This window comes from Puma concolor, chromosome D1 (assembly GCF_028749965.1).
Source record: "Puma concolor isolate L17-30 chromosome D1, mPumCon1.1.hap2, whole genome shotgun sequence".
NCBI lineage: Eukaryota > Metazoa > Chordata > Mammalia > Carnivora > Felidae > Puma > Puma concolor.
The window spans coordinates 1,164,954-1,306,292 of NC_141676.1; the positions used below are offsets into that span (position 1 = coordinate 1,164,954).

The following is a 141,339-nucleotide window of genomic DNA, read 5'->3' on the forward strand; positions in this document are numbered from 1 at the left end:
CAATCACCGACACCCCTCCACCTCCTGCGCGGGCGGGGGGAGGATGAGAATGACAGGAACCTCGCTGTCTGTGTCCTTCAGGTCTTGGGCGGTGGCATGCCCCTCTGTGACTTCTCTGGCCACAAAGCCCTGCTTGCGGTCTATTTAAGCAGGAGGTGGACCTGTAGGATTTTCTTTTTTTTTTTTTAATGTGTATTTATTTTTGAGAGAGAGAGAGACAGAGAGAGAGAGAGAGATTGAGACAGCATGAACAGAGGAGGGGCAGAGAGAGAGAGACACAGAATCCGAAGCAGGCTCCAGGCTCCCAGTTGTCAGCACAGAGCCCGATGCGGGGCTCGAAGCCATGAACTGCGAGATCGTGACCTGAGCTGAAGTCGGCCACTTAACCGACTGAGCCACCCAGGCACCCCGGACTTGTAGGATTTTCAATCCGTTCTTCCTTCTTTCCATTCATTCCTTCATTCATTTGGCAAATAAGTACTGAGTGCCAAGTATATGCCGGGCACTCGTAAGGTGCTCAGAATACGGTGGGCAGACAAACCAGACGAGAATCTACCCCCATGGAGCTTACAGGCTATTGAGAGCCGACACTCAATGGGAAAAAATGAGACATATAATACGTAGACACAATAACACCAATGATAGGGACAAAGAATGCTGGGTGTCCCCTGCCCCCACGACCACAGGATGGGACCTTCCCTGTAGAGAGAGTAATTGCAGATTAAATTAGTTCATATGAGGACACAGAGACGAGGGTGGGCACCTAATCCAGTATGACAGGTGTCCTTATAAAAAGGGAGGAAGTGGGAACAGAGGGTTAGGAAGGCAGCGTGAGGACACAGGGGAGGACGAGGCGGGGGAAGCCTGGGCCGGATCCTCGTTCACAGCCTCGGGAGGAACCAGCCCTTCCCGCCCGAAAGACTCGGGGGCTCCGATTTCCAGAACTGTGGGACAATTAATTTCTGTCGTGTTAAGCCGCCCAGTTTGTGTTCCTTTCTTACTCATACAGGCTCCAGTCCACAGCCTCACCTTTTCCACCAGGCACCCGCCTTCTGCCCAGATTCCAAGGGGCCGTGCCAGCCGGGAGCTCCTGGGCTGGGAGACAGAATTTGCCCAATTCTGCTTTGCTCTAGACGAGGACCGGCAGGAACTCCCCCCAGGGAAATGGTCCTGTTGCGGGTGGAGGCTGACACCTGTAGCAGAAGCGTGAACGCGCAGCCTAGTCTCAGAGGAAAGCAGGGTCTCTGCTCAACGGCTGACCCGGGGCCCTCCCTCCTCTTCCACTGCCTCTGTCTGGACTGACCCTGCCTGTCCCTCGGGCTCACTCACTGCCCTCCACCGGGCCCCTGCCCACAGCCTGGGTCGGTCCAGGGCACCCCCTCCCTGTGCTTGGCCGCCCCGCCAGGAGGCCTTGGCACGGGGCGCGCCTCGTGACACGCATTCTCCTCCACTCTGGAGGCCGGAGAACAATGGCTCCCTCTTGCCTCCTGAGCGGGTTCCTGTGCCGGGTACAGTCCCAAGTAAGGCTGAGGGTGCGCGCCGGCAGTGCAGGGGCAGCGGGGGCCGGGGCGGGGGGTGGCAGGCTGGTTGCGGCAGCCCCTTCCGTTCCCACCACCCCAGAGGGTCAGCATTTGCTTGTCTGAGAAGCTGGCCTGGGGTGGGGGGGGGGGGGGGACACTTTGGGAAGGGTACTCAGGAAGCCAGTCCCCTGAGAGCTTCTGTGGTGGGTGGCCGCCGTGTCTTTCCTGCGGCATCAACCCTCCTAAGCCCTCAGCAAACACCGAGACGCCCTCCTGCAGACCCACAGCAGGCCAGCTTTGCCCTGTACGCGCTCCTTCGCTTAAACCCCACGGCGTCTGGGCGGTGGTCGTCAGGCAGGAGACTGAGGCTCCTCGAGGGGCCGGGCAAGGGGGATGGGATCCCAGAAACTTCTGCTCCCAAGCCCCCCATCTTCCCACTGCGCCCTGCTTCCCAGCGGGGCTCTCCTCCCTGGGTGTTGGGTGACAGTGGCTTCAGCGCCCTCCCCCTGCAGAAAGCAGGAAGCCCCTTGGTGGTGCACTTGGCTTAGGTGCCAAGGGAGAGGACTTGGGGCCCGTGGGGCGGCCAGGGCTCAGGGCCAAGGTAGCGATAGGGACACCAATAACCGATATCACCTGGGATCGCTTCCGGGGTGCTCGCCACCAGCCAGGCACCAGGCTCATGCTCCGTGTACCCCGTCGCTACCCCCCCAGGCGGGGGCCCTCAGGGACCTCTCTTACAGGTGTGGCTCAGCACGCTGGCCCAGGTTACACCCTGGGACGCCTGAGGGCCGGGTCGGTCCCCCTCCCCCCTCCCCCCTGGCATTCCCAGGTCTCCTTCCTCCTCCTCCATCCTGGAACGTGCAGGTGACTGCAACGCCCCTGCTCACAGCTCCGGCCAGCCGGCACCCACGGAGAACCGGCGCCAGCCGGTGCCTCTGCTCCCTCCCGGAATCCACCTTGCTTATTCACCTGAGGGCATCCGGCACCTAAAGAAGGGTGGGACCTTTCGAATGAAGGACTTCTCGTGTTTTCTTCACCGTCCGAAGTCTCATCGTTATGCTTGAGTTCAGATGATGTGCCAGCCACCCCCCTCCCCCCAGGATACTGGCTGTCACTTTGGGACTTCTGGGTGGAGATCCAACCTTTAGGAAAAAAACAAATTCGGATTTTGGTGGGAGGCTGTGTCAGTTTCCTATGGCTGCTGTAATAAACGGCCACAGACTGGGTGGCTTAAAACCATGGGAGTGCATGGCTCCACAGTCCTGGGGCCCGGGAGTTGGAATCGAGGTGCCAGCAGGATCTTCCTTGCATGTCTGGTGACTGCCAGCACTCCCTGGCTTGCGGAACGCTCGCTCCTCTCTCTGCCGCCCTCTCCACACCGCCTTCGCCCTGCGTGGGTTCTGTGTCTGAGTCCAAACTTCCCTCTTTGCATATGGACACTGGCCATTGGGTCAGGGCCACCCTAATGACCGTGTCTTATCTTGCAAAGACCCTATTTCCAAATAAAGTCATATTCACAGGGTCCGGGGGTTGGGACACCCACATGCCTCTTCTGGGGTACACAGTTCAGCCTGTAACAGGGGTGGTTCCTTCGTCACATATGACATGCTTGCCCTGGGATTTAGTTGGGACTCTGGAAGTCCCCAAAGACTTATAGATTTGCCGAGTGTCATTAATCTAGATGTGACTTGTCATTAACTAAACACCAATTTCTGAGGTGACAGGCAAGCTTCTTTTTTAAGGAATGAATCGTTAAGGCGGGACTTGGAACTTTCCCCACCCAAATGGTGAATCACTTGAATTCCACTCGCTTGAATCTCCCGTCGGGATTTTCTTTAATTTTTTTTTAATGTTTATTTATTTTTGAGACAGAGAGAGACAGAGCATGAGCGGAGGAGGGACAGAGAGAGAGGGAGACACAGAATCCGAAGCAGCCCCAGGCTCCGAGCTGTCAGCACAGAGCCCGACGCGGGGCTCGAACTCACGAGCTGTGAGATCATGACCTGAGCTGAAGTCGGCCGCTTAACCGCTTAACCACTTAACCGACTGAGCCACCCAGGTGCCCCACCTGTTGGGATTTTCAAAGGCGCTGCTAACCTCAGCTCTCCCTGGACCTTCACTCCTAGAAGAACTCCCTCTTCCCGGACCCTCCGCGGCAGAAGACTAAGCACGGAAGACGTGTCCTGCCTTCACAGGCCTGAATATCGGGTAGATTTTCTCCCGCAGACGGGGACGTTTTCCATTTTATTGTTTGTTCTGCCGTCCAGCTCAGGACGGCAAGAAATGACCTCATGAAGGTAAGTTTCTCCTGGCTCCCCTGTCCCATCAGCAAAGGCCCCCAAGATCCAGATGATCTCCCACTGGTTATTGCTGCCAAGGACCCCAGGCCGAGCCTCGCCAGGTCTCCCAGTTTTTCAAAGGAAGACGAATCTGCAGTGTTTTTGCCTGTCCGACCTGCCCCAGCGCTGGTCTTCAGCCTTCCTCCAGTGCTGGCCCGGAGGTCCCAGCAGGTCCTGGCCCTGGCCAGCCTCTGCCTCTCCTCCTGGCGGGTCCTGCCCCTGCCGCGCCTTGGCCTTTGGAGAGGTCCCCATCCAGCCCCGCCTCCTGGGGATTTCCCAGGCCAAGCCGTGACCCACTGTCCCAATGCCTGGTAGGAAGTGTCACCCCCCACGCACACCATCATGCCTATTCTCTCTCCGCATCCCCAGCCATCCTCAGAACTGTCTTTCCAGATCCAGGTGAGGCCTTCTGCCAGCTCCCGCCCCACCTCACGTGGACAGAGTACCCGGCAGGCAGCAGGTGGAGACCCCTCAGGTTGCCCCTTGAGGACCCAACCCCACAGGGTCACCTGCAGGCCACACCTGGGAGCAGGGCGGTCTCTGGCCTGCTGGCTTAGGCACTGCCCTTTGGTCCATGCCCGCCACCCAGCCTGCCACCTCTACCCAGTGGGAGAACCGCCACTCCTTCCTGGACCTGCGATGCCAGCCTCCCAGCAACCCTTCTGAGGTGTCGGCCTGGTCGGCTCTCTTCACCCTCAGGGGCTGACCCAGCCCCATTCTTCTCCCCACACTAACCCCGCTTTGTAGCCCAAAGAGCACCTGACCCAGGGGTAGATGCCTGGTCAATAAATGACCTGTGTGGCCCGAACCAGTATGCTCTGTCACATTATACAAGTTTGCACATGCTGTTCCATCTCTCTGCAATGCCCTTCCTTCTAGAGAACTCCTGCTCATCCCTCAAGGCCTCTGTCAGATGCCCCTTCCTCCAGGCACCACTTCCTTCAAGTGGCGGCATCTTTGCACGTTCCCTGTCACGGGAACCGTGGATTCACTGTGGTGGCATGCCACATGGCCCCTGCCACTCATCTGCCATTGTATGAGGGCAGGGGTGGGGGGACTTGGGGGGCAGGGGAACTTTGGGGGGCTGAAGGGTCCCTTTTATGCAGTGGTCCAGTACTTGTTAGTAAACCCCCAAAAATGCACACAAGGTGGGAGCAGAGAAGTAAGGCAGCGAAATCTCTCCCTGCCCCCACTCCCATCTCGTGGGCTGACACGGAGGCCTGGCGAGGGGGCACTTGCCCGGGGTGGCTCGGTGAGGAGTTGGTGGAGCCAGGCCGGACATGGATTCTCACTCACGGTCGGGAGGAGGCCACCACCTCTGCTCCCACTGCCTTTCCCACTGGGGCCCCTGAGGCCCATGGGACGGGCTGGGCGCTGGCCGGCCAGCTGAGTTCTTCAGGAGGCCTGGGGCCGATGTGGACCCCACTGGCAGCAGCCAAGAGCTAGGAGCCAGGCCCGGTGTGGCAGAGGCCGTCCTGGTGGGAGTCTTGTGCCCCGGGAGGCCTGGGGGGGGGGGATGGGTGCCTTGGAGGGAGCTGGAACAGCAGGGTGCTAGCTCTGTCCCCAGTTTGGGCTGCAGCTTGGCCACTGCGGGGATGGCTGGGCCTCCTGCTCAAAGACCTCAGCGGGGCCTTGAAAAGCCGCCCTCAGCCCCTCTCCGGTTGGGGCTTCCTCCCAAGGGGGAGGAAGAGGGTGAACAAGGTGACAGGGACCACAGAGGTCTCACTGCCTCTCACCCACCCCTTTCAGGGGTTCCCACGTGACCGCTCCCTAACCCCGCCCTTACTGGGTGGCTTTGGGCTCCAACCAGCCAGAAGAAAGTGCAGGTGCCTGAGGCCAGGGGTAGGGGCCGCTCCATTCCCAAGGCTCCTCCCCCTCATCATCTGCTCTATAGCCCTCCCAAGCTCCAGTCCAAGGGTTGGTTGGGGCAGGGCAGGCTGAGGGTCCCTAGATGATGGCCCTGGGCAAGTGGTAGTGGAAGGACCAGGCCTGGGAGGGAGCCAAGAGATGGCCTTCCTCCTGGCCTGCCATTAACCAGCTCGGGTTCACCCCTCATCCCCTCCATCAAATGGGTGAGAACCACTAGATTAGGGGTCCCAATGCTAGATCCCCCCATCAATTAGCACAGCAAACTCCCTGGAGCAACTTTGGGAACACGGATGCCTGCCCCCCCCCTTAGAGTCTGACTTTGGGGGTCAGGGTGGGGCCCAGGGATCGGCATGCAAAGATGCTGCCAGGTGACCCTGAAAGGTGTCCGGGTGAGAAGCCCTGAGCCAGATGGCCCCTGATGGCTTTTCCTGATCAATGTCTCTCCTGCTCTGGTCTGCAAAGTCACCAGTCAGCCCTGGAGGCTGCTCTGCAGACCCACTGCTACAGAGCCTTGTGCCCAGGGCAGGCTGCTGGGCAGGGCCACAAGAGAGGGCTGAGTGGCTTCCCCCTGGTGGTCCTGAAGTGCACGTGGGTAACTCCCTCCCTCCACTGATCCTTGTTATAAGCTGGTTTGTGTCCCTCCTACAAAAGATATGTGTGAGCCTGACCCCCAGGACCCCAGAATGTGAACTGACTGGGAACTAGGGCCTTTACAGATGAAATTAGTTAAGATAAGATTACAGTGCATCCAAATCTCATGGCTGGTGTCCTTACAAAAAGGGGACATTTGGACATAGACATAGGGAGAACCCCATGGAGAGTGGGGGCAGAGTTGGGGACTCTCAGTTTTAGGCTCTGCTGGACAGTGGGGGACAGAGGCAAGCCCCCAACAGAGGGGGACACTGTGTGTCCCCTCAGCAAGGAGGGGACCCTAGCAAGGCCACGCATCTAGGACAGGGTGAGGCCGCTGAGGGCATGGAATATGCCGGCAGACCAGGGGAGGGGCATCTTCTAGGAAGAGAAAAGGAGGGTGCTTTGCAGACAGCCCTGGAGGATGGGTGGGTGGGGGTGGCGGCAGGTGGAACCATCCAGTGAGAGGTGCAGAGGCTGGGGGGGGGTGGTGGTGAGGCAGGTAAGAGTCAAGAACAATACCCAGTACTGCTTACTAGAGCTGCAGGGGTGAGGGCTGGGGCAGGGAAGAGCGTTGGAGGTGTTGAGATCCAGCCGGTGTTGGCATTTCCTGGTCTGAAGGTCGAGGATGAAATCTGACTGGTGATACAGCTGGGGCAGTCGACTGCACGAGTGTCCCGGGAGCCACGGGTGTGGCTGACCTTCCTGTGGGGCCTGGAGCCCCAGAGCCGCTCAAGGGCAGTTGAGGCTGGGACGAGGCGAGGCCCTCAGAAGAGGGGCGGGTGGGAGCCTCGGGGCTCAAGGCCGCTGGAGACCCAACCCCCCCCCCCATACACACACACACAGGTGGGATGTGCACAGGCTGGGGGGCTACTCGGCTGGCAACCCGGCCGCCCCCTCTTGGCGGGCGCGGGCAGCAGATGGCGCTGCCGGGCTGCCGTCGGCCCTCGCGGCTCCGGGAGCGCGAGGAGGGTGGCCCGCGGGGCCAGATCCGAGCCCGAGGCCCAGAGGAACGCACGCTGCGACCCCGGGTCTGAAAGGCACCCTCTGGGGGGACGCTCGCCGCCCTGCCCAGCAGGTGTTCGGCCACCCGGGGCCATGACTGGAGCGCGGGGTGGGGGCGCGCGGGCCTCGGGCTCCCACGCCGAGCAGGTGCTCTGCGCGCCCGCCCTGCGCTCTTAGCGGGGCCAACGAGGGCGCGCGGAGGCAGAGGCGGAGGCGGGGGCGGAGGCGGGGGCGGGGGGGGGGGGCCTGGGAGCACCCGTGCGGCGCTTTGAGGATGAAGGGCGCCGCGGCCGGCCTGGCGGGCAGGCGTCCAGGAGTGGGCGCGGCCCTTCCCGGCGTGAGCTCATCGCGGGCGGTGCGGCGCCCCCACCGCGCCCAACCTCTCGACCCTCGGAGCCCGGGACTGCGGGCGGCAGTGCGGGCGCGGGGAGGGGGCGTGGGATCGGGCCTCTAGGGAGGAGGACCCGGGGGCCAGAGTGCGGTGGGGGCGCTCCGTGGGGAGCCCAGGACCAGAGGCCGGCTGCTCCCGCGCCAGCTGCCAGGCCCCGAGCGGCCCTTCACCTGGGCTGACGTCACCGTTCATCCCAGCGGCCCCGCCCGCGCCGCCGGGACCGCTCCCGCCCTCCCCCTGGCGGAGCGGCTGCCCCCTTCTCCAACTGGGTCCTCGGCTTCGGGGAGGGTGGGGCAGCCAACCACCTGCCGGGAGAGGTGAGGGCCGAGCGCCGCCTCCCCCAACCCCAGCCTGCCCCTCCTGCAGTTTCCCGTTAGGGCCCACTTGCGGAGAAGGGCCTGATCTGCTGCGCCCGCGACGTCCCCTCGTTCTTTATCAGCCCTAACGCCTGCCACCCGGCCGCCAGCCTGCCCACGCTCCTCCCCAAGGCTGACCACCAACAGATCGGGAGCAGAGAGGGGCGGGCGCGTGGCGGGGGGTGTCCTGGGGCAGGAACCTGGGCAGAGAGCACGGGGAGGGGCGGGAGTGCAGAGAGCAGGCCCTGGGTTTCTCCCTTCCACCTCTGGGCCTCACTGTGGGGGTTCAGCCCTGCAGGCCTGTGGTTCCCCGTCTTGGACTAAGTCCCCAGGCCCCCCAAATAAACAGGTGGAAGAGAGAAAAGATCCCCGCTCGGCATCAGCCCAGCGTGACCTTGGACAGGTCCTCCTGCCTCTGAGCCCAGAGCACGTTGGGGCTCCACGTTGCAAGCACGGGACGCCTAGTGGAGCCCCCTCCTGGGCAGACTAGTTCAGTCCCTGGGAGCTGTGTGAGGGGTGCTGGAAGGGGCTCCCGGGTCAGGGGCTAAACTGGGGAGGGGGCAGAGGAGGGAGGGGCACGGAATCCCGTCCCGTTAGGCATCAAGAGGGTCCAATTCTCCACCTGGGACAGGCAGCGGGGGCTGTGGCCCTCGGTCGCCACCCCCGCCCTGGGCCGGCAGGGTTCTTGACTCCACCCCTCTTCCCCAGCTGCTTCTGTGCGCAAACACCCCCTTAGACGGGCTGGGTGGGGGTGGGGCGCTCTAGGACCCGGCTTTGTCTTCCTCCTCCGGGCTTCGGGCGGCTCTGGCCTTTTCTCCCCTCCACCGGCTCCAGGAGTCCGGCCCCCTCCCCCTTCTCTTCCCCCACTTCTATTTCAAGCTCTCCTTGGCTATTTATAGCTACGTCCGCCAATTGCGTCAGGCTGAGTCTGGCTCCCGCGGGCCCCAAGCCAAGGGCGCCACCACCCCCGCCTGGGCAGCTACCTGGCCTGCTGGGCCCCGGGCTGCCCCAGGTGTGCGTGAGTGCCCCGGGGTGTGGCGGATCCCACCTTGGGCGCGGCAGCACCCGAGGCAGGCTTGGGGGAGACAGCCCCCTCATTCGAGATGGGGGCAGGGGTGGTGGCGGCAAGGGGGCAACTTTCCCTTCGGTCCTCAGAACTACCCCGCTGGGCTGCCCTGAGGAAAGGCCTTTGCCGCTGTGGTTTCACCTTTGGTGTTTGCAAAGAAGAGGGGTGCAGCCTCCCACCGGGCTGCACAGGGCAGCCCGCCGTGGCCTCTGCCTCTTCCCTCTGGAATGAAGGTCCCTCGTCCGAACGTCAGTGTGTTCTAGTCCCGTCCGATTTACGGGGGTCCCGGGGTCCCGCGCCGCCCACCGCTCTTCTTCCTGAGGCCCCGCCCCCAGCCCTTCCCTTCCCCTGGTGCTCCCCAGGAACATGGTCCTTGGAAGATTTGCTCGGTTTGGAAAGGCTAGAGGGGCTCTCCAGGCATCTGCCCGGTTGACAAAGGCCTGACCCTGGCATCACCCTGCCCTGTGGCCTGTGTGTGTTCTGGCAACGGGGCACTGTCCTTCCCCAGCCCACCAAGGCTTCCTCGGGTTCTGGGCACTGGCCCCTGCGTCTCAGCCTGGTGCCCTCCTGCCTGCCTCGGGTCTGTCCTCTGGGGAACCACTCCCGTCCCCTTGCCCTCATCAAGCTACCGGCACCCTTGTCAAAGCCTGCCCACTCCTTCAGAGATGACCTTCTATCTGGAGACACCCCCAACCCCAGGGCCGGGAGGAGGCCCTGGGACTGTCTTGTCAGCCTAGCCACCGTCTCCCCCCCCCCCCCCCCCCGCCCACCGAAGGCTGAGATTACTCTGGGGGGTTGGCTGAAGGAGCCCCTCCACGGAGGGAGAACTGTTTCCCGAGTGCTCATGCTAGGTGCACAAGACACGCCCTGTGAAGTTCCACTGGCAGTCGGCCTGTCTGTCCAGCACCCCTTTCTGAAGAATGGGACACCCAACTGCCAGCTTCCATTTTTTTAAGAGTTTATTTATTTTGAGAGAGACAGAAAGCTCGATTGGGGGGGCAAAGAGAGACGGAGGGGGAGAGAGAGAGAGAGAGAGAGAGAGAGAGAATCCCAAGCAGGCTCTGAACCGCAGAGCTGGATGCGGGGCTTGAACCCACAAACCGTGAGATCACGACCCGAGCTGAAGTCGGACGCTTAACCGGCTGAGTCATCCAGGCGCCCCTGACAGTTTCCATTTTTTCTGACCCTTGGAGGCCCCATGGCTTCTCAGGAAGGACCACTTTTCTGGAGAACAGGTCAACCTCCCAACACCCCCTCCCACCGGTTTTCTGAGCCTCTCACTGCACCTCCCATTGGACCCATTGGCCAGAGGCAGTCAGCTTCCGCCCCGCTGAAGCATGCAGTCCCACCCCCACCCTTTCTCTGTGGTCTGGCTGCATTGTCCCCTCTACACACGGCTCCAAATCCAACCTGGCTTTCAGAGGCCAGCCCCCCCACCTTCCTGAGAACCAGTGGCTTCAAGCTTCCCCTCCTCTAAGCCCCTCAGGTCTGAGCCTCAGAAGCAGGGTCTGAGCTGGAAGGGGCCTGAGGGGCCACTGAGGCTGGCCCCATTCAGGACACCTCCAGGGACTGCTAGCTGGGATGAGTGGCACCCAGAGATCAGGAAACAGCCTACCCCAACTCTGTCCCAACTCTGGGGGACGTCGGAATGTCAGTTCCCTTTGCTAAAACACAAAATTCGACTGGATAAATTTGAAGGTGGAATCAGCTTCATACAAAGATTGATGAATTGGGCAACACCCCACCTAGCAGGTAGAAAGAAGCTCTGAGGAGTTGTATAGAATGGAAGGTTTTTCTGGGCAGAAGGGCTGGAGGGGACAAGGAGGTTGAACGGGTGGATTGTTTCAGGAAGGGAGGGGTCTGATCCGGCAGATGACCTCACTGGTGCTGACCAGGAAATTCCAGACTGAGTTCACTCCTGGGAGGGGCTGAAAGTGCAGTTGGGTTAGATGTTAAGTCTTGTTTGCTGGTTGGGAGCTTAGCACAGGTGACTCCATTTTGGGCCGGTTGTCTCTCTTCTAACTCCTCCTTGGGCCTCGGGGACGGTTGAACTGGGTCTATACGGTAGTCTCCGGCTCTGAGCTGTGGGTTTTACATTGGACACTTACTGCCCATCTTCTATAAGCAAGGACTAGAAGCCTGCATATAATCTGGCGGTAGAATGAAGTTAGGACCCAGCTCTAATATCAGACCAGCGGAAGTGCGCCATGTCATGTTACCACTCACCTACCTTCTTTCCCTCCTTCTTGCTGCCTCCCGTCCACCCATCCGTCTTCCCTTTTACCCGTCCATCCGTCCATCCGTACATCTATCCATCTATCCATCTATCCATCCACTCATCTATCCATCTATCCTATCCACCCATATACCCCTATTCACCCATCTGCCCAACCATTTAACCCACCCACCCATCCACCCCTGTAGCATAAGTGCCCGATGAGTAGCTTTTCTGACTGTTAATCTAAGTGCCTGGCATTAAGCCTTTCACTGCCGAGGCATTCACTTCAGAGACACCCATCTCACATAAGCACATTGCCAGCTACACAACTCGATAAAGAGCCAGAGCCAGGCCGCCCCACCCGTGAAGTTCCCTCTAGAAAGTCCTGGGTGACCTCGATAACTGACCACTCCACAAACCCCAGCCGCCATCCTCAACCCCAAAAAGTTAGAGACGCTGCCTCCCTCTCTCCGCATGACCTTGCTGTGTGGCCCCAGGTGTGTGTGCACCTGCCAGGACCTGTGGGCAGTAAGTGTTCCTCCAAGTGCTCCTATGGCTGCTGCTGAGGTGCGTTCTGTGGTCATCGTAAGGACTGGCAGGGCCGGTGTGGTCACAACCCTGGCCCCGTGGGGGCCACCAAGTAGTGCGGGCCAGGTGAGGGCCCCGGGTACCCCCGGCTGAAAGCATCACAACCCACAGGCCCAGACCCACACAAGTCTGGGCCTTTACTGACCAGTCAACTCACCCACCCAAGACCCATCAAGAGCCTGAAGCTCTTGACCTAGGGAGGCAGGGGAGCAAGAGGCAGAAGCCGGCAGGACGCCCAGTGTTTACAGAAGACCCCTTGTGATGGGCACCGGGCCGTGTGGCCAAGAGCAGGTGGAGGCCAGCCCACCTGTGTTCGAGTCTGGCCTCACTACCTGCTTGGTTCAGCTCTTGGGCAAGTTGACCTCCCCTTGCCTGGTCAACTTGGCAAAAGGTGTCCCCCACCCCGCTTGAATTCTTATGCACCCCGCCCCCCCCCCCCCCCACCCAGTGTCCTCTGGCCTTCTGTGCCCCAGCCGGCCAGCCTGGGAGAGGCCCCATCACCCTGCCTCCTGTACCTGCAGGTGCTCTCCTGCCTTAGGGAGAGTGGGAGAGACCACGCGGTGCTTGAGACAGCTTTCTTCCAGTCCTGGTTTTATTGACTCCAAGGGGCTGCCAGACTTATAAATAGATGTTCTTGAGCTAAAAATAGCCTTGCTTTAGAGGCAGCCCAAGGCTTCTAGCTTTCAGCCTCTTGAGGGCTCCTAGGATGCTGGACTCAAGGACCCTGCCTCCTCTGGCAGCCCCCAGAGAGGGGCCGGCTCAGCACCGCCCCCCACCTCCTGCTTCCTCTTCTCTCCCGGCTCCTGAAACACACGCGTCCTGCACGCACACACGTGCACACGTGCTCACACGCAGCCACGCGGGTCGGGCCTGTGTCCCTGGCTTGGGCTCTCTGCTGCTTGGAAATTGGGAAGCGTCCCTAGGAATAAGCAGGCCAGGCCTGCGAGAAGGGTCCGATGCCCTGTGAGGTCACCGATCGGTCCGACCGCTCACCTGGACATGGGGAGCTACGTTCCCGGGAAATAACCTGGAGCGATGCTTGGCAGAGTGAGCTCAGTACCCAGGGGCTGCTGTTATAGTAATGGCCAAGCGAGCGTTGGAGTGACCCAGAGGAGTCCTGTCTAAAAATCTGTCCCAGGAGAGCCCTGCCTGAACGGTCGGAGCTGTGGCTGTGACCACACGTGGTGGGGTAACCTCAGCCCGGGCTGTAGCGGCTGACGGAGCCCACAGTCGGCACTCCTCCCGCTGCAGTCAGTGCAGACACACGTAAGCCGCAGCAGCCCGGCCGCCCTGGTGGGAACCCAGTGGTTGGGGACAAACGTGGGTGAGTCGCACCGGTGCCTTCCACCAGATACCCTTGGGGGCCTTTGGTCCTTGTAGCACGCGTGTGTATTCCTTCAACAAATTATCTGGATAATAATTAAAAAGCCAGCTGCATCACGCTCTAGAGCTAGACCCCCATTTCTGTTGGGAAGGAAAGCCATCGTGTGGTGTGTCCATGGTGCGCCCGCTGGCATGCACACGAGGGCTGCAGGGAAGCGGTGAGCTACTCCAGGGGTTATGCCTGGGGAGTGGGATGGGGAGGGGTTGAGGGGCAAAGCTGAGTTTTTACTGGACGTAGTTCTGAGGTATTTAGATTTTCCCTGGGATGTGACCGCAAACAAGGGGGCGCTCCTCCGGCACGGCTCCCCCACCGGGCCCAGGCTGCCCGCTGGGTCAGGACTGTGAGCCCCGGGAAGTGGGTTTTGTGGGCCCATCCCCAGCACCGTGGTGTCGGACGCCTCCAGGGGCCGCTGCCCCATCTCTACTCCACCCTCCACCAGCGTGAAGAAAGAGGCAACCAGAGGCATGGAGAAAACATCCATCTCAGGATTTATTACAACACGTCGTTTCCAAATACAAAAGAAGGGGACAGGTCGGGGAGCAGAGTGTGGCCGCGCTGGGGGACGGGCTCTGAGGCAGGGGCGGGCCGCCAGTCCAGAGAGACCAGGAGCCATGCGGGGGACCTGCCACCTCTCCTCCGCTGGACTTTCCAGCAAATATTAGGAGGGGGCGGATCCAATGTGGGGCAACCCCCAATGCCAGGGCCGGGGGAGTGGGGGGGGGTGGGGAGGTATGGGGGAGGGGAGGAGGGCCGAGAGACTTGGGAGAGGGCTGGGGCCCGGCCCCCGCCCCGCCTTGGGCAGTGCGTGGAAGTGGCCAGGCAGGGGCTTGTGCCAGGGCCCGGTCCCCCCAGGACAGGAGAGGGGGTGGCCGAGACAAGGCCTCCCCCCAGTGCAGCTGCTTGCTTTGGGGTGACCCGTGCCTCAAGGGCAAGAGCCCCCCACACCTCAGGACAGAAGTCACAAGAGATGCTGGCCGCCCTGAGAAAGGGCAGAGGGAGGAAAGGACCGGGACTGCGGGACCTGCCTCCAGAGTTTTGGGGCCCAACCAGTGGCCCCAGACCACTGTCTCCTGGACAGCACGGGGGTGGGGGCGCGGAGGCGGGGACCAGTGCATCCTCCACACCCAGGGTCACCTCAGAAACCCAACGCGATAGACAGACAGAAGGCAAATTTACATAATCAATAATAATAATAATAAACCAATAATAATAAATACTTAAACCTCTAATCCATAGATTGCAAACACAACAATGATAGCTTATTTTCTTGGGGAATGGGGTGGGGACGGAGGGAACCGGAAAGGGCTTTTGCTTAAAGGGGGGATGGCAGGTGCACAGAGCTGCAGGTCAACAGAAGAACAAACAGAAGAAACAGCCACAGAGGCCGCTGCCTGAGGACTCTGTCCTCCCCAGCCACCCCTCCTACCAAGCCCCTGGCCTCTTCCCAAGGTGACCAGCCCCCATCCCTAGACTCTAGGACATCTGAAGATTGGGGGTCATCTACTCCTGCCTCCAAAAGCCGTGGGTCCCTGTGACCTGAGAGGGTGTGGGGCAGGGGGTGGCTGGAGTTTTTTCCCTGCCTTTCCCACCAGGCTGGCCCACTCGGGCCGAAAAGCCCCCGGCACACCACCTGGGAGACCCCAGGGAGGCTACAGAGGTGAGTGCTCCCCAGGAAAGGGGAGTATAGGAGCTGCTCTTCTCCGAGGACCCCAAGGGGCAGGGGCAGGACTGGGGGCCACCTCTTGCACCTGCCTGAGTCAGGGGTCCTTATCAAAGCTGAGGACCCCCGCCCCCAGAAGCACAAGGGTCTGACTGGTGCTTAACTGCCTCCTCCCACTGCGAGGCAGCCAGCTCCTCGTGGAGAAACCACCCCCCCCCCCCCCACCGCCCCACCTGCAGGAACATACCTGAATTCCAAGTCTGACCTGGGGCCTGGGGCTGGGTGCAGGAAGAGCCCAGAACAAGACTCTAAATCCATCTGCCCTCTGACCAATGGAGCCAGCACTGGCTAGCCCAGCTCCTCCCGCCTGATTGCCCCAGGGGCCAAGCTCCTGTACTCCAGCTGTTTCCCCAACCTGGCAGGTGGCGCTGGGGGCACCTGCAAAGTGGAGGAGAGGGGAGCAGTGTCTACCCAACAGCCTTGCTGAACCCAGGAAACCGGACCTGGGCTCAGGCAAGGGGGGCGGGCACTCTACCTCCATCCCTGCCCTGGGGACCCACAGCTTCTGACACTCAAGAGCCCCCTTCACTGCGCCCCTACCCTGTTCTATCCCCAGCCCCTCTGAACACCCTAGCCTCTGCAGGCCCAATGCCTGTAACACCAACCAGGCAACGGGGCGGGGGAGGGGGGGCGATAGGAGGGCAAGTGAGGGGGAGCCTCCAGCCGGCAGAGCCTCCTCTGCCACACCCCAGCTCCTGGCACACTTCCCCCACCTAGGCTTTGGTGCAGAGCCTGAGACAGGAGCAGAAGAGAAGGAGTGGAGAGGAGGGGGCGGGGAGGGACAGGGAGGTTCTGAGGCTCAGTTTGTGGCAAAGTTTTTTTTTCTCCTTTTTCCCCCCTTTTCTTATGTAAAAAGTGCACAAAAGCTCGGCAGCCTCTTTGCAACGGTCAGCAGTGTTTCCTGGGGGAGGGAGGGGGCAGGGAGGGGACCCCAGGCCTGGCACCCCAGCTCTCGGGACTGAAGGTGGCCTCATATTGCTTAGAAACGGGTGTTTCAGTTTAAATACCAGACAGTAAAAATAGAGCTCCGAGGACCGCCCGCACTGTTGCCAAATCATTGCCAGAATGAACAGCTTAAATAAATAAAAAAATCGAAATATTTACTTCTCGATAAAAATCGCAGTAAAACCATTTACCTTTCTTTGCATTATATATAATATATATTTATAGTGGGCCCGGCTGCTGGCGGCCCAGACCAGGGGGCGGAGGGCAGCGGAGCGCCGGGCGCCGGTCCCCGGCCGCCGTCAGGACACCTCGATGACCTCCACGCTGCCCGAGAAGCTGGCCTGCTTGCCCAGGGCGGCCAGCTCCTCGCCGCGCGCGCGCCCCTCCACCATGCCCTCCTCGAACTCCATCTGGCAGCTTCGGCGCTTGAATTGCGTCTCCGGGGCCGGCTCCTCTGGCCAGCCGGTCCGCGCGTCCCGGACCTCGGCCCGTGCCGCCTCTCGCCGCCGCAGGTCGCCGCCCCCCGCGCCCTGCGCGCCCGCCCGGCCAAACGGTGCGAACCGCGCGCCGCCGGCGCCCTGCGCCCCCTCCGGGCTGAAGCACCAGGGCCCGTCAGGCGACGGCGTGCCCGGAGAGTCGAGCGGCGGCGCCCAGCTCCCGGGGCCCACCGGCTGGCCGGGGCCGGGCAGCCCGGGTGCCGACAGGGCCGAGAGGCCGAGCCGCGGAGTCTGGCGGGAGGCATCGCCGAAGTTCAGGCCGAGGCCGTGCGCGGGGGAGCGCGCTGGGGAGCCGGCTGGAGGCCGCGGTCGCCGGCGGAGGCGCGGGCGCGACTCCGGCGCCGCGTCCGGGCTGTCGGGGCCCGGCGAGGGCAGGCCCAGCGCGCCCCCCGACGGGCTGTCCAGCTTGCAGAGCTTGGGGGCCTCCCCAGGGTCGGGGGGCCCGGGGTCGTCGGGCCGCCGGCTCGGGGCATACGCCGACTTGATGTCCAGCGAGAAGGAGCGCTTCAGGCGGTTGGTGTCCTGGAGGCGGTCGGAGGACAGGTGCAGGCCACGAAGGCCCTGTTGCAGCGCGCTGGTGGCGGGGTTGGAGGAAGGCGCGGGGAGCTCCCCGCCCGCGCCGGGCGCGCCCTCCCGGACTGTGCTGGCCGCCGCGCTCCCGGTGGCAGCGCTCTCTGAGGTAGGTGGTGGCAGCTGCGGCAGTGGGGCCGCAGGGCCCGGGAGGGGCTCGGGGGTCCCTGGGTGGGACGCCCCGTCACCCTGCAGGGCGGCCAGCAGCTTCAGGCTGCGCTCATACTCCAGCAGCTGGCCCAGGAAGTTGAAGTTGGGCGAAATGGACGGGCGCCGGTCCTTCACGAACCTGCGGGAAGGAGGGCGGCTGTGTTGGCTCGGGGCTCCCTGCCAACCCGGACGGCCTCCCTGTCTCCCTCCGCTCCCCCTCCCCCACGCTGGGGTGCGCGGCGCGGCCGAGAGTGCTGGAGCCCCCCCCCCCCTCGGGCCTGTCCCTCCCTCCGGGCCAGGGCCTTTCCGTTGCTGGCGGGGGGAGACGGGAGGGAAGAAAGACGGGGCTACCTGTAGGCGTCATCGGAGGACATGCCCATGGTCTTCATGATGTAAGCGATGGCGATGGTGGCAGAGCGGGAGATGCCGGCCAGACAGTGGACGATTACTTGGCAGCTGGACAGCTTAGCTCTATCTGGAGGCGGAGCCGTGGGGGCGGGGTCAGGCCTGGGGTCCCCAACCCAGGTGGGGGGGGTGGGCCTCACCGGCCCTATCCCCCCCCCCTCCCGCCGCCAACAGCCGCAGCCCCACCTCAGGCCGGTGACCGGTGACCGCAGCTCTTCCCTCCTGCCTCCTGCATGCTGTTCTCTGCGGGACTCCTGCCCCCACTGCTCGCCCGCCCCCCCCCCCCACGAGAATAGGCAGGAGAGCGCCCGCTCCTCCCTCCTCTTGGAGACTCCTACCCCCCTGGCCCCCCCCACCACGAGCACAGGCAGGAGTGCGCCCGCTCCTCACCGATGCACTCGATGGCCCCGCCCCCTGTCCCCGCCCCTGCCCCCCTACAAGCACAGGCAGGAGTGCGCCCGCCTCTCATGGTGCACTCGATGGCCCCGCCCCCGGCCCCGCCCCCTGCCCCCCCTGCAAGAACAGGCAGGAGTGCGCCCGCCCCTCACGGTGCACTCGATGGCCCCGCCCCGGCCCCGCCCCCTCTGCAAGCACAGGCAGGAGTGCGCCCGCCCCTCAGGGTGCACTCGATGGCCCCGCCCCCTGTCCCCCCTCCACTAGCGCAGGCAGCGAAGTGCCCGCCCCTCACGATGCGCTCGATGGCCCCGCCCCCGGCCCCGCCCCCCGACCCCCCTACAAGTACAGGCAGGAGTGCGCCCGCCCCTCACGGTGCACTCGATGGCCCCGCCCCTGCTCCCCCCCCCCCCCCACCCCAACGAGCACAGGCAGCGGAGCGGCCGCCCCTCACCGATGAACTCGATGCACTTGTCCAGCCAGGGCAGCAGCTTTTCGCAGTAGTTGTCATTGATGGGAATGCGCATGAAGCGGCTCTCACAGATGAAGTCCGGCTTGGGGCAGGAGTTGCTGGCGTTGAGGACATAGCTTATTCCGTTCTGGGTCATCAGATCCTGGAGGGACAGGAGGGCAGGTCAGACCACGGGGGTGCCGCTGGACCGGACTTCCGGGTCCTGGCACGTCCCCGAGAGGGGAGCCTCTGCAAGCCCCGCCCACGGCCTGAGGTGGGTTGCCCGGGCGGTGGCTTTACCCTCTTCCCTCGTCACAGTTTTAAAACACGGGACTCTTTCAGTGCTGGCCGGGGGCCCAGTGACATCAGCAGTTTGGCATGTGGGCTCCGCCGCCTGAGGGGCTGGGAGCTGCTTCTCCACCCGTCTCTGCTCTGGTCCTGCCACAGCCCCCTTGGGTCTTCGCGCCCCCAACCCGTGCTTCTCCCGCACCTGGGCATCCATCCCCGCGTGGCCTGTCGGCTCCCTTCCTCCCCCAGACCAGCCCCGGAGCTGCTTCTGAGCTCCTGCCTCGTCCCCCGGCCAACGGCCAAAGCCCCAGCTGTGCACACACCTTGTTCAGGACATCTTTCTGAGAGCCCAGGTAGAGGTGAGGCAGGATGCGGGTCAGGCCCACACTGGGCACCGGCAGGCAGGGCTGGGAGAGGCTCATGGGCAGCAGGGCAGCAGGCTTGCCCTCACAGAGGCCGGGGAAGCAGGAGGAGAAGGTGGCAAAGCCCCCTGCAGGAGGAGGAGCGGAGGAGACGTGGGTCAGGCGGTCGGCTGGCTGGGGCACCGGAGCACCACTACCTCTCAGCCTCCCCCAGGCTGGACTCTCCCGCCCAGAGGGAGGCCCCTGGGTGGGCCTCTGGCCTGAGCACCCGGCCTCCGTGCTGGGTGCTGGAGGGCCGCTCTCACCGGGTCGCGGTGTGTGCTCCACACATATACAGCCCGCCCCTACGCCCACATTCCTCCTCAGGCTAATTAGCAGCTGGCCCGCACTGAGGACGCCGCTGTGATGCCCGTAAATGTGGGGTCTGGGTGGTGAGCCAGTCTAGCACGTGCAGGACCCAGGCAGGGGTGCGTTCAGATGCCACGGAAGGCTCCTGCTGAGGGTGTGGTTCCTTCGTACCCGTGGCCTGGGGCCAGCCCCGGCCTTCCTGCCTCTCCCCCTGGGCTGATGCAATCCCTCCCTGGCTCTAGTTGGCCGGGAGCCCCAGACCAAGCTTGGGTGCCAGGACCAGGAGGCAAGGGCTTCTGAGGGGCCCTCCTCCCCCTGGGCATGACATCACCTACTGGAATCGGCACAGCCCGTGGGGCATCTGTGCTCTAGTTAGGGCTCCGTTCTGCCCAGAAGGCAGCACCAGAGGCTGGGCTGAGAGCTGGGAAGCCCAGGGGCTGTGCGCAAGCAGGGCACGCAAGCGGGCCCACGTTCTGCACGTGGCTGGCATGTGCCCTGCCGCCTTCCCTGCACATCCAAGCCCCAGGCCGCAGGTCAGTGGAACGAGCCCCTCCGCTGGCCTGAAAGACCCGAGAGGGCCTCCCGAGTATGTCTCTGAGTCCGTGAGTGACCGCGGGCAGAGCTCTCTCCGCCTCTGGCCTGCTTCCACACCCTGCCTGCCACATGGCGTAGCTGTGAAGCTCAGAGGAGACAACCACTGCGAAGAAACACTGAGAACACACCTGCCCACACCCGGTGTGATCGCCAGCACTCGGCGGGACGGCGTGAGACTGCACCCTGGGGCTAACCACACTTACGGGGACACAAGCCCTGTGGACGTTCTCTGCTCTCCGTGGACCGGTCCATTTCAGAATTCAACTGGACCGCGCTCTACCTCACTGCTCTGAAGGAGGCCGCGGAGCGAGGGGAGTTCGCAGGCCAAGAGACCCCCGTGCTCTTTCCGGGTCTGCAGCAACAGCTGGTGAGGGAGCCCTGGCTGATTTCCCAGGACAGAGATGCCTGGTGCCCTTGGCCTTCACCCGTAGCCCAGATCAGTGGCCAGTTTGTACAAACCTCCAACCAGAGTGCCTGCCATGTGTGCTCCCTGTGACCCCAGCGAAGGATTGGCTGGGGGGGGGCATGGTGATGGGGGGCCCCCAGGCTGGGGGGAGTGCAGGCACGAGCCTTGGAGGAGCTGTCCCGTCCCCGCGAGCCTGCTGGCCGGACAGGGAGAAGTGGGTGACCGTCAGCACCAATGACAACACAGCTCACAGGTGAAAGCTGGCCCGGGTTCTGGGGGAGGGCTCCTGTTCACCCTTCAGAGCCAGGGGCCCCTGGATATTCCTGCTGGATGACGGTGCCCCCCACCCCAGGAGGGCAAGGTCTGCAGCATCTCTCTAAAGGCTTATCTCTATCATCTCTAGCCTCCCTTGCTCTCCGCTCTCTGGGTGACATGGCCTAAGCTGAGGGGAGGGGGGCTGCGTTCCACCAGGAACGTCCTGCACAAAGGGGGATCTCTGGACAGGTGCAGACGTACCAGACTTGACTGCGATTCCTCAAGTAAACCCCAAAGGACTCACCCCCCACCCTCACCCCCGCCACCAAACCGGAGCCAAGCCTCTGGTAGTGACCCCTACAAGCCCCCTATAGATGTCAGGTGCAGCAGGGCTGGAGACCGGGCCCCTCCAGTGATTTCAGCCGCCCCCCCCCCCACCCCACCCCCCCACCCCCCGCCCGGGCTCTGGGGCCGTCCTGGGTTGAATCCGTGGCAGCGGGCCTGGACCCTCTGCAGGTGCTGGCACTCTTGGCAGCCGGGAGGCGCCCCCATCCCCTAGGCGTCCCCAAGGGCACCTTCCTTCGGGAGGGATACCCGCCTCCCTCTGCCTCACGGCTTCCCAGCTGGCTGCGCCTCACAATGGAATCTCGGATTCGCACAAAAGCTCATGCCTAGTACGCACCAACTCCACCGACTCCGCGGGCACTCGGCCCCTGCCCCCGCCCGCAGCTCCCAATGCTCGGGCTCTCCTGCCCAGATGCGGGCGGTGCCCCCCCCCCACAACCCCCGCGCGCCCCCCGCGGTCCCCGCGCCCCGGGCAGGGTCCCCACCCACCCATCCTCTCTCCGCGCACCCTCTGCGCAGGGGCCGCTCCCGCCGCTGTCTCCGGCCAGGGTCCGAGGGCGGCGCGTGCGGAGTCGGGCCGCGGGGGCGCACCGACCCGGCGCCGCGACATCACCAGCCCGCATTCCGCAGCAACGCGCACCGGGGCGAGGGCCGCCCGCCGCTTAAAGGGCCAGGCTCCCTTTCCCGTCCCCGCCCCGCCGGACGTCACCGCCGAGCTGCTGGGGGGAGGGGGCGGGGAGGGCAGCGGTCACAGCAGCCGGTTCCGGACCCCAGGGCGCCTGCCCCACCGCCCCACTCCTGCTTCCATGAGCCTCCGCTGTCCCGGAGAGGGATCTCCCTGCCCTCCAGCCGCTCCAACCTCTCAGCGCTCCTCAGCCCCACCCACGGAGGGGTGGGGTCCTCCTTTTCTGGCCTCTGCTGAGACCCCCTCTCCCCCTGTGATCTTGGTGATCCTGGAAAGTCACTTCCCCTTTCTGGCCTGGCCGCATCCCTCCTTCCCACTGAGCCTCCTCGCCTTCCCGCCTTCCCTCTATCACTGGCTCCGGGGCTGCTCTGGCCTCAGAGTGTGGGCAAGGTGAGAAGGCTGTCCCAAGTCTGGGTCCTGATTCGGTGTCACTTTGAGCCCTTCTCATACCATGGTGGGTCATAACTTCTACCTGGCTTGGCCCTCAGTGAAATGGGTGCAAATACTCTAATCTTGCAAGGGGTGGCAGCCCCAAGAGCTTAGCGAGCCAAGCGGGGCACAACCAGGTCCCAAGTGAGTGCTCCTGGCACATTCCAGCCTAGGCCTGCCCCACTGCATGCTGGGTGAGGCGCCCCAGCCTCCAGAGGAGACCCACCATTAGAGGTTCTGGGCTTTCCTGGGCAGCCTGGGGGTAAGGGAGGGTGCTGCTCTAAGACCAGTTTCTCTGACTCCCAGAAAAGGGCCTGGTGGCTCCCGCTCCTGGCTGGAGAGAGTGTGCGCCTGCACACTGACGTGTGTGCGTGAATGCATGCACGCGCACACGTGCGCGCGCACACACACACACACACACACACACGTGCACGTTGGGGTTCCCAGCTGGGCCCTGGGAGAGCTCCCGTCCGCCCAGGCTACCCATTAAAAAGCCCAGAGCCTCTCTGTCCTCTCTATCTTCTTCCTACCCGCTCAGCCCCCACAGTGAACCCAGGGGACAGTGGTTGAATCAGAGTTTGCAATTCTGTGGCTTGTGGTTCCCAGAGCTCACACACATGCACACAAGTCCCACAGCCCACCCACACAAGTTTGGGATCACCAAGGTGGGATGCGTACGCGTGCGCGCGCACACACACACACACACACACACACACACACACACACACACACGAGCAAATACAGATCACCAGCCTCCCAGGGGCAGGCACCGATGTAGACACCCTCTGACCGTGTAGACCCAGACATGTGTAGAAGGCAGCGTGCACACCTGCACACGATGCTGACCCACCTGAACACCCTTCAGAATATGGTACTTCCTCCAAAAGGTCTGCCCTGAGCGGCCTGGCTCTAGCCTTCAGGTTATGTTGAAGGTCCATGCTGCCACTGGGCCTGTGCCAGAGGGCCAGCCCATGGGGTGCCTGCATGTGAGGGCCACTCAGGGCAGACAGGCTGAATGTACATCCTATTGGCTGTGTGAGGTGGGGACAACACCCTCTTCAGCCCTCTACGTCCTCCGTCCACCTGCCACAGCCCCTGGCAGGCAGAGGTCGGGGGCGGGAGCACCCACAAACGCCCCAGGCCCGGGCAGGGAGGGTGTGCATCCCTGGGACAGACCAGGTCAACCCAGCCCTGGGACCTGGGCCACCTCTGGGAGGTGGGTTCTACAGGAAGCGCCTCAGCCCCTGCCCACAGGGGGAAGGCATCATCAAGAACCACTTTGGAACGTGTGTGTGTGCGCGCACGTCGGGCACACCTACGTGTGTGCCTCCAGGCTGGCTGGGCTGCTTTTGGGGAACAGGAAACCCTATAGGGACCCCTGTTGGCCCCCAGGTGGAGTCATCGTCAAGTAGGCGTCCGTGTTGGCCGTGGCCTTCACAGGCACTCCCTGCCTGCGACCAGGGGTGCTCAGATTGGGGTTTGCAGAGGATGGGGTCCGTGTCTCCCTTCCCAGGCAGGTGGAGGGTAAGAGATCCCTTCCCTCCGCACCTGCTACAGCCGGCATTTAGGGCTTTCCTCTTGTCTACCTCTTCACCTGCTAGTGGTGGCGGGAGGCCCATGTGCGAGGGGGTTCTGAAGCGTGGGGGTCCAGGGGAGGGGACAACAGAGCCTCAGAGAACTCCGGGGTTACTGAGAAGGCACCCCTCCCAGCACTGCCCCTGTAGTCGCTGGTCTCTGGGCTTAGAAAAAAGAGCAGAGATGGATCCAGAACCCTGCCTCCCCAGACGCCTCCACCCAGCACAACCAAGCTTATAGTGGTGCCCCCCCAGCCTCCTCCCTTGGGTCTGTCCGGAGCTCACCTGTGAGGATGGCCACGCTGTCGAAGCAGCCGTCCAGCTTGCTGAGCAGGATGGAGAGGAAGCTGTCTGCAGCCAGCACGCTGGCGTCCCGTGTGCTCTGGTCATAGACTACCACGTCCTGCGGCTCTGTGGCCTCCACCTGGGAGCCATGAGGGCAGAGGTCAGGGCACTGCTGGGCACCTGCCGGAGGCCCCCATCCCCAGCTGCCACCCACTGCGGCTTGTCAGGCACTGGCAGGGAGGGGCTTCGGCCACCTTGCTGCCTCGAGGGAAGGGCAGGCTCTGAGCCGCCCACTGCACAGCTCACACCTGGACAGGTAGAAACGCCCACAGCCACACAGGCAGGCCCTCGGAGCAGGCAGAAACGGGGGACACTTGTCCTAATGCCGTGTCCTCACGCACGGGCATCTGAGCTAAGGGAGCACTTATGGGTGTCCGCTGGGGGCCACGTCCACATAGAAGAGATTAAGGTGAATGTAACAGGGTCTTCAGGGGTACACACAGGTGCCCACAGGGACAGGGGTGCACGGACACCCTCAGGGCGACCGAGGCAAGGGGAAAACTGTCCCCAGGGTCCCCGGGAGGCACGGTTTGGGGCTTTTGCAGGTGGGATGCCTTTGGGCCTGGGCCCCTCCCCTCTTCCCCAGCCAGTGATGGGAAAAGGACAGCCACGAGAGCCACCGTGGATTCAGGAGGCAGCAGCTCAAAGTTGGGGTTCCGTGCCCTCCCCCCACCCCAAATGCCCCGCCTGGGGACCAGATGCTCAGCAGCTTCTGCTCAGAGTGGCTAATGCCCTGCCCCCCAAGCACACTCAGCCCTTAAGCCAGCTGAGCCGCCAACCCTAGGCTGGATGATGTCACCAGCAGCCAATGGGATTGCGCTCTGGCAGGGAGTCCTCGCTGGGGGTGATTAATCACCGGATTCCCCTCACTGAGGCTGTAGGGAACTTGTTCTGGCCTTGGGGGGTGGGTGGGGGGACTCCCCACGAGCGGCTGTGCCACCTGGGTCCGCTCACATCCAGCTCTGCTGAGGCGGGGCCTGTGACCAAGACCCCTCCCGCAGCTCCAGGCCGCTGGGCATGCCACTCTCCACACTGGAGGTGCCTCTGCCTTCCCAGGTCACTGGGCCAGGGGTCCCTTCCAGGGCTGGACTCGATGCTCCCGGCTGACGGAGCCAGGACTGTCCACCGCAGGTGACCTGGGATGTTCTCAGGGGAGGGCCCAGAGAGAATTCTGGGTCATTCAAAACTCTAGAGGGGAAAGAACTGGGGGGCTGGGGACAGGACCTCTCAGTGTGAGCCTCTTGGCTACCCCTCCTGTCTTCCTCTGACTTCTCATGGCCATCAATACATGCCTCCCCAGCTGCCATCCTGGTCCACGGCCTCCCTGTGCGCCCCCCACCCCCCACCCCGGCCCGCCCCATGCCCCTGTGCAAGGTCACACCTAGTTCATCCGTTCAGTGCCCCTCTGTGAGCCCTGGACTGGGCCCCAGGGACATGGTCCTGTCTTATGAGGGGAGACCTCTGCCAGGGGCGGAGGGCTGAGTGAGGACCCAGATAGGGCAGCAGGCTCTGGAAGGGAGGGGTGATGAATTGTATCTGGGGAGACGGTATCTGCAGAGGGCCTCCCTGGGGAGAGGCATTTGTGCACCCTAAGAGGAAGCTCAGGGAGGAGGGGTGGGAGCCGCCTACAAGGCTCGAGGCTTGGAATGGCTTAGTACGTTCTGGCCCTAGGAGCCCAGTTGGGGTTAGCTGAGAGCTCCTGTGTACCTGGCTGGCGAATTCTGTCCTGGCCTCCGGAAGTGACGGGGGCCTGGGTGGGAAGGCAGTCAGCCCCAGGGACTGGGTGGCCCTGGGGGCAGCGGGGGGGGGGGGGGGGTGGCACCAGCCCCAGGGACTGGGTGGACGCAGCAGGGAGGGTGTCAGGTACCTGGCCGCGCACGGCTGGCTGGATGAGCTCTGCGATGGTCACCTTGCCCTGCTGCAGCCGTCGCTTCACCAGTTTGGAGCAGCAGATATTGACGGAGCTGAGCACGTGCCAGCTGTTGTATTCCACGAAAGAGCGGCTGTCGATGACCAGTGGCCCCCCAGGCCCGCCCCGCAGGAGGCTGGCTAGCTTCTTGGCATCCATCACCTTCCGAGGGAGCCGGTCCCCAGCCATGGTGGGGCAGTGGGCAGTGGGGAGGGGGTGGGCCCTGAAGGGAACAGAGGCTGCTCCGGTGGCCGGGGCTGTGGCTTAGAGTTCGGAGGGACCGGGCATGGTGCCAGACCTGCAGGGAGAGGCAAAGGGTCAGCAGTGCTGCAGGCCCCCAGGGTGGGTGCCTGGCCAGCTCCCCGGGCAGGGCCAGCCTCAGAGGGCCTACGGGGAGACCCAGGGGGACCGGGGGTTTGAGCCTGACATGTGCCCACAGAGGCCCTTCCTCTCTTGGGATAAACCAGCATCCCCTCTGGCTCTTCCACGGAAGTCAGGCCCCCTAACATCTTAGGTAAGCGGGGTGGAGTCTGTGACCCGCTGGGCTGAGAGTGTTTGAACGCGGTCCTACCCAGCACTGCACTGTCCAGGTCATGGGGACAGCTTCTAAGTGGGACACAGCAAGGCAGATGGGGGAACACAGAGGGAAGGATCTCAGGGCTTGGACTGGGCTGGCTGGCCAGGTTGGGCCTGAGGACGCCTCCCCTGGGCCCTCGGGATCATGGACACTCACTGCTTCCAGAACACTTCATCCTGCCTTCAGGCTCTGTCATCCCATTGCTAGGATGCTACCCTCCCCGGCCTGCACATCTTCCTCATGTCCAGAACTCTGGGCAAGGCAGGGGTCCAGAACGTGCTCCTTGCCCGGCATACCCTCCCTCTGTGGCCCCATGCTGCACAATCTCTCCATAAGCTGATAATCTGGCCCTGAGGAACGGGGGTGGCATTGGGGCTGCCTCCACAAGTCCGTGGGTTCCTGAGGCAGGTGCCAGGGCAGGTGCTGGAGGGGTCTGGGAGTGGAGGCGGGGCTCCTCTGCCACGGCCACTGTCCCAGTTCTGCAGAGCGAGCTTGAGTGTGTGCCATGTGGGGCCAGTGTCTGTCCCCCAGCAGGAGTGCGCCACACGCTCATGGGATGGGAGTGGCAGCACGGGTGTGCTCCGGGCACAGTGAAGTCCTGAGGTCTAGGAGGACCCTTCTGGGGGCTGGGAGGTCCCAGGGTGGGGTGGATGGGTGGCACCTAAAGATGAAAGTCAAAGTAGGTGACCCATATGTGGGGACTCTTGGGGTGTGGGGACTCTCGGCACGGCCTCTAAGGGCCCTCGGCCTGAGGAGGAGGAGGTAGGTGGGGATCCAAGGACCCCAGATCTCGGGGCAGAGGCCCCTCTTGTGGGTTTGGTGCTAAGCCTCCGTCACATGCCTCCCATCCTTGTCCTGCCTGCCAGGCCCCATCTGCCCTGTCACCTGCCAGCACCGGCCTCTCTCTAGGCCCACCGAGCCTCACAGCCTGCCAGGAGGCACACAGTGTGAGGATGATGAGTTTCCTTTGAAGGGGGGAAACTGAGGCTCAGGGGAGGGGTGGGACCAGTCGAAGGTCACACCAAGGACACTTGATAGAACCCAAGGCCTCCACCATTGCCATTCAGTCGGGACCTTCCCTCTACCACAGCCCCACCCAGCTCGGACACAGGAGAGGCTGGGGCACGACGTACCCTGGAGCTCAGAGAGGGGACCCCCTCAGCACGCCCCCAACCTGCAGCTGCAGATGCTGCTGCGGGGGGGCCCCCTGAGGACACTTGTCATACTTCAGTGATGATGGCCCTGGGGACAACAGTGGCAGCTGCGGCCATTTCTGGACCACCCCCTCAGGTGAGCTCCCAGGCTGGTGTGGGTGGGAGACTTCACAGAGAAACAGGAGCACGGCAGGTGTAGACCGTGTCTGCTGGCCCAGAGGGAAGTGCCCAGGATGGCCCCGGTCAGCGGGCGGGGCCTTGGGATACCACTCACAGACACCCTGCTCCCCAGGCAGGCACCCGGGCTCCTCCACTGTGGGGGCAGGGCCTAGGGGTGCAGCTGGAGCTGCTGGTCATCCTGAGGGCCGTATGAAACCAGTTCAACAGCAAAAGGGCCCATCTGCCAAAAGGGGCGCCCCACCTGCTGAGGGGGGTCTTCACTCGCTGGTGGGGGCCTGTCTGCAAAGGGGGTTCCCCACCTGCCCAGGGGGGCCCGTCTGAGGGGTGTCCCCGCCTGGGTGATGAGGGGTCCCCAATTCGATTCCTGTATGAGGTGTTTTGAGAAGCTTCAGGACAGCTTGAGGGCCCTAGGACAGGCAGGGAGGCGGGCTCAGGATGAGAGGAGGGTGTGGAGGAGCTGAGCTGGGCTGCAGGACAGGGACCGGGGCTGGAAGGGGGAGCCGCTGGGCTCCCAGGCCCAGTATCTGGTCTCAGCCCCAGCCCCTAGGGAACCCTCCAGCTCGGCCGGTGAACCGCTCTAGTATTGTTATTTGCAGCCGAGGGGGACCCATTAGCAAGTTAGCACCTCCGTCGTCGCCATGGCAACCACGGAGGTGCCAGGCAACGCTGGTCCTGCGGCACAGCTACGGAGCAGGCTGGCTCTGCAGAACGGCAGGGCCCGCTCCTTGCTTCCTGCAGGTGCCCAGGAGCTGGGGCCTGGGATGACCGGGGGGCCGGGTCCCTACGAGTCCCAAAGCCCAGGGGTGACACTCCTCCAGGCCCTCCCCTCTCTGCTCCACCGGGTCCTAACCTTTCTTGCCAAGGGCACCCATGGAGCACCTCACTCCCGCCTCCAGGGAGCCTTCAAGGGGCCATGGTCTGGCCCAAGTGCACCTCCTGCAAGACCTCTCAGGGCCTCCTCGGGGCTAAATCCTGGGGGCAGACCCTCCCCCGCCGTGCTATGGATCCGAGCCCAGAACTCCAGTCGGGGGTGGAGAAAGCTTAGGACAGTCTTGAGCAGGTAAGTGGGGCTAGAATGGGCCAGGTGGGCACAGGGAAAACAGATATTGCAGGCTTTTGGGCCTCCCCAGTTTCAAGCACCCGCCCCCGGTACAGCCCAGACTCCACTCTTGGGAACTGAGGGGAGACAGCAGCCATCACCTGCTATTCCAGAGGCTGGGTGGCAGTGGGAGGGGGGCACAGCCCCCTAGACCCCCGTCAAAGGGCTCCTTGCTTAGGACACTTAGCAATTCTCAGTCCAAAGGCAGGAGGCCCCTCCCCACCTGGGTGGGCACCGCCTAGGAGGCCGCAGGCAGCCCCCCTTCCTCTGAAAGGTCAGGTACACAGCGCGGCCTGGCTTCTGTGCTGTGTGTCCACTGCCGTGTGAGTCGGAACGTGCCCCCTTGCACACTGTCCGCACAGTGCTCACCTCTTTCCCACAACCCACTCCACCCCCTCATGCAATCGCTCACACACAGATGTGTGTGCACATGCACGTGGTCACCGGTGCGCCCTCTGCGTGCCAAATCCCCTGAAACCCCAGAAGCCAGCTCCAAGATCTTGTCACATTGTTGGCTCCCAGGGCCTCCACGGGGCACCCTCTTGTCCCTGAGCAAGAGACATGTGTGGCCAGAAGACCCCCAACAGAAGGCATCTTCGCCAGGGTACCTTCTGCTCAGCACCTAGTGATGGGGAACTCACTACCTCCGGAGACCACCGTCAGGACTGTCTGCCATGGGTGGCCCGTGGCTCTCGCTCAGAGTGGTGTCTCCAACTCAAGTGGTGCCTGGCACACATAGGCAGGCCCTCGGGAAGAGCTGGCAGCGGGGGCACCCACAATGCTGATGTGTCCAGCTCACTGTGACCAGGAGCACCTCTGGAGGCAGAAACTGAGAGGCCAGGAGAGAGACTAGTAGGGGGCTCACACCAGCTCAGCTCATTTACCCCCATCTGTTCTCATCAGGGATCCCCAAATGCTCTCACCCGCCCCCCCACCCCCTCTCCCCGAGGTGAATGCAACAGGACCCAAGCTGGCCTTTACTCTGCCCGGGAGGAGCCAATGGCAAGGCCAAGCAGAGCCAAGTTGGTCTGGGGAGGCTGTGTGCCTGGGAGACGGTGGGGTGGGGGCCCTGCACCCCCAGGTCATAGGAGTCTGGGCAGAGCCTGGGGTGGGAGGTCCCAGCACGTCGGTCCTTGAGAGGGCATGTTCGGGACCCTACAAATCTAGGTTCCTCTGTTCCTTCCTGGCTTGTTCTAGTCCTACTGATCTGCAGGACTTCTGGTCACTGTGCCCCATGCCACACACCTGGGCCATCCCGGGGCACCCACCAGTCACTGCCTGGACGGGTTCAGACAGAGGTGGCCTCAGCCCGTGCAGTCCTCGTGGTCAGAGTCTGACCCACGTTCCTCTTGCTATGGGTTTGGCTCCACTTCCTCTCCTTTCTGCACCCACTGGCTTTCATGGCCCCTTGGGCTCTCTGTCCACTGGAAACATCTGGACCAGCTGGTCAGCCTCAGCTGGAGAGGAGAGGATTCCAGGTAGGGACCTGGAGCAGAGGATCACTTCAAGCATCTCTCTGCATCTGTATGCATGGAACCCACTGTTCCTGGAGGCAGCCTCTGGGGCACAGGAGCCTTCCCAAGGGCCCAGGGCAGCAGGGGACTAGAAGCCACCCAGCAACTCTCCTGGGGCCCTCGCTGCCTGCAGCGGGAGGTATTCAGTCAGACTTCAGGACTGACTCCCAGCTCCTGGTCACATGATCTGCCCTACCTAGGCAGGTGCTTATTAAGCTTCTGGGCAGTGAATTCATGGGACATCTGTCCTCCCTGAGCAGGGTGGGGACACTGCATGCTACACTCATTCCCTGAGCTGCCCTAGAAGCAAGAAGGTCTGAGGGAGGTGGCGGGGAGTGATGGACCCTCAGACCTTCATGCTGGGCATGAAGCTGCTCCCCCGGCCTGCAGCACCCCCACCTCCACCCCAAGCGGCACCCCTGTGGACACTGCATTAGATCTGGCCACCTCCCTCCTCCACCCTGCAGGATCCGCGACCCCCCCCAACCCCCAATCACTGCAGCACCAGGACCCCCCCCCCCCCCGCCCAGGGCAGAAGCTAGTAGGAGCTTGCAGAAGGAACTCAGGAGGCAAATTCTCCCAGTAGGGGTGACCTGGTGGGGGCTGGGCGCATCGTGGGCCCATCATCGCCCCCTCTGCTCCAGGCCAGACTGTTAGGTACCCCTCCCCACCAAGGTGGGCAGATAGGCTGAGGGAGGCTGGTTGCACTCAGCCTGGCAGTGCCAGCCCCTCCCCCAGCACCCGCTGCTGCCTCTGCAGCAGGCGGGCGGATGGTCTTTATTCTGCAGAGGCCAGCTGAGCACCCTGGGGTGGGGGTACCCGTGGCGGCCTGGCCAGAGAGGGGACACGGATCTGCAGCCCCTCCCCGCCGAACACGGAATGGGCCCTTTCCAGAACCTCTCCACAGGCCAGGACCCTCGGCTCCTTTGGTCAAGGCCTGCATCGCCAGCCCGCGGGGGGCAGGGACGACCTTCTCCAATTTGGGGCCTCCATGGCGGGGTGGGGGTTAGGGAGTCTGGGGTTCTCGCAGACGTCCGTACAGATCCACGCTGGATCACAAATGGCCCAGGTCCTGGGTCCTTATTGCGTGCTCCCCCCTACCCCCCAAATGAGAAGGAATTTCGAGGAGAAAGGCGGCGAAGCCGGAGGAGGGAGGGGTGGACCAGTGTGGACCGGGCCAGGGTCCACCGGGGGCTGGGGGAGGCGAGGGAAGGGCTTCCCGGGCGGGCCAGTGGCGTCCCCGCGAGCCTGGCCGCTCACCTCCGGGCCGCCTCCTCCTCCCGGGCGCCCGCCGGGTGCTGCCGCCCCAGCGCTCCAGACGCAGCGCCCCCCACCCCCACCCCGGGCCCCCTGCCCGCGCCCCGCGCGTCCGCGCTCGGCGCCCCCGCTCACCTCGCCGTCGCTCGTGTCCGGGGCGCACGGGGACCCGCGCCCGCTCAGCGCGCCCGCTCGGCCGCGCCGCCCATGGGCCCGGCGGGGGCCCGCGCAGCCGGGGCAGGGGCCGGGGGAGCGCGCGGGCCGCGTCGCCGTCGCCGCCGTCGCCGCCGCCGCCGCGGGGAGCGCTCGCTCGGGCCGGGGCGCGCGCACTGCGGACGGGCACGCGCGCTCGCGGCGCGCATCCCACCCCCCGGGCTCGGCGGGCGCGGCCGGTGCGGCTCCGGCGCGGCTCGGGCTCCGGCGTCCGGGCGGGGGGCGCGGAGCCGGCTGGGCCGCCGCGCTCGGCCGCGAGTGACAGGCCCGGGGCGGAGGGCGGGGCCGCCGGCGGGGATGAGGTCATGCCGAGCGAAAAAGGCCCTGACGTCACCTGCAGCCAATCAGCGCGCGCGGCTCGGGGGCAGGTGACGTCAGCCGGAGCCCGGCCGCGGGTGCAGATCAGAGGCGGCGGCCGCGGGGGGCGGGGGGCCGGGCTGGCCGCCGCCCTCCGCCCTCTGCCCTCCGCCCCCCCCGCCCGGCACCGGCTCTTAAAGGGGCCGTGTGGCGTCCCCTACGTGCTGCCAGGGACCCCCCCCCGCCCCCCACCAACCTTCAGGGAGCCTTCCTAGCCCCGGCGCCCGGCCCCAGCACGCGGGGACCCCCGGCCTCGCGCCGCTCACCGCCGAGGAGGGGCCGGCTGAACAGGTCGTGGCTCGAGGGTCTTCACCCGCCGTGGCCCGGCCGGAGCTGGCGCCGCCTCCCCAGCCCCGCAGCCTTTGTTCGCGCGGGGCCTGCGGGCCCCGAGACCCTCGCGGTCCCGGGCGGCGAGGGCGCTGCGCGAGCTAGGCCCGCGAGCACTTTACCTGCGGCACTGACGCCGACCCTCTCCAGCACCCCTGGAGGTGGGAACCTGGGTTTCCACTTTACTCGGGAGCAAATTGGTTGTCTCAGGTCACACGTCTCACGAACTCTGGGGAGGGTGTCCCCAGTGCAGTGCTGTCCCCCAGGCCCCGCCGATCACTCCAGCCCCTGATGCTTCTGGTGAAAAGCCACCCCCAAACAGTGCTTATCGGGGTCCACCCTGACAATATGTGTTCTCCCCCAGCCCCCAGTCAAGGCTGTCGAGGGTCTGCCCCCAGGCGACTTGGGGCCCGGACGCTGGGAGTCCAGAGCGGGAACAAACATAGGTAATTACACCTTGAGCAGGGTTGGGCCGGAAACAAACAGGGGCCAGAGACACACGGGCGGTGGGCAGCCTGGAGGCCACCCCAGGAGGTGGTCTGGAGGCTGGGGAGGCACCTGTGGTGCGGAAGGGACCCTCCCTACCCCCCAGGCAGGAAAGACCTGGATGGTCCCTAGACCTGGAGGAGGTCAGGGAGCTGGAGGCAGGAGAGCCGGGAGAAGATATGCACCCACACACCTACTGATTACTGAGCACCTTCTCCAGCCGGGCCCTGTGCGGGGCACTGGGACGTTAGCTCTGAGAAAGACGACAAAGACCATTGCCGTGAGCTGACACTGACAGGAGCCTTTGAAGGTAATTTATTTTTTGGCGGGAGGTGTGACCAGACAGCTCAGATGTTTCTAAAACCCCTTCCCTATGGCTGGCCGATGGAGAGTGAGGTGATCTTTTCTCTAGCCTGAGGCGCCCAGCCTTGGCTGGTCTCCCAGGGCCACCTAGGGGCTCTGAGAGGGGCTCTGGCCCCCGGGGAGTGCAGCACCTTCCCAAGGAGGGAGAGAGCTAGGAGGTGGCTCTCAGCCATCCTTGGTTGAAGAAGGGTCACAAAAAATGTGCCAGGCACAACTGGCCTGTCTTGTCGTGGGCCAGGATGGGCACTCTGGACCGCAGAGCTCTGTGTGGGAGTGCAGGAGGGCATCGGGTAGCAGGTGGGTCCTGGGCAGGGCTCTGGAGGGTCCCCCCTTCTGATCCTCAGTTCTCCCAAGCAGGCTGAGCCACCTACAGCCTCAGGGCTTTGCACAGAGGAGGTGTGTAGTAAGTGTGTGGGGCCTCCTTTCTTGCTGGCCTGAAGAATGTCAGGGTAGTTGTGTGTATATGTGGTGCATGGTGGGCGCAGGGCTGGGTGGGGGGAGGGGAGAGGATGTGTTCCTGGCACAGAGCCAACACCGAGGATAAACAGTCAACTGGGCCTGTCCTGGAAGGGAGCACTGGTAACCTGGGGGCTATCTGGGGCTGGGGCTGGGGCTGGGGCTGGGACTGGATTGAGGTCTTTCCTCTTTCTGTGATCTGCTAGCCAGAGGCAGACCCTGAGCTCCTGGGAATGCCCAGCCCAGATGCATGGCTGGGACAGTGGTGGGTGGGGGCTTCCCTGGGACCCTGCTATGTTTGGGTTCACTCCATGTCTGAAGAGTGGGGAGGCTGAGCCCCAGGAGGGGACAGGGGGATTCAGGCTGAGCCCAGATGGGGCCAGGTGGCTGGAGGGAGCACATGAGGCCCTTGGGGAGGGAGCACAGAGAGAGCCAGAAGGGCCTGGGAGCGGCAGGAGTTGGGGTTTGTCGGTCTTTAGACTGAGGAGTTGGGTTTGCTCCCTGGCCAGGGGGGGAAGGTGTTCAAGTGGGCTCCTCTTCTGCCCAGCCGGGACGTGGTCAGCACTTGCACGTGGCCTGGGAGTGCCCATGGCCCCAAAGAACTCTGGCTGTGCCCTGGGCAGCTCCTAGCTAGGCCTGAGCAGGTGGCAGTAAATTGAGGGGCGGGCGATGATGTCCTCACTTCCTTCTGGAAGCTGTAGATGAGTGGGTGGGGGTGGCGTGCAGCTTTCTGGGGCTGGACCTGGCCAGGGAAGTATGTTTGGGCCATGATTATTCTCCAGTTCTGTCATTTCTGGTGCAAAGGAGCACTTAAAACCTGGAGTTTTGCAACAAGGGGGCAGAGGTTTAGGGAGGCACTGCGAGTTTCCCAGGCCGCTAGCTCTGCCCTAGGTTCTTTCCAGCCCCGTGCTGGATTCTATCCGCGCCCCCTAGGCCCCCTCGGAGGGCCAGCGGCCTGGGCGCTGAGACTCATGCCCTAAGGAGATGCGCAGGGGCAGGGGCGGCTGGGGGAGGGGGCTGCGGTGGGCCCGGGCGCTGGGCGGTGCTTGGAAGGAAGTGGGGTTCCCAGCTCCCCAGCCAGGGGTCGCCTTGTGAGGCCGGGCCAGGTCCAAGCCCGCTGCCCGCTGGGCCCGGGCTCCCCGCGGGTGATCGCGGCGGGCCACGCGGGCCCGGGCCCCCAGCGGTGGAGCGGGACCCGGCTCAGGGCAGCGTCGGGGTCGGGTCGGTCCCCCGCCTGGAGGACCGCGCGCGGGGTCGGGCTGACGCGGGCGGTCCGTGCGCGCCCCCTGCCGCCCGCCTGCGCCCGACCAGAGAGGACGCGCGGGGTGGACTTTCCTTCCTGCGTCCTCGCCACACAGAAAGAAAAACGGGGTCCATTTTTTTTTTTTTTTTTTTTTTTGCCGATTTGCAGCTCGGCGTTTCAGCCAAAGACACACAATAAACGTGTAGCCGTGGCATTGTTTTCCCCACAACCAGATTTTTTTTTTTTTTTTTTTTTTTAAAGTCATGGCATTGTTAATAAAATGCGTATCCCGGTTGTCCAAGCAGGTGGGCTTGGACCTAGGGCTTTCCGGTCGCCCCAGGAAGCTCCCCCGCCCTCCCAGCCTCTGACCTAGCGCCCTCACCTTCTGACCTAGCGCTCGGTGAACCTGGACGAGGTTCACCATAACCAGGTGATAAACGTCTGTGTGGTGTTGCATTTGATGGACGCGCGGTGATATCTGGACCAAGTTTCTATATTTATGTGATAGATTATTTCCATAGTTTGGTTATTACAACCAGTGCAGGGAGCAGCATCCTTCTGTGTGTTTTTCATAACACATTTCAGATTATTATCTTTCCTGGTTTTTAATTATGATGTAAAAAAAAAAAACCAAAAAAACAAAAACAAAACCCTGCCAAACACGTGTAATGACGGAACAGACACCTGTTTTTAGCTCTGGACCCAACCATGTCAGCAGGTCTCCGTGTTTGTTTCAGGCTGGAAGAACCACATCGGGGTCCTGGTGGGAGGCAGGCGCTGAGTGGGGGACGTTTTCTCGGTTCTGGTTTTATCATTTCATGGCACGCATAAGTCCTGCATACAGCAGATAGTATTATCTTGTGCGCTTTTCAATATTTCTGTATGAGCATCATGGCACAACATTTCTCCTTCAATTTGCTTTTTCTGTTTTGCACGCGCCAGCCTGTTTTTCCTTGTTGAGGCGGGTGCCCCCGTCCACCCATTTTAGCTGCTGTGTGTGTAGGTTTGCACTGGAGGAACAGACCGGTTATGTTGCCATTACTCTACTGATGGACATTTAGCTCGTTTGCAAGTTTTTCTCCACGCAGCTGTGTTGCAACGAACGTTCTGGTGGTTGTCTCCTCGCACCACGTAGCCAGCTGTGTCAGCACGACCTGGGACTGTGTGGGAAGTGCACACTCTCAGCCCCCACCCAAGCCTGCTAAGCCAGAATCTCTGTTTTAACAAGTTCAGGAGATTCGTACGCACGTTCAAGCTTTTGGCTTTCTTTTTTGTATCATTTTATTTAATTTTTAAAATTATACAGTAAAATTGACTCGACTTTTTTTTTTTTTATTGTGGCAAGATATGCATGATATAAAAGTTGCCGCCTTAACCATTTTTAAGTGTTCAGTTCAGGGGCATTAAGTACGTGCCCATCATGCACCACCACAACCATCCGTCTCCAGAACTTACTCATCTTTCCCAACTGAAACTCAATCCCCATTAAACAATAAACCCCATTGTCCCTGCCCCGGCCCCTGGCACCCGCCATGCTTCTCTCTGTCTCTACGAATTTGACTTCTCCAGGGAACTTGTGTGAGTGGCACCCTGTGGTATTTGTCCTTTGTATCTGCCTCATGTTACTCAACATCATGTCCTTGGAGCTCATCCATAGGTAGCAGGTGTCGGAATTGCCTTTCTTTTTAAGGCCGAATAATCTTCCATGGTGTGGACAGATGACATTTTGTGTATCCCTTCGTCTGCCGGTGGATGCTGGGCTGTCCCCGTCCTTCGTGTACTGTGAATAACACTGCTGTGAACAGTCTCTGTGAACAGAGACCCTGCTGTGCACTCTTCTGGGTATGTACGTGGAAGTGGAATTATCAGATCACATGACATTTGCGTGTGTACCTTTTGAGGAACCACCAAACTGTTCTTCATGGCAGCTGTACTCTTGTAAATTACCAACAATGCACCAGTGTTCCAACTTTTCGACATCTCAACAAAATTGACACTTTTGGGTTTTGACACCTATGTAGATTCGTGTGCCGTCATCATAATCAATACGGAGCAGCTCTGTCACCCTAAGAATGTCTCCCGTGCTATTTCTTTATGGTGACATACTCCTTTGAGCCTTACCCCTTGGCAACCACTGGTCCGTGCCCATCAGTATGGTTTAGTTTTTCTGAGGACACGAGAGGAGTGGAATCCCACAGTACGTAAGCTTTAGAGACTGCTATTGTCTTTGACATTCATCGCGGTTGTTGGTGTATCAGTAGCTTGTTCCTTTTTGCTGCTGGGAAGGATTTGATGGCACGTTTAGAACACAGTGTACCCAGTCACTTGCTGAAGGACATCTGGATTGTTTTCAATTTTTTAGACATCATGAATAAAGCCATTAGAAACATTCCCGTGCAGGGTTTTGTGTTAATGTAAGTTTTCATGTCTCCAGAGTACATGCCCTGGAGTATGACCATGGGTCACACGGTGGATATTTGTTTAACTTATCAGACTGCCATTTGCACATTTACCTTTGAGAGACACTGTCTCAGGGCTCTTGGGCCAGATTTCTCTGAGGTGTGTGCCCAGAAGTGGGGTCATCAGGTTACAGGATACGCCTGCCGTTAGCATCCTGGAAGTTACTAAATTGCTCTCAAGGTGTGGATATAATAATCACCCCACCAGTGAGTTATGGAAGTTCCAGTTTTTATAATCCTTGTCAACATTTGGTGTTTTGATTGTAGCTGCATTGAATTGATAGGTTAATTTGGAGGAGAGCACTATAGGCTCTTCTCATCCATGTACGTGTATTTAGTTTTTAAATGTCCTTCTCTGTTGCTTTAGGATTTTCTCCAGAGAGGTCTTATCCGTTCCTGTTAAATGTATTCCTACTTGCCTTATAATTTCTGTTGGGAAGGAAAGGCTCTTTGTAAAAATCATTTTCTGATTTGTTGTCACTTGTCTGTAGGCTTCCTCTGATTTAGCCTCTCTGAATTCCCTTATTAGTTCCGCCATGAATTTCCTATCAATTCACGTGGACTTTCCAGGCAGATAGTCATACATCTGTGGATCCCCACGTTTGTTTCTTTGCAAACCTGACATCACCCATTTCTTTTTCTTGTCATAGTGCATTGACTAGGATCCCCATCATCATGTCAAATGTACCTGGTGATGGTAACAGTCTTAGCCTGGGTTGCCTAGAAAGCAAGCCAGAGGCAAAGCTTAATCCAAGTGTGCTGTCGAAGGGCCGATCCAAAGGAGGCCAGAGTCGGGGGCCGGAAGAAGTTGCGGCTAGTTGCTTGTCTATGCAGGCCATCTCCAGTGAGGCCTAATGGAGACACTGCAGCACAGAACAGTCTGTAGGGAGGAAGAAGGGAGAACACTTTATCTACCTATCTTCTGTTCTCACAGATCAAAGTTCACTTCACGGGGAACTTACTTCCCTGAACTTTGTGGTTGTGTGTTAAACCAGCTCTTGTAGGAAACCACTGGAGGGGCCAGAGCTCCCGTGGGTTCAGTAAAGTTGTGCCAGCATACGGAACTTCTTGATGCTGCAGGCATGATGAAGGTCAAACTGAAGACCGGCCCTCTCTGGAAGCAAGGCCATGGACTGGGGCTGGAAAGGGGGGCCAGCAGATATGATGGGGGTGGGATGGAGTGGGGTAACAAGCTAGGTCCATTCCATTAACTGACTTTAAAGAGAATATTCTGTAGTTTTCCAATCTGAATTAGCTGTTATCAACACCTGGTCACAAAGCTGTCCTCCTGGGACCTCCCTGCACCACTATTGGTGACTCACCTGGGCATCATGTCTGAAACAGCCATAAAGATTTGCAGCCACTGGGCCCCTTGTACACTTGCTGGGCCACGAGACCTTGGTCTCCCCTGTGACTGAGAGACCTCAGCCCCATGCTAATTCCCCTTCTTGTAAAGGCCATTACATCGGGATACAGGGGTGTGGGTCAGGCAGTAGGGGTCCTAACAGAGAGCAACCACTGGCCCTCAGTTCCTCTGGCAGACAGCGCCTGACCTCCATGAAGGTCTTGCTTTGTGGCAGCCCTTTTGTTTCGAAGGTGCCTGAGTGCCCCCTTGTGGCCTCTCGTAGCTCCATATATGGCCTGAATTTCTGGGTGCTTGCCCCCTTTATTTTATCTTTGGGGAATTGCTGTTTTAACAGTCACTTCCAGCATGTGGTGTGGCTAGGTCACGTTGGGAAGTATTTGCTACTCCTGTCCGTGGTGTGTGTGGTACCAAGGAGACTAGTGGGGGGGGGGGGGCATCCATCTTTATCCAGGGCATTTTAGGTCCCAAAGCTTTACAGGCTCCCAGGAGTACAGGACCTCTGGGTGCTAACAAGGTGGGATATTCTTTAATAGTTCATTGGCCATTGTCAGGTGAGCCACTTGCCCTCAGGCTGCCAGTCTGTCCCTAATATGGCCATCCAGAGCAGCCACAGCCCTCAGGCTTGGGACAGCTCCTCCTGTGGTGTCTGTGGGATCTTACCAGCCTGGAGGATGTCTCTCTGGGTTGGCCATCTGGTGGCCATTAAACAGGCATCCAAATAGCGAGTCTGCAGCATGAATTGTGGGAGATGCTTGCTTGTGGCCAACACCTGGGAGAACACGACTTTGTCAGCCCCTTGGCACGCGCACCGTCGCCATTGCCCAGTCTGTTGACCCAAAGGGCCCGTTTCTCTTCTCCTCTTTCTGTAGGTCTGTGTCTCAGGACTACTCTACTGTGTGGGGCTATTGCCCTTGGAGATAGTCCTGGTTGTGGCTGGCAGGACAGGGTGCAGCTGTGCTTTCTCTGTGGGGAACTGGAGCTCTCCTGGACCACTATCCCACAGGGGGCAGCAACAATCATGGCACTGCCTGGGTGGCTCGTTTCAGCCCTGGATCTTGCCATTTGGCCTCTAACCATGGACTCCACTCATGTTTATTAGCAGCTGTGTTATTTTCCATTTCTTCTATCTCCTCTTTGTTCCCTTTTTTCCTTATTTCTTGCTTTATTTTATATTCAACTATTTTTTTAATCCAACTTCTCTTTTCTGTTAGCTGTTGGGATATATATATATATATATACACACACACACATATATGTATACATATATATATATATAATTTTGTAATGTTTATTTATTTTTGAGAGAGAGAGAGAGAGAGAGAGAGAGAGAAAGAAAGCGTGAGTAGGGGAGGGGCAGAGAGAGTGGGAGACACAGAAGTCTAAAGCAGGCTCTAAAGCTGTCAGCACGGAGCCTGACGTGGGGCTTGAACGGACAGACTGTGAGATCATGACCTGGGCTGAAGCTGGATGCCCAACCGACTGAGCCACCCAGGCACTCCCATATTCCTGTATATTTTAAAGTGACTATCCTAGAGATTACATTTCATATCCTTGATTTATTATAATATACTATCAATTAGTCATCTCATGACATCCTGAACAAGGCAAGAGCCTTACAACTGTTTAATTTCATTTATCCTCCTGCATTTTACTTCCAAAAATGCTAAAAATCTTATGGGACATTAATATATTGTTCCAAGCAGTTCCTTTTCTTTTATACTTATCAACATATTTACAATTTCCAGCACTTTTCACTCAGTCCCGAAGCCCCATGCTTCCATATGGGGCTCTTTTCCTTCAGTCTGAAGAGCCTTTCTTTAGTATTTCTTGTGGTGTGGGTCTTCTGGTGATAATGTCTCTCATCTGAAAACAACTCCATTTCACTTACACTTTTTTTTTTTTACAGTTTATTTATTTGTTTTGAGAGAGAGAGAGGGAGAGAGAGAACCCCAAGCAGGCTCTGCACTGTCAGATGAGGGGCTTGAACCCACAAACCATGACATCATGACCTGAGCCAAAGTCAGAAGCTTAACCAACTGAACCACCCAGGTGCTCCTCACTTACATTTTGGAGGGTATTTACATTAGGTGTAAGATAACAGATTGGCAGGTTTTTGTTGTTGTTGTTTGTTTTTTAATTTCAGCACTCTAAGATGTCATTCCATGTCTTCTGGCTTCCATCACTTCTACTTAAAAATCAGTTGTCGCTCTTATAGCTGTTCCTTCACAGGTAATGTGTTCTTTTTCTCCTGCTGCTTTTAAAGATTTCTCTTGATCTTTGATGTCTGGAAATTTTCCTACAGCATGCCTCTGCGTGTCCTTCTATCTATTCATTCTGCTTTCAGTTTGCTGAGTTTCTTGAACCTGTAGATTCATGGTTTTCCACAATTCTGGAAAAAAGATATCGTCTTCTCTTCATATAGCCCACAATCCATTGTTTCTTGCTGCTCTTTCTGGGAGTCCAGAAATATGTTTTATTTTATTTTATTTTATTTTAATTTTTTTTCAACGTTTATTTATTTTTGGGACAGAGAAAGACAGAGCATGAACGGGGGAGGGGCAGAAAGAGAGGGAGACACAGATTCGGAAACAGGCTCCAGGCTCTGAACCATCAGCCCAGAGCCTGACGCAGGGCTCAAACTCACGGCAGAAATATGTTTTAAACTGTGTTTCAGGTGTCTCATGTTCTGTTCTATTATCATTTTCTGTATTTATTCTTTCTGCACTTCAGTTAGGATATTTTCTATTTACATATCTTTGTGTTTCCTAAATTTGTTTTCTATCCAATGAGTCATTAGTTTTAGGTATTTCATATATTGCATTTTTCAGTATGAGAATGTTTTCCATTTAACATTCTAATTCTTGGGGCGCCTAGATGGAAACAGAAACTCAGTCAGTTAAGTGTCTGACTTTGGCGTAGGTCATGATCTCATGGTTTGTGAGTTCAAGCCCTGCGTTGGGCTCTCTGCTGTTAGCACAGAGACTGCTTCAGATCCTCTGTCTTCCTCCCTCTACATCTCCCCTACTCTCTCTCTCCTTCTCTCTAAAAAATAAATGAACATTAAAAAAAGTTAAATATAGTCTAATTCCTTACTGAAAAAGCTATCTTTGCATCCATTTTGCTTATCTTTTCCTTTATTTCATTTAATGTATTAATCATAGTTATTTAAAGTTTATGTTTTCTTATTACAATATATGGATTATCCATGGACCGGCTTCTGTTGTTAGCTTTCCTCTTGATTATTGACCATATTTTCCTTCCACTTCCTGTGTCTAGTACTTTTTGAGTGTATGCCAGATATTTGTATAAAAGGGCCATAAAGGTTCTAATTGATATCTTCTAACAGGGATACTTGGCTTTTCCTCTCTTATCCAGGTAGGGCAAGCAGCTGAACACTCCAGTTCGGTAGAGACTGGGCTGGGTTTGGGCTCACTGCACTTGTGTAAGTCTTCTGGGTTTGGCTTTCCTGGTGTTGGTGTTAAGAACCTGGCTTCTCTCTAGCTTCTTGGTGCTGCAAGGCTGTGGGAAACTCTGTCCTTTTCCTCAAATATTTTAAGCTTAGCTCTTCTGCTCAGTAAGCTTCAAAATTTGGAAAATGGCTTAAGGGACACGTGCCTGTGTCTGAGGCAGAAACCTTTTCTCTCGGAGGACGTTGTGTGCTGAGTGCCACGAGGCTACGGGAGATCTCACTTTGCATGTACAAGCCTCAGGTCTAGTTTTGTGCCTCTCATAGATTTGGAAGTTAGCAAATGTCCCAATTTTCTACACTGGCCCTGATGGTGATTGCGACAGTTCTGTGGGTTTTCTTTCTCCTGGTGGAGTCGCTCCTTCTGGGTCAAGCCTGATGATAAGCCCACACCCAGAAGTGGCTAATTCCTCAAAGGAAGAAAACGTGGTGATTGATCCTCAGTTCATCTTGGAAAGCCTTTCCCCTTGAGGCTTGCTTTTATCTGGTCCTCACTGATTCCACAGTGGTCTAACATTATGTATGTATGCTACTCTTTATAAATTGTGGCAAAATACACACAACGTAGATTTTGCTCGTGTCTTTTACTCTATGGGTTTTGAAACTAATTTGGCCTTTTCTAGTTGCTGCAGTGGGATCGTTAACCTTCTATATGTATTACATCTCCATTTGGAAGCAGAAACTTTGCTCTCCTGACTTTTACACGTCACCATAAACGTCCATGTGTGGGTTTGGAACCAGCCTGCATGGTTTTCAATTCTGGCTCTGTAGCTCTCTACAGTGGGACTATGGACAAAGTATTGCCATCTTGTGATTGCCCCATGGAGGACAGGATCAATTCTCTGCCCCAAATCGGCTCAGGTATCAGACTGAAACACCACACATGCACCAAGAGGGTAGAGAAGGGTTTATTCCTCACATAATGAGATTCTGGGTGAGCAAGGCAGGCACCCAGGCTTGTTTGGAATGACCTGAATAAACAGAGGGAACGTTCTTTGGTTTTTATCATGGTTAGGGGTGAGTCTAGGCCTAAGGTTCCTGCACAGGCTGGAGTTTGAATGGTTTGAACGTCCCTGCCAGTGCAATGGGCTTTCTCATTGGCTGCCTGGTTGTGGGGTAAAAAGAAGGTGGGGAGCTCCTGAAAACCGTCAGTGGTCCAACATCAAAAATGGTGTTGGGTTCTTTATTGCGCTGACCCTCTCTTTGTTTCACTTTACCTTGGTAGATCAGGGCTGCTGTGAGCATTTGGTGAGGTGGCTTATGCAAAGTGCTTAGCACAGCACCACATCCACACAGGAAACAATTACAGGTCATTTCATTTGGGTCAGATTCCTTCAGGAAGGACAACAGGGCCATACCTACTTCAGCTCAGCACTGAGCCAGGAGGAGGTATGTGCCAGCAGTCCCCCAGATGGCCATCGTGATGGATCCATCTCCTATGGCTGCTTTACCACACACACAGCATTTCCTATAAGGAAGATGCTATATTAGCAGCCCATTTTACAGGTGTGGGCACAGGTTCCAGGAGGAAAAATGATTTGCTCAGGGCTCCTCAGCTGGTTGGCTGTAGAAGACACACAGAGCATTTGGAGATGGGCAACAGATCAGCATTTGCCAAAGACACTGTGGGAATGTGGGACAGGTCACCTGTTAGCAGGTGCAGGAACTGAGCATGGCTGTGGGTGTTATTCCAATGCACACCCCCTCCCTCCCATCAGAGAAATATAAACAGATAAATACATCAACACAGCAGGGGGTTCTGGGACAAATGGCATTATTAGATGCTTCCAGGACAGATATCTGAGAAATTAGTGACTGCAGAGTATGCAGAGCTGAGGAAAGCCTGGCCTGTCCCTGCTCAGATGTCCTCAGTGGAGAAGGTGCCAGGTAGGCAGGACTAGGGATGGACCTTTTCTGCAAGTGGCTGGGGAAGGTGTCCAGGTGCTGGGAGGAGGGGTCTTGGAAATCATTCTTGGATACAAGTGCCCACTGTATTTCTTGGCAAGAAATCAAACAAACATGCTCACATTGGGAAAGGGAGGCGGATGGACCACAGGACACTGGCATGGAGGAGAGTCTGGATCAGGGGTGCAGGGAAGAGGGAGATGATGGCTGTGCTGGAGCCCATGACTCTTGATCAGGATGGCCCTGCTTTGGTAAGAGTCCCTGCAAAAACTGAAAGTCAGATCTTGCACTGGCAGCAAATGGGGACATAGCAGCTGGACTGGCAGCAGCCACAGGAGCCACAGGAGCCACAGTCTCCCTTGGAGCCCCCACAGGAGCCACAGCCCCCCTTGGAGCCCCCACAGGAGCCACAGCCCCCCTTGGAGCCCCCACAGGAGCCACAGCCCCCCTTGGAGCCCCCACAGGAGCCACAGCCCCCCTTGGAGCCCCCACAGGAGCCACAGCCCCCCTTGGAGCCCCCACACGAGCCACAGCCCCCCTTGGAGCCCCCACACGAGCCGCTGCTGGAACAGGCACAGGCTGGCACACAGCAGCACACGGGCTTGCAGCAGCACACGGGCTTGCAGCAGCACACGGGCACACAGCAGCTGGAGCCGCAGCCCCCACAGCTGGAGCCACAGCCCCCACAGCTGGAGCCGCAGCCCCCACAGCCGGAGCCACAGCCTCCAGAACAGCCACAGCAGCCCATGTTTCTGGTGGGTTTTGGGCGGAGTTGGTCAGAGATGCAGGTGCAGAGGGGAGGTGTTCAGGTGTGGAGCCTCCTGGGCCAGGGGCTTTTACATACCTGCCTAGTGGACTTGTAGGAAACAAGGTCACTTCCTTGTGACTGTTTATCCTGTTTTTTTTTCAAGCCCTCTTTTCTCCCTGCCAGTGCCTTCCTACTGGCTCAGGTGAGCATGCACTTTCTTTGTTTCCTAAATTTGTCCCCTTCCACTTTTGTTTTGGGCCCTATAATTAGAACCTCAACTCCAGGATGCTGGTGTTTTCCTAGGAGCCCCAGGTGCTGGTCACCTGCCCTCCCTGCTGGGCCTCAACGTTCATCTTATATGCGTAGATTGTAAAAGTCATCCATGGTCTTTACTGGAAATAGCAAATAATGCCCATATTTGGTATTATTAATACCTAAAGAAAGTAATACCCATAATCCTGACACCTAGAGGTGAAATTTTGGTTGCTTTCTGTAAGCATGGACATGTGTATGTATGTTGGTGCTGCCTCAGTTTGCCCATGCGTTTGTCCGCCTTGACTATCAAGAGAAGAATAATCTAGCCCCCAGCCTGGTATTTGAAGAGGAACCCCTTCTCCCACCTGATTATTTCTGAAAACCTCACAAACATCTCTTGTTACTGCTTCTCCCGTCTCCACTCAGACCATCCGTTCATCCTGAGCTACTTTTCCAGCTTCTGAGTGGGCTCTCCTCCTCAGCCTTGCTCCATGGGAGGAGTGGTTTCTGTGTAGTAACCACCAGCCACTGCAAATGCAAGGCTACTTTGTTGGAGGGATGGTTATAAACCCTGAGGTGAGCATAAGAGGATTACTCTACTGAAAAGGAAAACTTAAGTCTGTGTACCAGATGTCACTACTCCTGAGTGCTCTTGGCCATGCCCTTGGACAGTGGCCTCCTGCTGACTGCCTTCTTCCCCCGGCCTCCAGCCATCCACCCGTGGCTGGACCACTCCCTTTGGTATGAAAATTTCCCCCCTTTTCTTCCGCTTTTCCTTATTGTCTTTGCCTCTGATTGTGGTCCTGACAAGGGATCCTGCAAATCAGCAAATTATGTGATAATTTCTGTAGACTCCCCTTATTCCTCATGAAGTTAGCCTTTTAATTAATTAAATAGTGAGCTGAACACATCAGTGTGCAGCATCTGTGTCTGGTTTGTGCTCTTATGTCAGGGCTTCCTAGTCCATGGGAAAGTGGTCATCTCTACATTTTCTAGTCTGACTGGAGCTTCTGACATTGAACCATCCTTGCATGCCTGGGGAGGCAACCCAGCTTGGTCCTAGTGTATTTTTATTTTGATACACTGTTGCATTCTGCTGATTAATATTTAGACATGTCTGCATCTCTATCCAGAAGTAGAACTTAGAGGGCCTTCTTGGCCTGGCCTGGGCAAGGACTGACCACAGAGAGCCATGGAACAGAGCACAAGTCATTGCCTGTCCTGTATTGAGGGTTCCCTGTCTCTGTCTCCACACAACTGGGAAAAAGAAGGTGGGATGTGTCCTCTCTACTTCTGGAAGGACTTGGAAACATTGGGGAGCAGAGTGATCCCACCCACAGCCTCACTGGGGATCTGACCTTCCACATCTTGTGGGAATGCAGCCCTTACAGGTGCCCTGGCAAGTGAAGTGGGCCCCGCAGGGCAACAGGGAACATGCATCACACTAAGGATGGTCAAGTTGGGGGGATGAGGAGCCTGGATACCAGGAGTTTCTGGGGGATGAATGGCAGACAAACAAGAGAAGAAGACTAGTTCAGGCTAGTTGAGTACACATGCATGAAGATTAAAAAAATTAATAAACTTTTTTAGCAGTTTTACACTTACAGAAAAAGTTCAACGAAAAGTACAGAGGATTCCATAAACCCCCTTTACCCACAACTGCTCAATTTCCCATATTTCTAACATCTTGTGTTAATATGGTTCCTTTGCTGCAAGTGATGAACCAACACTGATACGTTATTATTAACCAAAGCCCATGGTTTGCATTAGGGCCACTCTCACTGTTGTTGCACATTACATGGTTTTTGAAAAATCATAACGACATGTGTTTGTGACTATGGTATTGTACAGAATAATAGTTTCACTGCCACCAAATCCTCTGTGCTCTGCCTGTTCATCTCTCTTTCTCTTACTCCCCCAACCTCTGGCAGCCACTGGTCCTGTTACTGCCTCCATGGTTCTGCCTTTTCTAGAATGTCACAGCATAGGGATTACACAGTATGTGGCCATTTCAGACTATTTTTTTTCACTTAGTAAGACACATTTAACATACCTCCATGACTTTTCATGGCTGGATAGGTCATTTCTTTTTAATATGGAATAATATTTCATTGTCTGGATATCTCTCAGGTTATCCATTCATCTGGTGAAAGACATCTTGGCCTCTTCCAAGTTTCGACAATATGAATAAAGCTGCTGTAAACATCCATGTGCAGGTGTTTGTGTGGACATAAGTTGTCAACTCCCTCAGTACCAAGGAATGTGATTGCTGAATCATAAGATAAGAGCATATTTAGTTTTGTAAGAAATTGCCCAAAGTGGATGCGCCATTTTGCATTCCCAGCCGGGTGTGTGCGATGGTGTCTCACTGTTGTTTTGATCGGCATTTCCTGAATGACATGTGATGTGGGACATCTTTTCCTGTGCCATCTGTGTTTCTTCTCGGGTGGTGTGTACATTTGGACCTTTTTGCCCATTCTTAAGCTGAGTTGTTTGTTTTTCCTATTGTTGAATTTTAGAAGTTCTTTGTATATTTTGGATGCCAGTCCTGTATCTGACAAGTGGTTTGGGCTTTTACCCCCGGGCTGTGTCTTGTGTTGTCATTCTCTGAGTGTCTTTCCTAGAGCAGATGTCTTTCATGTTAGTGAAGTACAACTTACCACAACTTTCTTTCAAAGATGAGCTTTCAGTGTTGTGTCTAAATCGTCACCCAACCCAAGATCACCTAGATTTTTTTCCTGTTGTCTTCTAGGACTTTAATAGCTTTGTGTCTTACATTTAGGTCTGTGATCCATTTAGAGTTTATTTTTGTGAAGAGTGTATGGTCTGGACACAGCTTCTTTCTTTCTTTTTTTCTTTTTTGCATGTAGATGTCCAAGAGTTCTGGCATCATTTTTTTTCAAGTTTATTTTATTTTTTTTTTTGAGAGAGAGAGAGAGTGAGGAGAGAGAGAGGGAGAGAGAGAGAGAGAGAGAGAGAGAGAGAGAATCCCAAGCAGGCTCTGTGCTGTCAGCACAGAAGTTGATGCAGGGCTCAAACTCACAAACTGTGAGATCATGGCCTGAGCTGAAATCAAGGGTCAGATGCTTGAACTGACTGAGCCATCCAGGTGCCCCCCCAAAAACAGTTGACTTCCTATATTAACCTTGTATCCTGCAACTTTGCTACAGTCTCTTATTAGTTCTAGATTTTTTTTGTTGGTTATGCGGGATTTTCATGTCATGTCACTGAAAACTAGAAAACCATGATTAAAAAAAAACTAAACAAACAGTGGCAGGTGCTGATAAGGATGTGGGAACTCCTCACCGCCGGTGGGAATGCAGGACGCTGGAAGATACTTTAACCATTTCTTGCCAAACTTAGCGTACTCTTACCACGGGATCTGGCAACCACACTCCGTAGTATTTATCCAAAGGAGCTGAAAACTCATGTCCACACAAACTCCTGCACACAGATGTCTACAGCAGCTTTGTTCGTAATTGTCAAAACTTGGAGGTGGCCAAGGTGCCCTTCAATAGGTGGTGGACAAAGTGTGGGACATCAAGATGATGGAATACCATTTAGTGCTAAAATCCAAGCTATGAAGCCATGAAAAGTCACGGAGGCACGTTAAAGGCCCCTTTCTAAGTGAAAGAAGCCAATTTGAGTTGGCCACAGACTGTGTGATCCCAATGCCACGACGTTCCGGAAGAGGCAGAACTGGGGAGACAGTAAAGAGATGAGTGGTTTTCAGGGTCTGGAGGGAAGGGAGGGATAATGGGCAGAACACGGAGGGAAACGACTCCATGTGGCACCGAAGTGGTAAGTAGAGGCCATTATACAGGTGTTAAAACCCGTGGGATATATGACATCACGAGTGAACCGTACTGTGCACCGAGGACTTTGCACCCAATGACGTCTGCACAGACACATCTGTTTTAACAAACGCAGCCTCTGGAGGGGACGTGGACAGTGCCCAGGCTACGTGTGTGGGGACAGGGGCCTGTGTGAGGCCTCTGGACCACTCGGAGAGCGATGGGGCTGAAACAGTGCTCTGGAAGATGCGGCAGAAGGAACATGTCAGATCACAGAGCGGGATCAAGAAGGTGAAGCCACAAGAGGAGGGGTGAGGACCGGACCAGGACACCGTACGGCCACTGCAGGAATTTCACGGGGAGGCGGAGAGATGGGGGATGGGGCAGTCACGAAGCACCTGCTGGAAGACATTCCTAGAGCCCAGCAGCAGACCAGTCAGCCACTGAGAAGCTCACTGGGTCTCAAGGAAGGTTGCTGGGAAAATGAAGCCTGAGGAGTTCCCCAGGGAAATGGTCAACAATGGAGTTACGGAGGGAGATTTCAGTCTGTCATTCCCACCAGTCTTTTGGAACTGGGCTTATCTTTGGACACAAAAATAAAAGGATACAGACTGAATTATGCAAATGACAAGTCCCAGTGCTGAGCTTGGGAGCTGACTCCGATTGTAGGGCGACGTGGTCCAGGCTGCCCCCTGCCAGGACCCTGCAGCTTGGCCACGGTTATGGCTGCAGGTGGGGTGTTGGCTGCTGACTCAAGGCCATGCTCTCCAACAGTTTCTGGATTGATTCCTGGTGATTTCTTTGTGCAAGTGGACCATCCTTCCAGGCCTTTTCAGTTTCTTCACCTCCTCTGCCCTTGGCTGGTGGTCTCCTTAACTTTGCTCTTAACAAGTGCAGCCCCTCCCCCACTCCCCCTACTCTCCTGTGCCCTGACCTCACCAGGACCCTCAGTCCAGGGACACCAGACCCTCTTCACCGACCCTCAGTCTCTCTGATGACTTCTTCTTCTTTGGTAATGGCTGGTTGGGATAAAATTCGCGAACCATACAGTTCACCCACTGAGGGCGCACAGCTGAGTGGTTTCTCGTGTGTTCCTAGTTGTGCCACCGTCATCGATTGTGGAGCACGTGCACCACCTCAGAAAGAAACCCCATACTCTCTAGCTCCCACCTCCCATTCACCCTCCCCCGGCCCCGCCTTATGCAGCCACTCGTTTCTTTCTGCCTCTATATGTTCGCCTGTTTGGGAAATTATGCAAAAATGAAACGCTATAATCCGCGGTCTTTTGTCATTGGTTCCTTCCGCTGAGTGTGGTGTTCTGAGCCTCTCCATCTTGTGTATCATTTCTTTTTATTGTACATTGTTTGTCAATAATATTTCATCTTATGGATAAACTACATCTTTTTAATCCATCCGTCCACTGATGGACATCTGGCTGTTGTGAATTATGGTGCTCTGAGTGACTGAGTGCACGTCCCTCTGTGGATGGATGTTGTCATTTCTCTTGGACGGATGCCCGGGGTGGACTTCCTGGGTCATGCGATGGCTCCAGGTTTAACTTTTGGAGGAACTGCCTGGCTGCATCAACTTACATTCCCACCAGCAGCTAAGGGGGTTCCATTACGTCCAGTGTCTGCTATTATGTCCCCTTTCATATCGTGGCCATCCTAGTGAGAGTGGAATGGTGCACTCTGTGGTTCTGATGCGAATGATGTCGGGAACAGTTTCATGTGCTTGTTGGCCTTCTGTATGTCTTCTTCAGAGAAATACCTATGAAGATCCTTTGCCCAGGTTTTAGTTGTGTTATCTTTGTATCTTTCTTAAATGTTTATTTTATTTTTGAGAGAGAGAGAGAGAGAGAGAGCACAAGCAGGGGGAATGGGCAGAGAGAGAGGGAGACACAGAATCGGAAGCAGGCTCCGGGATCTGAGCTGTCAGCACAGAACCTGAGGCGGGGCTCAAACCCTCGAACCATGAGATCATGACCTGAGCTGAAGTTGGACGCTTAACTGACTGAGCCCCCCAGGTGCCCCTCTCTGTCTGTGTATTTTTCAGATGCAAGAGTTCTCCATGTATTCTGGACACTTGACCCTTATCAGTTCTCGATCCATAGGTATTTCCTTCATCTGGAGGCTGTCGCTTCACTGTCTGGACCAAGTCCTTTGTTGCACGAAATCTTAAAATTTTGATGAAGTCCAATTTGTCTACTGTTGCCTGTGCTTGTGGTGTCACATCTGAGAAACCACTGGCAGACCCAAGTTTGTGAAGATTTGCCCCAAGTCTTTTTCCAAGAATTTTATAGTTTTGACTCTTAAATTTGGGCCTTTTGATCCATTTTGAGTTAGCTTTTTCATATGGAGTAAAGTAAGGCTCTGACTATTCCCTTGCATGTGACTGTTCAGTTTCCCCAGCATCATATGCTGAAGAGACGGTCCTTTCCCTCTGATCCCTTGTCAAAACCTGGCCGTGTATGTCTGGGCTCTCTGTCCTATCCCATTGGTCTGTGTGTCTGTCATTAAGCCAGTGCTACACTGTCTTCATCACCGTGGCTTTGAAATCAGGAAATGTGGAGCCCCAACTCTGCTCTTCTTTTAAAAAAAAAAAAATTTAATGTTTATTTATTTTTGAGAGAGACAGAGACAGAATGCGAGTGGGTTAGGGGCAGAGAGAGAGACACACACAGAATCCAAAACAGGCTCCAGGCTCCAAGCTGTCAGCACAGAGCCGGATGTGGGGCTCGAACTCGTGAGTCGCGAGATCATCACCTGAGCCGAAGTCGGATGCTCAACCAACTGAGCCACCCAGGTGCCCCTCTGCTCTTCTTTTTAAACATTGTTTTGGCTACTCAAGGTCCCTTGAGTTTCCATATGAACTTTTTTTTTAAAGTGTATTTATTTATTTTGAGAGGGAGTGGAGGAGGGGCAGAGAGACATGGACAGAGAGAACCACAACCCTGGGATCATGACCTAAGCCAAAAGCAAGAGTCAGACACTTAACTGCCTGAGCAACCCAGGCATCTTGAAGTTCTTTTCTTTCTTTTTTTAAAATTAATTTTATTTTTTAAGTTTACATCCAAATTAGTTAGCATATAGTGCAGCAGTGATTTCAGGAGTAAATTCCTTAGTGCCCCTTATCCATTTAGCCCATCCCCCCTCCCACAACCCCTCCAGTAACCCTGTGTTTGTTCTCCATATTTAAGAGTCTCTTATGTTTTGTCCCCTCCCTGTTTTTATATTATTTTTGCTTTCCTTCCCTTATGTTCATCTTTTCTGTGTCTTAAAGTCCTCATATGAGTGAAGTCATATGATATTTGTCTTTCTCTGACTGGCTAATTTTGCTTAGCATAATACCCTCTAGTTCCATCCATGTAGTTGCAAATGACAAGACTTCATTCTTTTTGATTGCCGAGTAATACTCCATTGTATATACATACCATATCTTCTTTATCCATTCATCCATCAATGGACATTTGGGCTCTTTCCATATTTGGCTATTGTTGATAGTGCTGCTATAAACATTGGGGTGCATGTGTCCCTTCAAAACAGCACACCCGTAACCCTTGGAAAAATACCTAGTAGTGCAATTGCTGGGTTGTAGGGTACTTCTATTTTTAATTTTTTTTGAGGAACCTCCATACTGTTTTCCAGAGTGGCTGCACCAGTTTGCATTCCCACCAATAATGCAAAAGAGATCCTCTTTCTCTACATCCTTTTCAACATCTCTTGTTTCCTGAGTTGCTAATGTTAGCCATTCTGACAGGTGTAAGGTGGTATCTCTTTGTGGTTTTTATGTGTATTTCCCTGATGATGAGTGATGTGGAGCATTTTTTCATGTGTCAGTTGGCCATCTGGATGTCTTCTTTGGAGAAGTGTCTGTTCATGTCTTTTGCCCATTTTTTCACTGGATTATTTGTTTTTTAGGCGTTGAGTTTGATAAGTTCTTTATAGATTTTGGATACTAACCCTTTATCTGATATGTCATTTACAAATATCTTCTCCCATTCCATCAGTTGCCTTTTAGTTTTGCTAATTGTTTCCTTTGCTGTGCAGAAGGTTTTTATGTTGATGAGGTCCCAATAGTTCATTTTTGCTTTTGTTTCCCTTGCCTCTGGAGACGTGTGGAGTAAGAAGTTGCTGTGGCCAAGATCAAAGAGGCTTTTGCCTACTGTCTCCTCGAGGATTTTGATGGCTTCCTGTCTTATATTTAGGTCTTTCATCCATTTTGAGTTTATTTTGTGTATGGTGTAAGCAAGTGGTCCAGGTTCATTCTTCTGCATGTTGCTGTCCAGTTTTCCGAGTACCACTTGCTGAAGATACTGTCTTTATTCCATTGTATATTCTTTCCTGCTTTGTCAAAGATTAGTTGGCCATACATTTGTGGGTCCATTTCTGCATTCTCTGTTCTATTCCATTGATCTATGTGTCTGTTTTTGTGCCAGTACCATACTGTCTTGATGATTACTGCTTTGTAATATAGCTTGAAATCCAGGATTGTGATGCCTCCTGCTTTGGTTTTCTTTTTCAAGATTGCTTTGGGATCTTTTATGGTTCAATAAAAATTTTAGGAGTATTTGTTCTAGCTCTATGAAGAATGCTGGTGTTATTTTGGTAGGGAGTGCATTGAATGTGTAGATTGCTTTGGGTAGTATCGACATTTTAACAATATTTGTTCTTACTATGGAGCATGGAATCTTTTTCCATTTTTTGGGTCTTCTTCATTTTTTTTAATAAGCTTTCTATAGTTTTCAGTGTATAGATTTTTCACCTCTTTGGTTAGATTTATTCTAGGTATTTTATGGTGTTTGGTGCAATTGTAAACGGGATGGATTCCTTGATTTCCCTTTCTGTTGCTTCATTGTTGGTGTATAGGAATGCAACCGATTTCTGTGCATTGATTTCATATCCTGCAACTTTGCTGAATTCATGAATCAGTTCTAGAAGTTTTTTGGTGGAATCTTTTGGGTTTTCCATATAGAGTATCATGTCATCTGTGAAGAGTGAAAGCTTGACCTCCTCCTGGCCTACATGGATGCCTTTTATTTCTTTGTGTTGTCTGATTGCAGATGCTAAGACTTCCAATACTATGTTGAATAACAGTGGCGAGGGTGGACATCCCTGCCTTGTTTCTGACCTTAGGGGGAAAGCTCTCAGTTTTTCCCCATTGAGGATATTATTAGCGTTGGGTCTTTCGTATATGGCTTTTATGATCTTGAGGTATGATCCTTCTATCCACACTTTCTTGAGGGTTTTTATCAAGAAAGGATGCTGTATTTTGTCAAATGCTTTCTCTGCATGTATTGAGAGGATCATATGGTTCTTGTCCTTTCTTTTATTGATGTGATGAATCACATTGATTGTTTTGTGGATGTTGAACCAGCCCTGCATCCCAGGTATCAATCCCACTTGGTGGTGGTGAATAATTTTTAATGTATTGTTGGATCTGGTTGGCTAATACCTTGTTGAGGAGTTTTGCATCCATATTCATCAGGGAAATTGGTCTATAGTTCTCCTTTTGAGTGGGGTCTCTGGTTTTGGAATAAAGGTAATTCTGGCTTCATAGGAAGAGTTTGGAAGTTTTCCTTCCATTTCTATTTTTTGGAACAGCTTCAAGAGAATAGGTATTAACTCTTCCTTAAATGTTTGCTGGAATTCCCCTGGAAAGCCATCTGGCCCTGGACTCTTGTTTTTTGGGATATTTTTGATTACTAATTCGCTTTCTTTACTGGTTATGGGTCTATTCAAATTTTCTATTTCTTCCTGTTTCAGTTTTGGTAGTGTATATGTTTCTAGGAATTTGTCCATTTCTTCCAGATTTCCCATTTTGTTGGCATATAATTGCTCATAATATTCTCTTATTATTATTATTTCTGCTGTGTTGGTCGTCACCTCTCCTCTTTCTTTCTTGATTTTATTTATTTGGGTCCTTTCCTTTTTCTTTTTGATCAAACTGGCTAGTGGTTTATCAATTTTGTTAATTCTTTCAAAGAACCAGCTTCTGGTTTCATTGATCTGTTTTTTTGTTTTGTTTTGTTTTGTTTTGTTTTGTTTTGGTTTCAATAGCATTAATTTCTGCTCTAATCTTTATTATTTCCTGTCTTCTGCTGGTTTTGGGTTTTATTTACTGTTCTTTTTCTAGCTCTTTAAGGTGTAAGATTAGGTCGTGTATCTGAGATCTTTCTTCCTTCTTTAGGAAGGCCTGGATTGCTATATACTTTCCTCTTATGACCACCTTTCCTGCGTCCCAGAGGTTTTGGGTTGTGGTGTTATCATTTTCATTGGTTCCATGAACTTTTAATTTTCTCTTTAACTTCTTGGTTAGCCCATTCATTCTTTAGTAGGACGTTCTTTAGTCTCCAAGTATTTGTTACCTTTCCAAATTTTTTCTCGTGGTTGATTTCGAGTTTCATAGTGTTGTGGTCTGAAAATATGCACGGTATGATCTCGATCTTTTTGTACTTGTTGAGGGCTGATTTGTGTCCCAGTATGCGGTCTATTCTGGAGAACGTTCCATGTGCACTGGAGAGGAATGTATATTCTGCTGCTTTAGGATGAAATGTTCTGAATATATCTGTTAAGTCCATCTGGTCCCATGTGTCATTCAAAGCCATTGTTTCCTTGTTGATTTTTTGATTAGATGATCTGTCCATTGCTGTGAGTGGGTGTTGAAGTCCCCTACTATTATGGTATTACTATCAGTGCATTTCTTTATGTTTGTGATTAATTGATTGATATATTTGGGTTCTCCCACATTTGGCGCATAAATGTTTACAATTGTTAGGTCTTCTTGGTGGATAGACCCCTTAATTATGATATGATGCCTTCTTAATCTCTTGATACAGTCTTCATTTTAAAGTCTAGATTGTCTGATGTAAGTATGGCTACTCTGGCTTTCTTTTGTCGACCATTAGCATGATAGATGGTTCTTCATCCCCTTATTTTCAATCTGAAGGTGTGTTTAGGCCTAAAGTGGGTCTCTTGTAAACAGCATATAGATAGATCTTGTTTTCTTATCCATTCTGTTACCCTATGTCTTTTGATTGGAGCATTTAGTCCATTGACATTTAGAGTGAGTACTGAAAGATATGAATTTATTGCCATTATGTTGCTCATAGAGCTGGAGTTTCTGGTGGCGTTCTCTGGTCCTTTCTAGTCTTTGTTGCTTTTGGTCTTTATTTATTTGGGTTTTTTCCCATCTTTTCTGCCCTCAGAGAGTCCCCCTTAAAATTTCTTGCAGGGCTGGTTTAGTGGTCACAAACTCCTTTCATTTTTGTTTGTCTGGGAAACTTTTTATCTCTCCTTCTATTTTGAATGACAGTCTTGCTGGATAAAGAGTTCTTGGCTGCATATTTTTCTGATTCAGCACATTGAATATATCCTGCCACTCCTTTTTGGCCTGCCACGTTTCTGTGGGTAGTTCTGCTGCAAACCTGATCTGTCTTCCCTTGTAGGTTAAGGACTTTTTATCTCTTGCTGCTTTCATGATTCTCTCCTTGCCTGAGTATTTTGTGAATTTGACTATGTTATGCCTTGTTGAGGGTTGGTTTTTGTTGAATCTAATGGGGGTCCTCTGTGCTTCCTGGATTTTGATGTCTGTGTCTTTCCCCAGGTTAGGAAAGTTTTTTGCTATGATTTGCTCACATAACCCTCCTACCCCTATTTCTCTCTCTCTTCCTCTTCTGGGACCCCTATGATTCTGATGTTGTTCCTTTTTAATGAGTCACTGATATCTCTAATTCTTAAATCGTGCTCTTTTGCCTTAATCTCCCTCTTTTTTTCTGTTTCATTATTCACAAGTTTGTCCTCTATATTGCTGATTCTCTGTTCTGCCTTATCCATCCTTGCCACTGTGGCATCCATTCTAGATTGCAGCTCAGTTATAGCATTTTTAATTTCATTCTGACTAGTTTTTACTTCTTTTATCTCCGCAGAAAATGATTCTAATCTATTTTCAACTGCAGCTAGTATTCTTATTATCATGATTCTAAATTCTGGTTCAGATATCTTGCTTGTATCTGTGTTGGTTAAGTCCCTGGCTGTCATTTCTTCCTGCTTTTCTTTTGGGGTGAATTCCTCCATTTCACCCTTTTGAAGGGAAGAAGTAATTAATGAGGTAAAAAAAAAAGAAAATACTAAAATTAAAAATTAAAAACAAACAGACACACACACACAAAATCGAATAAATGATGCTTAATCCTAGGTGTGTTTTGGTCTGGGTGTTGAAAGGGGCTTGATAGATTAGAGAAAAAAGGGGAAAGAAAAAAAAGACACTTGAAAATCACTTGAAAATTTGAAAAAAAAATGAATACACTGAAGTAGACTAAAATGAAATGATGGAAGCAAAAAAGAATTTGAAAAAATTTATACAAAAGAAAAAAGTATAGTAGAAAAAATTAAGGAAAAATATTTCTAATAAAAATTGAAAATAAAAATGTATTTTTTTCTCTTTCTGTATTCAAAAAAAAGAAAAGAAACGGAAAGGAGAAAACTGAAAAAAGAGAAAGAAAGAAAATTGAATAGATGGACCAGCGAACAGACTGAAATATGACTGAAATCACTTTGATTTCCCCTAGAAGTCAAACTATGAAGCGCTTTATAGTCCGTAAACTAAGCAGACGGAGAGACTTGTGTTCCTGAAGAGTGAGGTTGGCCCAGCTGAGCAGAGCTTAGTGTAACGCTTCTGTTCTCCACTAGATGGCGCTGCTAGCCTACTGGGGTGGATTGCCGTGGGGCTTGTGGGTGTGTATGCACATGCGCAGGAGTGCTGAAAATGGCGTCACCCAGCTACCCAGTCTCTAGTATCCGAACTCTGTTCTCCCCGATCAGCAATCATGCCCCGTCCTTTGTGTTCAGCTTCTGTCCGCTCCCCCCTTTTACACTGTCCGTGACCGAGCCCCAGGCAGCACCTTCCTCCTGAGTTTTGTCTCAGCTGTGGCTGTTTTTCCTGACCCCTTACTTCTGAGGGACTGCGGCTTTCACCTGTTCCCCTCTGTGGGAGGGTCTCACTGAGGAATGGTTGGTGCCTGCTGCACCCAGGAAAGTTTGCAGGACCGGGCTGCTGCCGCTGCTGCCCAGAGACTGCGGCCGGGTGCCAGCCCACCCCAGAAAAAGTTTGTGAGGCAGTGTAGCAGCAGCACTTCAGGGATTATGGCAAATCACAACATGCATCTGGTACCAGGCCTCACCACCCCCCCACGACCTTGTTCCAGCACCAGCGAATGTGGTTGTGCTCCTGGGTCCACGGGGGCCTTGCCTTTGGAGGACCCACACAGCCTCTACCAGGTGTCCTCCGGCAGGGGAACCGCCTTTTCCTGTGTGGCCTGAAGAACCCCGGACTCCACTCTGCTCCTGGGGATTCGCCCTTCCCACCAGAGCACCACCAGGTATCGAGCTGTGGAGTTTCAGACTCTGTGCTCCCCCTGTTTACAGTATTAATGGAATTTAAGCCCCTCTTTTCTCCTTTCTCCCTTCTCCCTTTCTAGGTCAGTCCCTGTGGCTGTTTCCACTTTTCCACTTTCTCTCCAGCTGCTTTGGGGGCGGTGCTTTTCCCGTATTCTCCCCCCTCCCCCATCCTCTCTCTGCACGCAAAAGCGGCTCCCTGTCCTCTGCAGCTTCTCTCTCCCCCCTTCACCTCTCCGAGCCATGTACCTGTTGAATTCTGTGGTTCACGTTGTGCAGATTGTTGTGTTAATCCTCAGATCAGTTTTCTAGGTGTGCAGGATGGTTTAGTGTTGGTCTGGCTGTGTTTCACAGATGCGAGACACACACAAAAACTTCCATGCTGTTCCGCCATCTTGGCTCCTCCTGAAGTTATTTTCTTACTTTCATGTTCAGATTGTTCATGGGAAGTGAATAGACTTACAATCAGTTTTTGTGTCTTGATCTTGTGTCCTGAGACCTCGCTAGACTCACTCACTGGCTCCAGTATGTATGGCATGGGTGGCTCCTACACATGGACAAGTGGGTCAAATCCACCAGTAGTCAGGTAAAAGCAAAGTAAAGAATACATGACACCTGTGACACCTGTTGTTAGTGACATAGGGGAAAAGGTGCTCTTATACATTGTTCTTGGGGGCGGAAGTTGGTACAGTTTTTTCAAAGCAGAATTTAATAAAATTAGGTAATATCAACACAATTGGCCTTGAAATGACTAAAAGCAAAAGCAAATAGAAACACACACCTAATACACACACACACACACACACACACACACACACACACACACACACATATATATGCATTGGCAAAAAATATCACCAAATTGGAAACCAATAATAAAACCTTTCAGAAACATTAAATTAGCCATACCAGTTGAGTTAGAGAAATTTCCCCAAGGCATTAGTTAGTCAGGAAAGTAGATGTAGAGGCACAAGCGTAATAGGATCTCATTTTGGTAACAGTACAAAATATCTCTATTTTTCCCTTTCTTATTGAAGTGTAGTTAACACACAGTATTGTGTTAGTGTCAGATGTACAATTTAGTGATTCAACACTTCCACACACCATCACAAGTGCCCTCCTTAATCCCCACCACCCATCCAACGCCTCCCCCCCCACCTCCCCTCTGGTGACCATCAGCGTGTCCTCTAAAATGAAGAGTCTGCTTCTTGGTTTGTGTCTTTTCTCCCCCCTTGGCTCATTTGTTTTGTGTCTTAAATTCCACATGTGAGTGAGATCATACGATATTTTTCTTTCTCTGACTGACTTATTTTGCTTAGCATTATACTCTAGCTCTAGCCATGTCGTTGCAGATGGCAAGATTTCATTCTTTTTTTGTGGCTGAGTAATATTCCATCCTCTTTGTATACCAAATCTTGGTTTCCCTCAGATCAAGGGGTAGGGTTCAGGTCAGGGCCAGAGCCATGGCTACGGTTAGGGTTAGGGCCCAGGAGATGGTTGGGGCCTATCTGTGGTACAGAGACCTCCCCAGAGGACTGAGTTGAAGGGGAGGATTAGGGTGAGGATCAGGCTTAGGCTTTGGGTTCAGGGGCTAGGCTGAGGGTTTGGGTTAGGGTTAGGTTTTCTCTCAGAATACTACTATTATTTTTGTGTGTGTGTGTTTAAGTAATTAATTAATTATAAATATAATTTATTGTCAAGTTAGCTAATATACAGTGTATACAGTGTGCTCTATACATAGATTCCCATGATTCATTGCTTACAGACAACACCCAGTGCTCATCCCGACAAGTGCTCTCCTCAATGCCCATCACCCATTTTATCCTTCCCCCCCTCCCCATCAAACCTCAGTTCGTTCTTTGTATTTAAGAGTCTCTTATGGTTTGCCTCCCTCTCTGTTTGAAACTATTTTCAACAGAAAATCCCCCTCCCTTTCCCAATGGTCTTCTGTTAAGTTTCTCAAGTTCCACATATGAGTGAAAACATATCTGCCTTTCTCTGACTTATTTCACTTAGCATAATACTCTTCAGTTTCATCCACATTGTTGCAAATGGCAGGATTTCATTCTTTCTCATTGCCGAGTAGTATTCCATTGTATATATAAAGCACATCTGCTTTATCCATTCATCAGTTGATGGAAATTTGGGCTCTTTCCATAATTTGGCTATTGTTGAAAGCACTGCTATAAACATTGGGGTACATGTTCCCCTATGAGTCAGCACTCCTGTATCCTTTGGATAAATTCCTAGTGGTGCTATTGCTGGGTCATAGGGAAATTCTATTTTTAATTTTTTTGAGGAACCTCCACACTGTTTTCCAGAGTGACTGCACAGTTTGCATTCCCACCAACATTGCAAGAGTGTTCCCATTTCTCTACATCCTCGCCAACATCTATTGTTTCCTCAGTTGTTAATTTTAGCCACGCTGACCAGTATGAAGTGGTATCTCAGTGTGGTTTTGATTTGTATTTCCCTGGTGATGAGCAACGTTGAGCATCTTTTCATGTGTCTGTTGGCCATCTGGATGTCTTTGGAAAAGTGTCTGTTCATGTCTCCTGCCCATTTCTTTACTAGATTATTTGTTTTCTGGGTGTTGAGTTTGGTAAGTTCTTTATAGATTTTGGATACTAAAATCTGATATGTCATTTGCAAATATCTTCTCCCATTCTGTCAGTTGTCTTTTCGTTTTGTTGATTGTTTCCTTTGCTGTTCAGAAGCTTTTTACCTTGATGAGGTCCCAATAGTTAATTTCTCTTGCCTTTGGAGATGTGTAGAGTAAAAAGTTGCTGTGGCCGAGGTCTTGTTTTCTCCTAGCGTTTTGATGGTTTTCTGTCTCACATTTAGGTCTTTCATCCATTTTGAGTTTATTTTTGTGTGTGGTATAAGAGAGTGGTCCAGTTTCATTTTTCTGCATGTCAAGTTGCTGTCCAGTTCTCCCATCACCATTTGCTAAAAGGACTTTTTTTCCATTGGATATTTTTTCCTGGTTTGTCAAAGATTAGTTGGCAATATATTTGTGGGTCCCATTCTGGGTTTTCTATTCTATTCCGTTGGTCTATGTGTCTGTTTTTGTGACAATACCATACTGTCTTGATGATTACAACTTTGTAGTATAGGCTAAAGTCCGGGATTGTGATGCCTCCCACTTTGGTTTTCTTTTTCAACATTACTTTGACTATTTGGGGTCTTTTGTGGTTCCATACAAATTTTAGGATTGTTTGTTCTAGCTCTGAAAGGAATGCTGGTGCAATTTTGATTGGGATTGCATTGAATGTGTAGATTGCTTTGGGTAGTATCGACATTTTAACAATATTTGTTCTTCCAATTCATGAGCATGGAATGTTTTTCCATTTCTTTGTGTCTTCTTCAATTTCATAGGTTTTCTATAGTTTTCAGCATACAGATCTTTTACATCTTTGGTTAGGTTTATTCCTAGGTATTTTATGGTTCTTGGTGCAATTGTAAATAGTACTGATTTTTTTATTTCTCTTTCTGTTGCTTCATTATTGGTGTATAGAAATGCCGCTGCTTTCTGTACATTGATTTTATATCTTGTGACTTTGCTGAATTCATGTGTCAGTTCTAGCAGCTTTTTGGTGGAGTCTTTTGGGTTTTCCATGTTGAGTATCATGTCATCTGTGAAAAGTGAATGTTTGACACTTCTTTGCCAATTTGGATGCCTTAAAAAATTTTTTTTAATGTTTATTTATTTTTGAGACAGAGAGAGACAGAGCATGAACAGGGGAGGGGCAGAGAGAGAGGGACACACAGAACCCGAAACAGGCTCCAGGCTCTGAGCTGTCAGCACAGAGCCTGACGCGGGGCTCAAACTCACGGACTGTGAGACCATGACCTGAGCCGAAGTCGGACGCTTAACTGACCAAGCCACCCAGGCGCCCCCCCTTTTTTTTTTAATTTTTTAACGTTTATTTCCAATTTGGATGCCTGTTATTTCGTTTTGCTATCTGATTACTGAGGCTAGGACTTCCAATACTATGTTAAACAACAGTGGTGAGAGTGGATATCCCTGTCTTTTTCCTGATCTCAGGGGGAAAGTTCTCGGTTTTTCCCCATTGAAGATGATATTAGCTGTGGGCCTTTCATATATGGCTTCTATGGTGTTAAGGTATGTTCCTTCTGTCCCGACTTTCTTGGGCGTTTTTATTAAGAAAGGATGCTGTGTTTTTGCCAAATGTTTTGTCTGCATCTATTAACAAGATCAGGTTCTTATCCTTTTTTCTATTAAAGGATAAAGAAAGGTCCTTATCCTTTCTTCTATTAATGTGATGTATCACATTAATTGATTCGTGAATATTGAACCAGCCCTGCAGCCCAGAATGAATCCCACTTGATCATGGTGAATAATTCTTTTAATATACTGTTGAATTTGATTTGCTAGTATCTTGTTGAGAATTTTTGCATCCATGTTCATCAGGGATATTGGCCTGTAATTCTTCTTTATATTCTGGTCAAACTGGATAAAGGACTTGCCCATGGTGTCCACCAGGACCTGGGCACCAGCTGTTTCTTCATGTGTCACTTAAGAGCACCTTCATGTTTTATTTTCATTTTGTGTTTTGCTTTGGATTTGAGGTGGGAAAATGTAGTGTCTGAAAAGTTCGCAGCTCACTGAACTTTTGTGCCTGTGTGAGTGGCACCCGTGTCTCACTGAGGACTGCCCATGGCACCCCACCTCGGTGTGTTTGTTGAAGCTTATTCAGTTTTAATATTACAAATAAGAAAATTAAAGAACCCCACCTCATCCGTGGTGGGGCACACATAGCTGTGTTCACATGCTCCGTGTCCTGCTTTTTCCCCGTTATATAGTAACACCACCACGTTCCCAGGTTGTAAAGAACCCATCTGCTGGGAATCCCGGCAGCCCGGAATATATCAAACGTATCCACATTACACAGACAAGTGTCACTTTTACAGTTTTAGGTGGCTGCTAATCCCATCCTCTTCTAGGTAGTTTTGCGTTAACCAACTTTGTTCACAAAATCTATGAACATCCAGTGTCCTGTGTCCTGGATAAACTCTGAATAAAAGGGTCTGCATGTACTGACCCCGTGCACCCTGGTTTCTACCACTGCTGTAAGAAGGAGGCTTGTCCTTGGAGAATCTGTTTGTTTAGAAGCTTCGTAAATCTCAGAGTCGAATTTATCAGACCAAGAATCAGACGAGCTGGTGGCCGGGGAGATGCCCAGAGAGGAGGGGCGGGGTGTGGAGTGGGTCTGGGCAGTGCCAGCCCGAGGTCGTGTGGGGAGGAGGGCTGAGCAGGAAGAGGTTGGGAAGGGGGATGGCTAGGGCAGCTCTGGGACCCAGGCTGTGTGTGTTGGGGGGAGGGGGGGGTGTGTGGTTTTTCTGGGGCTTATTCCCCGAGGAGCCTGCAGATGGCAGAGTTGAGCCGGCAAGGAGGAAGTTTCCTCTTGGTTGTTAGAGTATAGTAGTGAATCCTTGCATGGTTCAGAGAGTGTGAGAGAAATCCCCGTGTCCATCAGGAAACGTGGAACAGGATCTCCGGTCCTGAAGATTCAGTCTGCATCACTCCTGAAGGGGAGGGACACAGGACTGTGTGTTGAGGGTACGGGATGTGTCACCACTCACGGCCAGGGAGCCTGGATTGGCGGGAGCCACCTGAGCCTGTGGTCAGCACCTCACATTTTGCACTGGCAGCAAATGGGGACACAGCAGCTGGACCGGCTGCAGGATGACCCACAGCTGGAAGAGAAGCAGCCACACGAGCCACAGCCCCCCTTGGAGCCCTCACAGGAGCCACACCTCCCTTGGAGCCCCCACAGGAGCCACAGCCCCCCTTGGAGCCTCCACAGAAGACAGAGCCCCCTTTGGAGCCCCCACACGAGCCACAGCCCCCCTTGGAGCCCTCACAGGAGCCACACCTCCCTTGGAGCCCCCACAGGAGCCACAGCCCCCCTTGGAGCCCTCACAGGAGCCACAGCCCCCCTTGGAGCCCCCACAGGAGCCACAGCCCCCCTTGGAGCCCCCACAGGAACCACAGCCCCCCTTGGAGCCCTCACAGGAGCCACAGCCCCCCTTGGAGCCCCCACAGGAGCCACAGCCTCCCTTGGAGCCCCCACACAAGCCGCTGCTGGAACAGGCACAGGCTGGCACACAGCAGCACATGGGCTCGCAGCAGCACACGGGCACACAGCAGCTGGAGCCACAGCCCCCACAGCTGGAGCCGCAGCCCCCACAGCTGGAGCCACAGCCTCCAGAACAGCCACAGCAGCCCATGTTTCTGGTGGGTTTTGGGCGGAGTCGGTCAGAGACGCAGGTGCAGAGGGGAGGTGTTCAGGTGTGGAGCCTCCTGGGCCTGGGGTTTTACGTACCTGCCGGGGTCAGGTCAGATGCTGGCACAGGGTCACCTCCCACTGGCTGTGGCTGCACTACTTTCTGAAGTTTCTAAATGTGATGTCTTCCACTCCCTTGGTCCCTATAATTTGAATCCCAGCTCCTGCCTGCCTCTTCATCCTGGCATTCCTAGGAACTGGTCCCAGCATGGCCAGGGCTAGCCGGTCCCACTTCTCAGTGGCTGCTGCTTGGGAAGAGGCCCGTGGCCGCAGTCAGTGGGGCTCATCTACTCAGTGCCCAGAATCCACCTCCTTTTTGCATATTTAGAAGACTGTGAATTTCCAATTAATTTTAGACTAATTTTATTATTTAGTATTTTAAAATTAAGTTTCAAATTTATTATTATTTTAAGCTTTATTTATTTATTTGGAGAGAGAAAGAGAGAGTGAGGAGCAGAGAGAGAGAGGGAGAGAGGGAATCCCAAGCACTGTCAGTGCAGAGCCCGATGTGTGGCTCGATCTCATGACCCTGAGATCACCACCTGAACCGAAACCAAGAGTCCGACGCTCAACCAACTGAGCCACTCAGGTGCCCCTAAAATTAATTAAAAACATATTTTTTCTAACATTTATTTATTTTTGAGAGAAAGAGACAGAGCGCGAGGGGGAGAGGGACAGAAAGAGAAGGAGACACAGAATCGGAAGCAGGCTCCCGGCTCTGAGCTGTCAGCATAGAGCCTGATGCGGGGCTCGAACTCATGGACCGTGAGATCATGACCTGAGCTGAAGTCGGATGCTCAACTGACTGAGCCACCCAGGCGTCCCCTAAAATTAATTTTTTAATCAAAGCAACCAACACATAGTTTTAAAATTCTTTACCATTCTCTTAAGGAAACAGTACTTCTGCCAGGCCTCTGTCCTCGCAGGGCTGTGTCCTCTACCCTGAGGCCAGACGGGCTTCTGCAGCCTGGCGCCTGGAGGCAGTATCTGCCGCTGCCCGGGGCTGCCCCCTGCCCAGCTCCCACACCCTACTGCCACTCGTGTCCCCACTTGTGGGGGGTCTAATGGGCGCCTGGGATGTCCTGACCCACCCAGAGCCACGAGGTGCTCACCTCCCCCAGACCCGCCGCCCCCACCCCTCTGCCTTCCGAGTGTGGCCGCTGGCTAAGCCCTCAGAAGCCCTGCTCTGGTCTCCCCAGGCCGCACGCGTGTGCAGACCCGTCCTCACACTTTGCCCGGTCCAGCCAGAGTTCCGGAGCACCTCATCTGTCCACCACGGCAGCAAGAGGCACCTCGTGTGATTGCTGGGCTGGCTGGTCTTCTGCACACGTTCCCGGGCCGCTGTTCCCCCGTCTCCACGGGCTGCAAGACCAGCCCCTCCGGCCTCCTCGGCTCCTGTGTGTCCAGCTATGCGTCCCTCCCACACCCCAGCCCGTGCCTGTGGCTTCTGCCCTTGCCGTCCCTACGTGTCCTCACCTCTTTCAGACCCTTGCTCAAACGACAAGGTCTCGGCAGGGTTCTGCCTCCAGAAGTGTTGCCATTACCTCGCTCACCCCCTGCTCTGCCTCCCCCTTCCTTCCTTCCTTCCTTCCCAGTTTATCCATCATGTTGATGTTCCAGTTACTCATTTACCTCTCTCTCTCTCCTGCCTCCCCCGCTGTCCCCAGACCTAAGCTCCGTAAAGCATGAACATTTCATTCACCTGCCTTCCCCGTGTTTGAACAGTGTCTGAGGCATAACAGGAGCGCCGCAAATTCGCCGAATGGATTCAGGAACGTTCGCGGGGCTTCAGGACAGGAGAGAGAGGAGCACGTGTCCGGCATTGACTTTTGAACAAGCTTGTCTTTTTTTTTTTTTTAATTTTTTTTAACGTTTATTTATTTTTGAGACAGAGAGAGACAGAGCATGAATGGGGGAGGGTCAGAGAGAGGGAGACAGAGAATGCGAAACAGGCTCCAGGCTCTGAGCTGTCAGCACAGAGCCCGACGCGGGGCTCGAACTCACGGACCGCGAGATCGTGACCTGAGCCGAAGTCGGCCGCTCGACCGACTGAGCCACCCAGGCGCCCCTGAACAAGCTTGTCTTTAACGGAGTGCGCCAGCCTGACGGTCAAATGCACAGATCACAGGCACACGGATCGTGACATCATCACAATGTGAGCACAGCGAGGTCCCCGCCACTCGGGTCCTGATACTAAACGACTCCCACCCCGAATCCAGAGCCTGCCACCCCCTCTCCGAACATCGCCCCGTCTCCTCAAACACCTGCTGTCCTGACTGGTGAGTCCAGAGGTCAGCTTTGCCTGCTCTTCATCTTCGAAGATGAAGATGAACTTCATCTAAGTGGAACAAGGTGGGACGTGTCCTCTGCTGTCTGGCTTGTTCCCAGCCCACGTCGTGTTTGTGAGGGTCACACCGTTGGCCACCGCTGAAGTCCTTTTATTTTCATTTCTTAATAGCATTCTGTCGTCACCGTTCATTTATGTCTTCCACTGTCAAGGGGCACTCGGGTCCACGACGCTCCGGAAACGTTCCTGCGTGTGTCCAGCCAGGCGTGCATCTGGGCGCATTTCCGGGTGTGCCCTCGGAGTGGGGCGGCCGGGTCACGGGACATCGTCCAGCTTCAGTGGGTGGGAGCAGCGTGTGAGCCACGTGCAGGAGCACTGACGGCCTCCCGTCCTTCCCTGAATGTGGGGTCGCCCGGCTGGCTCTCGTGCCATGTGTGTGACTATCGTTCTCTGCTTTTACTTTGCGTTTTTAACGAGGCAGAGAACCATTTATTGTGTGTACTGGTCGATTAGAAAAGTGCCCGTTCCAGGGTCCTCCTCATGCCTCTCTATTCTCTCTCCATCTTTTCATTTTCGTTACCGTTTTGTGGCAGCTCCCTGCTTACCCTGGAGCGTCAGCCCTCGGAGCCGGCCCGGGGACAGACGCCGGCTGGCACTGCCTGTGTGACCCCTTCCTGGGCGCCAGGCAGGGCACAGCACAGGTCATTGGCCCTGTTCACACTGTGCTCGGTGTTTTTGTCCCGGTTAAGAAATCTGTGCTCAGTGTTTGATTTGCAGGTTACTTATTTTTCTATCCTTTGCTTTCAAGGTTTCTGTGTTTTTATTTCTAACGTGTGTCTCTTATATGCGGGGTTAAGAAAAATTTTTTTTTCAGTTTTAAAAAGCAGCCTGTCAAGGACATTTGTCCTCTAACTGGGTATTTGGTGTGCTTATATCTGATGTCCACTGTTTGGGCTTAAATGAACCTTTTCACTATTTGCTTTCTGTGGGTTCCCTCCCTCTCCATTGATCCAAAACTTAATTTTTACTCTTTCCCACCTGTGAGGTATCAACCTGATTTTAGGGTGCTTTTCGGGGCTACCCTAGAGACGAAAATGCACATTTCTGACTCACAAAAATCAAGTCAGAGGTAGTTATTTTACCGTTTCCACGCGTGGCCGAGGACAGAGGTCCTTTGGGGCTGGTCCTCATCCCGCACGGGTGCTTTCCACATTGTGACTCTTATTTAAAGTAAAATTTAACCCCCCGCTGTCCGTTATTACCTTTGCTCTGTGGAGTCAAGTTCTCTGTGGATTCACCCACATTTACCCTTTCCTCCTCGCTTTCCTCCCTGCACCTTGGAGCCGCCGCCTCTGTTGGAAGAAAACCACCCCCACTCCATCGTCCCTGCGGCCTGGCACGCGGTTGGTGACCCCCCTGCAGTCTTTGTTGTCTGGAAATATATGTACTGGCCCCGCAGTTCTCAAGGATGTTTTTGCTGGTGTGAGTGTTCAGGGCAGGAGGTGCACGAGGCAATACGGCCAAAGCCCTCAGCAAACCGGAGCCCAGCAACGTGTCGAGAGAATGATGCGCTCTGATAAGCCGGGCTTTATACCAGGGATTCAAAGCTGGGTTAACATCTGAAAATGAATCGATGTGATCAACCATGGGAGCGGAACAGGGGAGAAAACCCACCTGATCTTACGGAGAAATCACAAGCGAGCATGAGACAAAATCCGATGCCATTCGTGGTGAAAACAGACAGACACCCCTCAGCGCAATGAGACAGAGGTCCGAACTGAGGGGGCCACGTTCCCGACCGCAAGCCAGCCAGTCAGACGGCAGGCGGGGTTCACGGCCACCGCGAGACGGATCAGGCCGTGGTCCACAGCAGCGTGTGCAGGACCGCGGCCTTGAGCTCCAGCCCCGCGGGGTCTCGTGCGGGGCACCTGTGCGCGCCTGGCGCCAGAGGCCCGGAACGCGGAGGGTCTGCAGCGCCTCCTGCAGGCAGGAAGCGTGTCTGCACCTTGTTGGGGACGAGACCTTGTCTCTGCCCTCCCAGGCCGTCGGGAAAGCGGTGCTCAGGCTGGTGCCCAGCTCACGAGAGGTGCAGACCTGCAGGAAACCCGCGGCCCACCGAGCGTGTGCCCCGTGAGCGCCCGGGAAGACCTGCCCCAAGCATCCTCCACGCGGTACAAGACGGTGCGCCGTGCCCGAGATCGGGGGCAGGGACGATGTCCAGGATCGCCAGTCTGTTGAGGCTGAGCCTCTAGATTTGTGGAAACCCTGCTGGCATTTCAGTGGAACCACGGGCCGCGTAGATAAACGTTGGGGAACCGGGTCTCCCCAGAGCGAGCCTTCCGGTCTGTGTGAGGCTGCTTTCCGTTCTTGAAGCGCTCTTTAATTTCTCTCGGAGGTTTTGTGATTTTCACTTTCGAGGTCTGGTGCACCTTTTGCACGATTTACACTTCTAGGTACATATGCGATTTTGGGGGGATGAATTATAAATGATTTTGATTTTTAGTGGAATTTTCAAACTTGTTTAGCGTTTAAGGAAAATTAGCTTCATAGCGACCTTTTATTCAGTGACCTTGCTAACTTTACCTCCTTGTTATAATGCTTAATCTGTAGATTATTTGGGATTGTCTCTTGTGTCTGTCCACTTATTTTTTTCGACTGCGTCCGTGAGACACTACAGTCTGCCCTCAAAATCAGTGCTTTTACTCCGACACGGGAGCTGGGAATAGGACAGCGGCCCCCTGACCCTGGCGCCCTCCCGCTGGCTCGGGGACGTGGTCATGCGCTTCCCCTGTGCCATGTGTAACCCCCAGAGCCACAGCTACTGGCCCCCGAAGCGGGCACTGTCATGGCAGAGCGCCACGGGTGGGGGGGCCCCGACCACGGACACTTATTTCCTCTCTGTTCTGGAGGCTGCTGGTCCAGGAGCAAGACTGAGTTCTCTCCGGCTTACCCTCCGCCACCTCTTCACCATGTCCACACACGAGCTTCCCGTGTGTGCAGAGGGGATGCGGGAGGCCTGGTGTCTCTTCCCCTTCCTATAAGGACACCAGTCCTGCTGTGTCTGGGTCTCACCCTCATGGCCCCATTTACCCTTCATTGCCTCCCTGGACGCTTCCCCCCCGACATACGGCTGCACTGGGGGTTGGGGCTTCAGTATCTGAACTGCAGGGGGGCATGATTCGGTCCCTAACAATCCTTACTCTTACATTTATGCTTTCTAGGGTTCCTCATTCCTTCCTGTACATCTGTGTTTTTATGGGGTTGTTTTCCTTTGCCCCGAGGATCTTCTTTCCACATTTCTCGAAGTGTGAGTCGGCTGGTGACCACATTTTTTTTTTTTAATTTTTTTTTCCAACGTTTATTTATTTTTGGGACAGAGAGAGACAGAGCATGAACAGAGGAGGGGCAGAGAGAGAGGGAGACACAGAATTGGAAACAGGCTCCAGGCTCCGAGCCATCAGCCCAGAGCCCGACGCGGGGCTCGAACTCACGGACCGCGAGATCGTGACCCGGCTGAAGTTGGACGCTTAACCGACTGCGCCACCCAGGCGCCCCCAGTGACCACATTTTTTAGCTGTGCTCACTCTGAGGTTCACACGGGGATGTGGGCACGAGGGGCGCAGGCCTTACACAAGCTCCGAGGGAGAGGTGAGCCGCCTGATGGGATGACCAGAGGGTGCCAGCGTCTGCCCCGGTGACTCTGTTGGGCCTCCTGGGAGCCAGCCAAACGGGCGTGAGATTTAGGGCTGGTGCAGCCCAAGCAGGGGACCCTGCACCCCCGCACTTACACTCCATTCCAGGGGTGCCGGAGCCACAGGGACCCCAGGATGGATGGGCCAGCCCGGTTTCGTCCCAGGTGATATAATTCCCACAACTGGTGCTGCTGTAAATGCCCGCCACACACTGTGGTTCTCAGCGCCATGTCCACGGTGGGTCTCACTGTGCCAAAGTCGCCGCATGTGAGGGCCACGCTCATTTGTGGGCCCTCCGGGGGAGCATCCTTCCCCTTATCTTTTCCAGCCCCCAGGCGCTGCCTGCTTCCCCTGGGTCACGACTGCTTTCTCGTCTTCCAAGCCAGCAGCAGTGGCCGGGAAAGCCCTCACGCCTGCCAGCTTTCTGCTCGTGACTCTTCTGCTTCCCCCTTCCCTTGTCAGGACCCCTGTATCAGGTGACCCAGTCCGGTTTCTCCGGGCTCAGCTGAAGTCCCTTTGCCATGTAGCCTAACATCCGCGTGGTTCTGGGGTTAGGAGAGGGCGTCTTGGGGGGACACATCCTGCTACCATCGTCTCAGCCAAGTGGAGGTGACAGGAGGACTAGCTGGCTATAGAGTCTGCGGGAAGGGCCACCGAATCCAGCCCCAGGCCCAGCCTCCAGGACTGGCTCCCCGGCTCTGCACCTGGACAAGCGTCATGCCCATCGATGGACAGTGGGACGTTGCTGATGTCACCTCCCGGGGTCCCAGACGCCCTGGTGCTTCTGCCTTACTGGCTTTCCAAATATCACGAGAAAGCAACGACAGGTCGAACCTGATTACGCCCAGAGCCAGAGCTTCTAGGGCAGCAGGAGGATGCTTTCTGCCCCCATGCAGCACGGAAGGAGGATGGAGACTCTGTTGGCCCCAACCCTCCCAGTTCACCGCCCCCAAAGGGAAAGTTCCCCAGCCGGACAGTCACGGGCACAGGACTCGAGTGCCACATCCTGCCTTGGAGCCCGGGACTCTCCGCCCTCTTTATCATGCCTCAGAACATCCCTCGCCAAAAGCTCGGTGGAAACACTCACGGTGGGAGGCAGCTGGAGACGTGCATGTAAGGGGGCCGTGCCTGGTGACCTGGCAGGGCCCCCCGGGACCCATTTCCAGGGAGATTCCTTGTTCATCCGTACGCAGTGAACAGACCACGGCGAAAGAATCGCACTGTGAATGAAATCATTTTGTGGCCACAGAGATGGTTTTATTGAAAGGGAATTTTATTGTATTTTAACAGAAACATATGGTGACAGGTCAGGAAGCAGCCCTGCCAGACAGGGCTTTGTTGGTGAAAGGAGGAAGCTCAGGGGTGACGGGGACGGTGCTTTCTCGGACTGGGGGAGCCAGCAGTAGATGTTCCTGACCAGTCAGTGGTGGGCCCTGGACGTGGGTCAGTGCCTACAAATGACCACTTGCACATTACAGGACTGCTGCTCAGCATTAGCCTGGGCCTTCCTCTGGGTGAGAATATCTCAGGCGGACAGCAGAGGGGGCCAGAGCCACATGTGTGGAATGGTGTTTCTGGTGCAGCAGATGGGGACACGCAGGGGAGAGACGAGTGCAGGGGTGATGAGAGGCCTTCCCAGATGGTGCAGTTGGAAGAAGTTAACTGAAAACTGGACTGGCCGTTCCCTCAGCAGACGGGGACACAGCAGCTGGACTGGCAGTAGCCACAGGAGCCACTTCACCCCTTGGAGCCCCCACACGAGCCACAGCCCCCCTTGGAGCCCCCACAGGAGTCACAGCCCCCCTTGGAGCCCCCACACGAGCCACAGCTGGAACAGGCACAGGCTGGCACACAGCAGCTGGAGTTGCAGCCCCCACGGCTGGAGCCACAGCCTCCAGAACAGCCACAGCAGCCCATGGTTCTGGTGGGTTTTGGGCGGAGTCGGTCAGAGACGCAGGTGCAGAGGTGAGGTGTTCAGTTGTGGAGCCTCCTGGGCGGGGGGGCTTTACATACCCACCGGGGTCAGGTCAGGTGCTGGCACGGGGTCACCTCCTGTTGCTGGTGCTTCCCTGGCTCTCTGTCCCTCCTGTTCTCCTCCTTCCCGGAAACTGCCCGTTCTCTCACCTGCTGTGTGTATTCTTCAGGTCAGCCATCTGGTCTTGGGTAGAGGCTTGTTTCTGTGCTCACAGTGCTGGGCCTTTCTCAGATGCTGTTTGGCCATTTCCCAGAGTCACAAGAGTGGGCGCCCTCTTCTCAGTGGGGCCGGGGATGCAGCCCCCTCTCAGCCTCCCTCTATCCCCTGTGGGGCCCCACATGGAGCCTGGGGCTCTGACTGGAGTTATCCCCCAGACCTGCTATGCGCTCAGGAGAGCTGGGCCCTGTGAGTCATGGACGGACGTGAGGACGGTGTGAGTGTGGAGCCTGCAGCTTGTCGAGAGAAGACAGGTGTGCCTCCTGTCCAGCTGGGCCATGCGGGCCTCTCCTGAGCCCGTGTAATGCAGGGCGCCAGTGGTCGTGTGTCCAGCTGGAGACTTCACGGCCAAGACCCAGGGTCGGGTTACTGGGGCGCCATCCCAGTGACCTCAGGCTGGTGCACATGAGAGGAGTGAACGCTGGGCATCTGGTTAACGGGAATCATTTTTCAAGACGGGAAGCTGCCTGGTGACCGCAGTAAAGAAGGCTGCACCAGAAGGGGATGGGGGGAGGGGTGAAGGCCTTCTGCTCGTGATCCAGGCACCAGTGGGCTCACTCTGGCTCTGGCGTGGGGCTGAGCAGGGGAGCAGAGGGTGGGGCTCCTTCTGGGAAGGGACTCCTACTCGGTGCACTGGTGTGAGCCTGTGCTTGAGGGGTTGGCCACCTTGATGAGGTTAGTCAACAGAAAATCCTTTGAAGAGGTGACTCTGGTGAAAAATGTTTGGAAGGACATTCCATGTGGAGGGAAGAGCTGGTGCGAAGGCCGTGAGGCAGGGAGGGGCCTGGGGTGTTTAGGAGCTGGCTGTCATGGTATGTTGTCCAGCACTCACTACCTCAGGCTCCGGAGGCGGGAAGTGGACACCCTGCAGGTGGGAGCAGGGCAGGCGGTGGCGGCGGGAGGGTGTCTCTGGGTGAACCTCAGAGTGAGGCGTCCTGAAGATTCGGGGGGAACCTGAAGGAAGGGCATCCTCCTGCTCTGCTAGGCTCATCACATGCCAAAGTGGGGAGGTGGGAGGGAGGGCACCACACCTCCCAGCCAGCGCAAAAATAGGGAAGAAGGGAAAACTGAGTGAACCTTTGAGTCCCAGCCCTGAGAAGTGCCCCTGGCTGAGGCCCCACTGCCCGACCTTCCCACTGTGGGGATTCGTTTTTACACAGAAGGGCCTCCATCAGGCATCTGCCCCTGGCCGCATCCCTGCTCTGTGCCGTCACTGACAGCCCCAGTCAATGAGCTGGGGAATGTGCCATGTTGTTCTGTCCCGTGGAACAGTTTCTGTGCAGGGAGGTGTTAAGTTCCTTGAATGTTTTCTCAAAGTTTTTTTTAAATATCCTGACCTGGTTTTTTGTTTTCTTTTTCTTCTTCTTCTTTTTTTTTTTTTTTTTTAAGCACACAAGCCACAGGGTTAGTGCTTTACTTTTGGGATTTTTCAGTAAGAGTGTTTATCCTGGAGGATGCGGATTCTGTGCCCAATGGCTTTGGGGCAGGAGGTTGGCATCTTGTGTTCTATGGGGTGGCGGGCCACGTGTGGCGGGGCCTTGGTTTTATCAGGCCGGCCACGAGGGGGCGCTGTATCAGGCAGAAGCATGGCTCTTGCCTTTGAGGAGTTAGGCTCATTTAAGCATCACCTTTTGATTTGAAGATCTGTGTGCTTCCTCTGATTTCGGAGGCCCAATTCAGAAAGTGTGTGTATATATTATAGTTAATAATTGGAATGAGAAAAGAGATCACAATAATTCAGACATTTAAAGAAGATGGCGACGACCACACACGCGGCCAAATCTAGGAAAATAACATGATTTTATCGAATTAATTGCCTGAATTCTCCGCCCTGCCCCATGTTCCTTTTTTCCATTATAGTTTGTGGCCAAGTTCTTTCTGTTCACTCTTCATATGACAATTTTATAATTTTATTTTCGTTAAATTTTTTTTAAAAGTTTATTTATTTATTTTGACAGAGACAGTGAGTGGGTAAGGGGCAGAAAGAGAAGGAGAGAGAGAATCCCAAGCAGGCTCTGCATTGTCAGCACAGAGCCAACCGGGGCTCAAACCCACGAACTGTGGGATCACAACCTGAGCCAAAATCAAGAGTCAGACCAACTGAGCTGCCCAGGCACCCCGAATTTTATTTTCTAAAGAAAGAATAGAAGGACATTTTAGTTTTTCCCTGTAGCATGGATGCTTATGATTTGTTTTTTGATTGTTGGTTTTGAAAAGTTCTTTTCACCTTGTGGTATTGTCATGTCAGTTATCAGGTTTCTTATCAAACCCGGGAAGATAGCAAATGTTTGCCCATGCATGCTGCGGAAGTGGAGGGCATCAGGATTTCGTCTTTGTGTGGTTCTGTGTTTGATTTTTCATTCTCGTTTGTTTAACCACCTCTGTCAGCCCGTTGTGATTCCGTCCACCTCGCAGTGGCCTGTCCTGTGCTTTGCAGCATCTTTGGCCACTCAGTCCTTTCATGTCAAATTAGCAGCAGGCTGAAGTATTTCCTAAAATATTTATGATTTGCTGTTCTACACGAATTAGATTTTCAAATAATTCATGAGCCTTCATTACTTCTGTTTGAAGTGAGGCTCCTCTCAATGGATTCTGCTCTTGCTGCAATAGGAACATTTTGTTGCAGTTTGTGACTCCGGTCAGAATAATTTATATAGCTAACCATGCTTATTTCCCTTTATGTTAATTTTTATGAGAGGTCCCCCTTAGCTCTTGAGGGAACAAATACAAAGACGATAGAATAAAGTTTGCTTTGTTTATGTTCAATCCAGGATCCGGTGCTTTCTCCCTTTTTAATCGAGATGTTCAACAAACATATTTCCAAACTGTGTTCCAAAGACAAATTCGTGCCTTAAGAGTTTCCACGTATACTTTTTGTATGTCGTTTGTGTTCAGCTTTCTCTTCCGAAGTTTTGAAAATATGTTTGAGAGTTCTGAAGATACTGAACCCATGTTGCGAGACTGCAGCAGGCTTGCCTTGGGGAGCTCATCTCATTACCTCTAGATTCTTTCTGGAAAGATGCCAGGTGCTGTGTGAGTTAAATATATTCCAATCACGGACGAACCTGTAGCAAGACATGCAGGGGCTGCCCTCAGGGACTCTGGAGGCAGTGTGATCTGTGGTGACTGGGGCTGTGAGCTGCACATGGGGGGGGGGTGTTGTGCACGTGCACTCATGCTTCTGGGGACCACCTGCAGCATGTGGCCATTACCTGTGCACTGTTCTAGGACTGACTGCAAATGCTGTCCAACAGCTGGCAGGAGTACCCCCCAATTGTTTCACTTTGTTGACTAAAATCACAAGGAGATGATTTTCAGTTGGTGGACATGTCTGATACTGTTTATAAGGTTTCCTGTAAAAGCGGCAATGCCCACCTACTTGCCAACTGCTCAGGGCCCACCATTTCCAAAGTAGAACCCATCATAGTGAAGAGGCATTTGGCATCTGGTTTATTTTATTATCAGTTTATTTTGTACACATCCTTACTTGTTTTGGTGGCATTTTTACAAACTCTTTTGGATAAATTAGTCACCTTTGTTTTAGCATTTTGACATCTTTTTAAAAACTGCTTTTAAATTGTATTTATTTTGAGAGAGACAGAGCAAGAGAGAGAGGGAGAAGGAGAGGGAGAGGGAGAGGGAGAGAGAGAGAGAGAGAGAGAGAGAGAGAATGAAGGTGCATAAGTAGGGGAGGGGCAAAGAGAGAAGGAGAGAGAATCCCAAACAGGCTTTGCACTATTAGTGTAGAGCCCAACGTGGGGCTCAGTCTCACACACTGTGAGATCATGACCTGAGCCAAAATCAAGAGCTGTGCTCTTAACCAACTGAACCACCCAGGTGCCCCACATTTTGACATCTTTTTAAGGGTTCATACAAAAATAGATCCAATTCAGTAATGTGGTTAATTTTGATCAATGTCCCAATGTGTCTTTGAGAGGAGAATATATGTTCTCTAATTGTTGGGAACTGTGTTCTATTTATATTCAGGTGGTAAAACTGTTTAGTTAAGCTATTTGAATTTCCTGTAATTGTACTACTACTACTTTATATTTTTGTTCTCGTAATTTCTGAGAGGTTTGTCAAAAATCTCTCATTGTAGCTGTAGGTTTATCAACTTCTCCTTGTAGTCCTTCCATTTTTGCTTTATATATTTTGAGACTGTGTTGGCAGATGCATTCGTATTTGGGAATGCTATATCTGGCTAGTGAGTTTGTCCTTTGATCATGAAGTGCTTTTGATATTTAAAGGTGATGACTAAAAGCATATTAGTGTCATTTACCATGTTTTGGGGCCATCTTCTTATATTTGGGAAATTCTTCAGTGTTAGTTCTCAGTAGAGGCCAAGCTGTCTCCCCGGATAAAAGTCAGAATGGCCAATATTCTCTCTCCTGACTTTCCTTTCATGAGTGCAGGGGCATATGACCAAGGCTTGTCCATTTGGAGCAATCTGCCCACACACCAACTCAGAGACTGGCAATGCAAACAGCTGTGCTGGTGGTCGTGTCTGGTGCCCATTTAGCAAGGGCAGCAGCTGTTTCCACACTGACTGTGGTTTCAGTAGTGACTCTGCTCACCTCTCAGGCTCCTGTGTTCTCAGACTACTGTCCGGGTAGGCAATGGTGTGGGCGTTCAAGTCATATCAGTAACCACTCAGCAAAACTTGCCCTGACATACACCTAAAAACCCTGCCCAAATCAGCAGAAATAAATGGTAAACTTTCTTAAAAAGCCCAGGGGTTTCAGTGGGGTAGAAATAAAAAAAAGAAAAACTAGATTAATACAAAGGAGGATATTAAAGAAAGGGAGGACATAGAAATAGTATGGTGAGTAGAAAGCATCAAAAAAAAAAAAAAAAAAAAAAAAAAAGACAAAAGAAATCCAGCCAGGTATATCAACAATCCCAATAAAAAAGAACTGATCTCATCATTCCCAAGACAAATATTCAGGTTTTAAAAAATCTTTTAGAAGAATAGTTGTAAAACATAGTGACTCAGAAATGTTGAAAATAAATATGAAAAATATATACTGGGAAAATATTAACCTAAAAAACCTGAGTATAATATGCTTTCATGTCAGACAAAGTAGGCTTTTGAGGCAAAATTTCACAAGAGGAAGGGTGGGAGTAGGGAGAAAGGAACAGGAGATGGTGAATATAAGTCTTTCAAAGGATGTCCTGGTAGGTTGAGTAGGGAAATAGGGCAATAGGTTGAGAGAGAAGTCGACTCAAGAGCTTAAGATGTGAAAAATAACACCATAGTTTCTTTTTTAATTGTGGCAACAATTAAACACGTGACATAAACGTTGCTGTCTCCACCATTTTTAAGCATACAGTCAGTAGTATTAAGTGCACTCATGCTGTGCTGGTACCATCACCACCTCCAGAATGTTTCTATGCCAAGGTATTTTATATGCTTCTGTAGGTCATACAGGTGAGTGGGGGAAAATCTCGGAGAGATGTCCTTTAACGGACAGGAGGGGACAAATGGGGCAGGGGTTTGCTTCAAGTAGGAGAAGGGACTGTTTATCTGCTATCTTGGGAGGGTGGGCCAGTGATGGGCACAGAAGCTAGGGGAAGTAGACGTGGGGGCATGAGGCTGTGACAGTCATCTCCTGAGCGTTCGATTTTCTCAGTGAAATAGGAAGCAAGGTAATCAGTTGAGAGCAAGGATGGGGGAGAAGTCAAATATAATACTCAGTTCCTACTCCACACAAATATTGAAGAATCTGTGTGGTGTGTCTACAGTGTTAGAAGCTATTCCTTGCGTGGGTATTAGCTTTCCAAACAACTACAGAAAATCGGGATTCTAAAACCACAGACTCCAACTTCAGATATTTCCCACCATGGGTCAACTTATCTTAGCAAGAATAAATAGAGGTTAAAACATTACTAAAGGTAAAGCAATTCTAATTCCAAATTGGAGCCCAAAGTTTCTTGATCCTACTTACCAACTGAAGAGTCTTGAATCACTTTAACTCTCATACTCTGGTGACAATGATGCTTCTGGAGCCATTGAATGTTATCATTGCTGGTATTTTTTTGCCACCTTGTTTATAATACCCCCAAAACGTGTCATGAATTTTTTGTTTGTTTTGGTTAGTCAACATGATTTATAGTTACTCATGACTAAATGATGATTGCCTTTAGTAACTTACTCTTTGCCTGTAAGTTTAATTTCCTTCTTCCTGAATTCTGAATAAGTTACTACTGCAGAGGTCTGATGGCGGGTAAGCTCTTAATTTATCTGAAAAGTGTCTTATACTTAATTATTGACTGATAGTTTATCTGGGTATAGAATTCCAGGTTGGCAGAAATTTCTGCTTAGAATTTTATTTTATTTTTCCATGTTTCCACCCCCAAGTCTTTCACTGAGAAATTTTTTGTCAATTGAATTATTGATTAATCTTTTTTTGTCTGATACCTTTTAAGGTTTTCTGCTTGCCATTGTGTTCTGAGGTTTTACTATGCTGTGACTAGGTTTCAGCTTATTTATATTTTTATTTATCAAGCTTTAGATTTGTGATTATTCAATATGAAATGTATTCTTTTATTAATTCTGGATGATTATTGTTTCCAAATATTGAATTTTATCCACTGTCTTTTTACTCTTCTTCCAAAACTCACATGAGATATATATATTGAACATCTTCATTCTATTCTTTATGTATCTTAAGGGTTTTTTCATATTTAATTTTTTTCCATACTCCATTGCAATTAATTTCACTTGGTATTTCTCTCCTGTTTAACAATTCTCTCTGCAGTTGTATGTACTTTTCTGTTTAACTGGAACCTGGGATTTTTAATTTCAGTGACATAATATTTTGTATTGGATACTCTTTATGCACGTTCTTATAAATATCTTTTCAGTTTATTATTCTCTCTTTATGGATACAGTTCCTCTTCTGATGTCTTTAATAGTTTTGGGTATATGTATTTATAGCATCTTTTCATATTGTTTTTCTTTTATTTTATGAATTTAGGTTTCTAATCCTTCTGTTTATTATAAATACTTATTCTTGCTCATCAGAGTTTATTTTTTAACTTTTTGTATTATAAACTCATCTTTAGCAATGCTTATTATTCTGTTCCTTTTCCTTCATTCCTAATCCATTAAGAGTGCAATGCATTCTTAGTGCATTGCAAACCAGTGCGGATCCTATATCCTGGGTGGTTTGGATTCCAGTCCCCCAAGGATGTCCATGTCTTAAGCCCTGTAACCTTCAAATATGTTACCTGGCATGGTAAAAGAGACTTTGCAGATATGATTAAGTTAAAGGTCTTGAGATGCGAGGTTATTCTGGATAATCCTGGTATACACAATCTAATCACCAGGATCCTTATAAGAGGGAAGCTTTATATGAAGGTCCTTTGAGAGCCAGAGAATGAGATGTGATTACAAAACTGGAGTCAGAGTGATGTGCTTTGAAGATGCAAGGGGGATGAGCCAAGGAATGCAGGCAATTCCTAGAAACTGTAAAAGGCAAGGAAATGGATTCTTCCCTTGAGCCTCCAGAGGAAACACAACCTTTTTGACTCCCGATTTAAACCTGGTGAGGCTTCTGACTTCCAGAACGTTAAGATAATAAGTTGGTGTTACTTTAAGACATTAAGTTTGTGGTAATTTGTGCAGCAGCAATGGACTACTACATTTATTATGTGTGATTATTACTTATCAGAAACAAATCAATACTTTGTAATATGTATTTATCAGCACTTGATGTACATACACATTTGCCTAGCCATTAGCCTTCAAGAAATATGTTCTACCCCTCCCCCATGGTCTTCTGTTAAGTTTCTCAGCGGGGAGGGGAAGGAAAAAAAAGGTTAGAGAGGGAGGGAGCCAAAACATAAGAGACTCTTAAAACTGAGAACAAACTGGGGGTTGATGGCGGGGTGGGAGGGAGGGGAGGGTGGGTGAGGGGTATTGAGGAGGGCATCTGTTGGGATGAGCACTGGGTGTTGTATGGAAACCAATTTGACAATAAATTTCATATTAAAATAAATAAGTAAGTAAGTAAGTAAATAAATAAATAGAAATATGTTCTAAGGGAAAAAATTGCAAATGCCAGTTGATTATAATGTATCTTGAAATGGATCTTTTTGGATTTAATATGTCTGAAGTTCTTTGAGCTTCTTGAATTTACATATCCATTTATTTCCTCAGATTACAAGTTTTTGTCTATTATTTCTTCAAATAAACTCTCTTCCATGTTCACTTCTGATGTTGCTGGGACTCCCACAAGACATATATTGATCTCCTTGTTGATGACCAATAAGTCCCTTAAGCTCTCTTCACTTTTATTCATTCTTTTTTCTTTATGCTCCTCTGACTTGATTTCAACAACTAGTTTACAAATTCACTGAGTCAGTTTTAGGACTTGATCACAAGTTTGTAGTTGAACCACTCTAGGGAATTTTTCAGTTCAGTTATTGTATTTTTCAGATCCAGAATTCCTGGGTGGTTTGTTTTTGTTTTTGTTTTTGTTTTTGTTTTTTGAGAAAAAAATTTCTTTGTTGATATTCTAGTTTTATGCATGCATCATTTTCCTGGTTTCATTCAGTTGTCATTCTGTGCTCTGTTTTAGCTCATTGGGCATCTTTATGACATTTATTTTAAATTCTGTGTCAGGCAGCTGATAGATCTGCATTTCTTTAGGGTTGGTTGGTTTCTAGGGCTTTATTTTATTCATTTGGTCAGGCCATGTTTCTCTGTTTCTTTGTATGACTTGAAGTTTTATTGTTGTCATTGAGACTTGGTTATTTAAAAAATAACCACCCCTCCCAGTTCTGCTGACTGGCTTTGTGCAGTGGGAAATGTTCAGTGATTAACCTTACCTAGCCTAGCTCTCAAACCTTTTCTGAGGCTGTATCTTCCTGGGGTTTGTGTGTGTGTGCTTTTAGTCGTCTCAAATTCTCCAAGCATTTTGTCCCTGCTTCTTCCAAGAAGCATGTAATCTTGGAGCACCTGGGTGACTCAGTCTGTTAAACACTGACTTAGGCTCAGGTCATGATCTTGCGGTTCGTGGGTTCAAGCCCTCCATCGGGCTCTGTGATGACAGCACAGAGCCTGGAGCCTGTTTCAGATTCTGTGTCTCCCTCTCTCTCTGCTCTTCCACCACTCATGCTCTTTCTCTCAAAAATAAACATTAGAAAAATTAAAAAAAAAAGCCCCCTGGCACCTGTCTCTGGAACTGTGGCTCTAATGTGCCATATGATTTTGTCTGCTTGCAGTGGCTTCTAAACAAGGCCACCAGTCCAGTCAGTACTGTGAGTTAGGCAAGACAGATGTCAGTGCCTCAGACATCAGTTTGTTCTTTGTTGATTATCAGTTGATATTTTAGAAAATTTTTCTCTTGCCATGCAGATAATTTCTTTTAATTTTACTGTTTATTTTTATTTTATACCAAATGTATTACTCCTCTTTAGAGGGCTGCTGAATTTTGCATCATCCTTAGAAAGAACTATTCTATTCCAATATTACTAAAATTCCTATTTAGTTTTAGTTATTTTATTTTTGTAATGTTTTTATTTATTTTGAGAGAGAGAGAGAGAGAGAGAGAGAGAGAGAGAATGAATCCTAAGTGGACTCCATGCTGTCAATACAGAGCCCAACACAGAACTTGATCTCGTGAGCCATGGGATCATGACCTGAGCCGAAATCAAGAATCGGGTGCTTAACTGGATGAGCCACCCAGGTGCCCTGTTTTATGTTTGTATTTCTGTTTATGTCTTTACTCTGTATGGAATTTATTTTTGGAGTAAGAGGTGAGGTAAGGATCCAATTGTAATTTTCCTAGATCCTACATAATTGTTTTAACACCATTTAGGGAACGATATTTTTTCTTCCAAATTTAAAATGCCATCTTTTTCATGTAGGTATTTCTCATGTGTGTTTCATTCTCTTTCTGGTGTTTCTTTTCTTTTACATTTATCTGTTGGATTTTATTTATTTGTTTGTTTGTTTATTTATTTATTTATTTATTTATTTATTTATAATGTTTATTTTTGAGACAGAGACAGAGCATGAACGGGGGAGGGTCAGAGAGAGAGGGAAACACAGAATCTGAAGCAGGCTCCAGGCTCTGAGCTGTTGGCACAGAGCCCGACGTGGGGCTCGAACTCACGGACCGTGAGATCATGACCTGAGCCAAAGTCGGACGCTTAACCAACTGAGCCACCCAGGCGCCCCTATCTGTTGGATTTTAATGTGTTTGTGTCAAGTTGTTTGGATTATAACTTTGAAATAACTTTTGATATCTGGTCCCCTTCCTTTTTAGCATTTTCTTTGTTTTCTGTACAAATGTTACAAACAGCAAAGCTACTTAAAATACCTTATTGGTATATTTATCCAGATCAAATGTATAGGTTAACCTAGGAAGAATTGTCTTAATTATAATATTAAAACTTCTTATTAAAATAAGAATTATCTATTCTTTTATTCATGACTCCTTTTCTGTCTCTTCTATATTAAAATTTTATTCGCATAGGTTTTTATTTTTTATGTTTATTTTTTCTTCACATAGATATGTAAAAACTTCCATTAAAAATTTTACTGAAATATAAATTCATGGAGGAAAATGCACAGAAGACAGCTTGGTGAAATTCTACAAACAGAATGCACATGTAACCAGCACCCAGATTTAGAAATAGAACATGACTAGACTGCAGAAGCTGTCTTTGTATCTCCCTTACATCCACTTCCCTTTAAAGGAACCCCTCTCATGAACTTTAATGAAAGAGACTGGTTGTTGTTGTTGTTGTTGTTGTTCAATTTTTGTTTTTGCATGTATGCTTCATATAAAAGGAGTCGTACATTTTGTACGACTGGCTTTTTGCCTGGCTTCTTTTACTCAACATTAAGTCTGTAAGATTCTCATTGCCACATACTATTCCACTGAGTGTCTATACCAAAAATGATGTCCTTTCCCTCTATTAGTGGACATCTGGACAGTTTTTCCTTTTAATATAAGAAGTCCCAATTTTTTAAAATAGGTTTTTAAAAATGTTTCTTACAGGGCTCATATTTAAGGGGTGGGGATGTATTGTTTTATTATATTTTGTTTGTTATGTGTGAATAGAGTGATACTAATTTCACATGCTAATTATGTATCCAGCCTACTATCTGAATGCATTTACATTCTGAGTATTTTTCATTTGATCTGTTTTTTTTTTTTTTTTTTCATTTTAGATAGAGATAGAGATGCCATGAGCAGGGAAGGGACAGAGAGAGGGAGACACTGAATCTGAGGCAGGCTGAAGGCTCTGAACTGTCAGCACAGAGCCCAACGTGGGGCTTGAACTCATGAACACAAGAGATCAGAACCTGAGTCATAGTAGGACACTCAACCAACTGAGCAACCCAGGTACCCCTGACCTGTTTTGTTTTTGTTTTTCTTACAGATATGCAATGGAATCACCTGTAAATAATGATAATTGTGCTTTCTCTTTTCAATTGTTATATTTTGTGTTTCATTCCTTTTAATAATTGTATCGGATAATGCCACTAAAGCAAATAAAATAATATGGACAAAATGAGATCAGAGTAAATATTGCCAAGTTATCTTCATAAAAAATAATGGCACCTGTTTTCCTCCCATCAGTAACGCACAGTCGGTTTTCAATTTCCCAACCTATTAAAGAAGAATCATGGAGAGGCAGGGTGCTTGGGTTAGAAATGTGTTTATTGAGGGCTATCACAAGGTCTAGTCTGGACCTTGGAAGACAAAAGAAGAAGGGGAAATTAGAATGAAGTACCAGAGTGGGACCTGGTAATGTGGGATGGGGGTGTACCTCCTAGGGCTGGACTTCAGACACTGGACATGTGGTATCCCCAGACTCAGCCAAATCACAAGAATGGGGAGGGGACATCATGGTTCAGGAGATCAGGGTCCTGAGGGAAACATGAGTATTGAGGAAAAAGAAAATTACTCTTCTCCAATGGAATAGAGGAGGGGATCTAGAATAGAAAAAAAGGCATGGGTAGATGCAATACTTCATACTCTGGAGAGCAAGCCAACTGAGACTGCACATGTGGAATGTCAAATGTAGAAAAGACACATCTGGATCTACACGCAGACTCTGGTATGGGACACTGATCGCATTCTAGAGATCCTGGAATTGTAGGAATGATGTGAAGGCCACAGCCAACCCCTCAGACCAAACACTGACAGCAAAAGGGGACACGACAGCTGAACTGGCAGCAGCAGGGCTTCAAAGGAGTTGCTTCATTTTGAGTCCCATCGGCAACGTGCAGGGCTCTGGTTTCTCCACACCTTCCCCAGCACGTCTAACTATGTGTCTTTTGTATCCTAGCCATCCTAGGCACTGGGATCTCCTTGTGGTTCTGATCGGCATTTCCCTGATTCCTGATAACGTTGAGCAACTTCTCATTGGCTTATTCGCCCACCATGTACCTTCTTGGACCAATGTCTATCCAGATCCATTGCTCAATTGTTTTTTTTTTTTGGGGGGGGGCTTCATTCTTATTCAATGATTGGTTGCTTGATTGACTGACTGGTTGATTTCGAGGAGTAAGAGTTTTGCATATGTAACAATGTTACATTTTGATGGCACCCAAATTGCCTGAGTTTTTCTTCCTGTGCTTTTTCTGTCGTATCTCAGAGCCGTTGTGGAGAGAAGGTCTCAAAGACATAACCCAGGATTTCTCCTGAGAGTTTTATAGTGCATCGGTTTAACTTTGATGCTAAAATGCTTGATCCAGATAGAAGGATTTTTGTTGTTGTTGTTGTTGTTGTTGTTGTTGTTGTTGTTGTATTTGCTGATGTTCTTTTCTTATATGACGGGATGTAAACATGCAACTTCATTCTTTTGAAAGTGGATTTCTAGGTGTGTCAGCACTAGTTATGGAAAAGACTCTTGCATTGATTGTTTTGGAACTCTGGGTGAAAGTCAGTGGAACATAACTTCAAGGGCTCCTCTTCATACTGTCCACTCTACGGCACTGATCTGTGAGTGTATCCTTCAGGCAGGACCACAGTGCTTCCATCGCTGTAGCCGTGCAGCACCCATTGCCATTGGGATGTGTGAGTCCCCCACCGTTGAGTTTCTTTGGCAAGATTGTTTTCGTTACCCGACATCCCTTTCATTCATTTCCGCATTCATCGTCAGAGGAAAGTTAGGGTCAGATGGTCAATTTCTGCGAAAAGCAACATTGGGTTTTGATAGGGGTTGCATTCAATCTGCAGATCATGTTTTGCAGTGTTGTCATTTTCACCATAATCTGTCTTCTGATCCATGAACGTTGGATGCCTTTGTATTTAATGTACTCTTCTATACCTTCTTTCAGTGCTGTTTTGCAGTCTTCAGGATGTCAGTCTTGCACATTTTTTGTTCCGTTCATTCTCTTTTCTTAAAGTGTAATTATCAAATTATTTTGAGTGAGACAGAGAGAGAGAGAGAGAGAGAGAGAGAGAGAGAGAGGGAGATGGAGAGAGAGAGAGAATCGCATGCAGGCTCGATACTGTCAGCATGGAGCCCGACTGGAGGATCCAACTCACAACTTGAGCGTCACAACTTGAGCGAAAATCAAGAGTGGGACGCTAGACTGACTGAGCCCCCCAGGTGCCCCTTCCAGTATATTCTTAAGTATTTGTTCTTTTTGAGGACACTGTTTTCTGAATTTCAATGATGATTCTTCATTGCTCGTGTCTAGAAATACAGCTGATTGTTGTATATTGCGGATGGATCGTGCAACCCACTGAGTTGATTTATGATTGTGGTTTGTGTGTGTGTGTGTGTGTGTGCGTGCACGTCTTAGGTTGTTTTGTTTGTGCAAGATTCTGTGTTCTGTGAAGAGACATACTTTTCCTTCTTCGTTTCCCACATGGATGCCTTTTACGTCCTTGTCTTGCCTTATTACCCTGGGTAGACCTTGAGTGCAATGTTGAGTAGATGTGGTGAATGTGGACATCCTTTCCTGTCCCTGACCTTCAAAGGAAATTCCAGGCTTTCAGTGGGACGTGTGGTGGCAGCTGTGGCTGTTTGGTAGATCCTTTGATCGGGTCGAGGACATCGCCTTCTGTTGCATCCTGTGTGGAACCAACGCTGTGATGTGTGTGAGCCCAGAGCTGGAAAGAGTGCTCGTCAGTCTGTGCCGAGACACCCTGCCTCTGGTGTCTGACAACGGCACCGTTTCTCCTTTTGTCATCCGGAACACCTGAGGAACACAGCCCATTTTGAAGTCACTGCCCTCTCTCTAGGCTTGGCTCCTGCTCTGCGGCCTGGATGGGCGCAGACACCACTCATGGGATGCCTTGCGAAGCAGATCACGGCATGGGGAAGGAGCAGCCTCCACGATTCCAACAAAGTCTGAATGCCATGGAGGCTCAGCTGTCTGGGCTCCCTTAAGCCTGATAAGAACGACTCTTTTACATTCAGGCGTCTCTTCCTGACTTATTGACTCATTCCTCCATGCGTGTAGTGAGTCGTTCCTGATTTAATTCCTCAAACGTATGTGCAGTGAGCAGTGAGCCAAGAGTGGAGTGACAGCAGTGAAGATGTGGGGAGCAGCGGTCCCTTAAGAAGTGAGATGAGGGACACACGGTGTGTTTTGCAAGTGAGAGCGCGGATGGAAGGAAACCGCCACACGAAGACCAAGACTTATGGGGGGAGAGTTTATTTACCACTTATGGGGGTGGTGCACCAAGACCCATTGGATCTTAACACACCTGTGTTAGTGAGGCAGCTTCCAGGAGACATTGCGATGCCAATGCCATCAAGCTCCTAGCAAGCAGAGGAGAGCAAGGATGTGGTGCTTTGACACAGAGAATGATGAGAGAGGGGGATCTGGGCCACGTCCTGGCCCTGTGGGCCTTTTCCAGGTAGTGTGGCTCAGGCATGAAGGCATGGCCGTAGGAGAGGCCAAAGGGCCTGCAGGATGGGATCGCCTTTGTAGGGAATGTGTATGAGAGTAGTCCATTGCTTTGCCACAAGGGCTGGGGGCAAAGTCTAAGCCGAGACACTGGAGGGATCCAGCAAGTGGAGAGGAAGTGTTTGGGGGGCGGGCTTTGTGTGTGTGTGTTTTTTTTTTGGGGGGGGTGGGTGTAACCAGGATGTACCTATAGTCACTTGAGGGCAAGCGCAGGTCTTTCGGAGTTCCCTGAGGCCATAAGCCAGAGCCTCAGACCTTGCACTGGCAGCAAACGGGGACACAGCAGCTGGATTGGCTGCAGGAGGACCCACAGCCGGAAGAGCAGCAGCAGGGCTTGCAGCAGCAGGACTGGCAGCAGCAGGGCTTGCAGCAGCTGGACTGGCAGCAGCAGGGCTTGCAGCAGCTGGACTGGCAGCAGCAGGGCTTGCAGCAGCTGGACTGGCAGCCGCTGGACTGGCAGCAGCAGGGCTTGCAGCAGCTGGACTGGCAGCAGCCACAGGAGCCACAGGAGCCACAGGAGCCACAGCCCCCCTTGGAGCCCCCACAGGAGCCACAGCCCCCCTTGGAGCCCCCACAGGAGCCACAGCCCCCCTTGGAGCCCCCACAGGAGCCACAGCCTCCCTTGGAGCCCCCACACGAGCCGCCGCTGGAACAGGCACAGGCTGGCACACAGCAGCACACGGGCTTGCAGCAGCACACGGGCTTGCAGCAGCACACGGGCACACAGCAGCTGGAGCCGCAGCCCCCACAGCCGGAGCCGCAGCCCCCACAGCCGGAGCCGCAGCCCCCACAGCCGGAGCCACAGCCTCCAGAACAGCCACAGCAGCCCATGTTTCTGGTGGGTTTTGGGCGGAGTCGGTCAGAGATGCAGGTGCAGAGGGGAGGTGTTCAGGTGTGGAGCCTCCTGGGCCAGGGGCCCTGTATATACCTGCCAGGGTCAGGTGAGAGGCTGACACACTGTCACTTCCTGGTTCCTGTTTGTGCCACTTTGCAGCGGACAAAGGATGAGTATTTTTCAGAATTTCATCATGACCATGTGATTGTATTGACCTGAACGTCTTTGGTGGGTTTTGCCTTTTCCCCAGCGCCCGACTTGCATCACCTGACGGGCTTGTGTTTCAGAGTTTGCAGGGAGACGGAAGCAGCGCCTCGGAGCCCTGGGGGTCCCACCCTGACCCGATTCGTGACCCTCAACAGTCTTGGCATGATTCCAAAGAGCACATGACCGGTGGGCTCAGGGTGTGGAGAGTGTGGGAAGCAGAAAGCCACCGTGGCGGTGGGCAGTGGGAAGGGCCCTTCCTGTCCATCTCCGGGCAGGAGGTGCTTATGGGCATTCGGAGCAGGTGGCGCCCACGGTTCTGGGCTGGGACCCTGATGGCGGAGCCTGGGCTACTCAGGGTCCTCCTTGAATTGCCTCGTGGGAGTTCTGCTTTGACTGAAATCGTGGGGGCAGGGTGGTGCTGAGAGATGCCTTGAGCCAGCTCCTGTGCTCCCGAGGTGCCCTGCCTTCCTTCTATGGATCGGAGCCGCCCGATTGCACTGTGGGCATCAGGATCCATCCGTGCTATCAGTACGACGCCCCTTGCTTGCCTGTAGACCCCGCGGCACGAGGAGCCCAAAGTGGCCGGGTGGCCGCCTCAACTCCAGTCCAGCGGAATGGTTGTGTGTCCGTGCTGGAAGCCTTTCTCCCTCCGCAACCAAGAGCTTCAGGCCAGCGGCGCATGAGGTCCCGGCGACTGGAGAGAAGAACCATTTTGCTAGCGGGTCAGCAGGGAAAAGAGTGAGGAGGATGTGGTAGGAATCACCGGCCGTGCGTCTTTCAGGTCCTTGACGCCGATGCTCTCCGTAGAGTCCCTCAGGAGTGTAGCGCAACCCACCGTTCCTAGCCTGTCCCCTTGGGGTCTGGTGGCTCGCCCTGGCCTCGCCCGCCATTACAGCCCTCAACGCATGGACCAGGGAACCACGCGTGAGAACAATGGTTTCTGCCCCGGAAGATTTGGATGGCTTGCGGGTTTGATATCAATATTCCATTTGCTCGCGTGACAGTTGAGAACACTTGGCCGTACGTCGTTCCAAGGGCGACTTACACATATGTGGCCTGAATGTGTCTTGTGGAGGCTGATAGCCCCCTCTTCGGAAAGATAAAATCAAAAGAATACGACAAAGCTAAGACTCCCTGCCAAAGGGACGCAGGGCTCAAGTCTGAGCAACTCGAAGAGAAATGCCCTGCAGGCTCTTAGGCTTAACTATCTATGCCACCGCCTTTATTAGTTTGACAAATTCCCTTCAAATTTTAAACCACGCGTGCAAAGTCGATAGCTTTGGTTTCTCTTTTGCGTGTCTGTGTCTCGGTTGGGCGTGTTCCTTTCCTTCCCCACCCTGTCCCGCCCCCCCCCCCGCCCCCCCAGGCATTTTTCTGTCCTTCCGGCTTGGGAAGTTTCCATTGACCTGCCTGAGTTCACGGAGTGCGTGCACACCGTGTCCGGTCAGCTGACGGGCCCATCAAAGCCTTTCTTCGCCTTTGTCACAGTGCCTTTGATCTCTAGCCCTTTCTGGGAATCTTTGGTAGGATTTCCTGTCGCTGCTTCCGTCACCCGTTTCCTCTCGGAGGTGTCCTGAGAGGCTCAGCGTGTCAATGATATTTATTTTAACTTCCTCGTCTGATCATTTCAAAGTCCCTGCCGTGCCTGGGTCTGGCTGTCATGCCCGCTCTGTGTCTTCCAGCTGAGCTCTTTGTCTTTTAGTATGCCTTGTACTTTGATGTCGAAAGCGGGACGTGATGCACCGGGGAAGAGGAGTGGTGGTACCTAGGCCTGGAGGGGTGTGTTAATAAGGGCTGGGGGTGAGGGGATGTTCTTCGTCTTTTAGTGACCTGGCCTGCAACCTTTACTAGGCGGCCTCAGTCGGTCCCCACCACGCCCCCGCCGCCAGCCGGGCTGCCACCCTGCCGCCAGGTGGTCATGAATCAGCCTGGGACTGGAGCTGAGTATTTCCTCCCCTCCAGGTCGCTGGGCTCTGATAAGACCCCAGCAACGTTGGGCTTGGTCAAATCATGTATCCTGAGGGCAGACCTCACGAAGGTGGGGACGTGCTCTGGCATAATTCTACATGTCTCCTTCCATGCTCCCTCTGGCCCAAAGCGTGAGGGGATTTTTGGAGTGTGTCCCCCTGGAGATGTTAGCTCTCGGGCATGTCTGCACTGCGGTTGGCTTACCCTCTGTTTCTGTAAGTTGTGATTCTCTGTCTCTGCCCCTCTGTCTCTCCAACACAGGGCGGGGCGTGGGGGGGGGGCATGCAGCAGGATGCCCTGTGACCTCGGTTCTTTGGTGGATCTGACAAGGGCTGCTGGTTTTTTCAGTTGAGCCTTTTCTTGGTGGGTGGAGGGGCGTGGCCACCTCCAAGCTCCTCCCATGCTCTGCAGGCATGGTTTCCCTCCTGAAGACGCTTTCACATCCTATCACAATGAAACCCTCTCCTAGCATGTCATGTCCACGGACCAAAGAAATACAGCCGTAGAACATATTAAATGTCAGCTTCTGGGAAATACTTTGGTGCCGTCTCGAATATTCCTTAGGGTGGTTCATGACGTTTGCCTTGAAATGGGAGTCTGCAGTCCATGACTAAAAGGCGCACCTTCGATGGCAATCCCAAGGTGGTTTGGGAAGATTCTTAACCGTGGACGAGTTTCTTCCCCATAGAAGAGGATGCCCAAACAATGTCACGTCACATGAATTTGAGAATGGAGACCTACTCCGTACGTGATACAATTCAGCCTTTGACGTGTGCAATTGAGTGGTGTTTGGTCGATTCGCAAAGTGATACAAGCATCACTTCTGACTCGTTCCAGAACATGTTCACGGCCCCCCAAACACAACTCCATAACGCGAGCACGTGGTATCCATTCGTCCCTTCCCACCCAGCCCCCAGGACATACTGATCTAGAAGGATTCCTCATTGCTAGTGTAGATGGCTTTGTGGACACTGTCAGAGAAATGGGGTCGTATAGTATGTGGCCTTTTGCGTGTGTCTCCTTTCACTTAGCATACCGTTTTCAACGTTTTTGTTTGTTTCTTTGTTTGATTAGCATGTATCAGAGCTTTATACCTTTCGAAAAAGAGCTAAGTAAGATCCCATGCCATGGAGAGACCAGTTTGTTTACCCACGCATCAGTTGTCGGACATTTGGTTATTTCCCCGTGGCGGCCTTGGTGAAGAATGCTGCTACGCGACTCCGCACACGAATTTTTGCATGATGTACGTTCTCTCTTCTCTTGGGGATATATCTAGCAGTGCAATTTCTGAGTCGCATGGAATCTCTACTTAACACGTGGGGAGCGGTCAACCTCTTTTGCAAAGCAGTTGCCTCCATTTGAGTCCCATCGGCAACGCGCGGGGCTCCGGTTTCTCCACACCTTCCCCAGCACGTCTTATTGTCTGTCTTTTGGATCCTAGCCATCCTAGGCACTGGGATCTCCTTGTGGTTCTGATCTGCATTTCCCCGATTCCTAATAAGGTTGAGCACCTTCTCATTGGCTTATTCGCCAACCGTGTACCTTCTTGGACCAATGTCTATCCAGATCCAGTGCTCCATCGTTTTTCCTTTTGGGCGGGGGGGCTTCATTCTTATTCATTGATTGGTTGCTTGATTGACTGACTGGTGGATTTCGACGAGTAAGAGTTTTGCATATGTAACAGTGTTACATTTGGATGGCACCCAATTTGCCTGAGTTTTTCTTCCTGTGCTTTTTCTGTCGTATCTCAGAGCCGTTGCCGAGAGAAGGTCTCAAAGACGTAACCCAGGATTTCTCCTGAGAGTTTTATAGTGCATCGTTTTGACTTTGATGCTAAAATGCTTGATCCAGATAGAAGGATTTTTGTTGTTGTTGTTGTTGTTGTTGTTGTTTTTGTTGTTGTTGTTGTTGTTGATGTTGTTTTCTTATATGACGGGATGTAAACATGCAACTTCATTCTTTTGAAAGTGGATTTCTAGGTGTGTCAGCACTAGTTATGGAAAAGACTCTTGCATTGATTGTTTTGGAACTCTGGGTGAAAGTCAGTGGAACATAACTTCAAGGGCTCCTCTTCATACTGTCCACTCTACGGCACTGATCTGTGAGTGTATCCTTCAGGCAGGACCACAGTGCTTCCATCGCTGTAGCCGTGCAGCACCCATTGCCATTGGGATGTGTGAGTCCCCCACCGTTGAGTTTCTTTGGCAAGATTGTTTTCGTTACCCGACATCCCTTTCATTCATTTCCGCATTCATCGTCAGAGGAAAGTTAGGGTCAGATGGTCAATTTCTGCGAAAAGCAACATTGGGTTTTGATAGGGGTTGCATTCAATCTGCAGATCATGTTTTGCAGTGTTGTCATTTTCACCATAATCTGTCTTCTGATCCATGAACGTTGGATGCCTTTGTATTTAATGTACTCTTCTATACCTTCTTTCAGTGCTGTTTTGCAGTCTTCAGGATGTCAGTCTTGCACATTTTTTGTTCCGTTCATTCTCTTTTCTTAAAGTGTAATTATCAAATTATTTTGAGTGAGACAGAGAGAGAGAGAGAGAGAGAGAGAGAGAGAGAGATGGAGAGAGAGAGAGAATCGCATGCAGGCTCGATACTGTCAGCATGGAGCCCGACTGGAGGATCCAACTCACAACTTGAGCGTCACAACTTGAGCGAAAATCAAGAGTGGGACGCTAGACTGACTGAGCCCCCCAGGTGCCCCTTCCAGTATATTCTTAAGTATTTGTTCTTTTTGAGGACACTGTTTTCTGAATTTCAATGATGATTCTTCATTGCTCGTGTCTAGAAATACAGCCGATTGTTGTATATTGCGGATGGATCGTGCAACCCACTGAGTTGATTTATGATTGTGGTTTGTGTGTGTGTGTGTGTGTGTGTGTGTGTGTGTGTGTGTGTGCGTGCACGTCTTAGGTTGTTTTGTTTGTGCAAGATTCTGTGTTCTGTGAAGAGACATACTTTTCCTTCTTCGTTTCCCACATGGATGCCTTTTACGTCCTTGTCTTGCCTTATTACCCTGGGTAGACCTTGAGTGCAATGTTGAGTAGATGTGGTGAATGTGGACATCCTTTCCTGTCCCTGACCTTCAAAGGAAATTCCAGGCTTTCAGTGGGACGTGTGGTGGCAGCTGTGGCTGTTTGGTAGATCCTTTGATCGGGTCGAGGACATCGCCTTCTGTTGCATCCTGTGTGGAACCAACGCTGTGATGTGTGTGAGCCCAGAGCTGGAAAGAGTGCTCGTCAGTCTGTGCCGAGACACCCTGCCTCTGGTGTCTGACAACGGCACCGTTTCTCCTTTTGTCATCCGGAACACCTGAGGAACACAGCCCATTTTGAAGTCACTGCCCTCTCTCTAGGCTTGGCTCCTGCTCTGCGGCCTGGATGGGCGCAGACACCACTCATGGGATGCCTTGCGAAGCAGATCACGGCATGGGGAAGGAGCAGCCTCCACGATTCCAACAAAGTCTGAATGCCATGGAGGCTCAGCTGTCTGGGCTCCCTTAAGCCTGATAAGAACGACTCTTTTACATTCAGGCGTCTCTTCCTGACTTATTGACTCATTCCTCCATGCGTGTAGTGAGTCGTTCCTGATTTAATTCCTCAAACGTATGTGCAGTGAGCAGTGAGCCAAGAGTGGAGTGACAGCAGTGAAGATGTGGGGAGCAGCGGTCCCTTAAGAAGTGAGATGAGGGACACACGGTGTGTTTTGCAAGTGAGAGCGCGGATGGAAGGAAACCGCCACACGAAGACCAAGACTTATGGGGGGAGAGTTTATTTACCACTTATGGGGGTGGTGCACCAAGACCCATTGGATCTTAACACACCTGTGTTAGTGAGGCAGCTTCCAGGAGACATTGCGATGCCAATGCCATCAAGCTCCTAGCAAGCAGAGGAGAGCAAGGATGTGGTGCTTTGACACAGAGAATGATGAGAGAGGGGGATCTGGGCCACGTCCTGGCCCTGTGGGCCTTTTCCAGGTAGTGTGGCTCAGGCATGAAGGCATGGCCGTAGGAGAGGCCAAAGGGCCTGCAGGATGGGATCGCCTTTGTAGGGAATGTGTATGAGAGTAGTCCATTGCTTTGCCACAAGGGCTGGGGGCAAAGTCTAAGCCGAGACACTGGAGGGATCCAGCAAGTGGAGAGGAAGTGTTTGGGGGGCGGGCTTTGTGTGTGTGTGTTTTTTTTTTGGGGGGGGTGGGTGTAACCAGGATGTACCTATAGTCACTTGAGGGCAAGCGCAGGTCTTTCGGAGTTCCCTGAGGCCATAAGCCAGAGCCTCAGACCTTGCACTGGCAGCAAACGGGGACACAGCAGCTGGATTGGCTGCAGGAGGACCCACAGCCGGAAGAGCAGCAGCAGGGCTTGCAGCAGCAGGACTGGCAGCAGCAGGGCTTGCAGCAGCTGGACTGGCAGCAGCAGGGCTTGCAGCAGCTGGACTGGCAGCAGCAGGGCTTGCAGCAGCTGGACTGGCAGCCGCTGGACTGGCAGCAGCAGGGCTTGCAGCAGCTGGACTGGCAGCAGCCACAGGAGCCACAGGAGCCACAGGAGCCACAGCCCCCCTTGGAGCCCCCACAGGAGCCACAGCCCCCCTTGGAGCCCCCACAGGAGCCACAGCCCCCCTTGGAGCCCCCACAGGAGCCACAGCCTCCCTTGGAGCCCCCACACGAGCCGCCGCTGGAACAGGCACAGGCTGGCACACAGCAGCACACGGGCTTGCAGCAGCACACGGGCTTGCAGCAGCACACGGGCACACAGCAGCTGGAGCCGCAGCCCCCACAGCCGGAGCCGCAGCCCCCACAGCCGGAGCCGCAGCCCCCACAGCCGGAGCCACAGCCTCCAGAACAGCCACAGCAGCCCATGTTTCTGGTGGGTTTTGGGCGGAGTCGGTCAGAGATGCAGGTGCAGAGGGGAGGTGTTCAGGTGTGGAGCCTCCTGGGCCAGGGGCCCTGTATATACCTGCCAGGGTCAGGTGAGAGGCTGACACACTGTCACTTCCTGGTTCCTGTTTGTGCCACTTTGCAGCGGACAAAGGATGAGTATTTTTCAGAATTTCATCATGACCATGTGATTGTATTGACCTGAACGTCTTTGGTGGGTTTTGCCTTTTCCCCAGCGCCCGACTTGCATCACCTGACGGGCTTGTGTTTCAGAGTTTGCAGGGAGACGGAAGCAGCGCCTCGGAGCCCTGGGGGTCCCACCCTGACCCGATTCGTGACCCTCAACAGTCTTGGCATGATTCCAAAGAGCACATGACCGGTGGGCTCAGGGTGTGGAGAGTGTGGGAAGCAGAAAGCCACCGTGGCGGTGGGCAGTGGGAAGGGCCCTTCCTGTCCATCTCCGGGCAGGAGGTGCTTATGGGCATTCGGAGCAGGTGGCGCCCACGGTTCTGGGCTGGGACCCTGATGGCGGAGCCTGGGCTACTCAGGGTCCTCCTTGAATTGCCTCGTGGGAGTTCTGCTTTGACTGAAATCGTGGGGGCAGGGTGGTGCTGAGAGATGCCTTGAGCCAGCTCCTGTGCTCCCGAGGTGCCCTGCCTTCCTTCTATGGATCGGAGCCGCCCGATTGCACTGTGGGCATCAGGATCCATCCGTGCTATCAGTACGACGCCCCTTGCTTGCCTGTAGACCCCGCGGCACGAGGAGCCCAAAGTGGCCGGGTGGCCGCCTCAACTCCAGTCCAGCGGAATGGTTGTGTGTCCGTGCTGGAAGCCTTTCTCCCTCCGCAACCAAGAGCTTCAGGCCAGCGGCGCATGAGGTCCCGGCGACTGGAGAGAAGAACCATTTTGCTAGCGGGTCAGCAGGGAAAAGAGTGAGGAGGATGTGGTAGGAATCACCGGCCGTGCGTCTTTCAGGTCCTTGACGCCGATGCTCTCCGTAGAGTCCCTCAGGAGTGTAGCGCAACCCACCGTTCCTAGCCTGTCCCCTTGGGGTCTGGTGGCTCGCCCTGGCCTCGCCCGCCATTACAGCCCTCAACGCATGGACCAGGGAACCACGCGTGAGAACAATGGTTTCTGCCCCGGAAGATTTGGATGGCTTGCGGGTTTGATATCAATATTCCATTTGCTCGCGTGACAGTTGAGAACACTTGGCCGTACGTCGTTCCAAGGGCGACTTACACATATGTGGCCTGAATGTGTCTTGTGGAGGCTGATAGCCCCCTCTTCGGAAAGATAAAATCAAAAGAATACGACAAAGCTAAGACTCCCTGCCAAAGGGACGCAGGGCTCAAGTCTGAGCAACTCGAAGAGAAATGCCCTGCAGGCTCTTAGGCTTAACTATCTATGCCACCGCCTTTATTAGTTTGACAAATTCCCTTCAAATTTTAAACCACGCGTGCAAAGTCGATAGCTTTGGTTTCTCTTTTGCGTGTCTGTGTCTCGGTTGGGCGTGTTCCTTTCCTTCCCCACCCTGTCCCGCCCCCCCCCCCGCCCCCCCAGGCATTTTTCTGTCCTTCCGGCTTGGGAAGTTTCCATTGACCTGCCTGAGTTCACGGAGTGCGTGCACACCGTGTCCGGTCAGCTGACGGGCCCATCAAAGCCTTTCTTCGCCTTTGTCACAGTGCCTTTGATCTCTAGCCCTTTCTGGGAATCTTTGGTAGGATTTCCTGTCGCTGCTTCCGTCACCCGTTTCCTCTCGGAGGTGTCCTGAGAGGCTCAGCGTGTCAATGATATTTATTTTAACTTCCTCGTCTGATCATTTCAAAGTCCCTGCCGTGCCTGGGTCTGGCTGTCATGCCCGCTCTGTGTCTTCCAGCTGAGCTCTTTGTCTTTTAGTATGCCTTGTACTTTGATGTCGAAAGCGGGACGTGATGCACCGGGGAAGAGGAGTGGTGGTACCTAGGCCTGGAGGGGTGTGTTAATAAGGGCTGGGGGTGAGGGGATGTTCTTCGTCTTTTAGTGACCTGGCCTGCAACCTTTACTAGGCGGCCTCAGTCGGTCCCCACCACGCCCCCGCCGCCAGCCGGGCTGCCACCCTGCCGCCAGGTGGTCATGAATCAGCCTGGGACTGGAGCTGAGTATTTCCTCCCCTCCAGGTCGCTGGGCTCTGATAAGACCCCAGCAACGTTGGGCTTGGTCAAATCATGTATCCTGAGGGCAGACCTCACGAAGGTGGGGACGTGCTCTGGCATAATTCTACATGTCTCCTTCCATGCTCCCTCTGGCCCAAAGCGTGAGGGGATTTTTGGAGTGTGTCCCCCTGGAGATGTTAGCTCTCGGGCATGTCTGCACTGCGGTTGGCTTACCCTCTGTTTCTGTAAGTTGTGATTCTCTGTCTCTGCCCCTCTGTCTCTCCAACACAGGGCGGGGCGTGGGGGGGGGGCATGCAGCAGGATGCCCTGTGACCTCGGTTCTTTGGTGGATCTGACAAGGGCTGCTGGTTTTTTCAGTTGAGCCTTTTCTTGGTGGGTGGAGGGGCGTGGCCACCTCCAAGCTCCTCCCATGCTCTGCAGGCATGGTTTCCCTCCTGAAGACGCTTTCACATCCTATCACAATGAAACCCTCTCCTAGCATGTCATGTCCACGGACCAAAGAAATACAGCCGTAGAACATATTAAATGTCAGCTTCTGGGAAATACTTTGGTGCCGTCTCGAATATTCCTTAGGGTGGTTCATGACGTTTGCCTTGAAATGGGAGTCTGCAGTCCATGACTAAAAGGCGCACCTTCGATGGCAATCCCAAGGTGGTTTGGGAAGATTCTTAACCGTGGACGAGTTTCTTCCCCATAGAAGAGGATGCCCAAACAATGTCACGTCACATGAATTTGAGAATGGAGACCTACTCCGTACGTGATACAATTCAGCCTTTGACGTGTGCAATTGAGTGGTGTTTGGTCGATTCGCAAAGTGATACAAGCATCACTTCTGACTCGTTCCAGAACATGTTCACGGCCCCCCAAACACAACTCCATAACGCGAGCACGTGGTATCCATTCGTCCCTTCCCACCCAGCCCCCAGGACATACTGATCTAGAAGGATTCCTCATTGCTAGTGTAGATGGCTTTGTGGACACTGTCAGAGAAATGGGGTCGTATAGTATGTGGCCTTTTGCGTGTGTCTCCTTTCACTTAGCATACCGTTTTCAACGTTTTTGTTTGTTTCTTTGTTTGATTAGCATGTATCAGAGCTTTATACCTTTCGAAAAAGAGCTAAGTAAGATCCCATGCCATGGAGAGACCAGTTTGTTTACCCACGCATCAGTTGTCGGACATTTGGTTATTTCCCCGTGGCGGCCTTGGTGAAGAATGCTGCTACGCGACTCCGCACACGAATTTTTGCATGATGTACGTTCTCTCTTCTCTTGGGGATATATCTAGCAGTGCAATTTCTGAGTCGCATGGAATCTCTACTTAACACGTGGGGAGCGGTCAACCTCTTTTGCAAAGCAGTTGCCTCCATTTGAGTCCCATCGGCAACGCGCGGGGCTCCGGTTTCTCCACACCTTCCCCAGCACGTCTTATTGTCTGTCTTTTGGATCCTAGCCATCCTAGGCACTGGGATCTCCTTGTGGTTCTGATCTGCATTTCCCCGATTCCTAATAAGGTTGAGCACCTTCTCATTGGCTTATTCGCCAACCGTGTACCTTCTTGGACCAATGTCTATCCAGATCCAGTGCTCCATCGTTTTTCCTTTTGGGCGGGGGGGCTTCATTCTTATTCATTGATTGGTTGCTTGATTGACTGACTGGTGGATTTCGACGAGTAAGAGTTTTGCATATGTAACAGTGTTACATTTGGATGGCACCCAATTTGCCTGAGTTTTTCTTCCTGTGCTTTTTCTGTCGTATCTCAGAGCCGTTGCCGAGAGAAGGTCTCAAAGACGTAACCCAGGATTTCTCCTGAGAGTTTTATAGTGCATCGTTTTGACTTTGATGCTAAAATGCTTGATCCAGATAGAAGGATTTTTGTTGTTGTTGTTGTTGTTGTTGTTGTTTTTGTTGTTGTTGTTGTTGTTGATGTTGTTTTCTTATATGACGGGATGTAAACATGCAACTTCATTCTTTTGAAAGTGGATTTCTAGGTGTGTCAGCACTAGTTATGGAAAAGACTCTTGCATTGATTGTTTTGGAACTCTGGGTGAAAGTCAGTGGAACATAACTTCAAGGGCTCCTCTTCATACTGTCCACTCTACGGCACTGATCTGTGAGTGTATCCTTCAGGCAGGACCACAGTGCTTCCATCGCTGTAGCCGTGCAGCACCCATTGCCATTGGGATGTGTGAGTCCCCCACCGTTGAGTTTCTTTGGCAAGATTGTTTTCGTTACCCGACATCCCTTTCATTCATTTCCGCATTCATCGTCAGAGGAAAGTTAGGGTCAGATGGTCAATTTCTGCGAAAAGCAACATTGGGTTTTGATAGGGGTTGCATTCAATCTGCAGATCATGTTTTGCAGTGTTGTCATTTTCACCATAATCTGTCTTCTGATCCATGAACGTTGGATGCCTTTGTATTTAATGTACTCTTCTATACCTTCTTTCAGTGCTGTTTTGCAGTCTTCAGGATGTCAGTCTTGCACATTTTTTGTTCCGTTCATTCTCTTTTCTTAAAGTGTAATTATCAAATTATTTTGAGTGAGACAGAGAGAGAGAGAGAGAGAGAGAGAGAGAGAGAGATGGAGAGAGAGAGAGAATCGCATGCAGGCTCGATACTGTCAGCATGGAGCCCGACTGGAGGATCCAACTCACAACTTGAGCGTCACAACTTGAGCGAAAATCAAGAGTGGGACGCTAGACTGACTGAGCCCCCCAGGTGCCCCTTCCAGTATATTCTTAAGTATTTGTTCTTTTTGAGGACACTGTTTTCTGAATTTCAATGATGATTCTTCATTGCTCGTGTCTAGAAATACAGCCGATTGTTGTATATTGCGGATGGATCGTGCAACCCACTGAGTTGATTTATGATTGTGGTTTGTGTGTGTGTGTGTGTGTGTGTGTGTGTGTGTGTGTGTGTGCGTGCACGTCTTAGGTTGTTTTGTTTGTGCAAGATTCTGTGTTCTGTGAAGAGACATACTTTTCCTTCTTCGTTTCCCACATGGATGCCTTTTACGTCCTTGTCTTGCCTTATTACCCTGGGTAGACCTTGAGTGCAATGTTGAGTAGATGTGGTGAATGTGGACATCCTTTCCTGTCCCTGACCTTCAAAGGAAATTCCAGGCTTTCAGTGGGACGTGTGGTGGCAGCTGTGGCTGTTTGGTAGATCCTTTGATCGGGTCGAGGACATCGCCTTCTGTTGCATCCTGTGTGGAACCAACGCTGTGATGTGTGTGAGCCCAGAGCTGGAAAGAGTGCTCGTCAGTCTGTGCCGAGACACCCTGCCTCTGGTGTCTGACAACGGCACCGTTTCTCCTTTTGTCATCCGGAACACCTGAGGAACACAGCCCATTTTGAAGTCACTGCCCTCTCTCTAGGCTTGGCTCCTGCTCTGCGGCCTGGATGGGCGCAGACACCACTCATGGGATGCCTTGCGAAGCAGATCACGGCATGGGGAAGGAGCAGCCTCCACGATTCCAACAAAGTCTGAATGCCATGGAGGCTCAGCTGTCTGGGCTCCCTTAAGCCTGATAAGAACGACTCTTTTACATTCAGGCGTCTCTTCCTGACTTATTGACTCATTCCTCCATGCGTGTAGTGAGTCGTTCCTGATTTAATTCCTCAAACGTATGTGCAGTGAGCAGTGAGCCAAGAGTGGAGTGACAGCAGTGAAGATGTGGGGAGCAGCGGTCCCTTAAGAAGTGAGATGAGGGACACACGGTGTGTTTTGCAAGTGAGAGCGCGGATGGAAGGAAACCGCCACACGAAGACCAAGACTTATGGGGGGAGAGTTTATTTACCACTTATGGGGGTGGTGCACCAAGACCCATTGGATCTTAACACACCTGTGTTAGTGAGGCAGCTTCCAGGAGACATTGCGATGCCAATGCCATCAAGCTCCTAGCAAGCAGAGGAGAGCAAGGATGTGGTGCTTTGACACAGAGAATGATGAGAGAGGGGGATCTGGGCCACGTCCTGGCCCTGTGGGCCTTTTCCAGGTAGTGTGGCTCAGGCATGAAGGCATGGCCGTAGGAGAGGCCAAAGGGCCTGCAGGATGGGATCGCCTTTGTAGGGAATGTGTATGAGAGTAGTCCATTGCTTTGCCACAAGGGCTGGGGGCAAAGTCTAAGCCGAGACACTGGAGGGATCCAGCAAGTGGAGAGGAAGTGTTTGGGGGGCGGGCTTTGTGTGTGTGTGTTTTTTTTTTGGGGGGGGTGGGTGTAACCAGGATGTACCTATAGTCACTTGAGGGCAAGCGCAGGTCTTTCGGAGTTCCCTGAGGCCATAAGCCAGAGCCTCAGACCTTGCACTGGCAGCAAACGGGGACACAGCAGCTGGATTGGCTGCAGGAGGACCCACAGCCGGAAGAGCAGCAGCAGGGCTTGCAGCAGCAGGACTGGCAGCAGCAGGGCTTGCAGCAGCTGGACTGGCAGCAGCAGGGCTTGCAGCAGCTGGACTGGCAGCAGCAGGGCTTGCAGCAGCTGGACTGGCAGCCGCTGGACTGGCAGCAGCAGGGCTTGCAGCAGCTGGACTGGCAGCAGCCACAGGAGCCACAGGAGCCACAGGAGCCACAGCCCCCCTTGGAGCCCCCACAGGAGCCACAGCCCCCCTTGGAGCCCCCACAGGAGCCACAGCCCCCCTTGGAGCCCCCACAGGAGCCACAGCCTCCCTTGGAGCCCCCACACGAGCCGCCGCTGGAACAGGCACAGGCTGGCACACAGCAGCACACGGGCTTGCAGCAGCACACGGGCTTGCAGCAGCACACGGGCACACAGCAGCTGGAGCCGCAGCCCCCACAGCCGGAGCCGCAGCCCCCACAGCCGGAGCCGCAGCCCCCACAGCCGGAGCCACAGCCTCCAGAACAGCCACAGCAGCCCATGTTTCTGGTGGGTTTTGGGCGGAGTCGGTCAGAGATGCAGGTGCAGAGGGGAGGTGTTCAGGTGTGGAGCCTCCTGGGCCAGGGGCCCTGTATATACCTGCCAGGGTCAGGTGAGAGGCTGACACACTGTCACTTCCTGGTTCCTGTTTGTGCCACTTTGCAGCGGACAAAGGATGAGTATTTTTCAGAATTTCATCATGACCATGTGATTGTATTGACCTGAACGTCTTTGGTGGGTTTTGCCTTTTCCCCAGCGCCCGACTTGCATCACCTGACGGGCTTGTGTTTCAGAGTTTGCAGGGAGACGGAAGCAGCGCCTCGGAGCCCTGGGGGTCCCACCCTGACCCGATTCGTGACCCTCAACAGTCTTGGCATGATTCCAAAGAGCACATGACCGGTGGGCTCAGGGTGTGGAGAGTGTGGGAAGCAGAAAGCCACCGTGGCGGTGGGCAGTGGGAAGGGCCCTTCCTGTCCATCTCCGGGCAGGAGGTGCTTATGGGCATTCGGAGCAGGTGGCGCCCACGGTTCTGGGCTGGGACCCTGATGGCGGAGCCTGGGCTACTCAGGGTCCTCCTTGAATTGCCTCGTGGGAGTTCTGCTTTGACTGAAATCGTGGGGGCAGGGTGGTGCTGAGAGATGCCTTGAGCCAGCTCCTGTGCTCCCGAGGTGCCCTGCCTTCCTTCTATGGATCGGAGCCGCCCGATTGCACTGTGGGCATCAGGATCCATCCGTGCTATCAGTACGACGCCCCTTGCTTGCCTGTAGACCCCGCGGCACGAGGAGCCCAAAGTGGCCGGGTGGCCGCCTCAACTCCAGTCCAGCGGAATGGTTGTGTGTCCGTGCTGGAAGCCTTTCTCCCTCCGCAACCAAGAGCTTCAGGCCAGCGGCGCATGAGGTCCCGGCGACTGGAGAGAAGAACCATTTTGCTAGCGGGTCAGCAGGGAAAAGAGTGAGGAGGATGTGGTAGGAATCACCGGCCGTGCGTCTTTCAGGTCCTTGACGCCGATGCTCTCCGTAGAGTCCCTCAGGAGTGTAGCGCAACCCACCGTTCCTAGCCTGTCCCCTTGGGGTCTGGTGGCTCGCCCTGGCCTCGCCCGCCATTACAGCCCTCAACGCATGGACCAGGGAACCACGCGTGAGAACAATGGTTTCTGCCCCGGAAGATTTGGATGGCTTGCGGGTTTGATATCAATATTCCATTTGCTCGCGTGACAGTTGAGAACACTTGGCCGTACGTCGTTCCAAGGGCGACTTACACATATGTGGCCTGAATGTGTCTTGTGGAGGCTGATAGCCCCCTCTTCGGAAAGATAAAATCAAAAGAATACGACAAAGCTAAGACTCCCTGCCAAAGGGACGCAGGGCTCAAGTCTGAGCAACTCGAAGAGAAATGCCCTGCAGGCTCTTAGGCTTAACTATCTATGCCACCGCCTTTATTAGTTTGACAAATTCCCTTCAAATTTTAAACCACGCGTGCAAAGTCGATAGCTTTGGTTTCTCTTTTGCGTGTCTGTGTCTCGGTTGGGCGTGTTCCTTTCCTTCCCCACCCTGTCCCGCCCCCCCCCCCGCCCCCCCAGGCATTTTTCTGTCCTTCCGGCTTGGGAAGTTTCCATTGACCTGCCTGAGTTCACGGAGTGCGTGCACACCGTGTCCGGTCAGCTGACGGGCCCATCAAAGCCTTTCTTCGCCTTTGTCACAGTGCCTTTGATCTCTAGCCCTTTCTGGGAATCTTTGGTAGGATTTCCTGTCGCTGCTTCCGTCACCCGTTTCCTCTCGGAGGTGTCCTGAGAGGCTCAGCGTGTCAATGATATTTATTTTAACTTCCTCGTCTGATCATTTCAAAGTCCCTGCCGTGCCTGGGTCTGGCTGTCATGCCCGCTCTGTGTCTTCCAGCTGAGCTCTTTGTCTTTTAGTATGCCTTGTACTTTGATGTCGAAAGCGGGACGTGATGCACCGGGGAAGAGGAGTGGTGGTACCTAGGCCTGGAGGGGTGTGTTAATAAGGGCTGGGGGTGAGGGGATGTTCTTCGTCTTTTAGTGACCTGGCCTGCAACCTTTACTAGGCGGCCTCAGTCGGTCCCCACCACGCCCCCGCCGCCAGCCGGGCTGCCACCCTGCCGCCAGGTGGTCATGAATCAGCCTGGGACTGGAGCTGAGTATTTCCTCCCCTCCAGGTCGCTGGGCTCTGATAAGACCCCAGCAACGTTGGGCTTGGTCAAATCATGTATCCTGAGGGCAGACCTCACGAAGGTGGGGACGTGCTCTGGCATAATTCTACATGTCTCCTTCCATGCTCCCTCTGGCCCAAAGCGTGAGGGGATTTTTGGAGTGTGTCCCCCTGGAGATGTTAGCTCTCGGGCATGTCTGCACTGCGGTTGGCTTACCCTCTGTTTCTGTAAGTTGTGATTCTCTGTCTCTGCCCCTCTGTCTCTCCAACACAGGGCGGGGCGTGGGGGGGGGGCATGCAGCAGGATGCCCTGTGACCTCGGTTCTTTGGTGGATCTGACAAGGGCTGCTGGTTTTTTCAGTTGAGCCTTTTCTTGGTGGGTGGAGGGGCGTGGCCACCTCCAAGCTCCTCCCATGCTCTGCAGGCATGGTTTCCCTCCTGAAGACGCTTTCACATCCTATCACAATGAAACCCTCTCCTAGCATGTCATGTCCACGGACCAAAGAAATACAGCCGTAGAACATATTAAATGTCAGCTTCTGGGAAATACTTTGGTGCCGTCTCGAATATTCCTTAGGGTGGTTCATGACGTTTGCCTTGAAATGGGAGTCTGCAGTCCATGACTAAAAGGCGCACCTTCGATGGCAATCCCAAGGTGGTTTGGGAAGATTCTTAACCGTGGACGAGTTTCTTCCCCATAGAAGAGGATGCCCAAACAATGTCACGTCACATGAATTTGAGAATGGAGACCTACTCCGTACGTGATACAATTCAGCCTTTGACGTGTGCAATTGAGTGGTGTTTGGTCGATTCGCAAAGTGATACAAGCATCACTTCTGACTCGTTCCAGAACATGTTCACGGCCCCCCAAACACAACTCCATAACGCGAGCACGTGGTATCCATTCGTCCCTTCCCACCCAGCCCCCAGGACATACTGATCTAGAAGGATTCCTCATTGCTAGTGTAGATGGCTTTGTGGACACTGTCAGAGAAATGGGGTCGTATAGTATGTGGCCTTTTGCGTGTGTCTCCTTTCACTTAGCATACCGTTTTCAACGTTTTTGTTTGTTTCTTTGTTTGATTAGCATGTATCAGAGCTTTATACCTTTCGAAAAAGAGCTAAGTAAGATCCCATGCCATGGAGAGACCAGTTTGTTTACCCACGCATCAGTTGTCGGACATTTGGTTATTTCCCCGTGGCGGCCTTGGTGAAGAATGCTGCTACGCGACTCCGCACACGAATTTTTGCATGATGTACGTTCTCTCTTCTCTTGGGGATATATCTAGCAGTGCAATTTCTGAGTCGCATGGAATCTCTACTTAACACGTGGGGAGCGGTCAACCTCTTTTGCAAAGCAGTTGCCTCCATTTGAGTCCCATCGGCAACGCGCGGGGCTCCGGTTTCTCCACACCTTCCCCAGCACGTCTTATTGTCTGTCTTTTGGATCCTAGCCATCCTAGGCACTGGGATCTCCTTGTGGTTCTGATCTGCATTTCCCCGATTCCTAATAAGGTTGAGCACCTTCTCATTGGCTTATTCGCCAACCGTGTACCTTCTTGGACCAATGTCTATCCAGATCCAGTGCTCCATCGTTTTTCCTTTTGGGCGGGGGGGCTTCATTCTTATTCATTGATTGGTTGCTTGATTGACTGACTGGTGGATTTCGACGAGTAAGAGTTTTGCATATGTAACAGTGTTACATTTGGATGGCACCCAATTTGCCTGAGTTTTTCTTCCTGTGCTTTTTCTGTCGTATCTCAGAGCCGTTGCCGAGAGAAGGTCTCAAAGACGTAACCCAGGATTTCTCCTGAGAGTTTTATAGTGCATCGTTTTGACTTTGATGCTAAAATGCTTGATCCAGATAGAAGGATTTTTGTTGTTGTTGTTGTTGTTGTTGTTGTTTTTGTTGTTGTTGTTGTTGTTGATGTTGTTTTCTTATATGACGGGATGTAAACATGCAACTTCATTCTTTTGAAAGTGGATTTCTAGGTGTGTCAGCACTAGTTATGGAAAAGACTCTTGCATTGATTGTTTTGGAACTCTGGGTGAAAGTCAGTGGAACATAACTTCAAGGGCTCCTCTTCATACTGTCCACTCTACGGCACTGATCTGTGAGTGTATCCTTCAGGCAGGACCACAGTGCTTCCATCGCTGTAGCCGTGCAGCACCCATTGCCATTGGGATGTGTGAGTCCCCCACCGTTGAGTTTCTTTGGCAAGATTGTTTTCGTTACCCGACATCCCTTTCATTCATTTCCGCATTCATCGTCAGAGGAAAGTTAGGGTCAGATGGTCAATTTCTGCGAAAAGCAACATTGGGTTTTGATAGGGGTTGCATTCAATCTGCAGATCATGTTTTGCAGTGTTGTCATTTTCACCATAATCTGTCTTCTGATCCATGAACGTTGGATGCCTTTGTATTTAATGTACTCTTCTATACCTTCTTTCAGTGCTGTTTTGCAGTCTTCAGGATGTCAGTCTTGCACATTTTTTGTTCCGTTCATTCTCTTTTCTTAAAGTGTAATTATCAAATTATTTTGAGTGAGACAGAGAGAGAGAGAGAGAGAGAGAGAGAGAGAGAGATGGAGAGAGAGAGAGAATCGCATGCAGGCTCGATACTGTCAGCATGGAGCCCGACTGGAGGATCCAACTCACAACTTGAGCGTCACAACTTGAGCGAAAATCAAGAGTGGGACGCTAGACTGACTGAGCCCCCCAGGTGCCCCTTCCAGTATATTCTTAAGTATTTGTTCTTTTTGAGGACACTGTTTTCTGAATTTCAATGATGATTCTTCATTGCTCGTGTCTAGAAATACAGCCGATTGTTGTATATTGCGGATGGATCGTGCAACCCACTGAGTTGATTTATGATTGTGGTTTGTGTGTGTGTGTGTGTGTGTGTGTGTGTGTGTGTGTGTGTGCGTGCACGTCTTAGGTTCTTTTGTTTGTGCAAGATTCTGTGTTCTGTGAAGAGACATACTTTTCCTTCTTCGTTTCCCACATGGATGCCTTTTACGTCCTTGTCTTGCCTTATTACCCTGGGTAGACCTTGAGTGCAATGTTGAGTAGATGTGGTGAATGTGGACATCCTTTCCTGTCCCTGACCTTCAAAGGAAATTCCAGGCTTTCAGTGGGACGTGTGGTGGCAGCTGTGGCTGTTTGGTAGATCCTTTGATCGGGTCGAGGACATCGCCTTCTGTTGCATCCTGTGTGGAACCAACGCTGTGATGTGTGTGAGCCCAGAGCTGGAAAGAGTGCTCGTCAGTCTGTGCCGAGACACCCTGCCTCTGGTGTCTGACAACGGCACCGTTTCTCCTTTTGTCATCCGGAACACCTGAGGAACACAGCCCATTTTGAAGTCACTGCCCTCTCTCTAGGCTTGGCTCCTGCTCTGCGGCATGGATGGGCGCAGACACCACTCATGGGATGCCTTGCGAAGCAGATCATGGCATGGGGAAGGAGCAGCCTCCACGATTCCAACAAAGTCTGAATGCCATGGAGGCTCAGCTGTCTGGGCTCCCTTAAGCCTGATAAGAACGACTCTTTTACATTCAGGCGTCTCTTCCTGACTTATTGACTCATTCCTCCATGCGTGTAGTGAGTCGTTCCTGATTTAATTCCTCAAACGTATGTGCAGTGAGCAGTGAGCCAAGAGTGGAGTGACAGCAGTGAAGATGTGGGGAGCAGCGGTCCCTTAAGAAGTGAGATGAGGGACACACGGTGTGTTTTGCAAGTGAGAGCGCGGATGGAAGGAAACCGCCACACGAAGACCAAGACTTATGGGGGGAGAGTTTATTTACCACTTATGGGGGTGGTGTACCAAGACCCATTGGATCTTAACACACCTGTGTTAGTGAGGCAGCTTCCAGGAGACATTGCGATGCCAATGCCATCAAGCTCCTAGCAAGCAGAGGAGAGCAAGGATGTGGTGCTTTGACACAGAGAATGATGAGAGAGGGGGATCTGGGCCACGTCCTGGCCCTGTGGGCCTTTTCCAGGTAGTGTGGCTCAGGCATGAAGGCATGGCCGTAGGAGAGGCCAAAGGGCCTGCAGGATGGGATCGCCTTTGTAGGGAATGTGTATGAGAGTAGTCCATTGCTTTGCCACAAGGGCTGGGGGCAAAGTCTAAGCCGAGACACTGGAGGGATCCAGCAAGTGGAGAGGAAGTGTTTGGGGGGCGGGATTTGTGTGTGTGTGTTTTTTTTTGGGGGGGTGGGTGTAACCAGGATGTACCTATAGTCACTTGAGGGCAAGCGCAGGTCTTTCGGAGTTCCCTGAGGCCATAAGCCAGAGCCTCAGACCTTGCACTGGCAGCAAACGGGGACACAGCAGCTGGATTGGCTGCAGGAGGACCCACAGCCGGAAGAGCAGCAGCAGGGCTTGCAGCAGCAGGACTGGCAGCAGCAGGGCTTGCAGCAGCTGGACTGGCAGCAGCAGGGCTTGCAGCAGCTGGACTGGCAGCAGCAGGGCTTGCAGCAGCTGGACTGGCAGCCGCTGGACTGGCAGCAGCAGGGCTTGCAGCAGCTGGACTGGCAGCAGCCACAGGAGCCACAGGAGCCACAGGAGCCACAGCCCCCCTTGGAGCCCCCACAGGAGCCACAGCCCCCCTTGGAGCCCCCACAGGAGCCACAGCCCCCCTTGGAGCCCCCACAGGAGCCACAGCCTCCCTTGGAGCCCCCACACGAGCCGCCGCTGGAACAGGCACAGGCTGGCACACAGCAGCACACGGGCTTGCAGCAGCACACGGGCACACAGCAGCTGGAGCCGCAGCCCCCACAGCCGGAGCCGCAGCCCCCACAGCCGGAGCCGCAGCCCCCACAGCCGGAGCCACAGCCTCCAGAACAGCCACAGCAGCCCATGTTTCTGGTGGGTTTTGGGCGGAGTCGGTCAGAGATGCAGGTGCAGAGGGGAGGTGTTCAGGTGTGGAGCCTCCTGGGCCAGGGGCCCTGTATATACCTGCCAGGGTCAGGTGAGAGGCTGACACACTGTCACTTCCTGGTTCCTGTTTGTGCCACTTTGCAGCGGACAAAGGATGAGTATTTTTCAGAATTTCATCATGACCATGTGATTGTATTGACCTGAACGTCTTTGGTGGGTTTTGCCTTTTCCCCAGCGCCCGACTTGCATCACCTGACGGGCTTGTGTTTCAGAGTTTGCAGGGAGACGGAAGCAGCGCCTCGGAGCCCTGGGGGTCCCACCCTGACCCGATTCGTGACCCTCAACAGTCTTGGCATGATTCCAAAGAGCACATGACCGGTGGGCTCAGGGTGTGGAGAGTGTGGGAAGCAGAAAGTCACCGTGGCGGTGGGCAGTGGGAAGGGCCCTTCCTGTCCATCTCCGGGCAGGAGGTGCTTATGGGCATTCGGAGCAGGTGGCGCCCACGGTTCTGGGCTGGGACCCTGATGGCGGAGCCTGGGCTACTCAGGGTCCTCCTTGAATTGCCTCGTGGGAGTTCTGCTTTGACTGAAATCGTGGGGGCAGGGTGGTGCTGAGAGATGCCTTGAGCCAGCTCCTGTGCTCCCGAGGTGCCCTGCCTTCCTTCTATGGATCGGAGCCGCCCGATTGCACTGTGGGCATCAGGATCCATCCGTGCTATCAGTACGACGCCCCTTGCTTGCCTGTAGACCCCGCGGCACGAGGAGCCCAAAGTGGCCGGGTGGCCGCCTCAACTCCAGTCCAGCGGAATGGTTGTGTGTCCGTGCTGGAAGCCTTTCTCCCTCCGCAACCAAGAGCTTCAGGCCAGCGGCGCATGAGGTCCCGGCGACTGGAGAGAAGAACCATTTTGCTAGCGGGTCAGCAGGGAAAAGAGTGAGGAGGATGTGGTAGGAATCACCGGCCGTGCGTCTTTCAGGTCCTTGACGCCGATGCTCTCCGTAGAGTCCCTCAGGAGTGTAGCGCAACCCACCGTTCCTAGCCTGTCCCCTTGGGGTCTGGTGGCTCGCCCTGGCCTCGCCCGCCATTACAGCCCTCAACGCGTGGACCAGGGAACCACGCGTGAGAACAATGGTTTCTGCCCCGGAAGATTTGGATGGCTTGCGGGTTTGATATCAATATTCCATTTGCTCGCGTGACAGTTGAGAACACTTGGCCGTACGTCGTTCCAAGGGCGACTTACACATATGTGGCCTGAATGTGTCTTGTGGAGGCTGATAGCCCCCTCTTCGGAAAGATAAAATCAAAAGAATACGACAAAGCTAAGACTCCCTGCCAAAGGGACGCAGGGCTCAAGTCTGAGCAACTCGAAGAGAAATGCCCTGCAGGCTCTTAGGCTTAACTATCTATGCCACCGCCTTTATTAGTTTGACAAATTCCCTTCAAATTTTAAACCACGCGTGCAAAGTCGATAGCTTTGGTTTCTCTTTTGCGTGTCTGTGTCTCGGTTGGGCGTGTTCCTTTCCTTCCCCACCCTGTCCCGCCCCCCCCCCGCCCCCCCAGGCATTTTTCTGTCCTTCCGGCTTGGGAAGTTTCCATTGACCTGCCTGAGTTCACGGAGTGCGTGCACACCGTGTCCGGTCAGCTGACGGGCCCATCAAAGCCTTTCTTCGCCTTTGTCACAGTGCCTTTGATCTCTAGCCCTTTCTGGGAATCTTTGGTAGGATTTCCTGTCGCTGCTTCCGTCACCCGTTTCCTCTCGGAGGTGTCCTGAGAGGCTCAGCGTGTCAATGATATTTATTTTAACTTCCTCGTCTGATCATTTCAAAGTCCCTGCCGTGCCTGGGTCTGGCTGTCATGCCCGCTCTGTGTCTTCCAGCTGAGCTCTTTGTCTTTTAGTATGCCTTGTACTTTGATGTCGAAAGCGGGACGTGATGCACCGGGGAAGAGGAGTGGTGGTACCTAGGCCTGGAGGGGTGTGTTAATAAGGGCTGGGGGTGAGGGGATGTTCTTCGTCTTTTAGTGACCTGGCCTGCAACCTTTACTAGGCGGCCTCAGTCGGTCCCCACCACGCCCCCGCCGCCAGCCGGGCTGCCACCCTGCCGCCAGGTGGTCATGAATCAGCCTGGGACTGGAGCTGAGTATTTCCTCCCCTCCAGGTCGCTGGGCTCTGATAAGACCCCAGCAACGTTGGGCTTGGTCAAATCATGTATCCTGAGGGCAGACCTCACGAAGGTGGGGACGTGCTCTGGCATAATTCTACATGTCTCCTTCCATGCTCCCTCTGGCCCAAAGCGTGAGGGGATTTTTGGAGTGTGTCCCCCTGGAGATGTTAGCTCTCGGGCATGTCTGCACTGCGGTTGGCTTACCCTCTGTTTCTGTAAGTTGTGATTCTCTGTCTCTGCCCCTCTGTCTCTCCAACACAGGGCGGGGCGTGGGGGGTGGGGCATGCAGCAGGATGCCCTGTGACCTCGGTTCTTTGGTGGATCTGACAAGGGCTGCTGGTTTTTTCAGCTGAGCCTTTTCTTGGTGGGTGGAGGGGCGTGGCCACCTCCAAGCTCCTCCCATGCTCTGCAGGCATGGTTTCCCTCCTGAAGACGCTTTCACATCCTATCACAATGAAACCCTCTCCTAGCATGTCATGTCCACGGACCAAAGAAATACAGCCGTAGAACATATTAAATGTCAGCTTCTGGGAAATACTTTGGTGCCGTCTCGAATATTCCTTAGGGTGGTTCATGACGTTTGCCTTGAAATGGGAGTCTGCAGTCCATGACTAAAAGGCGCACCTTCGATGGCAATCCCAAGGTGGTTTGGGAAGATTCTTAACCGTGGACGAGTTTCTTCCCCATAGAAGAGGATGCCCAAACAACGTCACGTCACATGAATTTGAGAATGGAGACCTACTCCGTACGTGATACAATTCAGCCTTTGACGTGTGCAATTGAGTGGTGTTTGGTCGATTCGCAAAGTGATACAAGCATCACTTCTGACTCGTTCCAGAACATGTTCACGGCCCCCCAAACACAACTCCATAACGCGAGCACGTGGTATCCATTCGTCCCTTCCCACCCAGCCCCCAGGACATACTGATCTAGAAGGATTCTTCATTGCTAGTGTAGATGGCTTTGTGGACACTGTCAGAGAAATGGGGTCGTATAGTATGTGGCCTTTTGCGTGTGTCTCCTTTCACTTAGCATACCGTTTTCAACGTTTTTGTTTGTTTCTTTGTTTGATTAGCATGTATCAGAGCTTTATACCTTTCGAAAAAGAGCTAAGTAAGATCCCATGCCATGGAGAGACCAGTTTGTTTACCCACGCATCAGTTGTCGGACATTTGGTTATTTCCCCGTGGCGGCCTTGGTGAAGAATGCTGCTACGCGACTCCGCACACGAATTTTTGCATGATGTACGTTCTCTCTTCTCTTGGGGATATATCTAGCAGTGCAATTTCTGAGTCGCATGGAATCTCTACTTAACACGTGGGGAGCGGTCAACCTCTTTTGCAAAGCAGTTGCCTCCATTTGAGTCCCATCGGCAACGCGCGGGGCTCCGGTTTCTCCACACCTTCCCCAGCACGTCTTATTGTCTGTCTTTTGGATCCTAGCCATCCTAGGCACTGGGATCTCCTTGTGGTTCTGATCTGCATTTCCCCGATTCCTAATAAGGTTGAGCACCTTCTCATTGGCTTATTCGCCAACCGTGTACCTTCTTGGACCAATGTCTATCCAGATCCAGTGCTCCATCGTTTTTCCTTTTGGGCGGGGGGGCTTCATTCTTATTCATTGATTGGTTGCTTGATTGACTGACTGGTGGATTTCGACGAGTAAGAGTTTTGCATATGTAACAGTGTTACATTTGGATGGCACCCAATTTGCCTGAGTTTTTCTTCCTGTGCTTTTTCTGTCGTATCTCAGAGCCGTTGCCGAGAGAAGGTCTCAAAGACGTAACCCAGGATTTCTCCTGAGAGTTTTATAGTGCATCGTTTTGACTTTGATGCTAAAATGCTTGATCCAGATAGAAGGATTTTTGTTGTTGTTGTTGTTGTTGTTGTTTTTGTTGTTGTTGTTGTTGTTGATGTTGTTTTCTTATATGATGGGATGGAAAGATGCAACTTCATTCTTTTGAAAGTGGATTTCTAGGTGTGTCAGCACTAGTTATGGAAAAGACTCTTGCATTGATTGTTTTGGAACTCTGGGTGAAAGTCAGTGGAACATAACTTCAAGGGCTCCTCTTCATACTGTCCACTCTACGGCACTGATCTGTGAGTGTATCCTTCAGGCAGGACCACAGTGCTTCCATCGCTGTAGCCGTGCAGCACCCATTGCCATTGGGATGTGTGAGTCCCCCACCGTTGAGTTTCTTTGGCAAGATTGTTTTCGTTACCCGACATCCCTTTCATTCATTTCCGCATTCATCGTCAGAGGAAAGTTAGGGTCAGATGGTCAATTTCTGCGAAAAGCAACATTGGGTTTTGATAGGGGTTGCATTCAATCTGCAGATCATGTTTTGCAGTGTTGTCATTTTCACCATAATCTGTCTTCTGATCCATGAACGTTGGATGCCTTTGTATTTAATGTACTCTTCTATACCTTCTTTCAGTGCTGTTTTGCAGTCTTCAGGATGTCAGTCTTGCACATTTTTTGTTCCGTTCATTCTCTTTTCTTAAAGTGTAATTATCAAATTATTTTGAGTGAGACAGAGAGAGAGAGAGAGAGAGAGAGAGAGAGAGAGATGGAGAGAGAGAGAGAATCGCATGCAGGCTCGATACTGTCAGCATGGAGCCCGACTGGAGGATCCAACTCACAACTTGAGCGTCACAACTTGAGCGAAAATCAAGAGTGGGACGCTAGACTGACTGAGCCCCCCAGGTGCCCCTTCCAGTATATTCTTAAGTATTTGTTCTTTTTGAGGACACTGTTTTCTGAATTTCAATGATGATTCTTCATTGCTCGTGTCTAGAAATACAGCCGATTGTTGTATATTGCGGATGGATCGTGCAACCCACTGAGTTGATTTATGATTGTGGTTTGTGTGTGTGTGTGTGTGTGTGTGTGTGTGTGTGCGTGAACGTCTTAGGTTCTTTTGTTTGTGCAAGATTCTGTGTTCTGTGAAGAGACATACTTTTCCTTCTTCGTTTCCCACATGGATGCCTTTTACGTCCTTGTCTTGCCTTATTACCCTGGGTAGACCTTGAGTGCAATGTTGAGTAGATGTGGTGAATGTGGACATCCTTTCCTGTCCCTGACCTTCAAAGGAAATTCCAGGCTTTCAGTGGGACGTGTGGTGGCAGCTGTGGCTGTTTGGTAGATCCTTTGATCGGGTCGAGGACATCGCCTTCTGTTGCATCCTGTGTGGAACCAACGCTGTGATGTGTGTGAGCCCAGAGCTGGAAAGAGTGCTCGTCAGTCTGTGCCGAGACACCCTGCCTCTGGTGTCTGACAACGGCACCGTTTCTCCTTTTGTCATCCGGAACACCTGAGGAACACAGCCCATTTTGAAGTCACTGCCCTCTCTCTAGGCTTGGCTCCTGCTCTGCGGCCTGGATGGGCGCAGACACCACTCATGGGATGCCTTGCGAAGCAGATCACGGCATGGGGAAGGAGCAGCCTCCACGATTCCAACAAAGTCTGAATGCCATGGAGGCTCAGCTGTCTGGGCTCCCTTAAGCCTGATAAGAACGACTCTTTTACATTCAGGCGTCTCTTCCTGACTTATTGACTCATTCCTCCATGCGTGTAGTGAGTCGTTCCTGATTTAATTCCTCAAACGTATGTGCAGTGAGCAGTGAGCCAAGAGTGGAGTGACAGCAGTGAAGATGTGGGGAGCAGCGGTCCCTTAAGAAGTGAGATGAGGGACACACGGTGTGTTTTGCAAGTGAGAGCGCGGATGGAAGGAAACCGCCACACGAAGACCAAGACTTATGGGGGGAGAGTTTATTTACCACTTATGGGGGTGGTGCACCAAGACCCATTGGATCTTAACACACCTGTGTTAGTGAGGCAGCTTCCAGGAGACATTGCGATGCCAATGCCATCAAGCTCCTAGCAAGCAGAGGAGAGCAAGGATGTGGTGCTTTGACACAGAGAATGATGAGAGAGGGGGATCTGGGCCACGTCCTGGCCCTGTGGGCCTTTTCCAGGTAGTGTGGCTCAGGCATGAAGGCATGGCCGTAGGAGAGGCCAAAGGGCCTGCAGGATGGGATCGCCTTTGTAGGGAATGTGTATGAGAGTAGTCCATTGCTTTGCCACAAGGGCTGGGGGCAAAGTCTAAGCCGAGACACTGGAGGGATCCAGCAAGTGGAGAGGAAGTGTTTGGGGGGCGGGCTTTGTGTGTGTGTGTTTTTTTTTTGGGGGGGGTGGGTGTAACCAGGATGTACCTATAGTCACTTGAGGGCAAGCGCAGGTCTTTCGGAGTTCCCTGAGGCCATAAGCCAGAGCCTCAGACCTTGCACTGGCAGCAAACGGGGACACAGCAGCTGGATTGGCTGCAGGAGGACCCACAGCCGGAAGAGCAGCAGCAGGGCTTGCAGCAGCAGGACTGGCAGCAGCAGGGCTTGCAGCAGCTGGACTGGCAGCAGCAGGGCTTGCAGCAGCTGGACTGGCAGCAGCAGGGCTTGCAGCAGCTGGACTGGCAGCCGCTGGACTGGCAGCAGCAGGGCTTGCAGCAGCTGGACTGGCAGCAGCCACAGGAGCCACAGGAGCCACAGGAGCCACAGCCCCCCTTGGAGCCCCCACAGGAGCCACAGCCCCCCTTGGAGCCCCCACAGGAGCCACAGCCCCCCTTGGAGCCCCCACAGGAGCCACAGCCTCCCTTGGAGCCCCCACACGAGCCGCCGCTGGAACAGGCACAGGCTGGCACACAGCAGCACACGGGCTTGCAGCAGCACACGGGCTTGCAGCAGCACACGGGCACACAGCAGCTGGAGCCGCAGCCCCCACAGCCGGAGCCGCAGCCCCCACAGCCGGAGCCGCAGCCCCCACAGCCGGAGCCACAGCCTCCAGAACAGCCACAGCAGCCCATGTTTCTGGTGGGTTTTGGGCGGAGTCGGTCAGAGATGCAGGTGCAGAGGGGAGGTGTTCAGGTGTGGAGCCTCCTGGGCCAGGGGCCCTGTATATACCTGCCAGGGTCAGGTGAGAGGCTGACACACTGTCACTTCCTGGTTCCTGTTTGTGCCACTTTGCAGCGGACAAAGGATGAGTATTTTTCAGAATTTCATCATGACCATGTGATTGTATTGACCTGAACGTCTTTGGTGGGTTTTGCCTTTTCCCCAGCGCCCGACTTGCATCACCTGACGGGCTTGTGTTTCAGAGTTTGCAGGGAGACGGAAGCAGCGCCTCGGAGCCCTGGGGGTCCCACCCTGACCCGATTCGTGACCCTCAACAGTCTTGGCATGATTCCAAAGAGCACATGACCGGTGGGCTCAGGGTGTGGAGAGTGTGGGAAGCAGAAAGCCACCGTGGCGGTGGGCAGTGGGAAGGGCCCTTCCTGTCCATCTCCGGGCAGGAGGTGCTTATGGGCATTCGGAGCAGGTGGCGCCCACGGTTCTGGGCTGGGACCCTGATGGCGGAGCCTGGGCTACTCAGGGTCCTCCTTGAATTGCCTCGTGGGAGTTCTGCTTTGACTGAAATCGTGGGGGCAGGGTGGTGCTGAGAGATGCCTTGAGCCAGCTCCTGTGCTCCCGAGGTGCCCTGCCTTCCTTCTATGGATCGGAGCCGCCCGATTGCACTGTGGGCATCAGGATCCATCCGTGCTATCAGTACGACGCCCCTTGCTTGCCTGTAGACCCCGCGGCACGAGGAGCCCAAAGTGGCCGGGTGGCCGCCTCAACTCCAGTCCAGCGGAATGGTTGTGTGTCCGTGCTGGAAGCCTTTCTCCCTCCGCAACCAAGAGCTTCAGGCCAGCGGCGCATGAGGTCCCGGCGACTGGAGAGAAGAACCATTTTGCTAGCGGGTCAGCAGGGAAAAGAGTGAGGAGGATGTGGTAGGAATCACCGGCCGTGCGTCTTTCAGGTCCTTGACGCCGATGCTCTCCGTAGAGTCCCTCAGGAGTGTAGCGCAACCCACCGTTCCTAGCCTGTCCCCTTGGGGTCTGGTGGCTCGCCCTGGCCTCGCCCGCCATTACAGCCCTCAACGCGTGGACCAGGGAACCACGCGTGAGAACAATGGTTTCTGCCCCGGAAGATTTGGATGGCTTGCGGGTTTGATATCAATATTCCATTTGCTCGCGTGACAGTTGAGAACACTTGGCCGTACGTCGTTCCAAGGGCGACTTACACATATGTGGCCTGAATGTGTCTTGTGGAGGCTGATAGCCCCCTCTTCGGAAAGATAAAATCAAAAGAATACGACAAAGCTAAGACTCCCTGCCAAAGGGACGCAGGGCTCAAGTCTGAGCAACTCGAAGAGAAATGCCCTGCAGGCTCTTAGGCTTAACTATCTATGCCACCGCCTTTATTAGTTTGACAAATTCCCTTCAAATTTTAAACCACGCGTGCAAAGTCGATAGCTTTGGTTTCTCTTTTGCGTGTCTGTGTCTCGGTTGGGCGTGTTCCTTTCCTTCCCCACCCTGTCCCGCCCCCCCCCCCCCCGCCCCCCCAGGCATTTTTCTGTCCTTCCGGCTTGGGAAGTTTCCATTGACCTGCCTGAGTTCACGGAGTGCGTGCACACCGTGTCCGGTCAGCTGACGGGCCCATCAAAGCCTTTCTTCGCCTTTGTCACAGTGCCTTTGATCTCTAGCCCTTTCTGGGAATCTTTGGTAGGATTTCCTGTCGCTGCTTCCGTCACCCGTTTCCTCTCGGAGGTGTCCTGAGAGGCTCAGCGTGTCAATGATATTTATTTTAACTTCCTCGTCTGATCATTTCAAAGTCCCTGCCGTGCCTGGGTCTGGCTGTCATGCCCGCTCTGTGTCTTCCAGCTGAGCTCTTTGTCTTTTAGTATGCCTTGTACTTTGATGTCGAAAGCGGGACGTGATGCACCGGGGAAGAGGAGTGGTGGTACCTAGGCCTGGAGGGGTGTGTTAATAAGGGCTGGGGGTGAGGGGATGTTCTTCGTCTTTTAGTGACCTGGCCTGCAACCTTTACTAGGCGGCCTCAGTCGGTCCCCACCACGCCCCCGCCGCCAGCCGGGCTGCCACCCTGCCGCCAGGTGGTCATGAATCAGCCTGGGACTGGAGCTGAGTATTTCCTCCCCTCCAGGTCGCTGGGCTCTGATAAGACCCCAGCAACGTTGGGCTTGGTCAAATCATGTATCCTGAGGGCAGACCTCACGAAGGTGGGGACGTGCTCTGGCATAATTCTACATGTCTCCTTCCATGCTCCCTCTGGCCCAAAGCGTGAGGGGATTTTTGGAGTGTGTCCCCCTGGAGATGTTAGCTCTCGGGCATGTCTGCACTGCGGTTGGCTTACCCTCTGTTTCTGTAAGTTGTGATTCTCTGTCTCTGCCCCTCTGTCTCTCCAACACAGGGCGGGGCGTGGGGGGTGGGGCATGCAGCAGGATGCCCTGTGACCTCGGTTCTTTGGTGGATCTGACAAGGGCTGCTGGTTTTTTCAGTTGAGCCTTTTCTTGGTGGGTGGAGGGGCGTGGCCACCTCCAAGCTCCTCCCATGCTCTGCAGGCATGGTTTCCCTCCTGAAGACGCTTTCACATCCTATCACAATGAAACCCTCTCCTAGCATGTCATGTCCACGGACCAAAGAAATACAGCCGTAGAACATATTAAATGTCAGCTTCTGGGAAATACTTTGGTGCCGTCTTGAATATTCCTTAGGGTGGTTCATGACGTTTGCCTTGAAATGGGAGTCTGCAGTCCATGACTAAAAGGCGCACCTTCGATGGCAATCCCAAGGTGGTTTGGGAAGATTCTTAACCGTGGACGAGTTTCTTCCCCATAGAAGAGGATGCCCAAACAACGTCACGCCACATGAATTTGAGAATGGAGACCTACTCCGTACGTGATAAAATTCAGCCTTTGACGTGTGCAATTGAGTGGTGTTTGGTCGATTCGCAAAGTGATACAAGCATCACTTCTGACTCGTTCCAGAACATGTTCACGGCCCCCCAAACACAACTCCATAACGCGAGCACGTGGTATCCATTCGTCCCTTCCCACCCAGCCCCCAGGACATACTGATCTAGAAGGATTCTTCATTGCTAGTGTAGATGGCTTTGTGGACACTGTCAGAGAAATGGGGTCGTATAGTATGTGGCCTTTTGCGTGTGTCTCCTTTCACTTAGCATACCGTTTTCAACGTTTTTGTTTGTTTCTTTGTTTGATTAGCATGTATCAGAGCTTTATACCTTTCGAAAAAGAGCTAAGTAAGATCCCATGCCATGGAGAGACCAGTTTGTTTACCCACGCATCAGTTGTCGGACATTTGGTTATTTCCCCGTGGCGGCCTTGGTGAAGAATGCTGCTACGCGACTCCGCACACGAATTTTTGCATGATGTACGTTCTCTCTTCTCTTGGGGATATATCTAGCAGTGCAATTTCTGAGTCGCATGGAATCTCTACTTAACACGTGGGGAGCGGTCAACCTCTTTTGCAAAGCAGTTGCCTCCATTTGAGTCCCATCGGCAACGCGCGGGGCTCCGGTTTCTCCACACCTTCCCCAGCACGTCTTATTGTCTGTCTTTTGGATCCTAGCCATCCTAGGCACTGGGATCTCCTTGTGGTTCTGATCTGCATTTCCCCGATTCCTAATAAGGTTGAGCACCTTCTCATTGGCTTATTCGCCAACCGTGTACCTTCTTGGACCAATGTCTATCCAGATCCAGTGCTCCATCGTTTTTCCTTTTGGGCGGGGGGGGCTTCATTCTTATTCATTGATTGGTTGCTTGATTGACTGACTGGTTGATTTCGACGAGTAAGAGTTTTGCATATGTAACAGTGTTACATTTGGATGGCACCCAATTTGCCTGAGTTTTTCTTCCTGTGCTTTTTCTGTCGTATCTCAGAGCCGTTGCCGAGAGAAGGTCTCAAAGACGTAACCCAGGATTTCTCCTGAGAGTTTTATAGTGCATCGTTTTGACTTTGATGCTAAAATGCTTGATCCAGATAGAAGGATTTTTGTTGTTGTTGTTGTTGTTGTTGTTTTTGTTGTTGTTGTTGTTGTTGATGTTGTTTTCTTATATGATGGGATGGAAAGATGCAACTTCATTCTTTTGAAAGTGGATTTCTAGGTGTGTCAGCACTAGTTATGGAAAAGACTCTTGCATTGATTGTTTTGGAACTCTGGGTGAAAGTCAGTGGAACATAACTTCAAGGGCTCCTCTTCATACTGTCCACTCTACGGCACTGATCTGTGAGTGTATCCTTCAGGCAGGACCACAGTGCTTCCATCGCTGTAGCCGTGCAGCACCCATTGCCATTGGGATGTGTGAGTCCCCCACCGTTGAGTTTCTTTGGCAAGATTGTTTTCGTTACCCGACATCCCTTTCATTCATTTCCGCATTCATCGTCAGAGGAAAGTTAGGGTCAGATGGTCAATTTCTGCGAAAAGCAACATTGGGTTTTGATAGGGGTTGCATTCAATCTGCAGATCATGTTTTGCAGTGTTGTCATTTTCACCATAATCTGTCTTCTGATCCATGAACGTTGGATGCCTTTGTATTTAATGTACTCTTCTATACCTTCTTTCAGTGCTGTTTTGCAGTCTTCAGGATGTCAGTCTTGCACATTTTTTGTTCCGTTCATTCTCTTTTCTTAAAGTGTAATTATCAAATTATTTTGAGTGAGACAGAGAGAGAGAGAGAGAGATGGAGAGAGAGAGAGAATCGCATGCAGGCTCGATACTGTCAGCATGGAGCCCGACTGGAGGATCCAACTCACAACTTGAGCGTCACAACTTGAGCGAAAATCAAGAGTGGGACGCTAGACTGACTGAGCCCCCCAGGTGCCCCTTCCAGTATATTCTTAAGTATTTGTTCTTTTTGAGGACACTGTTTTCTGAATTTCAATGATGATTCTTCATTGCTCGTGTCTAGAAATACAGCCGATTGTTGTATATTGCGGATGGATCGTGCAACCCACTGAGTTGATTTATGATTGTGGTTTGTGTGTGTGTGTGTGTGTGTGTGTGTGTGTGTGTGTGTGCGTGCACGTCTTAGGTTCTTTTGTTTGTGCAAGATTCTGTGTTCTGTGAAGAGACATACTTTTCCTTCTTCGTTTCCCACATGGATGCCTTTTACGTCCTTGTCTTGCCTTATTACCCTGGGTAGACCTTGAGTGCAATGTTGAGTAGATGTGGTGAATGTGGACATCCTTTCCTGTCCCTGACCTTCAAAGGAAATTCCAGGCTTTCAGTGGGACGTGTGGTGGCAGCTGTGGCTGTTTGGTAGATCCTTTGATCGGGTCGAGGACATCGCCTTCTGTTGCATCCTGTGTGGAACCAACGCTGTGATGTGTGTGAGCCCAGAGCTGGAAAGAGTGCTCGTCAGTCTGTGCCGAGACACCCTGCCTCTGGTGTCTGACAACGGCACCGTTTCTCCTTTTGTCATCCGGAACACCTGAGGAACACAGCCCATTTTGAAGTCACTGCCCTCTCTCTAGGCTTGGCTCCTGCTCTGCGGCCTGGATGGGCGCAGACACCACTCATGGGATGCCTTGCGAAGCAGATCATGGCATGGGGAAGGAGCAGCCTCCACGATTCCAACAAAGTCTGAATGCCATGGAGGCTCAGCTGTCTGGGCTCCCTTAAGCCTGATAAGAACGACTCTTTTACATTCAGGCGTCTCTTCCTGACTTATTGACTCATTCCTCCATGCGTGTAGTGAGTCGTTCCTGATTTAATTCCTCAAACGTATGTGCAGTGAGCAGTGAGCCAAGAGTGGAGTGACAGCAGTGAAGATGTGGGGAGCAGCGGTCCCTTAAGAAGTGAGATGAGGGACACACGGTGTGTTTTGCAAGTGAGAGCGCGGATGGAAGGAAACCGCCACACGAAGACCAAGACTTATGGGGGGAGAGTTTATTTACCACTTATGGGGGTGGTGCACCAAGACCCATTGGATCTTAACACACCTGTGTTAGTGAGGCAGCTTCCAGGAGACATTGCGATGCCAATGCCATCAAGCTCCTAGCAAGCAGAGGAGAGCAAGGATGTGGTGCTTTGACACAGAGAATGATGAGAGAGGGGGATCTGGGCCACGTCCTGGCCCTGTGGGCCTTTTCCAGGTAGTGTGGCTCAGGCATGAAGGCATGGCCGTAGGAGAGGCCAAAGGGCCTGCAGGATGGGATCGCCTTTGTAGGGAATGTGTATGAGAGTAGTCCATTGCTTTGCCACAAGGGCTGGGGGCAAAGTCTAAGCCGAGACACTGGAGGGATCCAGCAAGTGGAGAGGAAGTGTTTGGGGGGCGGGCTTTGTGTGTGTGTTGTTTTTTTTTTGGGGGGGTGGGTGTAACCAGGATGTACCTATAGTCACTTGAGGGCAAGCGCAGGTCTTTCGGAGTTCCCTGAGGCCATAAGCCAGAGCCTCAGACCTTGCACTGGCAGCAAACGGGGACACAGCAGCTGGATTGGCTGCAGGAGGACCCACAGCCGGAAGAGCAGCAGCAGGGCTTGCAGCAGCAGGACTGGCAGCAGCAGGGCTTGCAGCAGCTGGACTGGCAGCAGCAGGGCTTGCAGCAGCTGGACTGGCAGCAGCAGGGCTTGCAGCAGCTGGACTGGCAGCCGCTGGACTGGCAGCAGCAGGGCTTGCAGCAGCTGGACTGGCAGCAGCCACAGGAGCCACAGGAGCCACAGGAGCCACAGCCCCCCTTGGAGCCCCCACAGGAGCCACAGCCCCCCTTGGAGCCCCCACAGGAGCCACAGCCCCCCTTGGAGCCCCCACAGGAGCCACAGCCTCCCTTGGAGCCCCCACACGAGCCGCCGCTGGAACAGGCACAGGCTGGCACACAGCAGCACACGGGCTTGCAGCAGCACACGGGCTTGCAGCAGCACACGGGCACACAGCAGCTGGAGCCGCAGCCCCCACAGCCGGAGCCGCAGCCCCCACAGCCGGAGCCGCAGCCCCCACAGCCGGAGCCACAGCCTCCAGAACAGCCACAGCAGCCCATGTTTCTGGTGGGTTTTGGGCGGAGTCGGTCAGAGATGCAGGTGCAGAGGGGAGGTGTTCAGGTGTGGAGCCTCCTGGGCCAGGGGCCCTGTATATACCTGCCAGGGTCAGGTGAGAGGCTGACACACTGTCACTTCCTGGTTCCTGTTTGTGCCACTTTGCAGCGGACAAAGGATGAGTATTTTTCAGAATTTCATCATGACCATGTGATTGTATTGACCTGAACGTCTTTGGTGGGTTTTGCCTTTTCCCCAGCGCCCGACTTGCATCACCTGACGGGCTTGTGTTTCAGAGTTTGCAGGGAGACGGAAGCAGCGCCTCGGAGCCCTGGGGGTCCCACCCTGACCCGATTCGTGACCCTCAACAGTCTTGGCATGATTCCAAAGAGCACATGACCGGTGGGCTCAGGGTGTGGAGAGTGTGGGAAGCAGAAAGCCACCGTGGCGGTGGGCAGTGGGAAGGGCCCTTCCTGTCCATCTCCGGGCAGGAGGTGCTTATGGGCATTCGGAGCAGGTGGCGCCCACGGTTCTGGGCTGGGACCCTGATGGCGGAGCCTGGGCTACTCAGGGTCCTCCTTGAATTGCCTCGTGGGAGTTCTGCTTTGACTGAAATCGTGGGGGCAGGGTGGTGCTGAGAGATGCCTTGAGCCAGCTCCTGTGCTCCCGAGGTGCCCTGCCTTCCTTCTATGGATCGGAGCCGCCCGATTGCACTGTGGGCATCAGGATCCATCCGTGCTATCAGTACGACGCCCCTTGCTTGCCTGTAGACCCCGCGGCACGAGGAGCCCAAAGTGGCCGGGTGGCCGCCTCAACTCCAGTCCAGCGGAATGGTTGTGTGTCCGTGCTGGAAGCCTTTCTCCCTCCGCAACCAAGAGCTTCAGGCCAGCGGCGCATGAGGTCCCGGCGACTGGAGAGAAGAACCATTTTGCTAGCGGGTCAGCAGGGAAAAGAGTGAGGAGGATGTGGTAGGAATCACCGGCCGTGCGTCTTTCAGGTCCTTGACGCCGATGCTCTCCGTAGAGTCCCTCAGGAGTGTAGCGCAACCCACCGTTCCTAGCCTGTCCCCTTGGGGTCTGGTGGCTCGCCCTGGCCTCGCCCGCCATTACAGCCCTCAACGCGTGGACCAGGGAACCACGCGTGAGAACAATGGTTTCTGCCCCGGAAGATTTGGATGGCTTGCGGGTTTGATATCAATATTCCATTTGCTCGCGTGACAGTTGAGAACACTTGGCCGTACGTCGTTCCAAGGGCGACTTACACATATGTGGCCTGAATGTGTCTTGTGGAGGCTGATAGCCCCCTCTTCGGAAAGATAAAATCAAAAGAATACGACAAAGCTAAGACTCCCTGCCAAAGGGACGCAGGGCTCAAGTCTGAGCAACTCGAAGAGAAATGCCCTGCAGGCTCTTAGGCTTAACTATCTATGCCACCGCCTTTATTAGTTTGACAAATTCCCTTCAAATTTTAAACCACGCGTGCAAAGTCGATAGCTTTGGTTTCTCTTTTGCGTGTCTGTGTCTCGGTTGGGCGTGTTCCTTTCCTTCCCCACCCTGTCCCGCCCCCCCCCCGCCCCCCCAGGCATTTTTCTGTCCTTCCGGCTTGGGAAGTTTCCATTGACCTGCCTGAGTTCACGGAGTGCGTGCACACCGTGTCCGGTCAGCTGACGGGCCCATCAAAGCCTTTCTTCGCCTTTGTCACAGTGCCTTTGATCTCTAGCCCTTTCTGGGAATCTTTGGTAGGATTTCCTGTCGCTGCTTCCGTCACCCGTTTCCTCTCGGAGGTGTCCTGAGAGGCTCAGCGTGTCAATGATATTTATTTTAACTTCCTCGTCTGATCATTTCAAAGTCCCTGCCGTGCCTGGGTCTGGCTGTCATGCCCGCTCTGTGTCTTCCAGCTGAGCTCTTTGTCTTTTAGTATGCCTTGTACTTTGATGTCGAAAGCGGGACGTGATGCACCGGGGAAGAGGAGTGGTGGTACCTAGGCCTGGAGGGGTGTGTTAATAAGGGCTGGGGGTGAGGGGATGTTCTTCGTCTTTTAGTGACCTGGCCTGCAACCTTTACTAGGCGGCCTCAGTCGGTCCCCACCACGCCCCCGCCGCCAGCCGGGCTGCCACCCTGCCGCCAGGTGGTCATGAATCAGCCTGGGACTGGAGCTGAGTATTTCCTCCCCTCCAGGTCGCTGGGCTCTGATAAGACCCCAGCAACGTTGGGCTTGGTCAAATCATGTATCCTGAGGGCAGACCTCACGAAGGTGGGGACGTGCTCTGGCATAATTCTACATGTCTCCTTCCATGCTCCCTCTGGCCCAAAGCGTGAGGGGATTTTTGGAGTGTGTCCCCCTGGAGATGTTAGCTCTCGGGCATGTCTGCACTGCGGTTGGCTTACCCTCTGTTTCTGTAAGTTGTGATTCTCTGTCTCTGCCCCTCTGTCTCTCCAACACAGGGCGGGGCGTGGGGGGTGGGGCATGCAGCAGGATGCCCTGTGACCTCGGTTCTTTGGTGGATCTGACAAGGGCTGCTGGTTTTTTCAGTTGAGCCTTTTCTTGGTGGGTGGAGGGGCGTGGCCACCTCCAAGCTCCTCCCATGCTCTGCAGGCATGGTTTCCCTCCTGAAGACGCTTTCACATCCTATCACAATGAAACCCTCTCCTAGCATGTCATGTCCACGGACCAAAGAAATACAGCCGTAGAACATATTAAATGTCAGCTTCTGGGAAATACTTTGGTGCCGTCTTGAATATTCCTTAGGGTGGTTCATGACGTTTGCCTTGAAATGGGAGTCTGCAGTCCATGACTAAAAGGCGCACCTTCGATGGCAATCCCAAGGTGGTTTGGGAAGATTCTTAACCGTGGACGAGTTTCTTCCCCATAGAAGAGGATGCCCAAACAACGTCACGTCACATGAATTTGAGAATGGAGACCTACTCCGTACGTGATACAATTCAGCCTTTGACGTGTGCAATTGAGTGGTGTTTGGTCGATTCGCAAAGTGATACAAGCATCACTTCTGACTCGTTCCAGAACATGTTCACGGCCCCCCAAACACAACTCCATAACGCGAGCACGTGGTATCCATTCGTCCCTTCCCACCCAGCCCCCAGGACATACTGATCTAGAAGGATTCTTCATTGCTAGTGTAGATGGCTTTGTGGACACTGTCAGAGAAATGGGGTCGTATAGTATGTGGCCTTTTGCGTGTGTCTCCTTTCACTTAGCATACCGTTTTCAACGTTTTTGTTTGTTTCTTTGTTTGATTAGCATGTATCAGAGCTTTATACCTTTCGAAAAAGAGCTAAGTAAGATCCCATGCCATGGAGAGACCAGTTTGTTTACCCACGCATCAGTTGTCGGACATTTGGTTATTTCCCCGTGGCGGCCTTGGTGAAGAATGCTGCTACGCGACTCCGCACACGAATTTTTGCATGATGTACGTTCTCTCTTCTCTTGGGGATATATCTAGCAGTGCAATTTCTGAGTCGCATGGAATCTCTACTTAACACGTGGGGAGCGGTCAACCTCTTTTGCAAAGCAGTTGCCTCCATTTGAGTCCCATCGGCAACGCGCGGGGCTCCGGTTTCTCCACACCTTCCCCAGCACGTCTTATTGTCTGTCTTTTGGATCCTAGCCATCCTAGGCACTGGGATCTCCTTGTGGTTCTGATCTGCATTTCCCCGATTCCTAATAAGGTTGAGCACCTTCTCATTGGCTTATTCGCCAACCGTGTACCTTCTTGGACCAATGTCTATCCAGATCCAGTGCTCCATCGTTTTTCCTTTTGGGCGGGGGGGCTTCATTCTTATTCATTGATTGGTTGCTTGATTGACTGACTGGTGGATTTCGACGAGTAAGAGTTTTGCATATGTAACAGTGTTACATTTGGATGGCACCCAATTTGCCTGAGTTTTTCTTCCTGTGCTTTTTCTGTCGTATCTCAGAGCCGTTGCCGAGAGAAGGTCTCAAAGACGTAACCCAGGATTTCTCCTGAGAGTTTTATAGTGCATCGTTTTGACTTTGATGCTAAAATGCTTGATCCAGATAGAAGGATTTTTGTTGTTGTTGTTGTTGTTGTTGTTGTTTTTGTTGTTGTTGTTGTTGTTGATGTTGTTTTCTTATATGATGGGATGGAAAGATGCAACTTCATTCTTTTGAAAGTGGATTTCTAGGTGTGTCAGCACTAGTTATGGAAAAGACTCTTGCATTGATTGTTTTGGAACTCTGGGTGAAAGTCAGTGGAACATAACTTCAAGGGCTCCTCTTCATACTGTCCACTCTACGGCACTGATCTGTGAGTGTATCCTTCAGGCAGGACCACAGTGCTTCCATCGCTGTAGCCGTGCAGCACCCATTGCCATTGGGATGTGTGAGTCCCCCACCGTTGAGTTTCTTTGGCAAGATTGTTTTCGTTACCCGACATCCCTTTCATTCATTTCCGCATTCATCGTCAGAGGAAAGTTAGGGTCAGATGGTCAATTTCTGCGAAAAGCAACATTGGGTTTTGATAGGGGTTGCATTCAATCTGCAGATCATGTTTTGCAGTGTTGTCATTTTCACCATAATCTGTCTTCTGATCCATGAACGTTGGATGCCTTTGTATTTAATGTACTCTTCTATACCTTCTTTCAGTGCTGTTTTGCAGTCTTCAGGATGTCAGTCTTGCACATTTTTTGTTCCGTTCATTCTCTTTTCTTAAAGTGTAATTATCAAATTATTTTGAGTGAGACAGAGAGAGAGAGAGAGAGATGGAGAGAGAGAGAGAATCGCATGCAGGCTCGATACTGTCAGCATGGAGCCCGACTGGAGGATCCAACTCACAACTTGAGCGTCACAACTTGAGCGAAAATCAAGAGTGGGACGCTAGACTGACTGAGCCCCCCAGGTGCCCCTTCCAGTATATTCTTAAGTATTTGTTCTTTTTGAGGACACTGTTTTCTGAATTTCAATGATGATTCTTCATTGCTCGTGTCTAGAAATACAGCCGATTGTTGTATATTGCGGATGGATCGTGCAACCCACTGAGTTGATTTATGATTGTGGTTTGTGTGTGTGTGTGTGTGTGTGTGTGTGTGTGCGTGCACGTCTTAGGTTCTTTTGTTTGTGCAAGATTCTGTGTTCTGTGAAGAGACATACTTTTCCTTCTTCGTTTCCCACATGGATGCCTTTTACGTCCTTGTCTTGCCTTATTACCCTGGGTAGACCTTGAGTGCAATGTTGAGTAGATGTGGTGAATGTGGACATCCTTTCCTGTCCCTGACCTTCAAAGGAAATTCCAGGCTTTCAGTGGGACGTGTGGTGGCAGCTGTGGCTGTTTGGTAGATCCTTTGATCGGGTCGAGGACATCGCCTTCTGTTGCATCCTCTGTGGAACCAACGCTGTGATGTGTGTGAGCCCAGAGCTGGAAAGAGTGCTCGTCAGTCTGTGCCGAGACACCCTGCCTCTGGTGTCTGACAACGGCACCGTTTCTCCTTTTGTCATCCGGAACACCTGAGGAACACAGCCCATTTTGAAGTCACTGCCCTCTCTCTAGGCTTGGCTCCTGCTCTGCGGCCTGGATGGGCGCAGACACCACTCATGGGATGCCTTGCGAAGCAGATCACGGCATGGGGAAGGAGCAGCCTCCACGATTCCAACAAAGTCTGAATGCCATGGAGGCTCAGCTGTCTGGGCTCCCTTAAGCCTGATAAGAACGACTCTTTTACATTCAGGCATCTCTTCCTGACTTATTGACTCATTCCTCCATGCGTGTAGTGAGTCGTTCCTGATTTAATTCCTCAAACGTATGTGCAGTGAGCAGTGAGCCAAGAGTGGAGTGACAGCAGTGAAGATGTGGGGAGCAGCGGTCCCTTAAGAAGTGAGATGAGGGACACACGGTGTGTTTTGCAAGTGAGAGCGCGGATGGAAGGAAACCGCCACACGAAGACCAAGACTTATGGGGGGAGAGTTTATTTACCACTTATGGGGGTGGTGCACCAAGACCCATTGGATCTTAACACACCTGTGTTAGTGAGGCAGCTTCCAGGAGACATTGCGATGCCAATGCCATCAAGCTCCTAGCAAGCAGAGGAGAGCAAGGATGTGGTGCTTTGACACAGAGAATGATGAGAGAGGGGGATCTGGGCCACGTCCTGGCCCTGTGGGCCTTTTCCAGGTAGTGTGGCTCAGGCATGAAGGCATGGCCGTAGGAGAGGCCAAAGGGCCTGCAGGATGGGATCGCCTTTGTAGGGAATGTGTATGAGAGTAGTCCATTGCTTTGCCACAAGGGCTGGGGGCAAAGTCTAAGCCGAGACACTGGAGGGATCCAGCAAGTGGAGAGGAAGTGTTTGGGGGGCAGGCTTTGTGTGTGTGTTGTTTTTTTTTGGGGGGGGTGGGTGTAACCAGGATGTACCTATAGTCACTTGAGGGCAAGCGCAGGTCTTTCGGAGTTCCCTGAGGCCATAAGCCAGAGCCTCAGACCTTGCACTGGCAGCAAACGGGGACACAGCAGCTGGATTGGCTGCAGGAGGACCCACAGCCGGAAGAGCAGCAGCAGGGCTTGCAGCAGCAGGACTGGCAGCAGCAGGGCTTGCAGCAGCTGGACTGGCAGCAGCAGGGCTTGCAGCAGCTGGACTGGCAGCAGCAGGGCTTGCAGCAGCTGGACTGGCAGCCGCTGGACTGGCAGCAGCAGGGCTTGCAGCAGCTGGACTGGCAGCAGCCACAGGAGCCACAGGAGCCACAGGAGCCACAGCCCCCCTTGGAGCCCCCACAGGAGCCACAGCCCCCCTTGGAGCCCCCACAGGAGCCACAGCCCCCCTTGGAGCCCCCACAGGAGCCACAGCCTCCCTTGGAGCCCCCACACGAGCCGCCGCTGGAACAGGCACAGGCTGGCACACAGCAGCACACGGGCTTGCAGCAGCACACGGGCTTGCAGCAGCACACGGGCACACAGCAGCTGGAGCCGCAGCCCCCACAGCCGGAGCCGCAGCCCCCACAGCCGGAGCCGCAGCCCCCACAGCCGGAGCCACAGCCTCCAGAACAGCCACAGCAGCCCATGTTTCTGGTGGGTTTTGGGCGGAGTCGGTCAGAGATGCAGGTGCAGAGGGGAGGTGTTCAGGTGTGGAGCCTCCTGGGCCAGGGGCCCTGTATATACCTGCCAGGGTCAGGTGAGAGGCTGACACACTGTCACTTCCTGGTTCCTGTTTGTGCCACTTTGCAGCGGACAAAGGATGAGTATTTTTCAGAATTTCATCATGACCATGTGATTGTATTGACCTGAACGTCTTTGGTGGGTTTTGCCTTTTCCCCAGCGCCCGACTTGCATCACCTGACGGGCTTGTGTTTCAGAGTTTGCAGGGAGACGGAAGCAGCGCCTCGGAGCCCTGGGGGTCCCACCCTGACCCGATTCGTGACCCTCAACAGTCTTGGCATGATTCCAAAGAGCACATGACCGGTGGGCTCAGGGTGTGGAGAGTGTGGGAAGCAGAAAGCCACCGTGGCGGTGGGCAGTGGGAAGGGCCCTTCCTGTCCATCTCCGGGCAGGAGGTGCTTATGGGCATTCGGAGCAGGTGGCGCCCACGGTTCTGGGCTGGGACCCTGATGGCGGAGCCTGGGCTACTCAGGGTCCTCCTTGAATTGCCTCGTGGGAGTTCTGCTTTGACTGAAATCGTGGGGGCAGGGTGGTGCTGAGAGATGCCTTGAGCCAGCTCCTGTGCTCCCGAGGTGCCCTGCCTTCCTTCTATGGATCGGAGCCGCCCGATTGCACTGTGGGCATCAGGATCCATCCGTGCTATCAGTACGACGCCCCTTGCTTGCCTGTAGACCCCGCGGCATGAGGAGCCCAAAGTGGCCGGGTGGCCGCCTCAACTCCAGTCCAGCGGAATGGTTGTGTGTCCGTGCTGGAAGCCTTTCTCCCTCCGCAACCAAGAGCTTCAGGCCAGCGGCGCATGAGGTCCCGGCGACTGGAGAGAAGAACCATTTTGCTAGCGGGTCAGCAGGGAAAAGAGTGAGGAGGATGTGGTAGGAATCACCGGCCGTGCGTCTTTCAGGTCCTTGACGCCGATGCTCTCCGTAGAGTCCCTCAGGAGTGTAGCGCAACCCACCGTTCCTAGCCTGTCCCCTTGGGGTCTGGTGGCTCGCCCTGGCCTCGCCCGCCATTACAGCCCTCAACGCGTGGACCAGGGAACCACGCGTGAGAACAATGGTTTCTGCCCCGGAAGATTTGGATGGCTTGCGGGTTTGATATCAATATTCCATTTGCTCGCGTGACAGTTGAGAACACTTGGCCGTACGTCGTTCCAAGGGCGACTTACACATATGTGGCCTGAATGTGTCTTGTGGAGGCTGATAGCCCCCTCTTCGGAAAGATAAAATCAAAAGAATACGACAAAGCTAAGACTCCCTGCCAAAGGGACGCAGGGCTCAAGTCTGAGCAACTCGAAGAGAAATGCCCTGCAGGCTCTTAGGCTTAACTATCTATGCCACCGCCTTTATTAGTTTGACAAATTCCCTTCAAATTTTAAACCACGCGTGCAAAGTCGATAGCTTTGGTTTCTCTTTTGCGTGTCTGTGTCTCGGTTGGGCGTGTTCCTTTCCTTCCCCACCCTGTCCCGCCCCCCCCCCCGCCCCCCCAGGCATTTTTCTGTCCTTCCGGCTTGGGAAGTTTCCATTGACCTGCCTGAGTTCACGGAGTGCGTGCACACCGTGTCCGGTCAGCTGACGGGCCCATCAAAGCCTTTCTTCGCCTTTGTCACAGTGCCTTTGATCTCTAGCCCTTTCTGGGAATCTTTGGTAGGATTTCCTGTCGCTGCTTCCGTCACCCGTTTCCTCTCGGAGGTGTCCTGAGAGGCTCAGCGTGTCAATGATATTTATTTTAACTTCCTCGTCTGATCATTTCAAAGTCCCTGCCGTGCCTGGGTCTGGCTGTCATGCCCGCTCTGTGTCTTCCAGCTGAGCTCTTTGTCTTTTAGTATGCCTTGTACTTTGATGTCGAAAGCGGGACGTGATGCACCGGGGAAGAGGAGTGGTGGTACCTAGGCCTGGAGGGGTGTGTTAATAAGGGCTGGGGGTGAGGGGATGTTCTTCGTCTTTTAGTGACCTGGCCTGCAACCTTTACTAGGCGGCCTCAGTCGGTCCCCACCACGCCCCCGCCGCCAGCCGGGCTGCCACCCTGCCGCCAGGTGGTCATGAATCAGCCTGGGACTGGAGCTGAGTATTTCCTCCCCTCCAGGTCGCTGGGCTCTGATAAGACCCCAGCAACGTTGGGCTTGGTCAAATCATGTATCCTGAGGGCAGACCTCACGAAGGTGGGGACGTGCTCTGGCATAATTCTACATGTCTCCTTCCATGCTCCCTCTGGCCCAAAGCGTGAGGGGATTTTTGGAGTGTGTCCCCCTGGAGATGTTAGCTCTCGGGCATGTCTGCACTGCGGTTGGCTTACCCTCTGTTTCTGTAAGTTGTGATTCTCTGTCTCTGCCCCTCTGTCTCTCCAACACAGGGCGGGGCGTGGGGGGTGGGGCATGCAGCAGGATGCCCTGTGACCTCGGTTCTTTGGTGGATCTGACAAGGGCTGCTGGTTTTTTCAGTTGAGCCTTTTCTTGGTGGGTGGAGGGGCGTGGCCACCTCCAAGCTCCTCCCATGCTCTGCAGGCATGGTTTCCCTCCTGAAGACGCTTTCACATCCTATCACAATGAAACCCTCTCCTAGCATGTCATGTCCACGGACCAAAGAAATACAGCCGTAGAACATATTAAATGTCAGCTTCTGGGAAATACTTTGGTGCCGTCTTGAATATTCCTTAGGGTGGTTCATGACGTTTGCCTTGAAATGGGAGTCTGCAGTCCATGACTAAAAGGCGCACCTTCGATGGCAATCCCAAGGTGGTTTGGGAAGATTCTTAACCGTGGACGAGTTTCTTCCCCATAGAAGAGGATGCCCAAACAACGTCACGTCACATGAATTTGAGAATGGAGACCTACTCCGTACGTGATACAATTCAGCCTTTGACGTGTGCAATTGAGTGGTGTTTGGTCGATTCGCAAAGTGATACAAGCATCACTTCTGACTCGTTCCAGAACATGTTCACGGCCCCCCAAACACAACTCCATAACGCGAGCACGTGGTATCCATTCGTCCCTTCCCACCCAGCCCCCAGGACATACTGATCTAGAAGGATTCTTCATTGCTAGTGTAGATGGCTTTGTGGACACTGTCAGAGAAATGGGGTCGTATAGTATGTGGCCTTTTGCGTGTGTCTCCTTTCACTTAGCATACCGTTTTCAACGTTTTTGTTTGTTTCTTTGTTTGATTAGCATGTATCAGAGCTTTATACCTTTCGAAAAAGAGCTAAGTAAGATCCCATGCCATGGAGAGACCAGTTTGTTTACCCACGCATCAGTTGTCGGACATTTGGTTATTTCCCCGTGGCGGCCTTGGTGAAGAATGCTGCTACGCGACTCCGCACACGAATTTTTGCATGATGTACGTTCTCTCTTCTCTTGGGGATATATCTAGCAGTGCAATTTCTGAGTCGCATGGAATCTCTACTTAACACGTGGGGAGCGGTCAACCTCTTTTGCAAAGCAGTTGCCTCCATTTGAGTCCCATCGGCAACGCGCGGGGCTCCGGTTTCTCCACACCTTCCCCAGCACGTCTTATTGTCTGTCTTTTGGATCCTAGCCATCCTAGGCACTGGGATCTCCTTGTGGTTCTGATCTGCATTTCCCCGATTCCTAATAAGGTTGAGCACCTTCTCATTGGCTTATTCGCCAACCGTGTACCTTCTTGGACCAATGTCTATCCAGATCCAGTGCTCCATCGTTTTTCCTTTTGGGCGGGGGGGCTTCATTCTTATTCATTGATTGGTTGCTTGATTGACTGACTGGTGGATTTCGACGAGTAAGAGTTTTGCATATGTAACAGTGTTACATTTGGATGGCACCCAATTTGCCTGAGTTTTTCTTCCTGTGCTTTTTCTGTCGTATCTCAGAGCCGTTGCCGAGAGAAGGTCTCAAAGACGTAACCCAGGATTTCTCCTGAGAGTTTTATAGTGCATCGTTTTGACTTTGATGCTAAAATGCTTGATCCAGATAGAAGGATTTTTGTTGTTGTTGTTGTTGTTGTTGTTTTTGTTGTTGTTGTTGTTGTTGATGTTGTTTTCTTATATGATGGGATGGAAAGATGCAACTTCATTCTTTTGAAAGTGGATTTCTAGGTGTGTCAGCACTAGTTATGGAAAAGACTCTTGCATTGATTGTTTTGGAACTCTGGGTGAAAGTCAGTGGAACATAACTTCAAGGGCTCCTCTTCATACTGTCCACTCTACGGCACTGATCTGTGAGTGTATCCTTCAGGCAGGACCACAGTGCTTCCATCGCTGTAGCCGTGCAGCACCCATTGCCATTGGGATGTGTGAGTCCCCCACCGTTGAGTTTCTTTGGCAAGATTGTTTTCGTTACCCGACATCCCTTTCATTCATTTCCGCATTCATCGTCAGAGGAAAGTTAGGGTCAGATGGTCAATTTCTGCGAAAAGCAACATTGGGTTTTGATAGGGGTTGCATTCAATCTGCAGATCATGTTTTGCAGTGTTGTCATTTTCACCATAATCTGTCTTCTGATCCATGAACGTTGGATGCCTTTGTATTTAATGTACTCTTCTATACCTTCTTTCAGTGCTGTTTTGCAGTCTTCAGGATGTCAGTCTTGCACATTTTTTGTTCCGTTCATTCTCTTTTCTTAAAGTGTAATTATCAAATTATTTTGAGTGAGACAGAGAGAGAGAGAGAGAGATGGAGAGAGAGAGAGAATCGCATGCAGGCTCGATACTGTCAGCATGGAGCCCGACTGGAGGATCCAACTCACAACTTGAGCGTCACAACTTGAGCGAAAATCAAGAGTGGGACGCTAGACTGACTGAGCCCCCCAGGTGCCCCTTCCAGTATATTCTTAAGTATTTGTTCTTTTTGAGGACACTGTTTTCTGAATTTCAATGATGATTCTTCATTGCTCGTGTCTAGAAATACAGCCGATTGTTGTATATTGCGGATGGATCGTGCAACCCACTGAGTTGATTTATGATTGTGGTTTGTGTGTGTGTGTGTGTGTGTGTGTGTGTGTGTGTGTGTGCGTGCACGTCTTAGGTTCTTTTGTTTGTGCAAGATTCTGTGTTCTGTGAAGAGACATACTTTTCCTTCTTCGTTTCCCACATGGATGCCTTTTACGTCCTTGTCTTGCCTTATTACCCTGGGTAGACCTTGAGTGCAATGTTGAGTAGATGTGGTGAATGTGGACATCCTTTCCTGTCCCTGACCTTCAAAGGAAATTCCAGGCTTTCAGTGGGACGTGTGGTGGCAGCTGTGGCTGTTTGGTAGATCCTTTGATCGGGTCGAGGACATCGCCTTCTGTTGCATCCTGTGTGGAACCAACGCTGTGATGTGTGTGAGCCCAGAGCTGGAAAGAGTGCTCGTCAGTCTGTGCCGAGACACCCTGCCTCTGGTGTCTGACAACGGCACCGTTTCTCCTTTTGTCATCCGGAACACCTGAGGAACACAGCCCATTTTGAAGTCACTGCCCTCTCTCTAGGCTTGGCTCCTGCTCTGCGGCCTGGATGGGCGCAGACACCACTCATGGGATGCCTTGCGAAGCAGATCATGGCATGGGGAAGGAGCAGCCTCCACGATTCCAACAAAGTCTGAATGCCATGGAGGCTCAGCTGTCTGGGCTCCCTTAAGCCTGATAAGAACGACTCTTTTACATTCAGGCGTCTCTTCCTGACTTATTGACTCATTCCTCCATGCGTGTAGTGAGTCGTTCCTGATTTAATTCCTCAAACGTATGTGCAGTGAGCAGTGAGCCAAGAGTGGAGTGACAGCAGTGAAGATGTGGGGAGCAGCGGTCCCTTAAGAAGTGAGATGAGGGACACACGGTGTGTTTTGCAAGTGAGAGCGCGGATGGAAGGAAACCGCCACACGAAGACCAAGACTTATGGGGGGAGAGTTTATTTACCACTTATGGGGGTGGTGCACCAAGACCCATTGGATCTTAACACACCTGTGTTAGTGAGGCAGCTTCCAGGAGACATTGCGATGCCAATGCCATCAAGCTCCTAGCAAGCAGAGGAGAGCAAGGATGTGGTGCTTTGACACAGAGAATGATGAGAGAGGGGGATCTGGGCCACGTCCTGGCCCTGTGGGCCTTTTCCAGGTAGTGTGGCTCAGGCATGAAGGCATGGCCGTAGGAGAGGCCAAAGGGCCTGCAGGATGGGATCGCCTTTGTAGGGAATGTGTATGAGAGTAGTCCATTGCTTTGCCACAAGGGCTGGGGGCAAAGTCTAAGCCGAGACACTGGAGGGATCCAGCAAGTGGAGAGGAAGTGTTTGGGGGGCGGGCTTTGTGTGTGTGTTGTTTTGTTTTGGGGGGGGGGTGTAACCAGGATGTACCTATAGTCACTTGAGGGCAAGCGCAGGTCTTTCGGAGTTCCCTGAGGCCATAAGCCAGAGCCTCAGACCTTGCACTGGCAGCAAACGGGGACACAGCAGCTGGATTGGCTGCAGGAGGACCCACAGCCGGAAGAGCAGCAGCAGGGCTTGCAGCAGCAGGACTGGCAGCAGCAGGGCTTGCAGCAGCTGGACTGGCAGCAGCAGGGCTTGCAGCAGCTGGACTGGCAGCAGCAGGGCTTGCAGCAGCTGGACTGGCAGCCGCTGGACTGGCAGCAGCAGGGCTTGCAGCAGCTGGACTGGCAGCAGCCACAGGAGCCACAGGAGCCACAGGAGCCACAGCCCCCCTTGGAGCCCCCACAGGAGCCACAGCCCCCCTTGGAGCCCCCACAGGAGCCACAGCCCCCCTTGGAGCCCCCACAGGAGCCACAGCCTCCCTTGGAGCCCCCACACGAGCCGCCGCTGGAACAGGCACAGGCTGGCACACAGCAGCACACGGGCTTGCAGCAGCACACGGGCTTGCAGCAGCACACGGGCACACAGCAGCTGGAGCCGCAGCCCCCACAGCCGGAGCCGCAGCCCCCACAGCCGGAGCCGCAGCCCCCACAGCCGGAGCCACAGCCTCCAGAACAGCCACAGCAGCCCATGTTTCTGGTGGGTTTTGGGCGGAGTCGGTCAGAGATGCAGGTGCAGAGGGGAGGTGTTCAGGTGTGGAGCCTCCTGGGCCAGGGGCCCTGTATATACCTGCCAGGGTCAGGTGAGAGGCTGACACACTGTCACTTCCTGGTTCCTGTTTGTGCCACTTTGCAGCGGACAAAGGATGAGTATTTTTCAGAATTTCATCATGACCATGTGATTGTATTGACCTGAACGTCTTTGGTGGGTTTTGCCTTTTCCCCAGCGCCCGACTTGCATCACCTGACGGGCTTGTGTTTCAGAGTTTGCAGGGAGACGGAAGCAGCGCCTCGGAGCCCTGGGGGTCCCACCCTGACCCGATTCGTGACCCTCAACAGTCTTGGCATGATTCCAAAGAGCACATGACCGGTGGGCTCAGGGTGTGGAGAGTGTGGGAAGCAGAAAGCCACCGTGGCGGTGGGCAGTGGGAAGGGCCCTTCCTGTCCATCTCCGGGCAGGAGGTGCTTATGGGCATTCGGAGCAGGTGGCGCCCACGGTTCTGGGCTGGGACCCTGATGGCGGAGCCTGGGCTACTCAGGGTCCTCCTTGAATTGCCTCGTGGGAGTTCTGCTTTGACTGAAATCGTGGGGGCAGGGTGGTGCTGAGAGATGCCTTGAGCCAGCTCCTGTGCTCCCGAGGTGCCCTGCCTTCCTTCTATGGATCGGAGCCGCCCGATTGCACTGTGGGCATCAGGATCCATCCGTGCTATCAGTACGACGCCCCTTGCTTGCCTGTAGACCCCGCGGCACGAGGAGCCCAAAGTGGCCGGGTGGCCGCCTCAACTCCAGTCCAGCGGAATGGTTGTGTGTCCGTGCTGGAAGCCTTTCTCCCTCCGCAACCAAGAGCTTCAGGCCAGCGGCGCATGAGGTCCCGGCGACTGGAGAGAAGAACCATTTTGCTAGCGGGTCAGCAGGGAAAAGAGTGAGGAGGATGTGGTAGGAATCACCGGCCGTGCGTCTTTCAGGTCCTTGACGCCGATGCTCTCCGTAGAGTCCCTCAGGAGTGTAGCGCAACCCACCGTTCCTAGCCTGTCCCCTTGGGGTCTGGTGGCTCGCCCTGGCCTCGCCCGCCATTACAGCCCTCAACGCGTGGACCAGGGAACCACGCGTGAGAACAATGGTTTCTGCCCCGGAAGATTTGGATGGCTTGCGGGTTTGATATCAATATTCCATTTGCTCGCGTGACAGTTGAGAACACTTGGCCGTACGTCGTTCCAAGGGCGACTTACACATATGTGGCCTGAATGTGTCTTGTGGAGGCTGATAGCCCCCTCTTCGGAAAGATAAAATCAAAAGAATACGACAAAGCTAAGACTCCCTGCCAAAGGGACGCAGGGCTCAAGTCTGAGCAACTCGAAGAGAAATGCCCTGCAGGCTCTTAGGCTTAACTATCTATGCCACCACCTTTATTAGTTTGACAAATTCCCTTCAAATTTTAAACCACGCGTGCAAAGTCGATAGCTTTGGTTTCTCTTTTGCGTGTCTGTGTCTCGGTTGGGCGTGTTCCTTTCCTTCCCCACCCTGTCCCGCCCCCCCCCCGCCCCCCCAGGCATTTTTCTGTCCTTCCGGCTTGGGAAGTTTCCATTGACCTGCCTGAGTTCACGGAGTGCGTGCACACCGTGTCCGGTCAGCTGACGGGCCCATCAAAGCCTTTCTTCGCCTTTGTCACAGTGCCTTTGATCTCTAGCCCTTTCTGGGAATCTTTGGTAGGATTTCCTGTCGCTGCTTCCGTCACCCGTTTCCTCTCGGAGGTGTCCTGAGAGGCTCAGCGTGTCAATGATATTTATTTTAACTTCCTCGTCTGATCATTTCAAAGTCCCTGCCGTGCCTGGGTCTGGCTGTCATGCCCGCTCTGTGTCTTCCAGCTGAGCTCTTTGTCTTTTAGTATGCCTTGTACTTTGATGTCGAAAGCGGGACGTGATGCACCGGGGAAGAGGAGTGGTGGTACCTAGGCCTGGAGGGGTGTGTTAATAAGGGCTGGGGGTGAGGGGATGTTCTTCGTCTTTTAGTGACCTGGCCTGCAACCTTTACTAGGCGGCCTCAGTCGGTCCCCACCACGCCCCCGCCGCCAGCCGGGCTGCCACCCTGCCGCCAGGTGGTCATGAATCAGCCTGGGACTGGAGCTGAGTATTTCCTCCCCTCCAGGTCGCTGGGCTCTGATAAGACCCCAGCAACGTTGGGCTTGGTCAAATCATGTATCCTGAGGGCAGACCTCACGAAGGTGGGGACGTGCTCTGGCATAATTCTACATGTCTCCTTCCATGCTCCCTCTGGCCCAAAGCGTGAGGGGATTTTTGGAGTGTGTCCCCCTGGAGATGTTAGCTCTCGGGCATGTCTGCACTGCGGTTGGCTTACCCTCTGTTTCTGTAAGTTGTGATTCTCTGTCTCTGCCCCTCTGTCTCTCCAACACAGGGCGGGGCGTGGGGGGTGGGGCATGCAGCAGGATGCCCTGTGACCTCGGTTCTTTGGTGGATCTGACAAGGGCTGCTGGTTTTTTCAGTTGAGCCTTTTCTTGGTGGGTGGAGGGGCGTGGCCACCTCCAAGCTCCTCCCATGCTCTGCAGGCATGGTTTCCCTCCTGAAGACGCTTTCACATCCTATCACAATGAAACCCTCTCCTAGCATGTCATGTCCACGGACCAAAGAAATACAGCCGTAGAACATATTAAATGTCAGCTTCTGGGAAATACTTTGGTGCCGTCTTGAATATTCCTTAGGGTGGTTCATGACGTTTGCCTTGAAATGGGAGTCTGCAGTCCATGACTAAAAGGCGCACCTTCGATGGCAATCCCAAGGTGGTTTGGGAAGATTCTTAACCGTGGACGAGTTTCTTCCCCATAGAAGAGGATGCCCAAACAACGTCACGTCACATGAATTTGAGAATGGAGACCTACTCCGTACGTGATACAATTCAGCCTTTGACGTGTGCAATTGAGTGGTGTTTGGTCGATTCGCAAAGTGATACAAGCATCACTTCTGACTCGTTCCAGAACATGTTCACGGCCCCCCAAACACAACTCCATAACGCGAGCACGTGGTATCCATTCGTCCCTTCCCACCCAGCCCCCAGGACATACTGATCTAGAAGGATTCTTCATTGCTAGTGTAGATGGCTTTGTGGACACTGTCAGAGAAATGGGGTCGTATAGTATGTGGCCTTTTGCGTGTGTCTCCTTTCACTTAGCATACCGTTTTCAACGTTTTTGTTTGTTTCTTTGTTTGATTAGCA

The 141,339-nt window shown here is 53.0% G+C and overlaps 1 protein-coding gene and 1 long non-coding RNA gene across 3 annotated transcripts; one reads left to right on the top strand and one right to left on the bottom strand.

The window, feature by feature from the left end:
- Positions 1–13,831: 13,831 nt before the first annotated feature.
- DUSP8 (dual specificity phosphatase 8) lies at positions 13,832–32,194 on the bottom strand. 2 transcript variants are annotated; one of them, XM_086676571.1, is made up of 7 exons: positions 31,954–32,194; positions 25,996–26,335; positions 24,069–24,207; positions 19,109–19,275; positions 18,501–18,660; positions 17,600–17,723; positions 13,832–17,387 (listed from the first exon to the last, which is right to left on the bottom strand). In XM_086676571.1, exons 2-7 carry the CDS (start codon positions 26,224–26,226, stop codon positions 16,331–16,333), a joined length of 1,878 nt encoding a protein of 625 aa, XP_086532697.1. In that variant the 5' UTR covers positions 26,227–26,335; positions 31,954–32,194; the 3' UTR covers positions 13,832–16,330. The 2 variants fall into 2 exon arrangements, with proteins under 2 accessions (XP_086532697.1, XP_086532698.1); XM_086676572.1 differs by lacking the exons at positions 24,069–24,207; positions 25,996–26,335; positions 31,954–32,194 and adding an exon at positions 21,604–22,553.
- A 334-nt stretch (positions 32,195–32,528) lies between these two features.
- LOC147576296 (uncharacterized) lies at positions 32,529–84,640 on the top strand. Its single transcript, XR_015240637.1, has 3 exons — positions 32,529–33,161; positions 33,308–33,511; positions 84,318–84,640. It is a non-coding gene; the product is annotated as an uncharacterized LOC147576296 (long non-coding RNA).
- Positions 84,641–141,339: the final 56,699 nt, after the last annotated feature.

What these genes read in the sequence shown, in the direction of transcription:
- DUSP8 (XM_086676571.1), bottom strand. Translation starts at nt 26,226, where the DNA reads ATGGCTGGGGACCGGCTCCCTCGGAAGGTGATGGATGCCAAGAAGCTA. An exon ending in AGAAAGATGTCCTGAACAAG is followed by an intron (nt 18,661 to 19,108) that starts GTGTGTGCACAG and finishes CTGTCCCTCCAG; the next exon opens with GATCTGATGACCCAGAACGG. An exon ending in CAAGTGCATCGAGTTCATCG is followed by an intron (nt 17,724 to 18,500) that starts GTGAGGGGCGGC and finishes CTCCGCCTCCAG; the next exon opens with ATAGAGCTAAGCTGTCCAGC.